At 36.2% G+C, this 140,833-nt stretch overlaps 3 protein-coding genes across 4 annotated transcripts; 1 reads left to right on the forward strand and 2 right to left on the reverse strand.

Moving 5' to 3' along the window:
• Window positions 1-14,470: 14,470 nt before the first annotated feature.
• LOC134530716 (probable glucosamine 6-phosphate N-acetyltransferase) lies at window positions 14,471-58,499 on the reverse strand. Of its 2 annotated transcripts, none has more exons than XM_063365824.1 (7): window positions 58,331-58,499; window positions 40,280-40,439; window positions 38,028-38,090; window positions 34,004-34,134; window positions 28,192-28,253; window positions 22,698-22,886; window positions 14,471-20,970 (listed from the first exon to the last, which is right to left on the reverse strand). In XM_063365824.1, the coding sequence occupies exons 1-7, from the start codon at window positions 58,466-58,468 to the stop codon at window positions 20,934-20,936; spliced, it is 780 nt and encodes a 259-aa protein (XP_063221894.1). In that variant the 5' UTR covers window positions 58,469-58,499; the 3' UTR covers window positions 14,471-20,933. The 2 variants fall into 2 exon arrangements, with proteins under 2 accessions (XP_063221894.1, XP_063221895.1); XM_063365825.1 differs by having other exon boundaries at window positions 58,190-58,497.
• A 551-nt stretch (window positions 58,500-59,050) lies between these two features.
• Window positions 59,051-80,251, forward strand: LOC134530717 (probable cardiolipin synthase (CMP-forming)). Its single transcript, XM_063365826.1, has 7 exons — window positions 59,051-59,162; window positions 67,059-67,612; window positions 69,562-69,699; window positions 73,093-73,222; window positions 73,717-73,802; window positions 75,368-75,528; window positions 79,356-80,251. Exons 2-7 carry the CDS (start codon window positions 67,091-67,093, stop codon window positions 79,441-79,443), a joined length of 1,125 nt encoding a protein of 374 aa, XP_063221896.1. The 5' UTR covers window positions 59,051-59,162; window positions 67,059-67,090; the 3' UTR covers window positions 79,444-80,251.
• A 7,804-nt stretch (window positions 80,252-88,055) lies between these two features.
• Window positions 88,056-102,706, reverse strand: LOC134530718 (uncharacterized). The gene is made up of 7 exons (XM_063365827.1): window positions 102,459-102,706; window positions 97,863-97,967; window positions 95,719-96,728; window positions 93,417-93,496; window positions 92,432-92,481; window positions 89,128-89,367; window positions 88,056-88,664 (listed from the first exon to the last, which is right to left on the reverse strand). The coding sequence occupies exons 1-7, from the start codon at window positions 102,656-102,658 to the stop codon at window positions 88,421-88,423; spliced, it is 1,929 nt and encodes a 642-aa protein (XP_063221897.1). The 5' UTR covers window positions 102,659-102,706; the 3' UTR covers window positions 88,056-88,420.
• Between the last annotated feature and the right edge of the window lie 38,127 nt (window positions 102,707-140,833).

A 140,833-nucleotide genomic window follows, 5' to 3' on the forward strand; every position in this document is an offset into this window, starting at 1 on the left:
TTCAGTACTATTAGATTGTAACAGATAGCAATTGTACAAGGACACGATTTTTCTAAATGTTTTCAAATCATCAGCAAATAGAAGACCAGTGGAATAATTAAGTACCAGAATTATAACATTAATAAATAATAAATATATTGAATAAGAGAAGGGACAAGTACCACTTTGCAAAGAAGAATTACAGTTGTTTAGTTATATACTAAAATGTGTGTTATTATGGTATCTAGAGTACAAAGACCAAAATTACATAGTTTTTTTAAGTAAAACTTTAGTGAGATCAAACCTGACCTCTATTGGTTACTTATAAATTGGATTAAGAAAACTAAGTAAATTTGTTGTTGTAATACCAATTCTAAAACCATGTGATTTGAAGATTTGTATATGAAAATTTACATGTTTAAAAACTTTTTTTATTTATTTTTTATTTATTTTTTTTTTATTTTTTTATTTTAGCAAATCCTGTAGTTAAAGATATTGGTCTGTAGTTTAGACACAATGAGTTTGCTTACTTTCTTGTGGATGGGGATTTCCTTTGCTATTTTCCATTTGGTTGGAAAGATATGGCATTTAATGCCACATGTGTGTTGTTACAAAGGGACAAGTAAAAAAGAACGTCCTTTTAAGATGAAGTTCGGTATGCCATCAGGGGCTGTTGACATAGTAGATTTATGTGACGGAATACCCCCAAAGCACAAAACTCTCAGAAATAGGGGAAAATGGAATTGTTAGTGTTAGATTTTGGAAATGTGGAGCTATTATTAGATGAGACATAAACACTAGAAAAATATTTTGCAAATGAATTACAAATTCGAAATTAGTTTAGGATTTTGATTGACAACTCCATCAATTTTTAAGGATAATTCTTCTTGGTAGATTTATCCATCATAACTGTAACACAATGCCAAATTTTTTTGGGATTATTATTATAAATATTATACTACATTATATACTACACTTATAACTCAAATTTTGCAAAAATAAAAAAAAATGTGTGTACTCATATAAGCACTTTAGAAATTACATAATAAATGTTAATTAATAATAATTAATATAAATAAAATAATAAAAGTACTGGAGTGACATGAATACAGTTGGTAAAGTAAAAATTCAATCATATTAAAAAATTTTAATAAATGCTCAGTATTCTCTATGAATATAAACACATGTATAAATTTAATTCTTTAATTTAGTAAAATACTCAAGATAAATTTTAATTATTTATTAAAAATTAATGTAATAATTTATAATGCAAACAAATTTTACACACGGGAACATAACCTCAAAAACTCTTCCATGAAAATGACCAAGAGACTACTAAACCTTCCACAAATACTACCTGCCAGCGACAATGGAAGTTTTCAAGAAACTTGACATCATTACACATAAGGAAACATATCCTCACTTATATAAATACACTTGAAAAAGTATATAAACACAATTACCATCACTAATATTAACAATAAATAAATGTTACAATGATATGAACCAATATTCAATATCAATCGCTAAAATATAAGATTTAAAAGCACATTTATGATTTTTATTTGTATTTAGCTTTTTTTTTACATCCTGTGAAAATAATGTTGCACTCTGCATGTGCATCGTAAAAATTCACTCATCATTTTATCATACCTTCCCTAAAAATGTATGATTTCAAAAAAATCTACATATTATGACAATCGTGATGTCTGTCTGTTCAGAACCTAATCAAGGCAAAAAAGTTTAATTTTCTTTAAATGTTTGTAATATATCTAATGAGTTATGTTAATCTGGATATAAATGGATACGCCTAAAAATAAGATTAAATTTTATGATTTACTGTTTTTTTATCTTATACATTTCTTTACATAATGAGTTAAATATTGTCCATAAATAGTCATATGTAATATAATTCAATTTTTTAATTTTTATATAATATGGTTTTGCATAAAGAGCTCTTTAATTTTTGATTGTTTATTATGTTAAGGATATACTTAAGGGTAACTATAATATACATATTTGAAACTTTTCTTTAAAAAAAAAGGGGGGGGGGGGGGGGGTTGTCTGTAAAGTCGGTTTACGGACGATAATTTTACGTGATAACGTCATAAGAAAACATTAATGAAAAATTGCATACCTTTTAATTTTCAAATATTATTTACAGTTTTTGCAAATATAATTTAAATAATTTGTTTAAATATAATCACGAACAATTAGTTTTAGAAATAAACTGAAATCAAATCAATGTCAATAAATTTTTAATTTTAAATGAAGAAATTGGACAAATAAATCAATTTTTTTTTAAATTGCTGCTTTTAAAAAGCCCGCCTTAACCTGTTTGATATTATAGAAGATTTTCTCGCATGGTGGTTGGCCGGTTCTTGCATGTTCGGCTCAGGCGGAACATGACAATGAGATGCTTTTTCGTGCGTGCAGCCGGTGTTCATCGATTTATAAGACGTTATCACGCCAAAAATATTTTTTTTACCTGTGTATTAATAGTGCTCTATGTTTTTAAATTTAACTGTTATTTAGCACATGTATGTGCACTTTGGAATCATTTAAATCCACAACATGTATATATTGGAATTATTTTATGATTCAGAGCTGTATTACTACACTCACCTGGAAGAGTAAAAAAAAAAGGATTAGTACAATGTAAAAATAACAAGCCTACCAATCATCAAACAAGTTCTGTCACTCAATCATTTATGCTGAAAACATCAGAACACTTGTTTACCATTGTCCATCTTATTACATAATTTTTGTTTGTGTGAATTCATTAATCTCAAGCTATATCTTTATTTGAGGGATTTTATTCTTTATTTTCTTTTTCCTTTAGTTTCAGTACTGCTATTTGGGCAGCTATACACCAAATAATTTTATCATTTTGACTCAAAAATAATTTTAAAATTGGGAAAAACTCTTAAAAAAACCTCACTACTTATTGGTTATTGCACTAGCCATAAGTAACTAAATTTTCAGAAAGTGACAGATCTAACTGCCGAACAGACAGGTCTGTATACTTGGCCGTTGAAAACACCAATCTTTCTTTCTCTGTCTCTTTCCTCACCCTAAATCACTGTGGAAAGAGTTGGTTTGTGTTTTTAACTACATATATTATTTATATATTTGATTTTTATAAATTGGCTATTACATATACAAAAAATACCTTTCGGCACAGGCTATAGGCATTGGAGGATTTCAAAGTACTTTTTTTTTTCTGGAAATATTTTGGAAACTTCTATAAACTTCTGTAAATTTTTAAGAACTTACTTAGATAAGTTATTCAATGTTCTTGACTTTCTAACTATCTTTTATCACTTGTACTAATAATGTGGTCGTATAAAAAATTTTCTTTGCAACAAGGTTTAAATTAATATTAAAGTTGTTTAAAATAAACGTAAACTAATTTGATACTAAGGAAGTTATGAATTTTTTTTCAATTCAACTTCTGTTTTTATGGTATTATTTCGTTTCATCAAAAATTGTTTCAGCCAAAGTTTTAGATAAAGTTTAGGATTTATACAATAAATTATAATGGATTTTATAGTATATCTATTAAATAAATTAATTTTTTTTTATTTACCTTCAAACCTTGTTATTTTCACCCCTTTTATTTTAACATAAGTAGACAATATTTAGAAAGTTTAAAAGAAAAAAAAGTATTAAAAATTATACACGATCGGAAATATTTTTTTTTTATTTGTTTAAATTTTATTATTATTATTATTAATATTTAAGCCCCTTGCAATAATGGTTTGTATCATCAAAAATTGTTTCAGACAAAAGTTTAGATAAAAATTATAAGATTTACAAAAAATTTGAATGGATTTGATGGTGTGATTACTAAGGTAGTAAATGAATTTATTTTTATATTTTAACCTCTGCAGCAATGGTTGGTTATACCAAAAATTGTTTCTGACGTAAGTATTAGATCATAATACTATTTATAAGATTTACAAACAGTTTGAACGGATTTGATGTTGTGCCTACTAATGGAGATTAGAATTTTTTTGTCCTCCAACCCTTGTTTTTTCCACCCCTTGCAGTAATAGTTTGTCCTATAAATAATTATTCAGGCAAAAGTTGTAGATAATAATATATGGTTTTTCAATCAATTAAAACTGATTTAATAGTTTACTTGGTACATAAATTATGAATATTTTTTTAATCCTACCCCTGTTTTTTCAACCCCTTGCAGCAATGGTTCTTCTTATCAAAAATTGTTTGAGGCAAAAGCTTTAGATGAAAATACAAAATAATAAGATTTACAAACAATTCAAATGTATTCAATGGTGTGCCTACGAAGGGAGTTATTAATTTTTTTGTCCTTCAACACTTGTTTTTTTCACCCCTTGCAGTTATGGATATACTATTAGTCATATTATAGAAGTTATGGTAATTTTTCTGTTTTTCAAAAAACTTTCTCCATTTCTACCCCTTTGGTCGGATATTGCCCATTAACGAACTCAGCCGAGATTTTCCATTACCATATTTTATGTATCAGTTTGGAAGTGATTTGTGCACAATTATGGCAATTATTGTGTCCATAAAAATGTGGTTTATATATGCAGCTATATAAATATTTATATAAACTTTTGAAATGACAATGTTTTTGATGTCTCTGGACCATGAAATGAAAAACCATATAAAAATTTTCCCCAGAAGTCGCACCATGTCAATGGCTAAAATAGGTAGTATTTCTTCTAAATCTACCTAAAAGGTACTACATTAGGTATGGCAAAGTAATTATTTCTTTAACTTTTTAAAAGGAAAAATGTGTCGGGCACATATTGAAACAATAAAACTAGTAAGGATGTGTAAACATGACTGCAGAAGAAAAATTTGAAAGGATAGTTGAAAGCTATTTTCTCCATGCAATCAAAAACCAAACTATCAATTATAATACCTTACAGTAGAAGTAACTGTGAAATACTGGAAGTAAGACGGAATCTGCTGTGCTATACAGAATCGAGGAAAGTGTTCCGAATTGAGAGAAAATGTGTTGAAACTATAGATACGTGTGTTATATATATTTTATGGAGTTTGGGTGTGTTGTGTTTAGAAATTGTTTGTTTGCCTTTTGGCTCATTACTTATGCCTTCCAAAAGAATTGTGAAAACAATACGTATCTGGTCAGCTAAGTGCACCCAAGCACTGTGCGCTGATGTGGAACATGTACTTGTGTTGCATTCCATTAACCATAAAATGAATGATTAACGATTTTAATCATTAGTCAAAGTCTTAATATCCTGGATTATCTGGCCATATCACCCGTGATCTCTTAACACTCAGTTTGAACAGAAAATAAGATGTTTAGCATGAAATATGGATAGATATTTCAACACAAATACATGCCTAAACTAAATTTTCTGTCAACTATTGAACATTTATTGTAGTTGATGAGTTTTAAAGTTAATGAGTAAATTAAAAAGTTACCAAAATTTTTAAGAAATAATTATATTCATTAAATTTTTTTTAATTGTTGATTCCAAGTCTGGGCATGCTACAGTGACCTCCAACTGTGATGCAGTGAAGTATTGGTTTAGATACTTTAGTCATCTAATGCAGTCTGTGTGTTCATGAAAGGTTCGAAAGCTATGCAGCTGTGGTTTTGTATGAGTAGGCCCTGAATGGATTGGCATTCATTGTTAATTTGTTTGGTGAGTTGAAGGTAGCACTAGTTCAGGTGCAGGCATTGCCTTGATTGGGGCTTTGTGATCTCGGTGTATTGATCATAAACAAAATATGTTAGTTTTTGATAAAGTAACCAAACAAAGTGTAAACCTTTATTGAGCTGCTTCTATCATCTGAATGTTATGTTGTGTTTCTTATAAAACCTTGTTGTCAGGATAGTTGTTGTAATGAAATACTTAGTAGGTGTTTTAATATGTTGATGGTAGTAATAATGTGATTCATCTATTTTTTTTAACTCTACTGTTACAGTATAATAATTTTTTTTAACTCTATATTATTTCAAAGTTTACAAAGTTTTCAGTGTATTGTATAGAGAATAAATTAAAATGAAGTTTAACTATAAAACTATTTTAGTTGCATTACAGTGAAACACTCTTAAGAGACCGAATGGGACCAAAAGTTCAATGCTTTTCAACCATAGACTTTTTAAAGGATAAAATTACTTGTCTCTTTAAATACAAAGTGCTGGATTGTTTAATTGTTTATGTTCATTGTGCAGGATATCTTCTATCATGGGAACTTCTTAAAGAATTTCACTGGATTATTAAAGGTTGTTCATGTATTTACATTTACATCCAAAAATGTTTTCAATTCGCTGAAGGATAGAGACCTGGGTTTTTCGGGTTCAGCAACCTTAAAGCTAGGCTTGATGTTCATGTGTTTACTTGTACCTTAATTATCTGTTCATTGGCTGCTATCCTCCAGAAAATACATCTTTAATGGTCTGAATGTGACTCAACTGTACAGTTGCTATTGGTTTGTTATTGTTTTAGACTAAGGTGAGATGTCAGGAAAACATACAAGTCATTAAATGAATTCACTAATTATCTGGGTCTCTTCAGATAATTAGAGCACCATTGTTTATTATGCACGTTGTTAGCATCATCATACAAACAATGATTTGACAGTGGTGTACTTGTGATACAGTATTATTGAATTGTGCACCAGATCACGTGTTACTACAATTACCATATGTACGATTGCTTCATTGAAACGTTGTCTAGTTTGTGAACAGTTTTGACACCTAGAGATTGGAAAAAAATTGTTCTGTATTTTTAATCATTTTTTATTTTATTTTTACAAAAATTATTATTAGAATATCTTTGTTTGATGTACTTCTGTTTATATTTGAAGTAATTGTATTTTTTTTTTAATTCTGAGTTTGCCAACCGTTAATGAGCTTTAAGATTATGTGTCTATTTGTTGTTTTGTAAGTTTAATTATTTTAATAGTTGTTGGCATAGTAACAGGTTTTTAAAAAATTGCAAAGAAGCTTATACTACAAGGAGTGGCTAGTTATCGCACTACTTCATTTTTATTTGTGACTCAGCAGTATTTGTTAATGACTTGGTTTTTTTTTCCAGACAAAGGTGTTAGTATTTGTATGCAGCTTACATTTCTCGTGATGCAACAAATGTTGATAAGCAGGGCAGATATTCACACTAAGATAATAGCATAGAAAAATTGTTACACTTTATTTTTGTTTATTGCAGAACTTACCAGTAAAATATTTTTTGAGAGTTTATTCTTCTCCGAACACCTCAGGTATTAGAAAAATTATTGAGTAATCTACCTTATTTTTTCCACCTTTTTTTCAATTAATTATACTACAGTAAAACTCTGTTAAGACATTTTTCAAGGGACGAGATACCAAAAACTTATTAACAGGGAAAATTTTTTACTCTAATGAAATACTCTATTAACTCAAAAATTACACTTATGTATTATTGTCAGTGTGCTGGAAATTCTATACAAGTATCAGTAAACATAATTATTTAAACTGAATTTAATTCAATAACCACAATAAAATTAGTCAAAAAACACTTTTAAAAAAACCATTACTAACATTTACTGTTTAGAAAAATACTAGGTCAGAGTTTGTTTTAACACATTTTCAGACTTACGCATAACAAAATTGTCCCGTTTCCACAAGATCTTCCTCACACTATCTGGAATATTTTGTGTGTATACCAACCTTCATTTTTTTTACACTGTAATGAAACATCAGTTACCAAAAGTTGGAAAGTTGGTCCCACTTCATGATTTGGCATCCTGAGTTTTTTTGTAATACTTACTCTTGGTATCAAAGGATTTCACATCTAATTCCGATATTATTTTCAATTTCTCTTCAAAAGACAATGCCGTCCGGTTTTAGGGTCCTCCACTACTTGTAGATGCCATTATGCACTGTTTTTCACAACACTAAACATTTATTATGCTTGATAACCTTAAAATCACCCCTAAAAAGACTGCAAACTAAAACCCCTTATTTGCAGGTTATCAGTTATTGTTTACTGAGCACGATACAAAGTGTGCGCACTGCTTACAAAAAATAAAAAAATGCAAACATGTCAACAATTATTGCCTGGTGATAATCTGGTTTGCTGTGTATTAGTCATGTGGTATAACTCAAATAGGGAAAATGGAACAGCCTCTCAGTCTATACGAATGCAAGCAGATGATTTGTCGAAAAATTCACTTCTAACTAAGTGTGGCGTGTGGCACAGGTTTCGATGATCATGTACCGTACAAATTATTTCTTTATCGTTCGGAAAAATGTAAATTTTTAAAAATTAACAATAAATAGATTTTAAAAGTTTAAAGATTTTTTTTTTCACAAACGCTGAATGTTATAAGCAGGAAGCATCTATTAATGCAAATGTTATGAATGAGGAAAAATTAACATAGCGCTATATGGAAGTGATCAAGGGAATAATTTTGTGGACTTAATAAGCGGGAAAACTTATTATGTGGGAACGTCTTGAGCGAGATTTACTTTACAGCAAAGTTAAAAAATAATAATAATGTAATGAGTTGTGTGTGGTTCTCAGAAATTTCCATTTTATGATTTAGCTAAAATAATTTTATCATGACAAGTATAGTGTCGAGTGGTTTAATTTTTTTCAAATCATCTTTTCTTCTTCTTCTTCTTCTTCCAAAAAAAGTTGTAAAGCTATGTGGTTTCTAGCAGTTATGGCTTTTTGGTGTTCAGTTGTAACATCCTTGCAAAATATACGTATGAGAATGAATAATTTTTGCTTTGTAACATTGTTTCCTTGAACAATTAGTAATAGTTTTGTGCCTTGATGTTATCTTTTTGTTGTGAATGCAGATGAACATGTGGTAGTAATTAATATTTTTATAGATAACAAAGAACAGAGACATTATCTTTGGAAGCTAGACCAAACCTAGGCCTCAAAACAGTTAAAACACACTCAAAGTGAAGGTGGAATTACTTAGTGTGGTAATGATTTAAGTGAGACAAACTAATTTGAGTCATTCTGAAACTTAAGTACTATAACTGTAATCCACATTCGTGAACGAGAGTATAGCTTGGCCACATTAGGACCTACTTTTGATGATGATAGTTTTTAATTGCATTAATTGTTCTGTTCACGTATCCAAGTTTATCTCTTGATCCTGATGGTATGATCATCTATATATTGATCCTGTGGTACATGATGCTTGCGGTTTTAATTTAGTACGCCGAAAGATCCTGGTCATACAAAAACTTGATTACAAACAAATTATGTCAGGTCTGTGAAATATTTTTTTATATTATAGGGATTAGAGCTGTGCCGATATTGTGTGTGTTTTTTTGTGTGTGAGTTTGTGCGTATTAAATGATCGTGAAGAGGCACCGTAAACATCACATTTCTATCTCGACAAGTTTTTGTGACGCAACTGTGTCCAAACATTGTTTTTGCGTTAGATTTCGTACGTTTTCTACACAACATTTCATTCATGACAAAACTGCTGTAAAGAGTGTGCTTGTTATTATTGAAGAACGGCAATCTTGTCTCTTTTGGGGAAGGTGACAAGTAAAAAAAAAAAATAATAGACCATGGGGGGGGGGAACATTTTTCCATTGTATGTTTTGTTAGATAGTGCTTTGTTAAAGGGGAAGTGAGGATGGAGAGGGGAAGGCCGCTGTGTTTCTTACGTGGCAGTAAGCTGTGACATGGACCATAAATACTTCATGTGTATTCTACTGAATACAGATTTATGACGCGATTCATATTGAGGGCGGCTCTCAACGTGAACAAAAAATGTTTTCCCCCAAAATTAAGGATGCGACCCATACGAAGGGGTGACTCATTTGTGAGTAAATCTGTACTCTGTACTTGCATCATTTCTTAGCTATATATTTATGTACCAGCCATACATATTAAACTTAAACATCCTGTATTTGAATAACGTTCTTGAATCAAATATATCGTAAATAAATATATCACCAGCACGGTAAAGTTATATATGAAAAAAACTTGATTTATTTAGAGAATGGCTGCCACTACAAATAACAGAAATCACCAATAGGTTTACATGCAAAGAAATGTTCATAATAATTGTTTTAAAATAAAAGTTTTCTAATAATAATCTAGGAATTATGTAATTTTTAGTTTATTTAAATGATTTCTATAATGAGCCAATTTTAATAAATTGGGTTGAATTGTTTATTGTAAAATGATTAATGACAGCGAACTTTAGACAAGCACTCACTTGTTTTTGTATTTATATTACTGCTGGTTGAGAAAAAGAAATCCTATTCAGTTCATCTTAGGTTATCTTTCTTTTTAACTCACTTTTGTTTATGCAAACTAAAATACGTGTAGCTTTTCATCGAATGAGACATTTTGGGTAATCCTGTAAATTTATTTTAAAACATTTTAACCAAAATGTGTTTTCTCCTTTATTGGTTCAGAATCTGTGAATTAGCAGTAGTTGTGTTGGCATATCAGTCAGCAAAATTTTGTAAATCTTTATAGCTCTATCCAGAATCTTTTGACGTAGTAAATTAAAATGGTAAGCATTCTGTGATTCAACCTCAGATTCAAGGTATACAGGATCATGCCTCAGGATGAAGGCATAAACTTGGATTTGTGATAAGGAACTTTCACTGGATTATCAGAGCCAGAGTCTATGATATTACCAACAACCTAGATATTCAAGTAATTGAGCTCAAGTGACAGAGGTTATTGGCAAAACAAAATTAATTGTAAGGAATAATATTTTTGCAGTATCAGAATTTGTTTTATGTGCTTTTCACAGATCTCATAGACAATACTTGCAAACATAAATATTTGCTGGTTACAGATAGAAAGAATTACTATTGATAAAAATAATTGAGACGAGAACCATTAGCGATAGTTGTGGACAGCATTTCGGAAGGTAGCTTCAGTCCTTGAACATGAAACTAGAGGTTTGAGAGAACATTTTTTATAGTTTGAGATCAAATCTAATCTGGTTTAAGTTTCAATTATTGTTATCACAAAATTAAAATCTTTTTGACTCACTGGCTAATTCTTCAGAAACTAATTTTTAATGATTTTTTTTAGAACAATTAATGAAAGAAACATAAAGGCCTGGTTCATAACATTTACACAATTTTATATCATTTTGAAATCATTATTTTTTTACACCTGGTTGGGAGAAAGAGATAGAGTTATTTTGTGTCTGTTTGGAAGAAAGAAATTGAGTTTGTTTTTCGAAAATTCAAGATAAGCATTTGGTCGCACTTTAGTGATTCCTTTAGTATTTTCCATTTAAAAATGTAAAATTTATTAAATAAGTTTTAACACTGAGAAAAAAAATCCACTAAATCCATCCCATAGTTGCAGTATCCCAGAAGAGAAAATCTTTAACAGTACACAGAAGTTTTTTTTAGATGTAGTTTAAAATTATGTAGGTCTAAGAAAACTCAAAAAATTTTATTTCATTCCGTAAAAATAAGTTTACTTTCATTTTATGTTTTGTTATATCTAACTTTTAAATTTGTTATTTTTTAAAAAATCAGAAAACAGTTAGAGCTTAGCACATTCCTTTGTTTTTCCATCCATTGAATCCCTGCTAAGCTAAAAGAGGTGAAATTTTTTTTACCAACTTGTGCCAGCGCAAGGCATAAAAACTTAAAAAGATAATTGCTGGACACTAGGCTTCTGCAAATACTGTTTTTTTTTTTTTCTATCAAATTATTCACGAATAATAATATTTTTAGAAACTAATTCAAAAATTCAATTTAAAAAATTACACATCTGTGGAATAAAAAAAAATTGATGCCAAACAGTAAAATGAAACAAAAATAGATATATACTGGAGAAATCTTATATTTATATGGAACCATAATAGTGTTGTGTAAAATAAAGAAAATTAAATGCCTGGCAATGCATTTTCTCAACTAATACAATTTTTAAGTTAAAAACTTGTTAGTTAATACAAGTAATTACTTACATAAAATTAGAGTATTTTAGTAATTTTTAAATCATTACCAGAAATGATTTACTATAAACAATAAAACATGTATACTTATGTATGTACTATGATGCAGAAAACAAACCGAAATGTAAATCAATTTTATTGGCTTAATACAGTCATGTTAAACTTTTTCAATTAAATCTTTATAAATGAGTCCCTCTTGATGTGCATTAAAATAACAATGAAAATATTCTTACCAAATCATGAACTACTTTAAACACACTATCAGTAAAAATAATTTTGAAGATAATTACAAATTAGGATAGCAACAGAATTATTTGTTTTATACACAATTATAAACTGTAAATAAAACAATCCAGAACTTCTCCACTGAGAACTGAGAAGCTATCACTTATTACACTAATTTTAAATTATTGCAAAGGAAGGTAAGTCCATCTACATGGTGAGGCAAGAATAGCTCTCGTCGACAGGTGAACATGTTCCCAGCTGCTGAAAAAACCCTCTCACTCGCTACCTGTGTTGAAGGCAGAGCAAGATATTTGGCTGCAACTTTAGCAATTGTAGGGTAAAGGTAGTGGTTTTTCCTTCACCATTCATGTGGATTTCAGTGTTGTGCTATAATTGGTGCTGTAGGTATACATATATTGCTTATAGAACTTTTTCATTTACAATTGAATCATCCTGTATTTCTTTCTTCAGTGAGCTCATTGCATTCATTGTTTCCCCTAAATCAAAGAAATGTTTTTTAAATTTAATTTTAATTATTTAAGCGGGCCTAAAATTAATTATATCACACTCTTGGGACTGATTTTTTGTATAAGAAAACACAATAAAGGTAATAATTTATGGAATTAGAGCGTTCTATAGTAACTAATCTTGCCCATAGCACAGGCTTGTAAAAATACGTCAAATTTGTTATATTTTATGCAGGCCAAATGAGTTAATTTTTATTTGAATAGAACATTAAAAATTTATTAAATATTCATAGTACTAATGGAATTAATGTAAATAGGACATAATTTGAGGTTAACCATAGTTTTTTTTTTAAATTTCTGTGGACATTCAGACATTTTGCATAACTTTAATATTCTTCATAATATTGCCACAACACACTGCACTTACTCTTTAATGTTCTTAATTCCACCATAATGATATCACTTTAGGCCATTCTATTGAAAACTCCTTCGACGATAATAATATACAATATAAACAATTTTGAAAACGTGTGCGATAAGGCAGAGTGCCGAGATATTAACAGTTGATGTGTGCCGAGGCTCAAAATATTGTTAGTTGATATATGGTTGTGATATTAATAGTTGAAATATAACCGTTCACAAATAATTTTTGACTTGTGCTCATACAAACCGCCATCTTGAAGTTTGAGGACAAATATAGTTAAAAGTTAGCTGTCCGTTTACCGCAAAACAGTCACAATCCTTGAAGAAAGGCGTTGCTGAGTACATATTTTTGTAGTAATACCTTAAAAAAATTATATTCTGAAATGTATTTCAAATATTGGCAGATATAATGATAAACGTGGTTAAGTGCACAAAGAAAATGAAACAAAATGTCAAAACAGATAGATAAACCCTAAGATGTGTTATGTATAGCTGATTTAGGCTTGTTCTCTATGGGTTGTGTGTTCATTTTCTTAATTTGCATTCTTGAATTTTTACTATGACAAACAGTGGAAAACTACAATGGCATATGTCCAAGAGATTGTATTATGTCATTTACTGTCGCTGTTGATTTTCATTTTAGTAGTGTTTCCTGTTTTCTAGGGGGTTGCCTTTCACATATATCTCCATAATGATTTTTTAAAGAAGACAAATGCTGATCTGCATTTTTTCTTTCTATAGATCAGTTTGTTACAACTTGTTTTAAATACCATTCTACCATACATTAATTATTCTTTGGAAATCCCTTTAAAACTATATTACTATTACATTAAAATCCAGAAAAATTGCTAATCTAATATGGTACGTGGCCCTAAATGTGCCAGATTTAAGACTTTTCACTGCATTACCTAATAGAAAAAGAGTTGTAGTCATAATGCATAAAACTGCCACATTCTTAATGTACATTTTATAAATTGTAGTGTTGAGCTAATTTTAAATGCAGTTATAATAAACTCAAATATTATTATACTTGAAAGTTCTGTGTGTATTCAAAGTGTCAAAACTCTGTGATTTTCTTTACTACTAATGGTCAAAACTCTCTTTGACTTTTGTTGTCTTTACATTTTTTTTCCTGTCTCTTTTAATGTCTGTATTATTGGCCATTACGTAATTTTCTTAAAATTTTATCCATAATGAGTCGTCAAATACGGGAAACCAAATAGTACTATATAATAATATTATAATGTATACTTTGTCTTAGCGAACAGCACTTAAAATAATTAAATGAAATTCCAACAAAAGATGCAGCTTAAAACAGACGATACACCCGTATGACTTAATTTGGAGCCATCATGGCAAACTCGACCATGGATGTTTTTTTGTCATGATCAGTCACCTCTAAAATTGATTGTCAGTGTACCAGTGCCATTTATATATATGTGTGTGTGTGTGTGTATATATATATATATATATATATATATATATATATATATATATATATATATATAATATATAGTTAGCTGTTGTAGAAACTTGCAATAAATCTAGAATGAGGATTATATTATGTTATAGTATTTCATGAAGAGACATTAAAAAAATAATTCATAATTTGATGGCTGTGCCAATGTAGCAGAGTTTAAAAACCATGAAATGAAAAGTCAATTAATTTTCATATACTTTGCTGTTGCATTTTTTGTGTTTCCAATGCACAAGTTAGAGTTAGATGTTGTAGTCTAACATTGTAAAGAGACTTATTTCACTGGTGTCATGGTTTTGCAAATAATAATTAGGTACCATTCACATTTGCTTACCTTTTTTCTTCTTGTCTCAAACATATTGAGGTATAGGTATGTACTTTAGTTTTGTCTTTGATGCATCTCAGTTATAAGAAAACATATTACATCATTCTTTTAGAAATGAAATATTATTACATAGTGTAGTGGATATATTCCTTCATCTTTAAATAATGTAACTGCTTTGCAAACCATCAATATAATTTAATTATAATTGTTTTTAAAAACCTTATATACCTTGCTTCATATATAAATAATAGTGTTGTTTCTTCCATTGCAGTCATGCTTGCTTGTATGCTGATAATGATCACACACACACACACATACTGTACTGTGTTTTGTGCAGTGGTGTGTAGGATGTGATAAGTACACCTGCTTCTTTAAATTATAGAAGAAAAAACAATTTGTGTTTTTTTCTTATTATAAACCTTTTAAACTTATGGCCTTCTTAGGAGTATATCAGTAGTAGTAATTTGTTCAAATGACTATTTTTTGTGCAACTATGTGTGTGACTTTTTATTTTCTGAATGACTGGATTGTTTGTAGTATTGGTAGGTATAGAAATAAGAAAAACATTTAAGTTTTATGTTGATTATGAAGCAGTTTAACTGCACTAACTTAGAATATTAAAATAAAACAAAAATAAGGATCGTTAAATAATTGTTCTGCTTTAGTTTTGATTTTTTTACTACTGTTTTAGTGTTTTTCAATTTGACATGTTCTAAAATATATGAAAGTGAGCCTCAAAACATATCATTCATAACTTGATGTAATCTATAGCTCTTGTAAAGTGAATGTTGGTGGTATTGCAGACTTATTCTTAGTGTTTATTCCAGGCGTAATCTTTACGACTTTAAGCCACAATGTATTGTCGAGTTACGTGCTGGTGAGAAGGCATTGCCAAGGGTTGCTTTTGCTGCCAGTGTAGTTTTTTTTTATGATTTAAGACTTAACCGGTATAAAAAGCAAGTATGTAGTATCTAAATATTTTTAAAATAAATAATATGTAAAGCCACTGCTCTTTGCAAACAATCAGTCTCTCTTAGAAAGAGTAAATATGGAGTATTTAGTCAAGTAGTAATTAAACTTAGCAAAAGAATAAAGCAGCTGATGCAGTATCCTGTGGCGCCAAGCGTGAAGGGTACCTAATGTTGCTTTTCTCATCAGTTTCTGAGGGTAGTTAGGCACCATTTTTGAATTCTTGGCATGGAAATAGTTGTCTTTGTAAGCAGTATCTATTGAACATGCTGTTTCACTTGTTAAAGCAAATGACTATGTGATATTTGTAATACATTTTTATGTGCTTCACAAAATGTTTGTAATGTTTCTTCAAACTTTACTATTAATATTTGAGTATGAAATACTGTCTACAATTAAAAGCTATGTTTGCTGTGGAAAATCTTTTAATATGACACTGTTATTTAGCATGTACACCTCTTAGTTTTTATACTCTGGCCTGTTCATGATGCCTCCCACACTTATTAATGGTATTCTACTGAAGATGTCCATTTTTTAAGAAAGTTTGCACAATATCTAACACATACATACGTTTATGTTTTAAAGTGAAAATAACTGAAAAACTAGACCATGCAGACTCTGTAAAATGATCAAGAGATAACATACCTTATCAGTTTGCTGTAACCATAAGCTTGTAGGCAACTCTAAGTCACATAAAATGAGTCGCCTATAAAATATCCAACACTGAAGAACCAATGATGCAACTGGGTAGCAGAGGTCTTTAAAAAGAATTATTATCCTTAGTCTGTTTTAAGCATATCAAAATGCTAATCAAATTCTTTAATACTTCTTACAGTTACAACACAACTACAAACAAAAATTTATAAATGCTGCAAACATTATGAAAAAAAATTACAACGAATCAATGATAACAATTTTTACTACTTTTATAATGTAAAAAAAACTGCCAATATGACCAATTTTTACTACTTTGATAAGGTAAAACACACTGCCAATATGGCAATGACAAATATGAAATTAAGAATTGACTCATAGGTGTAAAGGAAGGGAGTTTGTGTGTGCAATCTTTGCCCATCTGGTTAGTAGGAGTTTGGGAGTATTCAAAAAAATACTTGTTACTCATGAATAATTTAATATTCCATTCAACATCTCAAATAATTTTTTTTATTATTCATTACTAATACATATGTCAAGTGAGACTCATATGAAGCCAAGATTTATCTAAAAATTGGGATTTTGTTTTTTACAACATAGTATTTTCATGATTTTTATTTGTAACAAATTATTTGTGACAATTAAAAATTATAAATCATTCTCTTCAAACAAAAAAGAAAATTTTTTTCTGGTATAAGAAAATGCATAGCCAGTTTTTTCCCCTTGCATTGTACATCACTCTATTGGGGTTCCATACTATATTTCTGTTTTTTGTCCTAATGTATTTTTGCACTTGTGAAGTGTGGAGAAAAAAAATGTTTCCCTATATTTTTTAATTTGATTTGTAAAATATTAACTGTTCTTATAATAACACTTCCAGATCAACAAGTTACATTTGCTTATTTATTAACACAAGTAAAAGTACCACTCTCTTAATTCTGTATTTTAAAAAAAAATTATTGTAGAAACATATTCTACACTCAAATATTTAATCAAAAAAATTTGCATCAAAATGACAGTGTATGCATACTCATTATTTGACTTTAGAAAACAAGAGTAAATGTAAACTTGATACATGTGTAGCTTTTAGACCTCAGAAAAAAATATACATATATAGCCAATGCTTTGCAATAATAATATGAACAAATTATTAGGATTATAAACTCAACTCCTTAGCATTGTATATACATTAACACAGTTCATTTCTGTCATGCTAGACAAGATGAAAACATGAAAAGCAAAATTAAGTACAAAACCACTTAAAAAATTTCATAAAAATATTCTGCTTAAGCCCACCTCACACGATGCCCAATTTCTGCTATGCCTTCTGTTATACCCATGGGTATAAAAGTGGGCATCAAGTTTGTATAGTAGAAGAAAAGAAAGAATGTTTTACTCCATACACAGGATACATAGAATGTCAACAGAAAACCAGCCAAGGCATTTGCTGACAAAAGCAAGCATATCGGGGTAGGATAAACATGATGCTGTCCAATTAACAAAATACTGAAAAAATATGGAAATTGTGACTATTTTAAAAATTATGTAACATGGTGAATGATTTTTGATATTTTATCTTCTATTCTACACTTACAAAAAAATATAACAAATTTGGTTTAATATTTAAAAAAACAACTACAGAGCAATTTTGAAATTAACGAGATTAAATTTTCACTGGTAGGTTAGTTTCACAATTTAGGAAAAACAAAATTTAAAGGATACACGGGAATTTGTATTTTCTTTAATGAAGTTTGTTTATGTTATATTTATAATATTACCTTAATCAGCAGCTCATATAGCTAATGCACATTATTCATTGTGCTAATTTCATTTTAATAGTTCAAAATACTAACAATTAACATATTTTATATATGTTAATTGATTACTTACATTTTATACTACTATAAAAAATTGTAGCTAACAATATTTGATACCAAGTGAGACAAAGAAACATGCAAAGTTTAAGATAGTTTTAGTAATAGTAATAGTTCCCATAGTAAACTTAAATTTAAAAGTGAAGAAAATCCACCTCGCATTTTCATCAAGACTAACAAGTGTGAAGTGATAGTTTATTCATTAATAATTTATGGACATTCATTACCTAATAAACATAGGTATTTTAATTAGATAATCAATTTTTTTGTTTAAATTACTTGTGAAAATATAAATTAATTTTAAGTAAAAATAAAGGATATAGGCTACCTAACATGAAATACTCAAACCAATTGGTTGAGCTGTGTAATTAATAATATAGCAATTAGATAAACAAGTAAAATGTATTAATACATGTATGCTTTAAGCACAATTTTTATAATCCAGTAATCTGTTATTAAAAAAAGTTTTACCAGTGATGAGATTTGGACCACGAACCTTGCGCTTCTCACCAATAAAACTTTTGAAGGAGACTATGTATTGTATTATCAATAGTGTAATGCCTGTTATAGAATTTTAAAACAGGTGATAACTTCTTTCTATGACTATTTTAGTCTACCAAAAATATTCCAGGGTAGTTTCACTACCATTTAAGTTTCATTTGGCACACCAATACATTTGGTATGACCTCCCATGTTTAAGAAAAATGCCTTTATACTGGTTTATGTTGCTACACGTGGGTCTGCAATCTTGACGACTTCGGCTCGTGGATATAGAAGAAAAATAGAACACGTTCTAGTGTGGTTTTAGTTAAGACTTTTGAGTATTAAAGCTTTTATACTCAGAGCCAGGCCCCTTGGAAGGGTGCTGAAATGTTTACCTACATGAGCGCAGGCGTGCGTGCTAACAGAACATAGGTATCGTGTGGGGCTGGCTTTAACATGATCATAGCCACTCTCATACAAGCTTATGAAATAAATCAGAATGTAAACTGGAACTAGTGTTTTCATCTAGCTTCAGACTTTCCCAAGACAAAACAAATTAGATTTTTTGGGTAAGAAAGAGAATACAAACCTAAAGTCTAATACTGACAAACAGGCATCACTTCCCAGAGGTATATCAGAGTATACACAAAAATTACTGAAAATTTTATATTCAAACTTTTTCAAGTTTCAAGTTTTCAGGGACATCTATCAACATTACAGTGTAACCAATGAAAAAAAAAAAAAAATTCCCCTAAATTGTTTCTAAATCTTCAGTAGTTAAATATTTTTTTTTAGGAATGCTGCCATCTTAACTTTCAAAAGGATAACTCTATGTATACACAGTTAAATACCAACATTTTACAAGACACAAATGTTGGCCATAACTTAAGGTACGGTAAGTATAAAAATCTTATCAATCACAGTTTTTTTTAAATACTGTATAGTACTAAACTGCATAATTATAATTTTACAGCAAAATTATATACTATAAAGAAAAGATAAACCAAGCTGGATGAATCAAAAGTATTGAGTATTTTTGAATCAACTACGATACAAAAATAATTTTTACTTCTGACCATTGCTAATTTTACAATTCATTAAACATAAAACATTATGCAATATTTAAAACACAAATTATTAAAACAGAAACACATACAAAGCCAATACAAATGGTTTCTAACAAAGTTTTTTTAAAATTAAATTTTTAACCAAAATTTTTAAATATTTTGTTTTACACACAGCCATATTATAGGAATTCCTTTTGATTTTGTTGTAAAGTTATACTAAAATAAACATTTTACAAGCTCTAGATAAAATTTCATAAATCTATTATAATTTTCCTTAAAATTAAAAACAAATACTATGACATTCAAATACAAAAACAAACGCAAGTATACAAATTATGCACCATAAGTATATTTAAAATACCTACACAGAAAATTCAAACAGCACAATTTTAAGTACACCAATCCTCCTATTCAATAGAACCAACACATGATTAAGTACACTGAATTTTATAAGAGTGCCCAGCAATAGATTTTATATAATGTTTTATAAATAATATTAGCTGAGCAATTCTAATGTAGCAATAAATAAAATAGTTTGCAATGTCTCACACCATATTCAGAACAATAAAATATGTTAAAATACTGTGAAAAAAATTACTGAATGACATCACTTGAATTATTTCCATGAACTGAAGTACTGAAATTGATCCACAGTTGATGTTGCTTTTAGATAACATTTGCCTGAGTAACTAGCATACCGATGAAAAGGAGTACCTATGTATCTGGATTTAATTCTGAGGAGATAATGAAATTGGAAAACCAGGTAGTTTTTTGTTTTATTTAGCTAAAAAGTTGTAGCATTTTGTCACCAGCATATTTTCCCAGCTTATGGACAGAATGAAATTAGTCTTTTCACAACCACATCATAATTACAAACATGTCTGATGTTTCAACTTACAATCAATACATACAATACATATGTATTTCATCCTTTTTTTTTTTTTGTGAACTTGTCCAAGATAAAAATTATGCAATGAAAAATGGCATTGGCAACTTCACCCATAAAGGTCTAAACATGACCTCATCATGTTCCCATTCATGCAGGTTAGATGACTTTGCATGCTGGGTAATGTGTCAGCTGTGGCTTGTGTTTGAAGATGCCACACTTGCGCTGCAACCAAATAAGTAGCATTTTAGAAAAATTATGAGGTAGTGTTAAACAAATTAAATAATTATAATTACCACAAAATCTAATACAATTTTTTTTCCAACTCATCAATTGTAAAAAAAAAAAATTAATAAAACATACATACATAATGCTTTAACTTAATTACCAGCTCTATTAACATTAACCTAACTTCTTATTACAGAATAGACTTTTTAATCTAGCAAGTTTGAGGCCATGGCCGTGAATAATTGGGGATTTTGTTGCATTATTGAATGTTCATATAGTTTTAATGGACATATAAAAGAAAAATTAATATAAAATATATTTAAAACAAGTTGTAATAAGTTACTCTATGGCAAGAAAAAATACAAATCTGTGTTCTGTAACTTTTTAACTGCGTCGTTGGACTTCTCTTGAACGCATGAAATATATTGCTTACTCGCAGCGTGCAACTTTTGTTGAATGGGGTGTTTTTCTATGCTGCGATGCATGTCTGCAATCTTTTTTTTTCTCCACATAATAGCCTATTTACATATTGTGCTTTATTTCTTTGCCTGCAAACGCTGAATGCTACACTTTGTGGGTAAAAATTGCATTTACTTTTTCTGCAGAAAAATAAGTTTAAAAATGTCTGTGAGAACATGCTGTGCCTGTGTATCATATTTCTTCTTCAAAAAAATCATTACACAATAACTAATTTATGAGTTCTGCGGAGTTAAAGCTTTTATTGGATTTGGCACATTTCAACATCCTAAACATGCGAGCAACTCAATAGGTGCCAGATTAGGAATGTGCCGAGTTAAAGAGCATAGACTAGTAGGGTCTCCAGCTTTATGATGCATCTGATTATTATTTTTAAATGCAACAATTACAATATGGAACAGTAACTACTTGCTCCTGTTGAAAAAATTTTTGCCAACTTGATGAAAAAAATTAATTTATCATAACATGGTATGCCTATACATAATTAGAAGAATTTTTCTATCTCGTTGAGATCAGCTCTGTAGGGTAAAAATGTTCCAATTAATGTAATTTTAAATATATTTCCATGCATGATTAATTAGGATCAACAATAATATATATTCATTTGACAGCAATCATTCATAGAAAAAAAATATATTTAAATATTTAAAACTACCCTAAATGAAACAGTGTCACCATATACAGGCCATCTCAACCAATTAATGGTAACTGTATTTTTTAATTTGGTGACCTATAATTTATTTTCAGTGTTATGGTATACAACAAAGTTTATTTCAATGAATGAAAATCAGTACTTCCTATACTGAATCAACCAGTTAAAAAATGAAAATAAGCTAGTGAAACTCAACAGTTACCTGGAACAAACATTTTGAAGTTTTGAATGTGTTCATAAAAATGAATATAGATTAAAAATTACAGCCATCCAAAAATCTGTTTTTAAGAGGGATAAAAATGGTGTTTGTGGCATTCTAAACCAGATAATTGTATTCATCCTAATGTTTTAAAAAATTTAACAGTTCAATATCCCAAAATTTTAAAAACAGAGAGTGTATATCACATTTAAAAATGTCTGCTAAAGAGGTAAACATAAATACTTAACAGAGTTCAAAGATTACAATTTTCATTTGAAATATCAATACACAATTATTTTCTAATAGAAGGGCTTGGATTACTCCAAATTAAAAAATGGAATACCTCTGAACTAACAAGAGTAATGTGAAAGTATAATCAACATTCAAAATAGTTACAGTTTCGCAGTGATATCAGAACCCTTGAGGATGCTGGACGAGTCGAATCGTATCGTCATAGAGTTGGCATTTCCAGGCTCGTCAACGTAACCCAGTGAAGTGTAGAAAGGAATCAACTTGTCTTTGCAATCCAAGGACATCTTGTAACATCCAAGTTCCTTAGCCAGCAGTGTGACAGTCATAACAATCCTATAAAATAAGAATGATTAGCATGTTTACAGATGTTGACAATGCATGTAAAGTGACAAGCATAAATACAGATTAGCAGGATTACCCATTTGGTTGTGACAAACAAAATAAAATTATATGAGTAAAACGTGTGAAATTAATTAACTATGAAATTAGTTTAAAAACTAAAACTGAACCATCATTGTGTACAAAATAGAAACTACTTTCTGCTCAGGCTTACATTTTTTTGAATACCACAATAACTTTGAATGATATAATGTTTATTATTTCCCTAGGAAACATTGTTGTTATATTTTTTATTTGAATCTATGACATGCCTACCAACAATTGAAAAACTTTAGGCACAACACAAAAACACTATTACATGTACACAAATACTAGACAACTAAACACATAACATGTTTACAAAATCTGTCTCAAAAAAATTCCTTTCTGCACAGCCATCAGGAATAGGTAGATTTCCAAGTACATACCTATTTCTTCTGGAAATGTTCTGGAAACATATAAAAACTTTTGGAACATTTTAAGAACTTAATGTTCATGGACATCCTATATGTTCTTCAATATTCCAAAATGATTGACAAAACATATTCTTATAATCCATGCATCAAAAATGTTACAAATATTTTTAACTAACAGCTAAGAAAAAATTACACACTTATGCCTCATAAGATAGTTATGAATTGTTTTGACCTTCACATGTTATTTTTCATCCAGTGCACTAATACGTTATCAGTCGTATAAAAATTTTATTTAGTCAAGTTTTAAGATAATATTATGATGGTTTAAAATAAATTCTAACAAATCTAATAGCAAGGAAGTTTTGATTTTTTCTTTTCATTTATATTCCATTTTTTCATAAAAAAAATTATTTCAGCCAAAGGTTTTAAAAAATGGTTTGAACTTTTGATAATGTTTTAGAACTTATAACGGATTTGATAGTATACCTACTAAAACGTTATGATTTTTTTTATTGCCTTTCCACCTTTGTTATTTCTACCCTTTGCAGTAATAATTGATTACATAAAAATTAACTTTAAACAAAAGCTTTTTTTAGATTATATTTTATATTTTGATAATAATTATGTAATATGATTCGATAGTATACTTGATATGGAAGTTTTATTCTTTTTTTTATTCCAACCCCATGTTTCTCAACCACTTGCAGTAATGGTTTTTCCAATCAAAAATTGTTTCAGACTAAAATTTAGATAATATCTAAAAGATATACAATTAATTTTTATACATTTCATAGTTTACCCAATAAGGGAGTTACAGATTTTTTTGTCCTTTATATCTTTTTATTTCACCATCAGCAGAAATTGTTGATTGCATCAAAAATTGCTTCCGACAAAAGTATTAGATAATATTTACAAGGTTTACAAACAATTTGAACGGCTATGACAGTGCGCTTACTTAAGGGAGTTGTTAATTGTTTAGTCCAACTCTTGATATTTTCCACCCCTTGCAGAAATGGTTGGTCGTATAAAAAAATATTTCAGACTAAAGTTGAAGATAAAATGTTAAGATTTCACAATAAATAAGAATGGATTTAATTGTGTACATAGTATGGAAATTGTGAATTTTTTTTTTTATTCTACCCCTGTTTTATTTCCTTGAAGCAATGGTTTGCTTGTCAAAAAATGTTTCAGACAAAAGTTTTTGATAAAAATTATAATATTTACTAAAACTCTGAACGGATTTAATTGTGTGCCTACTAAGGGGGTTATGAATTTTTTTTGTCCTCAAACCCACTTTTTTTCCACACCTTGAAGTTATGGTGTGCCATATCAAATTTATTTAAACAAAACATTTTGGTGCTACGCTAACAAGCTATAATACATTCAAACAATTGTGCAAGTCATATTATGGGAGCTACACCAATGTTTCTGTTTTTCAAAAAACCTTCCCCATTTCTACCTTTTGGTTGAATTTTGCCCATTAACTAACTCAACCAAGAATATTTTATGTTTTAGTTTATAATTATATGTGCAAAATTACAGCAGTTATGTGTCCATAAAAACTATATATATAATTATTTATGAATAGACAAATTTATATGAACTTTTGAATTGATTACATGGTTTCTGGGTTTATGGACCATGAAACAAAAAAAAAACTATATAAAAACTTTTCAGTATTCATACCATGGTAACTGCTACAATAGGCAGTCTTTCTTTGAAATCTACCTAATAGAATGAAAAAGAAATATGAGCCATTTGGTTCACTTAAAAGGGGAGGAATGCCAACTCTCTCAGAATGCAAACATTTACATTACATTACATTTTAAGCAAGATGATCCATATACTCAAGACTCATATTTGACATGTCAAGGCTAACTGGTCACTCTCCACTGCGCAACATTTCATTGGTTGTGATTTTGCCCCACGGGAAGGTTTACCTCTCTTTCCTCTATGTCCTACTGAAAGTGCATGAACGGCTACCACAGAAAGAACCAAGCACTTGCCTATTACAGTGTATTCCAGGCAATCCGAACTCAAACTTTTTTCTTTCAGTCAAGAAGAGTTCAACTACAAAACTAGTAATAAGAATAACTGGTTTTTGATTGGAATAAGTATAAGACAGGCTACATGTACGTTGTATTTGGTGTCAGGAGCCGAGCCATGGCAGCAGTTAACTTTATAGTTTATTTTAATTTTTAAAAGTAAAATATTTCAAAGGAGCACACACAGTATTTGAGGGTTCGAGCTTTCAACACAGACCCAGCTTAGGACTCAAATATATTTTGTAAGGAATTCAGAATCCCATTTCAAGCTCCAGCATTAAACGAAGCTAACTGTGATAGCAAACAAAACCAGTACCGTTGAGCTCAAGCAAGGCAGATGGCTTGCTGGGAGAAATCAGGAGCGGAGAATATGTGGCACCTCGACGATGCCCAGGTTGGGGACGATGTATTCACAATAATTTGCCATTAATAAAGGCAAGATTACATGTTAATAGCGATAAAACTGAAATATCAGCTAAATTGAAAGTCAATACACCACATATCACCGAAATGCAGGGCAAAACATATGACGCAGCAAAGTTTACTTAAATTACCACGTATTTTATTTTATAATATAAAATTTATTTAATTACTCTTTAGTTTATACTTTCATTAAAAACTTAAAATATATGTAAAAAGCAAAAAAATAAATATTTAGTTTCTATGTATGATGATTTTTCAAAGTAAAGTAAATAAAAGCAGTTTATAACTGATACCATACAGACATGGCTGATGGCCCACAGAGAAACATCACAAGGAAATTTATAAGTAAATTGACTTTGGGCTTTTAACATTGCATATTAATTTTTTGATTATAATAAGTAGCATTGAAATAATAAGACAAGGATAAAAAGTATAATTTAAATTTTAAAATATGGTAGCACCAGAAATAAACTTAAACTACACAATAAATAAACTTTTTTTTTCCTTCCGCTTAAATAGTTTTAGCAGGTCCTGTGACACCATTTCTTGTTCTGATATTTTATTAAGTTTATAAATTAATGCCTGATACTTTAAAAATAAAAAACCCTAACAACAAAACTTGTCAATATACACCTATCCTTCACTTAGCACGTCTTCAGATTGCACGGATTCATTTAGTTTTCTATGTTAAGAAGTTTTTAGCATCCAGTCCCTTGAAAAATATCTTAACATTTTTGCTTGATATGTAATTATTATTACATTCTTTTTTATTTTTTAAGTCAGTAAAAAACAATACACACTTTTTAATGACAGAATTTACTTTATTTTAACACCATAAAATTTTGGCTCTAGCCATTAAACTTCAAATGTACAAGCTGACAAGCTGCTGTCACCTCCAACGAGAGCCATCCAGTATGGCCGCACAGCAAGACGAGTCACGACAGAAAGGGGGAGAGATGGAAGTGCTATGCCAATAAAGCGCTTGTTGTTAATTGCAGCAAATCGTGTGAGCTGGCCAAGACGGGTGGGAAGGGACAACAGAAAGTCTACGTGATCTGAGCATGCACTATAGCCTTGAGGATACTCATAGGACCTAGCAAAAAAAAAAAAGCAGGAGGCGAACTGCCAAATAAGGCACTGATGAAAGTATTTAAGAACCATTATGGGGATTAGTTTTTTGCCAGACATTGGACTCTGCAGTGATACTCGGCTCAATTGTCGGTCCTAATAGGCGCCTTCGTCATTTCAAGTGAATGATCATCCGTTGTTTTTGGAGAGATTACAAGACTTAATATTTTTAATGACTTAAAGAAAAAGTCAATATTTATGTACTTAAGGGTTATAGGAGCCAAAAATTAGTGTGTGATGCCTATGCTAAAGATAATCAATTCCACTCTTCGGCAGGTAGTTAGCCTGCAAACAAGCTGAACAACGCTCCAGAGTCATGGGCAAGGTGAGGATCCAGGAGAGAGGGAAAGTTAATCAACAAAGTGAAGAAATACTATTGTTGTGATAGTAGCCCAGCTTTTAGTCCGTCACACAAGGAACAAGGGCTTACAGATAGGTTTGCTCTTCCTCTTCAATACTAATGGGGACAGGTTTGTAGGTTTACTAATCTAACAATATAAATAAACCACAATAATTATGTATTATTGGACAAGTGTAAGCATAAAGGTGATGTTATTAAAATATGTTAAGCAGTTAAGCTACATAACCCAGTCTTTCAAATTTCCCAAGGCCAAATGCAGCTGAATATCAAGTGTTTAAATGAGCATTAATTGGATTAGCCATTCAAGAAAACCACTTTGTTACCAGGGACATATATCAGAATTAACAATATTTTAAGAGCTGATTATCTCTGTTACTCAAAGTTATGGTCTGTGCTGACACCACGAGCACTACAACAACTGAAAAGGTACCTCCCAATCACAGTGAAATACATGCAGACACCACTTACCATTCTAACAACACAGGTGTTACCTGGATGAGTGTTTGGTGGCAGCTTTATTACTTAAAACGTAGGGCACAGGTAGACAGTACATAAGGAATTATCTGAGTGGCGGGGTCCACCTAAAGCACATGACATGTGTGCCTTATCGAAAGAAATGACTGTCAGGAAGCTGATTACAAAATGTTCGGTCAAACTGGTATGCACTACAATGCCTTTGCGATTATCCATACTTGTGCATGTGGTAGAAGCCCTAAGGATGGTCCACACTAAGGCATGTCACAGATGAGATAATGGTAAAATTCTGTATATAGATAAAACATACTACTCTCCAAGCCAGACATGCTGGTACAACAGGCAAAGACTTGTTATGCTGCTATACAGTAAACATACGATCATTGCCAGGAGATGCCAGCAAACATACTTACAATTTTCCCAATTGCTTCCCACGGTAGTCCCCGTTGACCACCACATCTTCTAGCCGACCTCTCTGTGAACAGTTACATGTCTGGTACAGCAAGCATAACACTGTGTTCAATGACAAGATTTTTAAAAAGAAAGGGTATAATGGCACATTCCCTTCATGTAAATACAGTCCTATTTAAGAAATATGTGTGTATTGGTGCAACCATTATGTATCATAACACTTCAGCTGTCATGGCCAATGAAACCCCAGTGCTTACAAACTCCACTTGCCTCTCAACTTCAACAAGCCAAACTAGGTGGCAGTACTTTCAGAGTTATGACTGTTTCTCCAAATGGAATAAATTGGTACAGGGAAAGTATAACATTCAATTTCAAACATAGGTACTATATTAAAACATACTGCAGGCAGAATTGTTTAAATGTTTCACAGTGTCCACTGAGTCTCACGGTGATTTTGTGTCACTAAAACGAATACAGACAAACATATGTCAGTAAATATGACTGTCTTGCTCTTTTATCATCCATGCATCAAATTAAAAACAAAATTATTAACTGAATACTAGGCCCAAATGCTAATGAAACCATGTGGAATATTTTATAATATTGGGAAATTAAAAATACTGAAATATATACATATACATATGTGTGTGTGTGTATGTGTATATATATATATATATATATATATATATATATATATATATATATATATATATATATATAAAACTATATATATATATAAAACTATATATATAACAATATAACTATATATATAACAATATAACTATATACAGAGAGAGAGAAAGAGAAAGAGAGAGAGAGAGAAAGAGAGAGAGAATGTTGTCACCAGTCCCCGCCCACTTCCTTCGCTTCCTTGTCCCAGCTGCTACCTGTGAGTCATCTGGTCCTCCACGCCAGCTTAGCAACGTAGCGTGACGGGAGTGGTGGTGTTTAGTCCTGTCAATTGTCAAGGTTACTTGATGGTCATAGTCCCGTTCCTGCCTGCCTCCCTCCCTCCCGCCCTTGTACCAGTTGTGACGATACAGCGCTTCATTATCTTCCGTCTACATAGCAGAGTTTAGCTTGCTCGTGTCGTTTCAGATGGTACAGAATGCCACAAAGTTTCGCTTTCAGGTGGAAGAGTATTTAATTTAAGTATTTTCCTGACACATCACCACACATCAATGTAAATAATCATTTGTTTCATAAGTAATTACTTAACAGGTACCACAAAATGTTAGTAAAATTTATTTATGGAGAGCAAAATTATAAATTTTTTCTTTGGTATTTGTTGCAAAAATCGTGGTGCGCGCTATACACAAGTAAATACGGTAGTAATTGAAAATTGTATACCTAAACTATATTTTTAAGGTAACGGAAATAGCACAAACATAAGATAAACTACGCTGCATTTTGTCAACTAGCATAACTACTCGATCATTTCCAACCTCCAATAATATAATATTGCAGAAAAAAACATAACTTTTTTTAAATGGTGTATATTATACAAACGTATTTTATTGAAAACATAGGAAGGATTAATTTAACAGAGAATTAGACAGATGCAAACTTACGTGTGTGATTTTTGAGGTTATTTGTCTCTATTTTATATCAGGTGTATACACTATGCACTTATTTTATCATTTTATAAATACACATGTGATTTTTTTAATACCTAGGTCTATGTAATTTTTTTAAATAAATGTGTGATTTTTTTTAATAACATGTGGTGAAGTTAAGTGTGGGACTGGGATTCGAGATTCAATGAAAAACACTGAGGATTCGAACAAGGATTCGGATTCAACCAAAATGTGGATTCGTCCCATCCCTAGTTTAAACATTTTTTTACTAGCATATTCTTAGTTGGACTTAATATATTTACACGCTCGTGGGCTTATAATTATAATACGGTGTGTGATTTAGTTAATCAAATAATAATTTGTAACCACCCAGTCAAACTAAAGCATGAAAAGCATTATACAAGCAAATAATATTTAGTTACACAGCTAAAACAATACTCATGTAATACTGTTAAACAATACTGATATGTATATAAATGTAATTAAAATAATGCATACTTGAAAGAACACCATTTTCTTGCGAATGCAGCCCGTGGCACGGTGCACAATAAGCTCACACCCCATTGTGTTACCATATGCCCAAAGAATCCCTTACTAGATGCAGCAAGTCACAGTGGCTTCAGGCACAGGCGGATCCCTAGCGCCATGGCCCACCTATCCCTGCAGCATGGTAGGGTTCAACCTTAGTCACAAGCCGCTACATGGAGCCCGCTCAAGGGAATGTGTTCTCTTTACTGTCCGCAACCTTTTAGCATCAGATATCGTTTCACAATAATGTTTCACGAAAACGTTACATTAAAATTTCAGCCTTGAAATTTTACTTCCATCGCACCCAAAGAAGTTTCACTTCAATAATGACAAGAAAAATAAATAATCAAATCAGCATTTAGACCATACATCTCCAAACTACTGCTCGTGGGCCAACACCGACCCGCGACCATCAATGATGTGCCCAGTATCTGGGCCACCATAGTTTCACAGTATGCTGGTATGATGAGCTAGCTATGTATTGGCCCTTGGGACTTAGTGGAAGAAACGGTGTGCCCCTTAGGCTAAAATGTTTGGAGACCCTTGTATTAGTCCAAGCTTTAAGTGCTTTGACTGCCATAAATGTAATAGTACTGTTCACACATACATATAATACATATATATGCAGTCAGAATAATTTAGTTGCCAGCCTGGAATTTTTCTTTACAATTCTTTTATTATTTTTCAAATTATACAGCTATTCACACAAGTTTCATCACTAATTGTGGCTGTTGGGCTTCGCTCCCAAACACCCCATGGGGTCTATAGCTGTATATTTAGTGGAAAAATACACGTTTTGTGTGTTTTACATACATGTATTAAAAATGAATAATTATTTATTTACATGTTTATAGGGCAGATGGAGTTTTTATATTTGGCAGGAATATATGCACTTCGAGCTGCCTAACATATTTTAAATTTGATGATTGAGGGTGCTGCACAAGCACGGAAACAGTTTTTTTGGCTGAAGAAAGGTCTGCATCGACTCAAAAAAGGTGTTTCAAGGTCATCTATCTTTTGCTCTTTAGGAGCTTAGCATCAAAACATTCACATGAGTTTTGATACACTTTTATACAACTATACAGTCCCTTGCTATTCATCCTCATATTCCAATTCAAAAAATTTTAACAATGGGGAATTTAACAATGGTTAGAGATGAAGTAAAATAGCATTTTAAAATTTAAATGCATTTATTTTAAGTTCTACAGCGTTTATTAGAATTTTAAGATGCGTCGCTGTATTTGTGTGTTCTGGGGTTTGTTTTTCCCCAGTTAATAAGTTGAAATAGTTTTATACTTTTAATCTAACATAATGCTTACAAAATAATTATGCATCTTAAATGGAACTGCCCTAATTTGTTCAGCACATTATTTTATATGTAGATTTTAATACATTAACCAGGATTCAAGTTTATTCTACTACAGGTAATGAATTAAATTGATTTATTCATGAGCAGGTAAGGCAAAAGGGAGACTGTAGTTCAGGTGCACAGTTCTATGTATATGCGTGACATGAGAAATGTTAACTTTCCACAAAAAATTATATTTTCTATTACTCAATGAAGGGGTTTTAATAATTATTTAATCAACAATAAATAGTTGTGGTCTCCATCCTTAAAATGGTTACTAACATGATTGGAATCACAATTATTTAATGTCTAAATGGACCAACTGCATGACAAAGTTAGAGCTAAGCCTTTAAATAGTTTTGAGAATTCTGGTGTGAAAGTAATTTTCTAAAGTGAAGAATATTCCATGGGAAAAAATTTGAAAAAAATTCTTTGATTAGCTCACAAAATCTCACCTTACAAACCATTCAAATAATTTTTACATAATTTTAAATGTAATTAACATAACCTAATGAGCTGTCAAAATGTTTTAGAATGTTCGAACTGTACCTAAACCAACCATTCATTTTAAGTGAAGTTAATGTAATTATTTGAAGATCAAAAATCTGCATTTACAGAATAATAATAGAATTTTTATAATTTTGGAAGAATTTTTAATTAAATTTTTTGGCATAATTCGTGACTACGGACTACTACATGTATGAATTTTAAGGAGTTTGCTTTGAGATTAAATACTTGGTTAACAACTAAAACCTAAATCATTAACATGGTATTTTTTCGAATACAACTTAAAACATCACATAAGGTTAGATATTTACATGAAACCTACAGCGGGATGTGAACTGTTTAACATTTTAGTGTGCCAATCTTCCAATATTTTCATTTCTAGCTTGTAAAATTAATTTTAACTTAAATCCATGCACTCTTTCAATAGTAACATAACATGAAAAATGCATGTTAGATTTGTAAGATATTTCACATGCACAAAACATTCGACTACAATAGTTGAGGACGGCGTGTTTTTCAATACATTTCCGCAGCAACAATATATCTTTCATAGAAGAGAGCAACATTTTTTCTGTATTCACATATTGTAATTTGTGGCCATGGCTTACAAATAAACAACCATTGGTCCCATCATGAACACAAGCATGAAAAATTGTGTCATCAAAATTCGCTGGTTAGTGATATTACAGTGTTTTGTCACAAATAGCTTTTATAGCATGTTTCATCAATAAATGTGTTTATAGAAATTATTTGTGGGTATACTGTTTAAATGATTTTCCATCATCTCAATCAATGGTGTTGCCATGACAATTTTTCTATAGATACAATACTATGATGGGTTGTCTTGGTAGATTTTTGATAATTTTTAATTTTTTTCAGGGATTTAAAATCTATATTTTTCAAGTTTTTAGAATTTTTTGCGCCAGTTACAGGTCAAGATCTACCTATTATGAAAATCACAAGTTTCTAGCTCGTCTGTAAGTGGGTTATAAATTGTTTAGAACTTTAGATGAGTCAGTCAGTGAGATGCAAATTGGGCTGTATGTATTGTTATGAATGTGAGCAAGGCCGGGACACGTGCAGGTGCAGAGCTGGCTGGCGGCTGCCGCAACATGAGATGCACCACGCGCTCCTGGAAGATAGCAAAGAGTTTGGAAATTGCGCCAGGGCCTATATATATGCCCGAGGACGCCGATCGAGAGTCAGTGGAGTTCAGAGCGAAGTCGGGAGTTTTCCCGCGGCGGAGTTTCCGGGCGATAGAGTGGCGAAGTCCCTGGACGAAGGTTCCAGGGCGAAGAGTTGAGTTCCGGGCGATAGTGCCGCGGGCGCGGCAGAGTTCCGAGCGAAGTTCCGAGCGAGGCGTCGAGTGGGATCTCGGCGAAGGGGAAGTGTGGCAGCGGCGGCGGAGTGCGGCGACGGAGTCCTGCGACGGAGGACCACGAGGGGTGCTGCGGCGAGAGTTGCGCCAGAGGTGCAACCCAGCGAGGCGTGTGGATTGTGAGAAAGGAGTGATTGGAGGAAGCAACATTTTTTAAGTACAATATATTAATTGGAATTTTTAGATTATTAGCTAGTAATGTAAATAGTGGCAATAAATAAAACTGTGTGTGATAAAAATCTTTAATTGGGCTATCCTTTACGAACCCGCAGTAAATCGTAACAGTATATTTAAATTATGTGTCTTCTTTCTAAATGCACAAAAAAAATATGAGAGTCTAACTCTAACTAAAACAAAAATATTCACAGATTTAACACACCTGACTGAACATATTAAATCCACTGCTTAAATTGTTTGGTGGCACACGAAAACCATTTTTCACAATTCTGCATGCGAGTAGCTAATATTCTACCAACCAGCCCACAATCGTGGATGAACTTGAGCTCCGTGATGAGCGAGGCAGCAGCCACGACCTTGTGTGTCTGCGTGTCCTCCACGACAGTTACGAAGTAGGTGTCAGGGCACGCCTTCATGGCGAAGAAGCGTCCTGCGCAGAGAGAAAACCAGCTGCCATCGCCCTCGTGCGCTGCAACCCTTCACACGTCACCGAGATGCACGGAGACACACAACCCACACTCTACAGCTCCACAAGGTGGAAGCCAATTTCAACAGTGACTCTGAATTTTACAAACCTTATTTCATTTTCCTGTCAATATTACTTGATAAGGTAATATCCTATAAATTTATTAAGATAGCGCTTTTTCATTTGTCTCAAATTTCCAACCTGATATTTACTAAACATTATTTCCGAGCTGTAAAAGGATCTGCATGTGATTATATCTATGAACACTTGCATGAATTTTTGCTGCAATTAGATAATGCTTAGAAAATATCAGTTGAGAAAATTTTAGACAAAAAATGCAAGAGACCTATCATGATAAATTTAACAGGCAGAACCTTAAGTTTCTCCCATCATGTCCATGACAAACAATTATGAAATTACTATTATGATTAATTTTAAATGACCTGAATGATTTAGGTTACCACCATCCAAGGACTAGGCAGGGAATTTATAACTCTGTCCAAATAAATCATTTTTTTAAGGGGCTATTCTTGAAGAAAACACTTGCATCTCAAATTTCTTGGATTTTCACAATCCCAAAACAATTTTACACAAGACCATGATTTTGGGGAGGAAGACATTTTCGAGATTGTTTTAGCCATGCCACTAAAACTCCCTCACAAATGCATCGACAAGAAGGAAGTCGTCTCCAGCCTTCACGCGCCCAGGCCCACAAACCTTGGGGAATTTTAAGCTACACAGTCCAAAAACAAATAAATGCACAAACACTAGTTTATAGGGAATACTGCCTCTGTTGATGCGAGGAATGCCTGCTAATTACAAATGTTAGTCAAAGTTTGAGATTATGGCAACTCCGTACCAAAGGACGAAACACCTTCAGTCTCCAAAACACCAGCCAGTGAGTGTATCCTATAATGCAACTTTCTTAGCCAATCACAAATACACTTTATCTAGTACATATATTTAAATAGACTGTGGTGATGTTTCTGTGTAAACACCTGCTATTCATAATTTTTTGTACTTTCACATGTTAAGGATATGCTTGAAAAATGTTTTAGAATTGAATTATACCATAATGGCTACTGACTTTGCCATCCTCCATTTGAACAAAATAATGAACAATCATTAGTTGATATTTTCAGGTTTTCACAAATGTAACAAGTATCATTCTCAAAATCAGCTTCGCTTACTACACATATTTAAATCTTCACTAAATAAGGTTAAAAAATTAATTCTGCAAAGAGAAAAATAGTGTCAAGGAATTCTGTCTTGCTTTTATCACCTGCACTATTAAAATCTTTGCTCTCCATGTCTGAGTACAATTACAAGAAAGGAAGTACAGGGGGAAGAGAGAAAGTGTGTGAGTATGTGAGTGTGTGAGAGAGAGAGAGTGAGTGAGTGTGTATATGTGTTCATGTGCACCTGAATGCATACATGTGATAAAGAGCGGGGGAAGGAGATGGAAGGGCGGGAGAGACAGAGTGTATGTCCGTGAACATATGGAGTGATAACTGTACGTAGTTGGTTCTGTGTGGGATTCTAAAGTTAATTAAGACACACCCGTGTGGTAAGAAGCAGTTTTTAAAGCTACCAAAAGAAGCTAACAAAAGTTATGCATATTTACATTTCTTGCAGTCATTACAGTTACCTGATATGAAATTTCGTACTGCTATTCAAAATATTTATTTCTATATTGCACACACCTTAATAGTATCAATGAAATATTAACAAATGAGAAATAACCTTGATTTTTTATAAAATTACACAAAGGACAATAATTGTATTTGATAATGTCATGATTACAACCAATGCAGCACTGATAACACTGCAGACTTATCACTATGATAAACTCAGCTCACAACCCAATCTTGTCCAATCATTTTACATTCCAGTTAGTCTGCTATTCTGACAAATTATTTTTAACTCGACAAGTATATAAAAAGATACTCAATTAGTAAAAAAAAAAAAATACTTAAATATACTAGCATACAAATAAAATTCTGTAAACAAAAAAAAATATTACAAATTGATTTTTTTTTAAATAAAGTATGAAATTCAGGTAATTTAAAGTTTTATTTTGTTAAGTTTAAGTCATTACATGTCTGTTGTTTCAATGTTACTGCTATCCATTATATTGACATCAAACGGGGCTTCGCCCCATAAGCCTGTTACGACTCAGCTCCCTTCCCTGTCCTTTGTCTTCCATCTGGGCTTGTATCACCGACGTACATGACTGTGTGACCGTGTGTTTGAATAGCGCGTCATTGCCAGGTGACCTCGAATAGTGCCAAAACAGGCAGTATTTTTTTTTTTATTAAATAAGAGCACTTTTTTTATAACAAGGGAATGGGGAGATGTGCCTTGATATTTACAAGTGCTGTGTGCAATTATCTGCAATAGCCCATGGCACATATCAAATAATTTAACGGTAGCTTTATCTGGCGCGAAGACACCATGATGCCTCAGAGAGCGAGCACTTCCGGAACAGTCTGTCTTCACCACCAAACGAGGTAGGATGCACCAGCAACCCGGGGACTTAACCCATCACCAACATTGACTAAGTAATTCTGTTCTAATAATTTAATAATCCAAATTGTTCTTAATGTCCTCAGAGCCTGCTTTGGGCAGCAGGATGTTTAGTTAAATATTTGCTTCCCCCTCAACTAGCATTTGAAACCAACCGACGTGTATGTATGTACGAGGGTGATCTGTATCTCACCGTAACTGATTCGTACCATAGGGCATTTTAACTGTTTACTTTGAATGTGAGAGCGGGTGTTCTGTAATTTGTAGTCATCAATAATATAAGTGTTCTGGAATCTCATGTTATTTCTTGACCACATGTTGACCATCTACACTTAGCAGGCGTGTGGGACGCCTCAAGAGCCCACCGTCACATATTATACTTAAAGCGTGCCCGTCGCTGAGAGCAGGTCAGGTCCAGGTAAGATAGCTCACATCCGGAAGAGTCAAATCTCGCTCCCACATGGGCGACGTCACACCCTGAGAGGAGTCTCGCCTGATCCGTGTACCCCTAAATTCGAATAAAAACCACCCTGTGAGCTTACAACAATATAATTCCTCCATGAAAAGTACAAGTACGTATGGAGCATGTTAATATATCATCTGTATTCCATGTTATTTCATGTGTATTTTTCTTAGCCCACTTCATTTAGAAAACATTTTCATACATAAATTAATGAAAATTAATCAAGGGAATCCTTTTAATCTTGTGAAAACCTTAACCATTGGGAAGCATCTATAGACAACTTACAGACTAGCATGCTAACTTATGAGAACCAAGCACACAATGGTGCTGAAACGAATAACAAACATGTTCAAATGCACCTATTTTGGCAGTGTTTCAGCTGTGTGTGAAGGAAGTGAGTGAACCAAGAGTAACAACCTTGTCACGGGCAGCCGTAGCAACGGGGCCCAGACAAGGTCAACTTCTCCAAACCAGTTCCTTAGACTACAGCTACACGACCTTGAAGTCTCGCCACAAGGAACTTGACGACCACATTCCTGACACTGCTATGGCGTTACAAATACGACGCCTACAGCTAAGCTGCTTTCAGCCTTCTACTATCAGAAAATCTCGGAATCAATTCGGCCATAAACACTGCAGAATACAGCACATCAGGGATGATGTTCATTGTCACAAAGTCTATATTATATTAATTATTTATTTACTAGGCAGGTATGTGATGTAAAACATAATAATTTTACAATCACACAATTATGAAATATTTCTTAGCCACCATATAACCACTATGTTTATAATACTTAATTGCTAAGTGAAATATTATAAGCAAACACAGTTCAAAGTAGCATAATATAAAGGGACAACCACTCACTAACGAACTGCTCCTTAGAAATGTGCCCCACACTTGTGAGCTGCGACAAGAGCGGCAAAAATCCTGCAAACAAAACATTCATTTTTCATTAAGGCAAAGGTACAAACAACACTGCCAAATTATTTTCTATATACTTTATTTCTGAAAGCTAGAAAGAGAATTGATCATTTCCAAGAAACCATGTTATGAATCCTTAGGCAAATCAGGTTCAATACCTGGCGGGGTCAAAGGTGATTGATGTTGCAGTGGTTTTCAGTTTCCCTCATTCATTCCATCAATCCTCCATTCTTCATTGTCTCTGATGACCCCAATGTCATGAAAGGCCCTAAATTATTCATTCAATTCAATCTTGTTTGGCACTGAATAGCTAAATTGAACCAAACAAATTATAAAACAAAATAAAATGTACTTAGCCGTTATAAACAGTCACAAAAAAATAAAACAGGACAAAATATATAATTATTGAGTTCACCTAAATACATGTATTACTTCTTTAGTGAAAGCATGTGTTTTAAAAAAACAATAATACTTACCTACATTCACTTACATGACCACATACAAACATAATAGAATGCAAAAATTACTTTAAATAAAATTTGAAAATAATTTAATTATAAATAAATAAACACAAAGATAACAGGCATTAAAAAATTGCAACATTTCCATTATCCAATCTTTAGGCCAAACACACAAGATCCACTTGTTATAGTGTATGTATTACCAAGAAGCATTTGTATGCAACATTAATGGTCACAAGACTGGCCTAACAATGACATAATGGCACCAATTGACTCATACAAGCACAACAGCAATCACCAACATGCCAAGAACATTAGCCTTCTGGGGAAGTTCTGCAGCATTGATGCTAGTAAAACCAAAGCTACAAGGCAGCAGTAGTAATAGTCAGAACTCTAACTTAGTGGTTTAGTATACAGCAAAGTGTTGAGCATGTTTAAAGCAATGATTAAATCCATTCACCTGCAATGCTTAACTGATACCAACAGAAATGAGCCAAAGAACAACAGGTGAAACTAAGTGATGTAAAACAGCTTAGCACTTTTATCTTCCATGAAAAAAATGCTACAGTTGGTAATTTTTCATATCCTCTATGGAAAAAAAAATTTTTTAAGGAGCAAAACATACTTTGCTCCCAGCCTCACAATTATTTGAATGGCACCAGCCCATTTCGCCCTTCCCGCCCGACACCGCTACTGAGCATCATAACCAGATAAGTTAACTAAATAACTAGGAGTTTTACTAAATGAAAAATTTACTAAAGTAATGGAGATTTTACCTTAAGGCTTGGCTTCAACCATTTATAACTCATACATTTTTTTTTGCTCATTCGAGATTTTTGAAACACAAAATTTTGAAAATGATATCACAGAAGAAATTCTGTATGTATTAACTAAATGAGGGAACCTAGAAAATGAAATTTTATAGAGTGACCATGATACATTAGTGAAGCAAAATTTTTTAAGTACTTATGAATATTTTCCCCAGCAGATATGTAGGAAATATATCTGGCGACAAAATTTGTTACAAAACACAAAATGCAGTGCTTTAAGGTGAAACATCTGTAGAGATTGTCCTAAACAGTCATAGCAATGCAATAGCTTAGTATTGTGGATGAACCACAGCCTTAAGCTAGACACTCGATCTGTCACATCCGTTTATCCACCATTAGTCTGTCCGTCAACAAGCCAAACGATGCACAATGATCCACACGTTCATCATAATTGGATGCTGCCAACTGACTAGAAGGCTTAAATTTTTTTTAAAAAATTCCCTTGTAAAGGTTTATTATTTTGAAGATAGTATATGCTAAGAACATAAATATTTATACTATTTTTGTTTACTCTAATTATTATTTTAATATTTTAATGTAATTGCAAGTACCCATACATTATTAATTACACCTTTATGTCTCCATCAATATTTGTTTCAAATATCAAACTAAAACGTGCTCAAACCAAGTTAAAACATAATATGGAAGCAGCTAAACAAATTAACACACTAAAAAACCTTTTCAAATAAAGACAGACATTTTTCAGGTTATACTATCATCAATCCATTAACAGTTAAATCTTGGTAAGGTAATAATGGCTGCAGGTCACGTGATTGACAGTTACGGACAGATGCGACAGATCATTATGAGTTCAGCTTTAATGTAAAATTATCCAACACCTCAAAATGCGTTAAGCCACAAGTCACAAAAAAAAGCTTCGTTTAGCAAAGAAAGAAATAAGTACCTCTGTCGTAGTCCCCTCGACAGAGTGGCCGAACCAACAGAGAGTTTCCGGGATTGAGAGCGGATATAGGTGGGCTGAAGAGGCTTGAGACTTGGGAGAAGTTGAGTCTCCTGAGGAGGGCAGGGTTGTACAGGGGCTCATCACCTTCGGGCAACCCATTCTTTAACACACAGTAGAGGGAATGTGACTGTGTGATATTCCACAGCACTGATGTTTTAACGTACAACTAACATTAGTTAATGCACTAGCTTATAGTATTACATAACTAGGAAGGTACCACCCATTGCACTACATGACACGATAAAAACTACTACACTCTGTTTAAAATAAAATAAGGTTCTTTTGACAGGAGCTGTAAGGAACATTAGATTGACAGCTAAATATTGTAATGTGATAAACAAAATAAATACAGATTCATTATGTAGTAAAAGAGTAGCTAATCATTTATGAACATTTATTTTGTTAATGGTATAAGAATATTCCGCTGTCAAAGTCTGAATGTTCCTTGAGTAACCTGTCAAAAATGTCTCACCTTACCTTGATTAGAGTATAACTCTCTGAACAGATTACCAGATATGCTACATTCTTATTGTGAAAAAAACACTTGATCAAACCAAAATTTTAAACTGCAAGACCAAAAAAAAGTTTAATGAAATACAACAGTACATTTATAATTTTCTTTCAGATGGTTAAGTAGTTGTGACACCTGTAAAGCAGTGTAAGAATTTTTAATTTTTATTGCAGCATATGAATTCAATTAATGACAGCCATTTAGTTTTAATATTGTAGCCTCATATCATTAGGTACTTATTATTATTTATTATTGATATCAAATACTTGAGGATGTAAGATAAACATTAGGCCTGTGCGAATATTCGAATTTTCGAATATCAAAACGAATAGTTTATTATTCGTATTCAATTCGATTTCGAATACTAACACTTCGAAAAAACTAATATTTAGTCATTTACGAAAAAGGCTGAGCGGGATCACTGAAACCGGGAAACATTTCGGAATCACGGAGGTTTCTCTCGTTGGGCGGGGGCAAAAGTTCCGCGGGATTTTCTTAATGTTTTAGAGTTATGTATGTGGAGTTATTCCACTACATCTGGCCACGTAAAGCCCGTTTGAACACAGTAATTCGGAGCGATAACTAATGTATTTTATGTAGAAGAATGTCGTCAGGTCGTTTAAAATAGATTTGAACTTTCAGCATACTGATACTGTCTGTAAAATCCACACTACCGGGGTGTTATAGGTGACAGTTTTCAGATTAGAGGGTGAAACATGGTTTGCCGGCACTGTAATTTCGTTCCGAACGTGACGGCGAAGAGAAAGAAAATTGTCCAGACCATGTGGAAAACATCTGGCCGCATACTCACATCAAAGACTCCAAAAGCCTAACATGCTACGTGAATGTTTTTCAATAGGATAATACACAGTAAATGACCGGATGCAGGTGGAAACCCCCCCCCCCCCTTCCCAAATTCCTCGCGTAGTGACAGCTCAGGCAATTATCCTGTCCCGCGCATCAAAAAAAAAACTCTTGCCAAGAACTTACTTAAAAGCTTGCGATCACGTTTCATGGTGTACCAAGATTGTGAAGTAAATGTGTTTTCTATGATGGTAGATCCACGGTTCAAAGATTCACTAATTGAGGATGAAAATAAAAAAAAATATGGGTTGAAAATTTGTGCAGGGAGGTATGTAAGCTGAGTAAGCTGAACACAGTAGCTGAAACTATAACTGAGACAAGTGAGGCTACAAGTGAAATGCCTATTAAGAAGTCATCTCTGTGGGCCTACGTGAAACCTTCAAAAGCAGCTCAGTCTACGCTTGCAAGCTACGAAGAAACTATCCAAGGAGAAGTAAACGAATATCTGGCAGCAAGCACCCTTAATCCCAAAGAATGAAAATCCTTTCAGTTTCTGGTCAGAGAAGGGGCGCACTTGTTTACGAAACATAGCTGTGGTAGCAAGAAAGTACTTGCCTATACCTGCCACACAAGTGTGCAGTGAGAGACTTTTCTCAACAGCTGGCAACATTGTGACATGTAGAAGAGAGAGTCTACTCCCCGAATATGTAGAGCAGCTTGTGTTTCTCCACAAAAATTTAAATTAGCCAATATGTAGTGATGTGACAAGACTATTTTTAATACGAACTAATTATAAAATTGGAGAACCTTAAAATTTTAAGTACTGTCAGTTTTTTGATTCTACTATCAGTAAATGTGTACCTGTTATCATATTGTAATGTGATGTGATATAACATCTGATATTCGCACAGGCTTAATAAAACATACATATACGTATTTATACAGAAGTACGTAGTAAACTATTCACTGTTGTAAATGCTCTGAGTTCATGAATGTTTGGTACACATCAACAAGTTTAAGTTAAAAATCTTCAACAGTAAAGAAAAATATTTATCTGAAGACAGCAAAATAACAATTCCAGCTTCAAAGAACCCACGATGAACATTTATGACAGCTAAAGACAACGGTAGTCACATGAATTTATAATGAGAGAACCTCTGCAAACAGGACAGGATTATACTAACAACTTAGTCTGTGACTGTGAACATTTCATTAGTTTCCAATCAGCAAGCTATTTGACCTCTTAACTTATGAACTTATCGACCAGATTCATCACTTGAACTTATTGGCCAGACTCCAATCAAAGTTCAAATAATTCACGAACTCATCACGTTTGCCAGCATCTATCACATGTAAGCAAAAGCTTCAAAACTGAGTATCTATGTTGATGTTTGAAATATCTGGCCCAGGACCCATTTCATCCAACCCTTAGTGCTCGTCTATCCTGTGCTTGAACAAATTAACTTGAAAATGCAGGAGTATCAACCAATACAAATAAATAATATTGAAGTCACTGTTTGAGATTTTCAAACTATTTCATTTAAATATTTTTACAATTAGATATACAATTACATATAGGTATATAAATTTATATGTGTATAAATTTTAAAAATTGTTGTCTGCCTGTCTGTAAAAAATGATTTAGGCCTAACTCAAAAACTGCTATGCCATTGACATGAAATTCAAATAAGTTTTAGATATGGTCCTTATTTCATCATGATATATTAACGCAAACAATTTTAACAACATAATAATTATATACATATATACAATGGAAAATCACATTGATTATAATTTTGTTTAAAAAATTATAAACTATCTGTATTTTTATAAATAATTCCAATGCAATAACTATAGTAATTGTAAATTTTTAAGTGTTTTTAAAAATAGGTTTAAATTGTTTTTAAAATTAGTTCAGTGTTGTCATCAACTTAGGAGTAAATAGGTGAATGATTAGGTATATGTATTCAGTTTTCGAGTTAGTGATTCCACTAAATATTTTGTGCTTGTTCCTGAATGTAAAACAAAAAATGTAGTTTCCAGGAAAGTTTGAATATAACTTTAACTTTAATGTACGCATTAATAAACAATAATCTATCTAAATAAGCTGTATGATTTATTCTGTCCAAGCCAACAAAGTCGTGAGGATGGCTAGTTAACAAATTAAACATAAATTAACTAATTTATTGATGAACTTCTACTTAAGGACCATGCCATGGAATGCGTAGATTCGCCACTTCTTAAAAGGCTTACAAGGTTTATTTTATTTGTTTAAATATTGCCACAAACTTGTGCCGTTTCAGTGCCCTTTCAGGCACAAATGTACGAATTTAAATTTAATTTTTAATTTTTAAAGAAGGAAACCAAATAATAAATTTGTAATTTTTATTTTATTAAATTTTGTTTCCATTACTGTACACTCCGACGTAATCTTGTGCAACCCAGTGCACCTGCGCTTGTTCGCAGGCTTCAAACAGATACTGTTTGCTGACGATTTGCGATTGCAGCATCCCTGTCGCGGTTCGCGTCACGTCTTCCCTATGTAACAGAACGACTTTCACGTTAGCGAACGCTACCCCAACCCCACTGCTAGCAACTTTCATTTCTCGGAGGCAAGCATAGGTAAGGGTTTTGCAAGCACGCCTCCGGACCAAGTTACAGCCAGCGGCGACGCCTCGAGACAGTCCACATGACGCCTTTCCCAGGCGACTTAGCAAATTTAAACCCCCCTTCCCTCATCACCCACCGGTGGCTTCACGGGAACTCCAACCCGGAGCATCGACCCCCAGTGAACCCAGGCGGGGATATTGCCTCCCCGAGGACATTCCCACTTGTCAAACAGAGCCCTCAGCAAAGTATAGCGGCTGGAAAAATCCCTAACCTTGCTCTGAGCGCTGGTCGCGAGCGCGCCCACTGCACTCTAGCGGACGTTTCTGTGACCCTCCAGACAGGTTCTCGTCTTGGCCACCAGAGCGCAATACTCATCCCTCCCATAAGAGACAGCTTGTCACAATCGACCTTGGCAGCAGTCGCAGTGCGATTGCGATTTTAGTTCGCCTACGACTCGCCTGAGAGCGCAGCGAACAGGTTGCAGTCTGCTTCGCCCCTTCGGGCATCTCCGGACACCTTCGGGCAATCACCACCACCCCCTTCTTTGGCTGGGGGCAGTTGCTTACTTTAATTAGGCGCCCCGACGCCATTTTTTGAAGATTCGGCGGGCAGCATCTGGTCTGTGCGGACCACGCGTCGCGATCCGCGAGAGTCAATCTCTGTTGTTCGACCAAGACTCAACACTACGTCATGTAGTCGTCAACGTCAAGGCATAGAGGCCTCAATCTTCTTAGTTTTAAATTTTGCTGCCCGCAATAGTTTTTTTTGTTAATCTAAATTTATTTCATTTTCTCTAACCATGATTATCGAGAACTTCCGTGCCGCGAGCTGCTTTCCCTGCTTCTGGAGGCAGCCGACATGAACTTCACCCCGCTGTTTTGGGTAAGTGGTCGTCATCCCTCCCCCCCCCCTCTTTTTTTTGCCTTTCCCTGGGCATATTTTTGCCCAGTCTTAGCCGCCTGTTAACCAGTCTAAGTAATTTGGGACTTTGGTTGCAGGCGGGGTCCAAGTTGGGGTCCAAGTTGAGTTCCAAGTTGAGTTCCAAGTTGAGGTCCAAGTTGAGGTCCAATTTGAGGTCCAAATTCAGCCTCCAAGTTTAGCTCCAAAATCAGCCTCCAAGTCGAGCTCCAAGTTCCAAAATTAGCTGCAAGCTGCAAGCTCCACTCCAAGTTTAACTCCGAGTTTCGAATAAAAATGTTTTCTTCTGGACGTTAATCAACCGAAACCTCCGGTGCCAGGACACAGGACATAATTAATTTTTTTTGAGCCTGCGAGCTAATTTAAAACCAGTATTAAATTCAAGAGGTATTATGGTGTTACTTATATATGTATTTTGTTGCCCCGGGGCTCCCTCCATTTTGTAATCAAGATGTTTTAATACCAATGTAATTAAAAGATAAGATCAAAAGTAAATTAGTTAAGTAAAAGGGCACTTATATAAATCAAACCACCAGTCTTGTTATTTCATTAGTATTCATCCCCCGATCCACATAGCCTACTAGAGTTGCTAGGAGGTTATAAATAAAATTCTTTTATACGACGTCTGGGCACCTCTGTGATTATTGTTGTTATTGTTTTGTTTTCTGGGCTGACGCTTCCAAGGCCTTAATTTAATTATTCACTTTGAGTGTTTACCTGAAGCCCAGCGTTCGTAATAAAAATGGTAGCAGAGCATGGTTACTTACAAAAATGGTAGCAATTAGCATGGTTTGATCTTTGCTACAACTTGGTAGTATTTAACGTGGTTTGGTTTATATGCATACCCAAATAATAATTTTAATTTTTAATTTTAAATTTCAATTTTAAATTTGAAACATAATGTAATGTATAACTAAAAAGTTTTTTTTTAGAGTTTATTTAGATTCAGATCGTATGACATATTATTGTAAGTCCTAAAACTGGCACCCAACCTGATTCACCCAAAGTGAGTTAAATTAAAATTTTGTCGTATTTTACGTCCCGCTGTGACTGTGTTTGCGCGCGGTAAGACACCGCGCGGCCCCGTCGCGTCGGTGCGACGGCCCTCAGGCATCGTGCCTTATCAGCGCGCGTGTCATTCTCCCTGTCATCCTCTTCGCCCCTCCCCTCCACGCCTCACCGGCTGGAGGAGGCAAGGTCATGCCGTTGACCCCGTGTCCGGCAGCGTAACAATGCGTTGCAATCTAGTTTGTTCCTCACGGCCGACAGTGCCCTGAGTTTGTCTAAATTCCTCCCTTTATCAGTGTTTTTTTTTTTATAACACATCCGCCTGCAAACCAGGCCATCTTTGTGAAAAACAGATCATAGAAGTCCTTTCAGACATTGTTGTGTTTTGTCTCTCTGCGCCTTGCGCGCGCCGACATGTTATCTCTTCGCCTCATGACAGGGCCGCCAACCGCGCGGAACTCTTCTCCTGTCCTGTGCGCTCCACCCACGTACCACGTATTTTGTAAACAAACTACCCATGCTTTGTATGTCCTAATAATATAATTTTTATGTCACAAAACAAGCACTATAAATAATCTATACTGCTTTAAATCTAGCAGCAAAGAATTTTCTAATCTAGGGTTACTAAAATATAACATAATAATTTTATATATACCTTATAATAATATTAACAATACAAATAATATGATAATATAAACCTTTTGTTTTAGCTAATGTTAAGAAACTTCCATTGGTTACATTTTCTAAGTATCTTAAAATTAACGATTAAGTATTTTAATAATACATAAAATAAATAAGAAAAGGGTCCATTCATTAAGTAATATAAAATAAGAATAAGCTCTTAAGTAATATTAACTAGTACTCTAATCCAATTGCATCGTTCACAAGCACCGTGAATATACTTCGACGTACCATTTCATTGTGTCACCATACACATCCATGTGCCTAGCTTTTGTTTAGATTTATTTCGTGATCACCCAACGAGAGGTGCAATCACTCATGCCTTTAAGGAAAGGGTACTGAATTAAATTGTTTATATACATGGGTTGTATCCCCAATACCTTTTACGCTAGCCATGAGGTGATGAATTTATTGTAAGATAGAGTACTATACTTCTTTTAACGTCGAGTTTTCTATAAGCAATTTACCAATTAATCTAAGAATGCAAAGTAAAGGATAAATAATATTTTTGTGATTATGATTTTTGAGTAAACCATTTACTAACTTTTATATTTATTTTGGATCGGTATCAATTTCTTTTATAAGGTGGCGTACAACTACGTATTTAAAACTGAGTACAGTAGCTCGTGCATCACGGTACACTAAATTTGATTGTTTTCTTGCTCTCTAAAATTAGTAGTTTGATGTTCATTATTATTTTGCATTGTTTTGCAATTGTGACTTCCAAGGTGGCATTAAGGTTTAATTTTATGTATTTCTAAAGTCGAGCTAGGTCAAGCTAGTCACAGTGCAGCACTAAATTCAGGCGTTAAATCGCGAGAGGTACTCTGAGCCAATGAGCCAAGACCTGGCCCTCTAGGTGAAAAATCCTATGACCATAGAGTGTTCCCTGGGTTACATCCCCAGCACTCACCCTTTGGACGACCTATGTTCAAACCCCCTCTCAGGCAGTGTGAACTTTTGTGCCCGCCATGGAAGATCCGACAGCGAGATTATAATTAATTTAAAATTAGCTTTTTTTAGGATCATAATATATCATGTTACGATGTTACTTATAGTTTTTTTATTAAATTTTAGTGCAAGAATTATGATTTATTAAAATTATATAATAACTACAATATTATATCAGTCAATTTCTTATAATATAAATTTTCTTTACATAATGAATTTTCATCCAAATTCGTTGATCTTTCGGATTTCGAACCCGAACTAACTCAGGGGTGAAATTCCCTCGTAGGTCTCTCTGCTTCAGCCTGATGGTCTGATCAACCGTCAGAGCTTGAACATATTGAGCCTATGTGAGTTAATAAATGTAGGTATCCGGGACCGAGGTGTGCTTCGCTTTTTAAGCAAGTATTAAATTCATATATTTCGTCTGATCCATCGTCAGATTTTGCAGAGCTATGACTCAATGCCTTCGACTTCTTATGGACAGCGAAACAATTATGTACAGGGGTTATATTCCCAATCTAGTTTGTAAGTTACGGGTTACCATACCCATTTACAGGGGTTACAGTCCCCATTAGTCACTTTGTGCTCAAGGACGCATTTCCCTTGTTTCGGCCTCAGTGCTTTTCGGCCTCCCTCATAGCGCCCATTTTGTGTTCCTACACGATATCCAAAATCTGAGATCAACGGGATGAATTTCATTTCATTAATATAGCAAAGACATAAATAGTTGTAAGCATACAGGTACTTTAAATTTAAGCTTTGAATTTAATATTTTTTATTTATTATATGATTTTAAGGATTTATTTTAAATAATTCAAACCAAGTTTAAATGGACTCTATTTAATTATTAATCTTGTCTTGGACTTATAAAGTGTTACAGTCAAAGGTCATGGAATTAATTCTGCTTTATTACAAGTAGTAGGGCAACAGACATATTTTTTTATCTTTTCTTTTAGCTCATTAATAATAATAAAATCAATCATATTAAAATACGTATTCCCCAGAAATTAAGCAGCTACGAGGTGACTAGTCTCATTTTAATGTTTAAGGTAATCACCGAGAAGGGTGAAATACTTTTAACCCCCAATGAGAGGTCCACTTAATTAATTTGGGTATGTTTGAGCATCCCGTTTCTAGGCTCGCACAAGCTAGGTAATTTAAGATATTTTAATTTCTAATTTTTACATACTTAAGTTCAGTCTTTAACAAGCTACTTGACGCAAATAGTTTTAATTTTTTTTACTCAGAAATACCCCTCTGATATTTTTTGAATCTTTATGAATCTTGTTCCACGATTTCATATATTTAATTTCTGATTACGTTCTTTTTTTTAAAAACCATAATTCGTAAAGTAAGCAAGAATAATGTTTGTAGTTTTTTGTACTGATTTTGCGTTAATACTTGTACATGTTTATTTCTTTATTTTCCCTTGCACGTAAATGTGATGTACAGTGACGTACATAGAGTCTGAGCACTGAAGCTGTCACATCTAGCCATTTTTCTTTTTTCTTTTGCATTCTACCCCAAAGTTGTATTTCTTTTACATCGTTATTGATGAGATTGTTTATTTAAGTAAGAGCTACGTGACTTCCAGACGGCAAACTGGTTTCTTTTATGTGTTTTTCTAAAATAGGAGCTAGGTCAAGCTAGCCAACGAGCGGCGCAAAAGTTAGGGTCCTCTGAGCCAACGAGCCATGACCAGGTCCTCCGAGTGAAAAATCTCATGACCATTTTCGAGTGTTCTTTGGGTTACATTCCCACCACTCATCTTTGGACGGCCTATGTTCAAACCCCCTCTCAGGCAGTGCGAAGCCTATCAGCAGTCATGGAAGATCTAACCGCTCCATTATACTTTATCCCTTTTTGATTTATAATTGTTGGTTTATTGCATTTTACATTTCTTTAAATAATTTAAATTTGAGTGCGAAGAGTCATTAATTTATCGTTTTGTTTGCAGAAATCTTTTAAATAATAAATATTAGTTAATTATATTAAACATCAGAGTGGTATGCGCTAAAATTTCTTAATTTATCGAATATTTAATATTTTTAAATTCATTAATCTCTACGGATTGTTGATCTTTTGGGGTTTTCATCCCCAGATATATAAAATTCCGCCAAGGGAATACCACCCTTAGGCCATGTGTCACTCTGGGACTGAGGCTCTGTTTCGCCTTCGAGCAAGCAGCAAAATCGACCGTCTTCTCCATCGCCTGACTATGCAGGGCTGAGTCCCAATGCCTTCGGCTTCTTATGGAAAGACTATTTTCAGGGGTACACAAATCACCACCTTTCATAACTGGCACCCGACGGACCAAGTTCCGGTTCCGGCCCAGAGTTTTAGGCCCGCCTCACAGCGCCCATGTTGAGAGTTTTTGTCACGTGACACCATTCCCAACATCTGAGATCAACTGTCCTCATGACAACATTCACCGTTAAGGGTGATTTAGACAATTATAATACACCTTCGTTTTGATCAACATTTTTTTTTATAAGTAGTAGGATACAGGCGGACCTGGTACTAGTTCTACTGAGCAGTGTAAGTGTTGTTTTTTTTTATTTTCCCTATATGCTCCGCATTCAAGCGGGGGAGTATGTGCCGTTTCAGTGCCACTTTCAGGCACAAATGTACGAATTTAAATTTAATTTTTAATTTTTAAAGAAGGAAACCAAATAATAAATTTGTAATTTTTATTTTATTAAATTTTGTTTCCATTACTGTACACTCCAACGTAATCTTGTGCAACCCAGTGCACCTGCGCTTGTTCGCAGGCTTCAAACAGATACTGTTTGCTGACGATTTGCGATCGCAGCATCCCTGTCGCGGTTCGCGTCACGTCTTCCCTATGTAACAGAACGACTTTCGCGTTAGCGAACGCTACCCCAACCCCACTGCTAGCAACTTTCATTTCTCGGAGGCAAGCATAGGTAAGGGTTTTGCAAGCACGCCTCCGGACCAAGTTACAGCCAGCGGCGACGCCTCGAGACAGTCCACATGACGCCTTTCCCAGGCGACTTAGCAAATTTAAACCCCCCTTCCCTCATCACCCACCGGTGGCTTCACGGGAACTCCAACCCGGAGCATCGACCCCCAGTGAACCCAGGCGGGGACATTGCCTCCCCGAGGACATTCCCACTTGTCAAACGGAGCCCTCAGCGAAGTCTAGCGGCGGGAAAAATCCCTAACCTTGCTCTGAGCGCTGGTCGCGAGCGCGCCCACTGCACTCTAGCGGACGTTTCTGTGACCCTCCAGACAGGTTCTCGTCTTGGCCACCAGAGCGCAATACTCATTCCTCCCATAAGAGAAAGCTTGTCACAATCGACCTTGGCAGCAGTCGCAGTGCGATTGCGATTTTAGTTCGCCTACGACTCGCGTGAGAGCGCAGCGAACAGGTTGCAGTCTGCTTCGCTCCTTCGGGCATCTCCGGACACCTTCGGGCAATCACCACCACCCCCTTCTTTGGCTGGGGGCAGTTGCTTACTTTAATTAGGCGCCCCGACGCCATTTTTTGAAGATTCGGCGGGCAGCATCTGGTCTGTGCGGACCACGCGTCGCGATCCGCGAGAGTCAATCTCTGTTGTTCGACCAAGACTCAACACTACGTCATGTAGTCGTCAACGTCAAGGCATAGAGGCCTCAATCTTCTTAGTTTTAAATTTTGCTGCCCGCAATAGTTTTTTTTGTTAATCTAAATTTATTTCATTTTCTCTAACCATGATTATCGAGAACTTCCGTGCCGCGAGCTGCTTTCCCTGCTTCTGGAGGCAGCCGACATGAACTTCACCCCGCTGTTTTGGGTAAGTGGTCGTCATCCCTCCCCCCCCCCCCCCTCTTTTTTTTGCCTTTCCCTGGGCATATTTTTGCCCAGTCTTAGCCGCCTGTTAACCAGTCTAAGTAATTTGGGACTTTGGTTGCAGGCGGGGTCCAAGTTGGGGTCCAAGTTGAGTTCCAAGTTGAGTTCCAAGTTGAGTTCCAAGTTGAGGTCCAATTTGAGGTCCAAATTCAGCCTCCAAGTTTAGTTCCAAAATCAGCCTCCAAGTCGAGCTCCAAGTTCCAAAATTAGCTGCAAGCTGCAAGCTCCACTCCAAGTTTAACTCCGAGTTTCGAATAAAAATGTTTTCTTCTGGACGTTAATCAACCGAAACCTCCGGTGCCAGGACACAGGACATAATTAATTTTTTTTGAGCCTGCGAGCTAATTTAAAACCAGTATTAAATTCAAGAGGTATTATGGTGTTACTTATATATGTATTTTGTTGCCCCGGGGCTCCCTCCATTTTGTAATCAAGATGTTTTAATACCAATGTAATTAAAAGATAAGATCAAAAGTAAATTAGTTAAGTAAAAGGGCACTTATATAAATCAAACCACCAGTCTTGTTATTTCATTAGTATTCATCCCCCGATCCACATAGCCTACTAGAGTTGCTAGGAGGTTATAAATAAAATTCTTTTATACGACGTCTGGGCACCTCTGTGATTATTGTTGTTATTGTTTTGTTTTCTGGGCTGACGCTTCCAAGGCCTTAATTTAATTATTCACTTTGAGTGTTTACCTGAAGCCCAGCGTTCGTAATAAACTTATTCATTCACCAAAATGCTCAAGTAAATCTTTGCTTTTTACCCAAGATACCCACCAAATTTCCAGCATTAGCCTGAACACTGTAAATAAAAAAAATCCTTCAACTCTCTTCCTTTCTGAAATATTAACTAGGTACACTTGTTTCACTTCCAAAAGATTTAATGAATTAAAAAACAATGTTGTTACAGTTCAAATCTTATAATAAATCTTGTGGGTAATATTCACTTCAATAACGGACAACCTCAACACCCAGCTGGTAATATTATTATTATTATTATTTTTTTTTTTTTTTAAAGAAAATTTGAAATTACTTGTAAATTCTTTCTCAAGCAATTACTGATACTAGATGTTAAGTAGACGTCAAAAAATAGCAGATTACACTTGCAATGTTTGAGTCGGGTTGGGCTGCAAAATAAATTTAAAATTCAAATGCCAATATAATTTTTATTAACTTCCACATAATCGCTAAAGCTCCACAAATTCTAATAAATGGTAGTGGGCTGCAAAGTTAACAGTTATTATTACCCAATGAAAAATCAATAAAAATTTGGCTACATAAAATACATATTAAAGTAATATGGAATTAATAGCTATTATTAAAAATACATATAGTATTATACATCATGATAAAATATTATTCTCAAAAATATACTACTGGCACCTTCAGTTAAACAATACACAAATACCAAACACAACTTTTTTACTAGATCCTAAATCAAATTATTTACCTGCAGAAAACTACCAACTTTACATTTAATCTCAAATTTGTTTTATTGCCATTAGTTAGTCTCTTAATAACTGAGGAGTCACTTAACTTTGCAAAAGCCTTATTTAAAAAATTAAGTTCTTTCCACTGACAAAGTGCTGGTTTGTCTTATCATTTCAGAATTCTGATAATTCCTTTAGTTTTGCACCAAAGTCACATTACTTGCTGCTGGACTAAACCATAGCCGGGCATTAAAATTGTAGAAAATTGTACTTACATGTAAATTGCCACACGCCAAATTGAAACTGCCTAAAAATACTTAGGTCCATCAAAGTCTGTCAAAATGCCATGGTTGCAGTTTCTTCGTTAACACATTTTAAGTGGAAACCAAACAGTCGCTGAGCAAGCGTGCTCAAGGTTAACTATAGACACAATATAGATCCAAATAGCAGTATCCCGCTTACATGGCATCACGCCTGACACAGAAAACGAATGTCAATAGCTACCGCCCAGCCACCAACGTCAGTAACTCAACCAACTGTCCACACCCATGCACATGTGCGTTGCTATTCTTTTGTTTTATTTCGAAGCACCAAGTGGCATTCTTGCAATGACGTATATAATTCGCGACTTCCCTAGCGACTCCCAATAACTCATTAAAGTCCTTTAAATGTCGTTTTGCAAACTAATATTATTAAATAAAATTAATTTAAAACTTTAAAATAGTTTATAACATTCATGGTAAATAACAATTCTAACAATAAGGGTGAAATAATGTTAAATGTAACTTTTAACTTAAAAACCAATCAAAACAAATATTTTAATTATAAAAATCTAAACAAAAAGAATTATCCAAATCAAAATTTAAGCAAAAGTTCATTTTCTGTGTAGAATATGCGCTGTGCACTGAAGTAGCTGACATTGAATTTTGCAGGCTTTCCAGGGAATTCTTTGATTACAGCCGTCGTAAATCTGTATTCATTATAGCTTATGTTTCATGTATCCAAGTTTATCCCTGGATCCTAAAGGGTTGATACTGATGGCATGATCCTATTGGCTTGATCCTGTGTACATGATGCTTGCTGTTTTAGTTCAGTACATCAGGAGATATACCTATATATTTTTAATAAAAGTTATTTGCATTACTTTGTGTTGCAGTGTCCAGGTCAGAAACGTGCGTGTTCTTATGTGTGGAAAAGCATAGGATTGGCAACGTAATTAAAGCACAACATGGTGGTGGCTGCTTCACTGCGTGGGCTGTCTTCTGTGAGCAGCAAAAGGTGATTTCTCGGAGACCGGTAAGAGTCGGGAAGCAATGTTTACAGGGTAAGTAGAGGACATCTTAAGTGTTCGAGAAAGATATTTTCCGAATTTTATTATTTTATGTATGGAAAAGCTGCAAGACGAGAAAATTACTTAAAACCATTTGCTCAATGAACTAACAGAATTTAAGGTACAGTTATTGTAGTGTTGGGATGGGCAAGACAGGTTCAGTGTGGTGAGCGGGGGGGAGGGCACTTGGGTTACTTGGCAGGACCCTGTGGATAGCGGAGACGAGGGTAAGGGAAAAGGCATACTCCATGTTGGTAAGGCCAATTATAAGAGTATGCGGCTGTGATCTGGGATCCCTACCCAGTGACTGAGGTAAGGGAGCTGAAGAAGGTGCAACGTAGAGTAGCGAGGTGGGTGATGGGTGTGTGGAGAAGGGAAGGGCAAGAGAGGGAAATGTATATTCTGTCAGAAATTAGTGAGTTGGAGGTAGGAAGCTTTATAGTGGAGGAGAAGGGTGGAAAGGTTAGTCAGGCTGCTTAAGGTGATACAGGTTGAGAGGGGGGAATGGAGACAGCTGGAAACTAGGCTGCACAGGGGTGGGTATTGAGGGCAGAGAGATCATGGGTAGAAGCTCCAGAGGGTATATGGAAAGAGGGAGGTACGCCTTCCTTGTGAGGACAGGGAGGGAGTGGAATGGGCTGGAGGAAGGTATGCTAGGGGTGAGAGATGCCAAGGATCTGAAGAAATGACTTGGGAAGGGTGGGGGGGCAGTCAGTGATAGAGGGAGGACTGCTTGCCACTGAGTGAAAGCCTAATTGCGAGTGTAAATCAATCAATCAATCCTGCACATAAAATAAATTGTAAATTAAGAAAGAATTATGATTGCAGATTGAAAGAAAATCTTTTTTTTTCGACTTACGATCATAATTCATTATTATGTGAAGATTTTTTTTATGTACAGGATCTTCCAACGTACTGAACTAAAACAGCAAGCATCATGTACCTCAGGATCAATCCAACAGGATAATGCCATCAGGATCAAGCCTTCAGGATGAACTTCAATATATGAAACAGAAGAATTAGCATATTTTTAATTTTCCATAGTTGGCTACAGTTGTGCTAAACAAAGAGATACACGATTGCGGGTAAAAATGACTGGCGGTGGCAGTATGAAAACACAGGTATTGTAATATAAACTTTAACCCTTTCCTGCCTGGCGGGACTTGTGAGTCCCACAATGTTTGAAGCCCCCCATAGAAATAGTGTGTGCATGTTTGAAACCACATGCTGCCTGTCGGGACCTCTGGGTCCCTGTATAGCTCCACTCTGCCAGTTGCCGAAGAAGTTCGATCGACAGCCGAGAGGTTGCAGCACTAATACGGCAGCGCTGCACCAGTCTGGAGCGCCTGTTTTTTTGTTCGTTGAGCTGGACATTGATAAATGCCTGTCAGGACTTGAAAGTCCCATCATTAAAAAATATATTTAATATAAATAAAAAAATTTGGAAAAAAATTATGCTCTCCTTTTATGCCTACTTAAATATAAAAATGAAATAAAAATTACAAAATTCAATTTTTTTACATTTCTAGGCAGGAAAGGGTTAAACTGTTATTTTTCATGAACCAGTAGGAATTAAGAAGCCATGTTTTCAGGGTAAATTTAGGGACATCTCTAGAACTTTAAAAACATTTCTTTTTATTTACTTTACGTTCCCTGAAGTCGCAATGTCCGATGCTGGCATAGTAATGTAAGCTATAGGCCTAACTATTATTTTTCACAAACTAGTAGGAATTAAGAAACCATCCCTTCGGGGTAAATTTAGGGACGTGTGTATTATGAGAAACCCATGTTTTCCGATTATTTTTTCTTTCTGTTCTTAAAAGCAGAGATGTCTGATAACTAATATATAGTCAACTTGGCCCATTAAATTTAATATCCTGGCTTAGTACGGTATCATATGATTTGTTTAAATAAGAGAGGCTAGTTAGAAATTGTCTATGCAATTCATTCATAATATTAGAGTATGATTGTCTACAATAAAAATCACATAAAAACAGGTTTTTTAAGCTTTATGATAACCGTGTGCAAAATAGGCGGTAAATATTTACTTGGGCGGTATTTCCGAAAACAAATGTTAAAAATCCGAAAATACCTTTATTTTATGCTCTTAAACTTCCTCTTTTCATTAAAATCGGCGGAGATTAGAAATTCCAAATACTTTAGGAGATATCAAATTTTTAAATTTCTTCATATGTAGTTGAGCGGTATTTGCGAAAATAAATGTTAAAAATCCGAAAATACCTTTATTATATGCTCTTCAAATTCCTCTTTTCATTAAAAACGGCGGAGATTAGAAATTCCAAATACTTTAGGAGATATCGAATTTTTAAATTTCAGCACAAAACCAGCGCATTCCTGTGGCGTGCGTGCACCATTGTTTCTTGTTTACGTACGAGTATCTATTTTTTTATTGGATAATGATGTCACGTGATTGTTCGTGATAGGCCAGAATTCAAATGAACTAATACGTGATTATTTAGTTCAATTATTGTTTAAAACGGTGTTAAATTACCGCCTCCAACTTAGGTGAGTTTTTAACGTTTCTAATTTTAAAGTCTTATTTGTTATTTTGATATTGTTGCGCAAGTAATAAGTAACAAAAAATTTTATGTGAGTTGTTACTGTACATCCTTTGTTACGGGTTTGTTATGTAAGGTCAGTTACATTATAAATAATTTTAAACTAAAGAATAATTAAAATTAATTCACATTATTTTTAATATCACCTTAGTTTGAAAGTATTTATAATGTAACTGACCTGACATAATCGACCATTTTAGTTTACTGTTCACCCTCTGTCCGGGTTTGTTTGGTCAGGTCAGTTACATTATAAATATTTTAAAACTAAACAGCCATTAAAATTAATTCACAAAATAATTTTTAATGTCGGCTTAGTTTGAAAGTATTAATAATGTAACTGACCTGACCTAATCAACCATTTTATTAATTACGCATTCACGATTCACGTATTCACGAACACACGGCAAAATAACAAAAATGGCGCCGCTCGAATGGTTCCACAGGTCTTGTATTGCAAAATTAAAAAATTCGATATCTCCTAAAGTATTTGGAATTTCTTATCTCCGCCGCTTTTAATGAAAAGAGGAAGTTGAAGAGCATATGATAAAGTTATTTTCGGATTTTTAACATTTATTTTCGCAAATACCGCTCAACTACATATGATGAAATTTAAAAATTTGATATCTCCTAAAGTATATGGAATTTCTTACCTCCGCCACTTTTAATGAAAAGAGGAAGTTGAAGAGCATAAAATAAAGGTATTTTCGGATTCTTAACATTTTTTTTTCGGAAATACCGCCCAAGTAAATATTTACCAAATAGGCAAAATCTATAAATGATATTTTACTTGTTTTAGAAATGTAACAAGAAAGTTTCATTTGTCTTCTGATGCTTGTTAGTGTGCTGAAAGGTGTAATTTATTTGTAAGTTTGTATCTCATTCTTGGGAGTTTGTTTAAAATAGATACAAGCATAGTACTACATTAATAACTGGGTAATTTTTAATTATACTTAAACTTAAAAATAAGTGTACCTAACAGTTATCAAAATAATGCCCTAGTTTAATTTTATATAAAGTAAGTATAAAATTAATTATATAAGTAATTAATTTTAAGTTGCAGAAATATAAATTTGAATTTTAACCGTGACCAAAATTATATACAAATGTGACACCAACAACCCAATGTTTCAATTCTACTGAATATTTTTTTTTAATAATAATAGTACTTACTACTCCATATGCTCCCATAATTGAAATAAATTAAAATTTCCTTTGGATTTGAGGTAAGACACGTAGCTCAAAAGTGAAACAGCCTGCCAAACAATACAGGTATAGGTGCGTCAAAAGTCAACACAACTACTTTCACCTTACAGCTGTTTCTTGTCTTTCCACTTCGCCAACAACTACAACCATGTGCCACGTAACGCGTCTGACATTTGAATGATCGTATTTGCAGAAAATAATTTTAAATTTGCGCAAATTACACAAGCAGACAAACTCTGACACCATAGAGGTAACCAGCCCCAAAGAGTCTATAAACAGTTCTCATTCCTCCTTGCCCGAACCCTACCCCATTGACAATGCAATTCTGCAATAAAAGGTGTAAAAATGTGTAGTTCTAAATTCATCGTTAGGAACAGGTGTTTACACAATTAAATTTTTTTGTCTTTTTTGCAGTGTATTGATTTATAATTTTGTTTCTGTAAATTTGAAATTTGATATCAATCTTGAGTTGATCTGTTCAGTTTAAGATCTCTAACTAACCTTGATTTTTTTTTTTCTTGTTTCATTTACCGAAGGTGGTTTTGTGGCCGAAAAATTTGTCGTTCCTAAAACGGTTTTACCACATGTTTTCAAGCAATTAATTTAGACTGATTCGAGAACTGTTTTATCCTTACAATATTTAAGTTTAAAAAAAATGCAAATCAAAGCATTATTATTTTATATTAAAGTTAAATAACTTTATTTTACAAATATGCCATTTTTATCATATCTTGTCTTATCATTTTAACTACTTCCATAATATTAATTAATTTTAAACAAGGATTATGCATCTACGAATTTTAAAATCGTTGTAGTGTGATCGTCTTTACTTTTATGATTGTTACCATCTTTGGTTGTTATGTAACATGTGTTAATGTGTACAGAAATCTACTGCCTCGCCATGCAGTAGTGTTATTCCTTGTTTCTTTAGTATAATAAGGTAAAAATATGGCTAAAATAGTATTTTTTCCGTGGACCAATGTCTAGTCTCTAATAAATTTTTCTGAACCTAACCTCCGTCTATTGTAGAGTGATATATGGAAGTAATACGCTGAAGGACTTAAGCGCCTCAGGCTTAATCATAATGGAATAATTGTCCAGTGTAGGGGTGTCTGTAAAAACACGGGAAAACCTTAAAATAGATTTATTCAGTTTCTTGATTTATTTATAATGTTTCTGTCAAGGTGCATTATAGTATTAACAACTTCACATTTTACTGAGCGGTTACTCGGCCGCCGCCATGCTAGTCCAACCACATGCTAAAAAGTGGTATTCTCGGGTTAAGGGTTGATGTGAAAATATTTTAAATATTACCTGTATTATTAATATAGAGACGTCAATTTATTTTGTACTTTAATAGTGTAGTCGAGACTGTTTTCAAAAAGAGATATCCCTAAGATTGCCGCCCTACTGTTTATACTAGCTGCAACTTGATCCTGTGGTTCCAGAGATCTTGTCGTCCCGCTAGCCCTCCCTCGTGGTTGTCCTGGATACAGTGGGGTGTGGCCCGGGAGGGTAGAGCTCGGACATAATTATCCACCACCAGTCTGTGACGATCACCCAGTTTATTATCACAGGACCCTGTACATGGGGCGGTCCCAGCCCCGCCTGTCACAGTCTGGTTTCACGCACGGCGACACAAGGGTTCTTCTCCTGACCAGATACTTGGTGTTACTTTCTGGATAATCTGCACCGTACTATATACAAGTTTAGGCCTGTGTTACGTTGGGAGGGTCCCTGCACACAATACATGTCCTAGCGCCCTTTAGGTTTCTGTGACTCTATGTCGCGTGGACCGGCAATGCCCGGAGATGCGGCATGATGCGCACACTAGGTTGCAAACCACTATGTACAAATGCGGATATCCCAATCCGATACGCCCATATACACACTGAACAGGCCTCGCGTTACTGGTGCCTTCGAGCGCTATGTCATATAGTTCGGCAACATCCGGAAGTGTGGCGCAACACTGACACACTATGCTACAAGCTATTATGCACAAACATAAATGCCCCGCAAGCTACTATGTACAAATGTAAATGCCTCAGTCCTAGCCACATGTATACGAACAAAATGAGACTACTGCTACGACAGTATGCTGTCGCTAAGCTTGCGACGCGACGCCGACGTCCACTTACTGACTTGTTGACTCACTGCTCAGCGACCGTCTCGAGGCACGACTGCCTCTCGTCACTGCTTCTCGTGCCCGCCCGGCGACGACTACTCCTCTGCGCTCCGGCACGGCGCGCAGCTTTTCATCCTTCCCCCTCCCCGCGTCCCGCGCCGACCCTGACGTGTCGCAGATGGGTGCGACATAGTCGCCCAGTGAATAATGGTAATAGTACAAAACATAAACACTTCAATGATAAAAATGAATATGTACAATAAAATAAGATTAATAAATAATATTCACAATATTCGTCCCGCTGTAAATACAGCGGCCATCCTTTCCAAAGAAAGTTCATCTTCCGCTGTTGGTCCCCCTGAAGAGCGCATCTCCCCCTCCCCTTGCCCTAGCCGCACTGCACTACACTGGTGGGCGCACTCGCGACACAGGGCAGGAGAAGGCGTTGGCGTGGCATAACGGGCTGTGAGAGCTGGTTGGACACTTGGGTCGACGTCAATCTTTAGGAATACAGCATAGCAGAGACTGTTTTCAAACGGACAAGTGAGTTTAATGTCAGTAAACAGTCTCAGCTATGTTGTATTCTTAAGGATCTTGGAAGAACCGCATTATCATATTACAGCTGGCAATGAGTAAACAGTAGGGCAGCGACAACAGAATCAGGGATAATTTTCTTTGGAAACAATCTCAGCTATGCTATTAAAACACAAAACAAATTTAGGTTACTAAATTTACAATACAGGTAATATTTACAATAATTTAACCATCCCTTAACCTGAAAATATCATTAAACGTTTACCTGGACTCAAGCATGGCGGCAGCCAAGTCACCACTCAGGCGAATGTAAAATGGTTAAGGACATGTGAAGCTCTTAAAAATATCTGAATGGGTCTCTATATAATCATTAGAAATATCTCTTACGATAACACCAAACTCTACATATGGGCACACATTTGTATGGCAATTAAAAACTATATACAAACAAAAATAAATCTTAGTATTTAAAGTGCGTCAGCTATGTACATTTACGGCCTAGGTTTGAAAATGTTTCAGATACTGTAGTGTTATGTATTATATGACACTGTTTGTTCAACATCATAAATAAATACATTGGCCCCACTATTCAAATAATGTGGCTAAAAGAGAAGAATGTTTTTGAATATTTATAAGCATCGGAATCAGGCTTATGTTTGGTTGGGGATGGACTTATTACTGATGGTCCAAGTAGATAGTGTAACTTTGTGTTAGTCATCATCGGCTTTTGGCTTAAAACACGGACGAACACACATTTTCCTCAATCATTTTCACTGCAATTATCCTTAGTTTTTAATGAACATACAAACATCTAATAAATTGAACAGAGTTATCGTGAACCAAAACAACGAACATAGCGCTGTGCGGTATATGCAGTGTATTGTGCATGACTGGTTGCACAGAGAGGGGCCACCATTGACATCACACCGCCACCATGGCTCTGTTTATCTCCGCTTCTAGGAAGCACACAGCCTCTGGTTTCTTTCCTCATTGTTCTCATCAAGTTTTTTTTAACATCAAATGTAAGAATTGATTTTCTTATGTTGCCAGCTCCTTTAAGGTGATGCCATCCGAAAAGCCTTAAATACAGGCCATTCAAGACCACTGCCATACCAGATTACTGACTGCCATTGGTTTTAACTTGAATACTAAAGAAAATCAATGTACGGAACAATGGTATTTAAAAAAAGTTTGAATAATCTGTTCTATAGAAATAAAAAATGCAGATGAGCATTGGTCATAATATTTACCTGTGAAATTTCATTTAATATAAAACAGTAAACACTGTATTGAAATGAAAACTGTCAGTGAGAATAAACTCTGAGCAAACTAAATCCGCCAGCAGAACAGTAATGCAACCTGGTGGCTTGGGCCAAAAACCAGAATCCACCCGAAAAAAATCTGAATGTGAGCTGCTTGATTGGTGCAGGATTACATTACAATATTTACTGCACCATAGAATGTAGAATGAAGACTTTTCTATTAATTTTTAGGTGAAGGGAGATGTGTACCACATTTGATGCATTAGGTTTACCAATATCTTAGTTAATTATAATTGGTTATTTTATACAAACTCTTAGTTTCCTTACTTTTTGACACATAAGCAATGTCAGTTGGTTTTGAGGACTATTCTGAACACATATAGTCACTTTACTGCTGATTTCCTTGCATTAAAAATCCATAACAATGCATAGTAAGGTCATGTGACAACTGTCAAGTTTTCTTAAATGAACTCTCCAAAATTTTCCAAGAATTTGATGCAGTTTTTGTGTGAATTTTATACATGTGAAATTATGGTAGTTTATCTGAGAATACAAAAAAAATTGTAGCAAGATTGAAACACAACTATTCAGCATGACAATTACGTTCTCAGATGTGGATAATATGACAAGTTGAAGGCAACTTAAAAAGTTATGATCACACCTGGCTCTCTGACCCCTGTAATAAATGTTTCTCTATCGTGACGTGGGCTCCAGCTAGCATGAAAACTCAGGGATTAAAAAGGTTCCTCACCATGTGGCTTACTACAGGGGGTCAGGATAACAGTGACCCCTTGAACTGTCGGCCACTCGAGACGCCATTTAGAAGGAAAAGCGTACACATTATTTGTAGTTCTGGTTAATAGATCGCAAAGCACTATACATGGTGCTATCATTGAGCTGACCCATACCCGGTTGCGCCAGCGTGTCCCCCACACACCTTTAACGGAATCGGATATAGCACACATGGCGTAGCGAAACGTCCAGCCTAGAGGTGGATAACCACAACTGTATACAGTAGCTGTAAAGGTCCGACTAGCTTGGATTGCAAAGGACTAGGTCTCTCAGTCGGTACCGAAAAGGCTGTGTGACGTCAGAAGAACCCTAAGTTCACTCAGGAGTAACACCAAGGAACAGAATGACACTGTCGTTTGCCGCGTTCGGGCGTGTTTGCTGCACCAACACTTACACTTTAAACACTTTGTTGCACTCGCGCCAGGACATGACGGTGATGGGCAACAGCGGGCCTAGGGACCAGGAGGAACATGACAGATGGCGTCAGTTTATAAGCTGAAAATTGCTAGAACATAATGTAAATTTCTGCTACTACGTGTTGGTATTGTGCCATTTCCAAAATTCTAAATTTTATGAACAGACAAGTGATACAATTTGGGTGACTGAATTCTCTGCCTTTAGAAACCACCCAGAGAGTAGAAATTTACATATTCTCAGATAGCACTTAAGGACTCCACCTACCAGGGCACACATACAGTGTGCAGAGCTTCAGGAAAAACAACACGATTTCAAAACTACTCAAGATATCCTAGTGGGGGCTGTTTATTTTTATTTATTTATTTATTTGTAATTTGTCACATGCCCACCAACAGTCGTAAACTTTAGTGGTGGGCACTACATGCAATAACAGGAACACAGTTATCACTACCAGTGTATGGACTCCCATGAAAAGCATTTAACAGTTAGCTGAGGGCCAAAAAGTACTTTTGATTTCACATTAAGTATTTAAACTGTATTTTTAGAAGAGTTAAAATGGCTAAAACACATGTTTTCAGAGTAACTTTTAGGCATAAAAAAAGTACAGGTTTTTGAAAGCACTTACGGGACTTTCATTACACCTTTATCTTCATTTCTCGGCCATATAATGTTATGGTCACTGCTCAAATTTCACAGTTATCCTGTGGCGTTGAGAAACTGCACGTCAGTTCAGAGCCTTGCGCTTAGAGGCTATACAGCGCTATAAATACCATAGAACGTCGCACTTATCTTTCCACCTCACTAACATACATACACCCCTGACGAGGCGGGCCCGTTAAGAATTTTAAGGTTCTTTAGTATGTAATTATGTTAATGCAAATGTGGTAAATTGGCCCTTATGTAAATTTTTTCTTGTTATTTAGCAGTATTTTAACCCAAACTACACCTTAATGATATACATGTATGTGGTCTGACCTCTACTTCATTTTGAAGTTTTGTGAATGTGAAGATGATAACTGAACTACAGGATACTTATGTAACACTGTGTTTCTTTGGTAAATGCTCATTATGGTGCCAGGATTTATATATGGCTGTATACTTGATGATCACACATAATGTTAATTCAGTACAGGATTTACACATTCGGTAAAGTCAGTGAAGTAGAAATTTATCAGAGAAAGTAAGAGAATTTACTTAAAATCCTGCAAAAGTCATGAAAATTCCCCAGTGATAGTAATTTGTGTAGGAATTATATGGTTCGGTCTGCCATCACCCAGAGAAATCATTTCTAGTCAAATGGTGTTTTAATGCAAAATTGTACATACACTATAAAATGGTTTATGCAAGGTTCTGTTTGCACTTGGCAGATTGTGGAAGCTAGATTTTCTTTATTTCGGTCAGATAATTGCAAAATAAACAAGTTATTTTTTAAAAAAAAATTAGGGAAATTTGTAATTTTGATCATGGAAAGTTAGGAAGAAGTCAAGAAATGTTATGTCAAAACTCGAATGGCAAATATTGTGTTAGGTGGTAGGCTATCCGACTGTGAAACCGCCATTCTTGGTCCTCCCAGCACACTAACAGGAAGTAACTTATTGACTGATAAACAAATTTAATTTTAAAATTTTGTGCAAAACTTCAATTTAGGATGATTAGAATTTTTGAACCTTTTAGAAAACTTTTGTTGTACCTTTTATATTATCTTTGAAAGATTTGTGCAATGGGAGTGCATGACTTGATGTAGGCTTTTGGACATACGCCATTGCTTAGCAATGACGTATGTCCAAAAGCCTACATCAAGTCACCTTATATATATATATATATGTTTATTTATTTATAATAAGCAAAACTAAGAAAAAAAATTTGTGAACAACTAGTCACAGGAACATGCCAATTTTTAAGTTTAAAAACTTAAACCTTTTAAGAGTTAATTTCCTCATGGTTTTTTAGTGCACAGTTCCCAACTCTATTAACTGAAGTGAGGCATCAAAAAAACAAAATGCATGTTGGCGAAAGGCTTGTGGAAATTAAATTTTTGTGGCTTCCAGTATTATTACTGTCTGTTTAGAAACTTTTTCTTGACTTTTATAACCAGTCCTTAAGTTTCGTTACTTTTTTGTAACATTCATGATCTGTAGATACCCTGCCTTGGTAAACTTACTTTTCAGTTACTTTAGATAATAGCTGTGATTTTACTGATATGACACTCAGTTGCTGACATATGTTCTGTCAAAAATTGAAATTGCATAGTTCTCGGGAGGGGGGGTAAAATGTTTTTGATAAGAAAACCATGCAAGATACAACTTGGCCCCTGGCTTACTACTTTAAGGCTGAACACCACGAAAACCAACTTACTTTAAGTAAAGACAAAGTGATTATTTAGGTGAAATTCTAACATTGAATATTTGTCTGACTACAAAATGTGCCACAGAACACAAAATGCAATGCATATGTGGTGGAACGTTTGTAGTAAGTGTCCTAAGTTAGTGATAACCAATTGGAGGCCTACAGACCGGGCCGGACAAGCGACATTTTTTAGTCCAGCCTGCTTAAAGACTTATCTCAACTGAGAAATATTATCATGTATACTGCCAAGTGTTAGCCCACATTTTTGGCCTATACGTAGAATAAGTTTTTAGCAGACATTGTTCTGAAGCCACAGTATTCTCACAGAAATATTTAGGAATTTTTTTATATAATTTTTGTGATCTATATATTGTTTCATGATAATATTGTTCTTAGATTATAAGGCTTTTATTTATTGTTATTATAATTTCTTCATCACTTTCCCTATATTGTATTAGTTTTGTCAACAGAATAATAATGTATAAAAAAATAGTTGTAAGACATTTAATAATAATTCATTTGTGCCTGGCCTTCAGATTAGTTCCAAAAATGATATCCGGCCCTCGGGAATAGTGAAATTGGCCATCATTATCCTAAATAAACAATAATGGCAGGAAAATGTAATAACCAACATTGCAGGTGAAGTGGAGCCTTAATTATCACAAATAGGCCTACTGATATACTTTGATGAAAGTTTATTGGAATGATTGTACTGAATCAATTTATAAAGTATATTTAATTCAAGAAGTTATTAAATAAATTTCTATGTTTAAGCCTATAAAAGTTTAGTTGAAAGAAATTGTGTTAAATTCACACCTATTTATCTTAAATGAATGAGTTGTATTACCAGGTACCATGAAATAATAAGTTGTCTCATTAATGATGCACCATTGAAGTTTAGGAAATTTAACCTTATCAAATAAATTAATGTAGAAAATATTAATACTTTTGATCTCATTGTTTATAGTGTTCATTTTCGTAGAAAAATTTCACACCCTGAAATTTTGAAAATGTAGTATGATAATATTTGCACAGAATCAATGTGGTGCAATAAACCTATGTTATTTTGACATTAAAAAAAATCTAAAATGTAATTTCTTAATGTACATGTATAATTTTTTTCATAGTTTATTATTGCTTGTCTTGTGAGAAACACTTCATTTTCATGTCATGCAAAAATTACATTTGTAATTAGTTGAGGGTTATATATGTATTTCCAAATACAATCGTGCATTTCTAGTAATTTTTTCCAAACATTTTTATAATTTGTGGATAGTATTGCATCATTATTTAATGCTAATAAACTTAAATGGTTGAAATGTTTGTAGTAAGAGCCGCAAATATTTTATTTCTGTTGTAGGTGTCAGTTCTGCAGCATCGAGATTCACTGAAATGTCGTGTGCGCCATTGTCGCTACGGATGGCGATAAAACTGTCCCCTCTCCTTCCGCCAACCAAGTGTTTGCTTCAGACGTACCGGCGCATGTGCGTCTGGCGAGCAGAGTGTTTCTTGCGAGCGCAGTTCGGTACTCTGCGAAGTGTTGATAAGACAATGTGCAGTCACGTGAATTCAGTGCGCCAAGTGACCATGTTCCCCCAGCACTTCAGAGTCCGTTTCAAGCAGAGGGTTTTGGGCAGATGTACATTCTGCAGCACTGGGAACAATGACGTCTTGTTCTCAGGAAAGTTGAGCGAGCTCTTTGCAAGACTGCAGACCCTATCCAGCATCGGCTGTTGTAAGTATAGTTCGCAAAAAGAAGCTGGGGAAGAACATAAAGTCATGAAGAAACGAGAAGTAATTCATGAAGTGATTCAAGAGAAAAAAGAACGCATCAAAGAAAGTGGTCAGCTTCTTTTGAAGGACATAAGAGAAACACGTGACAAGGTTAAGGAAAGAATGGAAGAGGTTGTGGAGGTAAGCTGTAAATTTGTTTAGTTGGTGAAGTGACAGGGTTTGTATGCCTCCTTAATATCCTTAAAAAGTCCTTAATTTGTCTTTAATTGGTTAAGGGCTCTTAAAAGTTCTTAGATTTCACTAAGAATCCTTAAAAACTCATTAATAAAGATTTATAGTGTGCAAGTTTGCCTCTATTTGAATGTTCTTTTGTTTCTGACTTGGCAGCAAACAACGCTTTGTTCATATGCACTACAATTGGAAAATTCCGAGCCATGTGATGTTTTTATGTATATAAACATTTTGAATTTTTTTGTGTATTTTGTATTGCACTTTCAAACTAAAAAAGGTATGTTGTACTGACACTTTGAACTTATAAAGAAAATGTTAGTAATCAGATCAAATATTATGACTCCACATTTCAGATTATCACTATGCTTGGGTTAGATTATATGTTCCAGAGATAAGTCTGAACTGAAGGGGCTTATCTGTAAAAATTGAACTTACTAACAAAATAATTTTTTGTGCTTTAACTATTTAACATGGTTATTTTCTTGAGGGATTCTTTGATATTGCAAATAGTTTTCTACATCTCTATAGTGGTAATGCGATTTAGTAAAGGAATCCTTAAAAACTCCTTAATTTTTGATTGCACAAGAGGGTATAAACCGTGAGTAAGGTACAATGGGGTTGGTCAGTGATAGTATGGAGACTGGGTAAAACTAAAGTGTTTCAAGAAGACCTAGAATACCTACCTAATTCCTGGCCTAGTCTCACCATAGTCTAGCATTAAACATAGTATAAGGCAAACATAGTGAAAGGCAAGTGAGATAGCCTCTGACTCCATGGGTCATTATGATTTAAGTTAACATTTAAGAGATGGATTATAAAAACACAAATACAGATTTCTGTTACCTCTTCTATCAGAAATACATGTAAGGTGAACCTCTAGCTTTTTTTTGTTACTAGTGCAATTATTATTTTACCTATTATTTTATTTTAAATAGCTGGTCTCTATTCATTCTGCAAAATTCAGGTTTTTTTTATCTCCATCAAACCCTTACATTGATGTTTTTGCCTTTAAATGTTCCCACAAATGTGTTGTCTGTATTTAAATGTTACTCACAAATTTCTATGTTTTTTTGTTTCTAATTTTAAATAAACACAACTTTTTATTACAGTGTTGTGTAGTGTAACAAACCTGGAGCGGAAGTTCTTCAGGGGTTATTCCAATTCATATTTCCTTTTCGGTGTTCATTCTATTTCTGCTTATGACCCACCTCAGCCAGTCTTCACGCTGGCTTTAGAACAATAAGTGTGAGCCTTGGGTGGAGCAGCGAGAAGTGTCCTTGACTCAAACGGGAACAAGGTTTCATGGTATTTAATCAGATAGTTTGCAGGCCCTATCCTTAAAACTTTATCCACGTTATATTTCAAGCAGTGATAGTGTTATACACTACCTTGTTGGTACCTGTTCTAGAGGGTCTTAGGTGGGTGTGATCACTAACGCCTCATGCTCATGTAGTTAGAGTCTTGGATTCGATCCCAACACCCCAGTGTGACTCCAATTCAGTAGCACTGATGTAGTTCGGAGCCCACTTTCATCCAGGAGGTATTTTATTAGATATTTACTAAACAATGTTTTTGAACTGCGAAAAGACACACAAGTGATCATAGTTATTATTAGCACTTGCATGACTTTTTTACTGCTACTAGATAATATTTGGTAAGTATCTGTTTAAAAATGTGAAAATGTTAGGCAGCTGTTGTAATGCATTTACAGGAAAAGCCCTCTATAAATAGTACGTAATGAGAAAAAAAATTAAATAACCAACTAGGTGAGTGATATCAAACTTTAAGCTTCTGTGCATAACAATGCTATGTGAACACTACGAAACAAAAAAGCCAAACCTGTTCTACATTAATGTGGATTCATCAAGTGATTTGTCTCTACTTTTCATAATTTCCAGACGGAAAACGTGTGGACGATCCCGAATCTCCTGTGTGTGATGCGGATCGTGGTCTCTCCGCTGCTCGGCTACTTGATCCTGCAGTCCAACTACACCTTGGCCCTCGGCCTGTTGGGCGTGGCCGGCATCAGTGACGTGGTTAGCAAAAAGTAATTTAGGTGTGGTTTAGTTAGGTCTAGTTGGTTAAGGGGCCCGCCTAGTCAGCAGTGTATCTGTCTTAGTGAGGTGTGCAAATAAAGCGACACTCGCTGGTGCTTCTAGCACGGTAGCTCCTCTCTAAACCAGTGCGCAGTCTTTTCATCGCGCATAGAGTAACTATGAGAGTTGAGCAGTAACCATAACATAGATGGCAGAAAAATTAAGAAAAATGTTTAATGCAACTGTACCAGGTGTTTTCATGTCTAAAAATTATTCTGAAAACATGTGTTTAAGGTGGATGTACTCATCCACCCTAAGCATATTCTTAAATGCTTTTTGTAAACAGACACCACCCTGATATCTTGAGCAGTTTTCAATCGCGTGTTTTCAACAGTTTGTATGCCATAAAAATTTTTTGCACTTAATGAAAAATTTGCTGTCATCAAGGCAGAGATCACACATTAAGAGATTTTCAAAGAATATTATAAATGTAGTGTCATTGACAGTTGTGGTTATTGCCAAAAAAATGAGTTCACTACTATACTATACGCCAATGACTGCGGTCATATAGCTAGGTCTGTCAACTTACCTTCATTCTCCGCCAGCTTAGTGAAGCTCGCGGCGGCCTGCGAACTAACGGCGCTAGTAGCAGTTAAGTCCATCATTAACATTATGTTAAATGAGAGTTTCATATAAAATATGATAATTTTCCTAATTCCATATTAATTTTTAAAATTTTTTCCCAGATTACTATTTTTTCATTTGTTTGGGTGTTTGGTAAATGCCTTTTCTGTACCAATGTGTTAAATTTTTGTCAGAATTTGTTAGTTAAGTTGAAGTGATGTTTTAAGAATATGTTGTAAAGTATTGTCAAGCACATGGCCTGGAAATCTGCCGGCTCGGATTCAATACCCACTTTTTTTTTTTTATTTATTTACATTTTCATTTTATTTATTTCTTACAATGTTAAACTATAAAATCACAGAATTTAAATATTTTCAAACAGTGAAATTACATAATTGTGGTAGATTTTGAATAAAATCGCAAACCACGCTTTACAGTAAATGCAATTCAAAACTTATCATTTAAAACAATTTCTATTTAAATATATTAATTAAATAATTTACAGTAAACTGTACTATATTGAGTATATTAATTTTAAATATATATATTTAACTTTTTGAATGTGTTTAATTTATGTAGTTAATAGTTAAATATTGTGAGAAATAAAAAAAATGAAAATGTAAAAAAAAAACAGTACCAGTGGGTATTGCAAGGACATGTGTTTAACCACTGAACTACACCTCCTGACTTGTCAATTAACACCCAAATAAATGAAAAAATCTGGGGGGAAAATTTCAAAAATTGAGACGGAATTAGGACTAATCTCATATTTTATACGAAGCTCCATTTAACACACTGTTAATGATGGGTTTAACTACTACTAGCACCGTTATTTCGCAGGCAGCCGCGAGCTTCACTAAGCCGATGAGACACGCCAAGGCAAAGGATAGGAAGTTGCCAGATCTATCTATGTGACCGTGCCAATGACTCCATAGGGAAAACTATTTGTAGCAGCCAGTCACTTTTATTGTATTCTACACTAAAGGAATTTTAGTGACTTAGGTGGAGACACACCAACTCTGGTTACTGTTTCAATTATCTGTGGAGGAACTTCAGAGAGAATAAATTAACAGTAATATACAGACTTTTGATTTTAAACGTAAATTTTTAAACTTCAATATGTTTCTGTTTTGGAAAGACATTGTTTTTTACATTTTTTTATAATTCTGTTTACTAAAAAAAAATTCTAGTGTAGAATGTTACTGTAAACTTCAGTGTATTTTGTTCTTTGTAGTTTAAGTGGCTATTGTGGCAAGATTACAACAATACTAAGTGAATAGCAATTTATTGAAGTATTCGGCAAAACCGAAAAATTACCCTTTATAGGGACATTATCGCTTTCAAAGCTGGGTCCCGCCAAGTTATAATTTTTTTCATTTTTGCTAATTCATATACAGTCAAACCTCTCTGAAACGACCCCTCGCGGTTCCCAGGAATAGGGTCGTAATAGATGTTTTCCGAAATTTTCAGTACATTTCAACCCCCCCCCCCCCCCCCCTTCCACACCGCTACTCGCTAAGAAACCAGCCGTACAATGGCAGGATGCTGTCACTCACAATGCTAGACGGCTTTGCTTTAAACCCACTTCAACCTTCATGACAAGTCCCTCGCCCTACAGGCCACCTCTAAAGAAAATATGTCAAAGACAGTTTATTTTTACTGGTTAGTTTACATGTACATATTCTGCTTGCCGTAGTTAAATACACTAGAACCCCGATGTCACGAACCCCGGATTTAACGAATATATATATATATATATATATATATATATATATATATATATATATATATATATATATATATATATATATATATATATATATATATATATATATATATATATATATATATATATATATATATATATATATATATATATATATATGAGTGTTCAGAAATGAATGATTGGTTGATTTTATAAAATGTGGATGTTTAGCTCTCCACTGATGTTCTCATAAATTTTCTCTGGCCAGCCTCTTGCAATAAATTTAATTTTTAACAACCAAACACGCCACTGGATTTCCACCTTAATTAAAGGATGCAAGAGTTTGTAACCACAGCATAGTTGCTTGTCTTTGTTAAAACTTTGCTATAGCAAATTTAATAAATGATGTTAAAAGATAAAATCTATTTGGGAAGGAACATTTCGCTCATTCTTCATCAAACTTATTAATATAACTTGGTAAGCTCTCAAATCACATACAGTAATTGTTTCTACCAGTTTTGGGTCAGATCGACTTATTCTCATATCCTTATTGTAAATTTGATTCTTTATAGAGTGCCTCGAATCCGAATCTAGATCTCAAGAGTTAGGAATAAAATAATATTAGAGCAAAAACTTAAGTTTTGTAGAAATACCTAACTGATTAAATTATTATTTTTTAAATAAAAATTATGTGCTTACTGTTTAGGATACAAACTATTTTTGTTTCACAGACATTCCCAGCAGTGCTAAATATACATTCTAGCTAGTGGCAAATACAAAATTGTCTTTTATTACTTCTGTATAGATGAATAATGTAGTCCTTAACAACTACAAAAGTACTTATCTTCAAATTTCTGAATTTTCTTTCCTAAGATATTTTTCTATTACTTTTTTCCCTCTGTCATCAAATCTTTGAATACAAAAGATGTGGCCCAGTGCTAGTTAAAAAAAAATTATGTTATGCTTAATTACAGATGATTTTAAGTATTTAATGTGTATCATAAGTGATTATGACTACTCTTTAATTTCAGTGTTACATCGAGAGCTGAATGTTTGCGTTCCAGCTTGACGGCTGGATTGCTCGCACATTTGAAAGCCAAGCATCGAAGATGGGCAGTTTCCTGGACCCCATGGCTGACAAAGTGCTGATTGCTGTCCTGTTTCTGTCCCTCACCTACATGGATCTCATACCAGGTGAAGGACACAGAGACGTGCTTTCTTTTTCTCTCCTACTGTAGGCTGGGTGGCTTGTGCCACGTTCTTTGTCAGGTCTCACACGAGACTTCTCTCTAGCATGTCATTTGGTCAAGTGCAGGGATAAATAGCACAGGAAGTTATTAGTACAGCCTTTCAGGGTTACTTGAGAACTGAACTCTAGGTTGTTCATAATTCAATTACCAACCACCCAGTGCTGAAACCCCTGGTTTTGGCTGAAGCCTAAGTTGCTGGCTTCTTAGATAAATACAGTTGATGCTGAGGTGGTTGAGTAGTTAAAGCCCGTGTTTCCTACCAAGGTGATCTGGTTTTGATTCCAGACAATTTTTTCACAAGTGGGAATTATGGTGGACCTTGCAGCTAGGCAGAGGGTTTTCTTGGGGTACTCTTGTTCCCAGTCCATGTATTCTATTACATTCTCATCAAGAGTAGGGTGTTGGATGAAAATATTTTTATCCTGCTCCTTGTTGCAGTGATCCTGACTGGGGCTATAATAGCTCGTGACTTGCTGCTTGTGGGAGCAGGGTTCGTCATTCGTTATCGGTCGATACCTCCACCGGTAAGCTGTTGGCAATCAAGTAACCCTCCCCCCCTCACCTTTACGCCCCTCTAGCTTCGAATCATGGTTGCATCTGTGCCTAAATGCTAGGTAAATGTTCACATTATGCCTATAGTGGAGGAATTGTAAAATATTCCTGGCTGCATCCTCTGCCATTGAGGGAGCAGAACGATTTCTGGCTTTGCAGTAGACTCCAAGGCCTAACGCTTGTTGGAAAACAGGATAATCTAAAGCAATAATTGCAAAAATACTATGGCTGCAGAAAACATATGCTGAAAACACTCTGTGATAAATGTATTTGGAAAAAAATGTAGTGTTAACTTCCTTGAGAGAACACTACGTATGTATGTCATTTCTTAGTGATAAAAATTAATAATACATACTATAATACAGTAAAACTTAGATCGACCATCACCGTCCAGACCAGGGCTGTGAGGGATAACCCAATAGGTAGATGGATAACAGAAATCTCTTGTACAGTAACGTTATTTCACTGCAGACTTGGGACGAAAATGAAAATAAAACCCTTTAAAAGTAAATATTAATACATATTATATTTAATTTTACAAAAATCTGTCATGATTGAGACCAGTACTATACGTAAACACAGTAATGATTTGTTAGTGGTGGGTTTGTGACACACCAACGGTTAGACACTTGTCCCGTCATACAGTACAGTCACTTCTAGCTTTATACAGTAGGGTGTTAAAATAATCCATGGACAATTTTAGATATAAGTTTGTTTGTTGATACACTTTTTTAGATGATGATAGTTAACATAAACTGACAGCTAAATGAGTGATAGTTGATCATAATTTAATGTATTTAAGTACATGTCAGAATTTAAATAAATTGCATATGATGAAAAAATTACAGATGGTAAGATTTATTTAATTTTTGTCTCTAAATTTAATTTACAGGTACATTTTAGAGGTTTAAAATCAATACAAATATATATTGAAAATCTTATCAAGAACTTAGAGTAGCAAAAATCTTGTAGTAAAATCACACCTAAAAAACTTTCTGGCATATCAATTTTAAAAAATTTAACGCTTGATCTATTAATATAATGCATACAATTTTATCATTTTAATAAGTCTAGATTTCTTAGTAACTTTAGAAACTTCTTAACTGGGATTTACTGAATTAATTTAGTGCAACTTATGATTTATTTTATTTTAGCTTATTTTACTGTAGCAATTCATCTTATAACTTATAAATTTTCTTTTTTTTTCTTCCTCTTAAACAAATAACAGTATCTGAGCTTGGAATGTTTCCTGTATTTTATTCCAATGGCACACTTTCATTTTCTGTTAGATGTTAATTTTCTCATCAGACTAAACCTTATTTTAGAGCCTTAACAAGCTATCATAATTATGTGCACTTATGTGACTTTTGACTGTTACGATATACAGGTTGAGAAAACTTGAGACGAAACATAAAATGCAAGAGCGCTATTGTGACAAATTCACAGGCAACGCCCTCAAGTGACAGTAATGACAAGGAAATGAAAGAACTACCATGGTAGGTAAAAAAGAGCCCCCATTGTGCTGTTGTGTTCCTAGAGAACGCTGAGCAGGTACTTCGACGTGACGTACGCGACAGCCCAGCTGGCGCCCACGGCCATCAGCAAGGTTAACACCGCCATCCAACTACTGCTCGTGGCGTCCACCCTCGCGGCGCCTGTGTTCGGCTACGTCGATCACCAGGCGTTGCACGTCTTGTGGTACGTCCAGAGATCATCCCTTTCCTTCTCCGCCATACTTGTAGATGGTAGGCCTGTGCGAAGCTTCACATGACTGAATTAATCAAAGTTCTTTTTAATATTCGATTTGACTTCGCCAGGAAGTTTGTTATTCGTTTTATTTGAAGCTTCAGTTGTGATGCAAAACTTTGCGTCTGATGTGAAGCTTCGCATTTGTTGAAAAGTTTTAAAACATTGGAAGCTTAAAATTTGCCCAAAAACTTTTTTTTATATGTTTTGCTTGAATAAAGTTTGGTACCTTAAAAAAAAAAATCAATATATAGCACTCTGTTTGCTTGTATGACTGCTCAATATTAATATTATGCATGATTATTTTATAATTTTTATTGAGTGATGTAATGATGTTATATGTAAGACACAATTGTTTGACCATATTTTTTCAATCTGTATTTTATAAAATAAGTGTGATATAGTTTCACAGAGAACAATATTTAATTCACGCTTCAATTTGACTTCACAGATATTTTAAACATTCGATTTGATATTTGCTTTGCTTTTAAAAGAAACTAGTATACGCACAGGCCTGGTAGATAGGCAGTGCTGTTTCATTGGTTTCATCTGTGGATAATTCCTTCCATGGGGCAGCTTTTCCTTCACAATGTGTATCATTAGGTTGTGTGATTTTATTGATCTATGTTGACCACCCGGAATTGCACATTCCATGGTACTTCTGTTCAGGTTGTAGGTTCACCTTAAGATGTATAAATAACTACTGAAATTAATACATGATTATGTCAATACAATTGCATTCAGTGAGCAACTTGTGCTGCCATGACATACGCTACACTACAATCTCAGATTGGCCAACACAATATCTTACTTTTAACTATACCAACTGCTACAACATCCGTAGATCATTCATTACTTTCACAAGTCGCTGTTCCTTCTTTGCGATGCTTATAAAACGACTGTGCTGTTTCATTGGTCTGTTTGATTCTGGTTCTAATTATCATTTAGAACCTTTGTTTTCTGCATTTTTCCTAGATCTAATATGAGCAAATAAATATTTTTATTCATAAGTGCTGAACTAAAGATGTGGATGGGGTGTCATTCTTACTAGGTCATTGAATACCATTCAATAACATAGATACGTAGTAAACACTCTTTGCACTAAAATATTTTCAATCTTCCCCAGTGCTAGAATCATTCAAAGAACATTTTGCACTATGTTTTTTGACGTGATAGCGTCTAATAAATCGATGAACGCACGAAAAAGTGTCCCGTTTCATACATTGTCCCGTTACTCTGTGTCCCGTTACGCTCATTGTACGCTTGCTCCGCATCTATCTCTCTTCCACTCGATTGGAACAACCATCGATTTGACTTTTTCGAGGCACATTAAACTTGAAACACTCCCATTCGTTTCCTACTTTTCCTATCATCGTCCTATCCTTAACAGAATAACACAGATTGGAAGAAGTTAAATGGCAAACATGTACAAAAGTTATAGTTAAAATAATCTCTTCGTTAAAGTAATAAACATAATTGAATTAATGAGTGCAAATAAAAGTAAATTTATCAATTAAATTGTAAATTTCATTCCACTCCTTCTTTGTATCCAAAAAAAATAGTGATAATTCAATAAAAATGATTCAATTTTATTCATAAACGTATGCAATCATTTCATCAATATTTTGTTATGACGTCGTCACGTTAAACTATCGTCCGTAAACCGACTTTGCAGACAACCATTTCCCCCCCCCCCCCAATAGCTAACTCAAAAGTCAAAATCATGGGATTTGTCAAAATGCCATTGGCTTCCAGATCTGAAGGCAAAGTTACATTCACATTTTCTACCTTGGCTTTCGAAAAACGTGGATTTGTTTTATAATTCAATATGCATGCATGTTTTTTTGTACAGTTGGCCTTTATAATGTGCATAACGGATAGAATTTGTAATGGACAACATTATATGGTGAATTACGTTGAAACAGAAATAACACTGAGGAGCATGTCAGTGCACCATATAACACAGAAATACTAGTTAATTCACTATGAAGCACCAAAATGCAACTAAATTTATGAAATGAACTAACATTTTTAATCAGAATTTAATTCAAACAACATAATTTTTCATACATTACAAAAATTAATGTAATTTTATATCATGATGTTTGTACCAAAAATATTGTATTAAAAAGATAGAAAAAAAAAAATTTTTTTTTTTTTAATCTGTTATTAGTGACTCGTTTTTAGATTACAGCATTGGTACATTTTCCAAAAACATAAATATTTACTGAATTTTATTTTATTGTATCATGTTTACAAATTATATCATAATATGTATTGCATCATTCATTGGTCAAAATTACACTTTTGTGTTATAAGCATTATGAAACTTTTAAGTTCATAAAATTAAAAACAATAAAATCTTGTCTCTTGTCTCTTGTTTTATGAGTTATTACATCTTAAGAAATTGGTAACTTTGAAAGCAAGTGTTTTTAATTTACCTTTCCCACAGGATAAACATTACAGATTGTGAAGTAACAGAAACGAAAAAATACTTTAAACTTACGGTTTCAAAAGTCTGTTTTTGAATCAGGTATTTTAAACAAACCAAAAACAGAATTAAACAACTAAGGAATCACACAGATAAGGTTCTTGCAGGGCATTTTCTTTGGCCACATCACTACTGGTTTCATCAGCTTCATCCCTTTGACAGTTTTTATTTTGGATCAGATTCAAGCTGGATTTATAGCTTTCTAATTTTATGTCAGGATCAACCAACTTTTTGAAAATTTTTGCAAGAACTGGTTTAATGCATTCAGATTTTTTTGCTTTAAGTCTACAAATATATTTTACTAAAGGATAATTTAATTTGGTGTTTTTATTTGGCAATTAGTCAATAATTTCCTTATTTCTTCCCACCTCTTCTAGATTTCAATTTCTCTTAAGTACTCGAGCCAATGCAAATAGGAATTACCAGACCTTCAGACCCTTAATAATTCCTTAAATTCTTAATTTGTTGCATATTTATTTTACTGTAACTTTATTCATTGTACTATTTGTTTGAACAGGATGGTATTCTAAAAGAGTTTCCCCTTCTTCCCCCCTCCCCCATGCCATTAGGGTAAAACAGTTTATAATAAATTGTTAAGAACATAAAGACTAAAGAATTTATCAAAAAATAATTCTTGCATAGTTGGAGGAAAACATAGTTACTAGACTATAGTTCCTTTTTTTTTTTTACCGTGGATGGTAATAGACTTCTATTTTTAAACTTTGTTCCAAAAAATTTTAGAGTAACAAGCTGGACTGTGATAAGTGTGGTTAAATGAATAAAATGTTTCCACAGGAAATTCCTAAATAAGGTAAATAAAATTGAACAAAGGGGATGTAAAAATAAAGCAAAAGCAGTGCAAATAAGAAGCTATGTGAACAGTTGGTGGCAAAGAGGTTATGTTAGTTCTAAAATCCGGTACCAAATTTTAATTTTTGCTTTTTTTTTTTTCTATTATTTTTATAATTTCCAAGAAACCAGTACACTACAAATTTACTTTCTCTTTTCCTAAACATTTGGTACATGTAAAAAAAAATTATTGGAGTTCTGATTCTCATTCTTAATATTCCAATTTGATATTTCTATTTGAGAATATTTTAATATTTGTATTTAATTCAAACTACAAAACTGGTATTTTCGCATGCCTAGTTTCCACAAAAATGTCAAAATTTTGCCTAAAACTTTAAAACCAAGTGAATTTTGTTTTATTTCCCTAATTCATTTTTTGGTATCACTGTTTATACATAATTTTTAATTTTCATTCAATTTGTGTGTGTAATTGTTTCAGGTATGTAACAGCATGTACCACAGTTTCATCAGCCTTCAGTTATCTTGTATCCAAGAACACGTACAAATACTTCAAACCAAGACAGTAATTACACTAGCAGTATTATACTGTAATCAAGATATGTACTTTAAAATGGCATTTTAGTTGGTAAGAATGCATTGCTTTTAGAGCACATTATGTACATGTTTTCTTTGGGAAAGCCACCGTCTAGCTTATGTCAGGGTGTCATTTTCAAATACATTTGTAAATTAATTTTTATATTTTAAAAAATCAGAAATGCCATAACAGTTGCTAGTTTTACGTACTAAACAGCATGCAATTAATGTTAACAACTCTTCTATGCAAAAATTTATAATTGACATGATTGAAATGTTTTAATTATATTTGCTTGTTCCAAGTAAAGTGACAGCCAACTATGCAAATAAAGCTATTAAGTAGGTCAAAATTAGTAGATACACCAGTAATAACTAGAGCTGGGCCGATCACCTATTTTGCCGATAATGCCGATGCCGATCATCTGCTGCCGATCTTGCCGATCTTCTGAGCCGATGAGAGCCTTTCAAGTACCTCTGATTACACGTTGCTTTTGATGGATCACTATAAACGGTGAAATATTCCCAGACAAAACTACTTTTCATTGACATGATTACTTCAAAATCACGACATCATAAATTTCACGGACTAGCGATTATACAGGTAAGCACGGAAGGTCTTATCAAGCTTCTCAGACACCAGCGTGCAGCTGGGTTAAGGCCAAGGTCATGTGACATAACATCTCCCGAGGCTTACTGCGCCTTGGCAGCAGATGGATAAAAATAGTAAACTCCCCATTATTCGTGTTCATTGGGACCCGCCGATGCCCGGATAATTGAAATTCTGTAAAAAAAAAAAATAAATAACCCGGATAATCGGTTAACGGTAAGGGCCGCCTTCGAATTGTTGTCTCGGCTTAAAAAAAACACGGCACTGCCTAGCCATTAGTTCACGGTCATTTACAACAGCCGAAGAGAGAAAGATAAGATCGTGCTGACCTTGTACACATAAATTTTGGGTAGCTCCCCACCCCCCTCCACCCCTTCTACCAGCCGAATGCCAGCCAGACACGTCACTCGCCAGGCGCCTGCCGTGCTGCGTTGGCGGGCGGAAAGTAACTCAGCAGCACGTGAAACAACATTCAAACAAACGGGAGACGGGAAGCAGAAGTCAGGACATCCCCCTCAAGTTTAAAGAGTGACAAATGTGACAGCTGAAAGGGGGGGGCGACATAAAGGGTCGGTACAAACAGCGTTGCAGAGTTTGGCGGCCCACGCGATGGCTTGCAGTGTTTGCCGGCCGCCGGCCCGCGTGACGTTAATTTTAAGCGCTGACAATTTTAATTCTCTTTTTTTTCTGCACTTTTAAATTGTCCCGGATTATCAGATTCCCGTATTAGCGCGTCACGGATTAACGAGGTTCTAATGTGGGGAAAAAAACTCTTCATCAACCAGGTTTTTATACAAAAGAAAGTTAAGCTCTATTTCCCGCTAAACAGGATAAGAATATTAATTTCGCTAAACAAAACTTTCAATAGGCCATATTTAGCGAGAAAAAACTAAATAGATGAATTCCCGAAGAGGTAGACTAACCACGAGATTACTAGCGCCATTAATCCGTACGAATTCCGTCGCGCGACGCGCGTCACTCTTATCTCTCGCGTCACATAACCAACCTAAACAACAGTCGCCATTCACCATTGCGGTAATATTAACCGTAAATGGTAAACAAATACATAGTTTTCGGTTCGTAAATGATAAATAACTTTGCAAATAGTATAATAGAAAATTATTTTACCGAAAGTACCGTAAATATACGTGGAAATTGATACTTAGGTATGTAACTGTTCAATGTTTATAAAACTTACGGTATTTGTTTAATTTATTGGTATATTTTTTTCGTGTGTGGTTAGTTTTAAATTATTAAATCCTATTATTTTTCGATGAATAATCAAATTTTCTTCCCGAAAAGTACCGTAAACAAACATGGAAAGTTGTTAGGTATAGGTAATTATTCAATGTTATAAGTTTGCAGTAGGAGACCAATGATCGGCTCAAATAATCGGCTACGTTTTGCCGATCATTATGATCGGCAAAATTAACAAAATCGGCCAATTATTACGATCGGGGATCGGCATCGGCCCAGCTCTAGTAATAACTTATGCACCAAGTGAGGCTGTGTTTTTGTTATTCATAACAGATTTAATTATTATTTAGTAATAAAACAGATAATTATTTTAACAGTTATAAATCCTTAAAGTGCAGCTATTTAAGTAATTATTAAAGTAAAAATCAACAAAAACAATCGTGGTTTCATTAGATGTATGCAACATGATATGAAAGTTTATTGGCAACTTGCATTGACACCTGTTACAACCATAATTGCTTTTTACAAGTTGAGTTTCTGTAGCTTAGTGGGACATATGAAATTTTAAGTTCAAAAATTTACAGTTGAAATTTTAAAAACATAGCATTAATCTTTCATTTTTGTAGTTTTTCTGTTTCAAATTCAAATTCTGAAAGTGATTCTTTGGCTATATTTTCTTTTGGCTGCAATAAGATGTTGCATTTGCCCTTCTATGGTATTGTTCTATTCAAAATATTTATACCTATAAATATAATTCACAGCACAATAAAAAAATTGTTTAAATTTTTTGGCACATTGTGCATTTTTGCAAGACGAATATTCCATTAGAAGGGCCAATAACTGTAGTATCATTTTGGTAGTAAGAAACGTGAGAATAGTAATACAATTATTCATTTTCTTGCAACATGCTCTTTAAAATGGACTTAGTCCTGAATGCTTGCTAAAAGTTAATGTTTGCTTTGGAAACAAGGCCCTTGGAAATTATCAATATCTTTGGCCAATGTCCTGTATTTCATAAATTTTTCATTAACAAATTGCACAATGTTTTGATATGAAGGAGCTAAATGAGCATAGTGAATATTACAACAGCATGAGCTTTGAATGCTTTGTTAGACCTATGTACGGCATCTGAATAGTTTGTGGATTAATCATCATTTTGAATCACCTGTAGCATCACTCCCCTTGATTTACACAAATAATTAAGTCTTTACTGTAATTTGTAGTTGTGAAGCTCATACATGCAGTTCCAGTAGAAAACATAATTAGTCAATACTAAAATTTTTCGCAAGTGGGAATAGTGATGAGCGTTGCCTTGGCCTGTGGGTGTACTCTGGGTTACTGTTTCAGGCTGGCCATAGCAACGTCTGTCCCTTGGATAGGTAACCGGCTCCTATGAGTGTCAGCTCCATTCCATCCATTTAGATTCTTTCTCAAGCGGGAAACAATGTGTCAAATTTCATTTTTACTAAAATGATTAAATTAATTACATATTAAGTGCCACTTCAGCAAGCGACACCATCTTACTGTTATTAAAGTAAGAAATATACACTAATCCCTAACTTAGCATGACTAATGCATCCCAAAAATGTTCATGTTATTCCAAATAGCATATTCTGAAGCATTAGTCTCCATAAATAGCAAGGCTAATTTAATAAATGTGTTCCAAAATGTGCAGGGAAATATTCTTTATGTAATATAAATGCGTATAATAACACTCAACAATAAATATGTCACACCATTTATCTTTATAAGTCTACCATCAAATATGACAAATACGACACCGCATAACAGGGGATAGTTATTGTCAGTCAGCTGGTTCACTTGCCCACCCGGGCGTGACCTTCAACTCACGTTGCATACCTTTCTACAAACTTTCCAAACTATCCTTTACTGGCAGTGAAACCGATATTACTGTCAGAATATTTACATCTTGTGACGTGACTCCGTCAGACGTCCCGCATACACCTATACACAAAACAATAAATAACCTATAACATTGGGGGGTGGTACTGTAGCTCGTTGGTAAGCATGGTACTCGAGACCAAGTCTTCTCCCTATACAGGAAGTGTAGGGTATAATTTATGTACTGAAAAGAAACATGATTAGTTCATTCAAGCACAGATTTTATTTACTAGGGTAAATACTAGAAACACAATAAACAAACTTTGAAAAAATAAAAATAAAGGTTAACAAAAGAATTAATAACAAATAAGTTATCAAGTAGATTCACGAATAAATAAATACATTAAATACACATTAAAGTGAAGTCAGCCGGCAAACAATTATCGCTACAACAACATGGCCGTCACCGCAGCTCCGCTGAGGAACAGTATACTTCCCAGTTACCACTACATACATGCTTATAACCAGACGTCGATTTTTCCCAAAACCAAATAATAAATAATAGGGATGGAATAATACTACATTATTTCTTAAAAGATTAAGACGAAAATCGTCCAAGAAACGGTCGTGGCGAACGAGCCATGGCCAACCACTTACCCTCTGACTTGAAGCGAAGCAAAGTTGTTTCAAACCGACGTGGACCCGGCTTCCAGAGAGGTCCCCAGGCAAAAAGCCCCGGCCCCTCCCTGGAAGGAGGTTTTAACTACAAAACTGGGCCACTCCGGAAGAAAAAAAAAACACGAACACCGGGAAAACTTAGCCACTGAGGGAACTGGATGTCCCCCCCCCTTCCCACAAGGAAAAATGAAAAACAACTGAAGTCTGCAATTCCTTCTGCGCAGGCGCGAGCGAGTTTCCCCCTCTCCCTCTTGCGCTGCTCGATTGTTTGTTTCAGTCTACGTTTCCAAAGTCGGACGCCAGATGGCAACACTAATCAGGACAGAGTCCTCGAAACGAGTACACAAAAGCCTCGCGTGGCAGAACAAACAAAATCGACGTTACACAGCGGGTTTTTCTGGAGCGGCGTGTTGCAACCTCTCAGCGGGCCCTGGCCAGCGACCCGCGAGAATTAGCTAACCACGCAGCCTCGCAAAAGCCCGCGGTGCCTGTAAACTAATGTCGCAGCAACCTATATTCCAATACCCGCGTGTCGAAATCAACCGGCCGAGCCTGGAAACGTGCACGTACACCAACACGTTAACCTAACGAGATACAAAAGTAAAATAAAATTTAAGAAAAAAAATACTGAAATTTCCAGACCGCGACAATATTAATTTTTCAAAAATTAAAAGTGCTTATTCGTGTATCACTGCTTGGTTCACATCAATCCTGTCAGGCCCGTGATTTTTTTGATTGCACCATTCAAACTTATTTTCTATGTGAATCATCTGTTAATTTCTGTTCTAGTATCTAATGTAAAATATATTCCCACAAGTACAACCAACAGCATGAGACTTATATAAATGTTTGATAGAGTCCTTATTTTGTACGATTGTGCGCACAGTTGACTTGCTTAAAACTAAAGTGTGACCAACATAAGTGTGGCCTTCGTGACATTCTACATGCCGTAATACTTCTAGTTTTGTCTGAAATACTTGAACACCTTGCCTTACGCTCTCACTTGGAAGCCATGATTCCAGTATGATTCCAACTGCAGGTGCTTGGGCACATACATTTACTGGCATACGACTGGGCAGACGTTGCTTTTTGTTGGTGCGTGCAAGTTCCCTGCCTCTGGCTAGACGCAAGTTCATGGCCTGGTCTATGGCCAGGCAACGGTACGGCCCGCCAGCATTCGCACGGAAGTAAAAACATTTGGTCCTTTACACCCCATATCAGCAACTGAACTTGCCATAGCTGATGTTTGTACAACAGCCAATGGCGTAGTCGGACCTGCGCACACATCTCTTCCCCCTCGTTTATAACTAACTGTATGCCATGGCACATCTGTTGTTTACCAATTTGAATTCACACAATTTGAAGATGTGCTAAGTGAGGGATCGGTGATCGGTGTACTAGGTAAATAATTATCAAGTTTTTAGCAATGTGTTTACTTTTTTACTCTTTTTTTTTACTTTACCATCTTGTTCTGTGAATGTCATTTTCATTACATTAGTCCCCTTAATAAATTAAATTTTACTTCGGGCCATCAATGAGTGTGTGTGATATTTTTTTTTTTTTAATACAAAAACATACATTTATGTTCTACAATAAACCTGTAACTATGAAACCACTTGAGTATATTTTGTATAGTTTATAGCTAAATGTAATTTTGAATCAGTGGCATTATTGTAATTTTTAATAAAATAACTTGTAAAATTTTATTTTACTATTTTATTTAGATATTGCTGGCTTTATTATTATATATTTAGTTTTCATATGATTGAATAATTATATTTGAGTTATAATAAAACCTGTAATTTTTACATATTAAAAGTATGTGTTAATCCTTGTAATTTATAATTTATCCTTGTAATTAATCATTTATTTAACCATATATTAATTAATTAGTCAACTCTTAATGGCAGAACTTATGAAACAATGGAACTTTCTTTTTAAACCCAAATAATCTTTAAAAAAATAATAACAAATAGATGTACAACATGGTTGCTAACTCTTACAGATTATTTTAAGTTAACGTGTTTTATCGCATAATTGTCGCACATTTAATGCCAAAATAAAGTTTGAAAAGTAGGGGTGCGACTTTTATGAGAAATTTTTTTTTGGAGTATAGGACTTTTCATTAACAACATGTTGCAAATCAAGTACATTTAATAAAAAAAAATAGATTTTTTTACTGCGAAACAATTAAAGTTAGTTACTGAAAAATTTATTAAAAAGAAATAAAAATCTTTAAAAATGTGTCTGTTGTCATTCATGAGTCATTTTATCATTGTAACCTACAAGAAAGAAAACAAATTTTTTTTTAATTAAGCAATGAGTAGTTTAAAATAAAACACTGTACCGGTAAATTAAATGATTTAAGTCATCAGAATGAATCGGCATCGCTTGCCTATTTCCATACTTAAACAGTTACTTTCGCCGAGGTTGTTGTCAGAATCGTCGCCGTCACGCTGCCAGTTTTCATCATCTTCACTTTTGTCAATGCTGTTTGAGATACACAAAGCGTTTGGAATCTAACAGCGGGACCAAAAACATCACACGACTGTAATGCAGCGGCCGGACCAAAAACATCATGCGACTGTAATGCAGTGGCCGGACCAAAAACATCATGCGACTTTTATGAGCAAATTGTTTTTATTCCCGATTTGGATGCCCTATAATAACATTGCGACGATTATGCAATAAAACACGGTATGTTGTCAGTTCATAGCTATATAGATGATGCAGTACATGAATCTCGGTTAAGAAGTTTCTTTAAGTTACGTACTGTACATATTATTGAGCACCAGAAATTTTAAATTTTAATTGAATTAAAGTTCACTACCAAATCGACTAAGTTTAATTATAATGAATTCTGGGCAATCATCTCTTTACATTGTTATTAATTGTAAAATGACATATTTTACAAATAAATATTTCTGTCCCCTTCAACAGTTGATATATCAATGTAACAGTGTGTGTGAATCTGCTGACTAGATTCCAAAATGTTGCTTTCAGTTCTCCACATAAACATGAAAATTATCTAGTGTTAGTTACTCTAATCTGTTCAGATGTTACTAATTTAATTTATTTAAATAATTGTAATTGTTTTACTTGATTTTATTTTAGTTTAAATGACTTGACTAGCCTCAGTCTTGAGAGGATGAGAGCAACAAAAATACTTAGTAGGACCACTGGGTGGTAATACAAACAAGCACAATTAAAGAAAGAACAAGATATAAGTTAGTCTCAAAGAGGTGTCACCTATCCCATAAGGGATAACCCTGCTTATTAATATGGTGTTTTTTGATTAATAAAATAGAGGTACCAATTGTAATGTGCATTTATTTTAGATGGACAATGTAGCATTATAGGTATCTGCAAAATACCAGCATCAATTATCTTATTAAACTGTGAACTACATATTATATTTAACCACCTTGTTTTTGATTAAATAATATATAGTAAATAATGTAAACAATAACAAGTAAATTAACTAACTATTATTAGGTTTTATTCAATGCTCATAATAAGAAATAAGTAAATTTTCTTGATCAGCATTATCAAAATTTTTAATTCTACTTTGGAAAAAAATTTTTTTCGCTTTCTACACTATTTTATTTTCTTTAAATGATTCATGCAATGTGGGATTTTGATTAATGCAGTTTTTTGGACATACGCCATTGCAATTTTGCACTGTTTGTCATGGAAAAATTCCATGTATGTATATATATATATATATATACACACACACACACACACACACACACACACACACACAAAGATAAAATATTCACAGAAAACAAGACAGAATCGGCTGATGCCGGACAAATGTTACTTCCGTTTGTCTGACATCAGCTGATTCACTCATATTTTCTGTAAAAAAAAAAAAAATTCATTACAAACAGTGCAAAACAAATATTTCATTACAAACAGTACAAAACTGCAATGGTGTATGTCCAAAAAACTGAATTAAATAATTACTTTACGTGCTGTTTGATAATTGCCTAATACAATTTAATGCTTTCCATTTGAATCAAATTTTGAATATATCACAATATTCATGAATTCAGGAACATTAATATCAAATTATTCACAAATATAGAATAATTTTTTAATATTTGCAGATCCTTAATAACTTGGGGTGGGAAGGTATGGGGAAAGGGGGGGGGGGCTTATAGCACAACTGGGTCTGTGTGTTTGACTGCCTCTACGTAGGGGAAGCCAACAATGCCAGCAACGTAACAAAAACAAGTCAAAAGCAGTGCAAAAAATAATTACACAAAGCACAAAATGTATACTGTCCAAACAGGGTGTTAAAATTTTTATTTGTGAAACATTAATTCAACAACAGTTGACTGTACATGCATTTACAGCTGAAAACATACTCGATTGGTAAGAATTGTTAAAAGACTCATGTAACACACTACATGCCCATGGGTGAAATTGCAAGTTTTAAAACATACATTAAAATACACCAGCAAACTGCATAAAAATTATTTTCAAGCTTTAAAAAAACAAACTTAAAATGGTTTATAACAAATGCAGTCACATAGTTGAAAAAATATTAAATAATCCTCATATTAAAATACTGTTACTTTAAATAGTGTCAAAGTATAATACAACAAATCTTATTTAATTTGTTTTAAAATTAACACATTTTAAGCATTGTTTAGCTTGAATCGTTCAAGGAATTTTGTCATGTCTTCTGTCGATGGCTCTGCTCCCTCCCATTCTTGCTGGGTGCCTTTCTCTTCATCTGCTTCACCGTCTGAAGCATCATCAACCAGCAGATTCATGTGCTTGATGTACTTGGGGAAATTATCTCTGACCAGGATGAACGGATCGTCTTCACGAAGAGACTCGACAAAGCCAAACCAGTAGATAACCAGTCCTGGACCATACCTGCAGGAATAAACACAAAGGGACAAAAATTTGTATTATAGGTACTTTCATCTGTTTCATAGTCTAATTGGTAAATGCAAACTTTGACAAGTGTAAGCATACAAAAATTTAGGGTTCCCACTGTCTTTCTTCAGTCATTTTGCCTCTAAATTCACAAATGAAACCTGAACACCAAAAAAATTACTATTTTTTTATATGATAACATTTCAATATCATTCATTCAGATTCCGCTTTTGTAGACTCATTCCATAGAGGAGTTTGAGCACATGCATGTGAGTGACTGTAAGTACATATACACACACACACAAAGTGGTTGAGCAATCAGTTCTTTTATCTCTTACCAAGATGATTCTGATTTGATTCTTGGCAAGGTCAAACTCGGATTGTCGCAAGTAGTAAACGCGTGGGATCTCAAATGACGCCTAACACCACACGGCAGTTCACAACAAGCAGCGAGACCCACCGGGAGCAGTAGCGCTCGTACTGGTGCTCGAAGTACAGGCCGTGCACCTCGCGGTCGGCGAACAGAGCCTTGCTCTCGATCCAGTTGACGACGCTGCAGCCGACGGCCACGGGGTACACCAGCAGCAGGTCCGGGGTCTTGTCGAAACCCCGCGCCCTCAGCCGCGCCTCCAGGTGGAAGGTGAGGTCCGCCTGCCTCGCCGCCTCCACCAGCTTAAGCTCGTACTCCTGGCCGAGCGAGCTGGGCGACAGCACACGGGCACGCTTCTACACCACACATCCCACATTGGGGAGCGTTCAAGTATTACGTAACGCAATTTTTTGATATTTTTGACCCCCCCTCCCCCCTATGTAACGCACCGTAACGTTTTTCTGTACACCCCTCCCCCACCCCCCTAGTAAAACGTTACGTAACCCCAAGTGACCATTTTTACCTAGTCACAATTATGTGGCGTAACGTACCGTAATAAGTCACTAAAATACCTTTGTTATTGTTTTAATCGCGTTAATGTTATTTATTAACATTTGAAATGTCTTGTTTTTAAAATCAAGAGCTTTCTAATGTTTTTTTTGTCCTAATAAATTTTTACTACTCAATCATACGTTTAGCAATCATACATTTAATTACGTCGTTTTCCTGACTTGGCCCTGTCCTTACACACTTTTTGCTTTATCCGCCATTGTTCTTCTCATGTATTCTCCTATTTTAGCATTTTACTAATAAAGCTATTAAAATCAAATAACAAATTTTATTTCTAATAATTTATTTTTACCTTTGGAAATGCAATTACAAACATAAAACTAACTGAAATAAAATATATTTGTCAAAATATAATCGTATTTAAGAATACGATCGAACGAAAACGACAACATTTAAAATAAAATCAGCCATAATTAAAATAAGTAGATTGTAAAAAAACAATTCAATTTGAGTTTTACTGCTCCTCTATCCATGGGTTTGCCAGCCACTCAGATTCTTTCATTACTGGCATCCGGAGAGCAGACGAAGAGGGTTCCGGAATTGCTAACCCGCTTGCATCATCTTGCATCGTTTTCGTCTTTGTCGAGCCAATCGGCATCCTCAGACGATGTTTCACAGCGACGCACAATGCAGAGAAGCTCATTTGCCCTTCTTGCAGCAAGTCGCTGTGGCCGTACTCGACTTTCACGAAGGTCTTGGGCAGTCTTGCCATGCATTTAACGATTGTGCATTTGCACACTCTTGTGGGGTGTAAAATAAATCCCACAGGTTGAACATACTCGGTTCTTTAGGTCGGATTATACTGATGGACAAAATAAATTGTAAGGCATCTGCTTAAACCCTTCTAGAGGAGGCGACAGATCAACAGACAACCTCACAAGAAGTGGCGAAAACTTGCATGATCCTTTGTCTATCTGACTAGGTACCACGAGCTTGTTTTAACAACTTTACTGGAGTGACGAGAAAAACTATCACAGCTGTTGATAAATATATATATATATTTTTTGCTTTACGTTTGGAGTTAAAAAAACATTATTCAATAATCCTGTAAAGCAAGCAGAAGCAATTTTGTGAAGGTAAAAAAAAATAAGTTATCATGCCATTTGAAATTTTGAGAAAAAAAGTTTTAAAAAATGCGTGAAAGAATCTGTCTCTTCGTGACCGTTCTGAAGGGTTAAAAAAAATGTGACGTAACGTGTAGGTCAAACCCCCACCTCCCACCCCTGTAACACATCGTAACGTTTTACAAGATCCTCCCCTCCCCCCAAATTCGTTACGTAATACTTGAACGCTCCCTTGCTTTGAGGCCATCACTAGAGACAATATTTTATTTATGTAGGTATATATTTGTAATATGCCTACCAACAGTTTCAGTCATTTCAAGTGGGATACAAGCTGTATTTTAAAATAAAGTATTGATTACAAAAATGTTTCAGAGAAACTTACTCGGGACTCTGAAAAAATATGGACAGCAAGCATTTGCAATTGCACGTACACATCAGAATCTGTAAATAAAAATAAGGTTTAATATGAAGTATGTATGTTACCATTTGGGGGAACACAATTATTTTCACAATTCACTTTGAATAATCCACATATTAAAACAATGGGATTTATTGAGTTTTGGATGTTAATGAATGAAATTTGCTTAATTTCAATAAAGCGTTTTTTAATTTGGTTTATTTTCAAAACTTAACTTCTTGTGCTTCAGTGTTACTTGGTGTATTTACATGCATTTAGGTCTTATATGGTGCACTGCCTCTCATTTTGGTGTTATTTTGGTTTTATCAAAATTCATGCCACATCTTGTCATTAGCTTCCCAACAGAAATGTCAAAATCATGTGTCAAGGCAAATGTAGTTGGTGTGTTGTTGAGGTTATAAATTTTAATTGCACTTTACGTGCCCACATTTCAATGCAATATTTGAGATATTTGAACAGTAACTATAAGAATAGATGACAGAGAAATGAAGATAAAGGTACAATGTAAGTCCCTTGAGTGATTTTAAGAATATGTACAGGATGTTCCATGTCTAAATTTTTTATAAAAACACGTGTTTTAGCCATTTTCACTCTCATAAAAATACATTTTAAAACAAATTACTGAAACAGATCAACTCATCCACATTCTTAAATATTTTTTGTAAACAGACACCACTCTGGCATCTTGAACGGATTTCAAATGGTTTCTTCTGAACCTCTGCACACAGTATGTGCGCCCAGGAGTAAAAGCGAAGTAAAGGTAAACTAGGGCATGACCTCCCAAGAGTTTAGTGTGGGCTCAGGAGCACTTGGGTGCCATCTTGTGGTCACAGATTTAAAATGTGGCATTGGATTGAACCTGCAAAACTCGCCACATGAGCACGATGCCACCAAGGACGCAGCCAGGATCTTTAGTGTTTGCTGCTATGTACTCGCATCTGGAGGATTAAAGACTTACAACCCGTGTTTGAAGAATCATGCTGTTTAAAACATCAACCTGACAAAAGAAGGGACATTCAATAATTATTAACTAAATTTGGCTTGGCTTGTAGGTTTTTCTCTCGTAAATTTGTAAGAAATAGTATCTTCCAAGATGACGGGGATAAAACCCACAAGCCAAGTCAATTAAGACAATAGCTACAACAGCATTCAAACTTTATCAACTATTAATATATTTGTTATAAAATCCAAAACAACAAATATTGTTCCAATTATATGGTGATGTTCTCAATTACATATTTTTGGTATTGAATTAAAGCTGACTTAAAATAATTGCAATTTCTTAGCAGTAGAAAGGATAGTATTTTATTTCAGCTAGTTGAAATTAATTAATGAAACTCACTGTTTATAAGTTGTTGCAGCTGGCCCATACTGATCGTCATATAAGACACACTGTAAAAAAAAATTATAACGTTAAGATTGATAATGTGTAGACCATACAAATTAAAACAGTAATCTGAATATAATTTTTTTCCTGGAGTACTAAAACCAATGTTTTGACAATAATAATTGCATTTTATTTCATCTACGGTGGAGAAGCTAGAAATAATTTTTCTATGAACTTCTACTTCTAGGCTCAGATCACAAAAATATGATACAACTCGGTTGTAAAAATATGTCAAGAAACCTATGCTTGAATATTTAAAAACTAGAATAAATAAAGGTATATTTCAGTTATTTGAAAGTTTTTTTTTTACAGAATTCTGCACAAATTTTCATTTGAAAATTAATATATATCATACTCTTTCATTTACTTTACTTCAAAAAATTTTAAATTTCAGGAATATCAGTACAACTAGAAAACTTTGAATGCTACAGTCAAATGGGGTAAAAAGAAACAGTCCCTCAAAATATATTTTAATACAATTAATTCTTCAATCAACATTACTTAAATGTTATTGATAAATAACTTTAAAAATAATAAAAAAATCAATTTAAGGTTAATTAAGAGGGTTGTTTCTATTCACCCTGCTTTACATTACTATTCAACCAGAAAAATGATTGTACAGACAGCTCTAACATGTTGCAATGGACTGGTGAGGAAAATGGTAGTTTGTAAAAACGAGCTAATCACTTCCATCACGCAACATGTTTACTATGTGAAAATCTGTATTCCAATGCATAAGGAATCAACCCAAAATCACCGTAGTGATAGGCTAGCTCGCAGAGTGCACAGCCATTCAGGTTCATTGAGTAAACTATACATAAATATAATAACCATTATGATACACTCTGGTTGTGAATAAGGATTTAAACCATATTTCCAAGATATTGTTGCAGGTGTCATGGTACAGCAACATGTAGAAATGAAAAAGGACAGTACATACCATGGAAACTTCATGTGCCAGTATCTTATCATGAATAAGGGTGGTATCTTTCATTAACCGTGATATACTCCGCTTCAAGCCTGCAAAATATTTATACAATGATTTGTAAAAGAAAACATCCAGCAAAATATAAATAGGTATTAAATGTATTCTTTAAAACATTTTAACAATAGGTAATTATTTCTGTTATTATGTATCCAGTTGTAGTTTAACATAATCTATTTAAAGAAAGAAAGGAATTGGATATGTTTGTGATGCAAAGCTGCATAATTAATAAAATATATTTGATTATGAAAATATGTATAAAACTATGAGGGACATTGTTCCCATGAGCGATTGTCCTGTAGAAAATATCAAATTGTATTTTAAAGTAAAATATTGAAATTATGTAGTTAAATGTGTTTGTGATTAAAAAACTATACCATAACCAAAATATATATGATATTGAAAATATGGATTATAATTTTTCTTTATAAACTGGATATGCAATAGGAACAATTACAGAAAAGAATCACCTCAACACACACAACACACAATCTGGTTTATATTTTTGCAAACCATATCAAAACTACACACTGCTCAAACGTATAAACGTATCTTTGCCATAGTATTTTAAGTATTTAATTTTAAACATTTAACTGTAGCGCATATTTTTCTCATAATTCTTGCTGAGGATGGCCACACAAAATGCACACTGAATATTTTCTGGTTTTTTCCAAATTTTCCATGGCTTCAGAACATTTAATTTCATCCAGACCTATACTGAAAGAAAAAGTTACTTCAATTTGATAAAACTATTATTAACTTACGAATCTTGTGTACCTCTTACACCAATGCTTCTCAATACACCATCTATAGCCATCTTCATTCTTATCTATTTATACGAAACATTCCACTGAAAATAAAAATATTGCTGAATGATTACTCTGGTTGTACACATATAGTTCACTGTAGCTTCTGGTATCAATACCCAACATTTTTCACCATCCACAAATAAATATGCTCAACTCCTTCTCTGGCATTGCTATCTTGTGATTACTACTACTTATCGAGAAGTGACCTAATAGTGACAGCATTAAATGAAAGTGGTCAGACAAGCCAATTCTCAGTGCCGCTTTTCAGTAATTTTTATTTGCTCAGCAGTCATGATAGGCATTTGCACAACGGGCCATTATTTTACGTAAGGCTAATTTTTTTTTTCTGCCAGAGAAATACAAACATGTCTTTAGCACACCCAAGAATGCAAAAGAGCAATTTCTATGCAATTTTTGCATTTCAGGATCAAAACTTAAAAAATATATATATATTGATAGTGACCTAGCTTAAGCAAAAACTAAATTCAATAACATGTCCATGAATGTAACTTTTGCTTAAGTAGTGGAGTTACTGTTCTACACTACAACTTTTGACTATGAAGATAACTAGTACAAGGCACGCTTGGGAATCTCAAATCCATAAAGGCAAAAATAAATGGCTGGGGGAAAGAACTTATCCCATTTGCACCACCTGCTTACCAGGATGGCCACATTACAATACAAAGGGAACAGAAATACAGTATTTCTACTGTATCAGGGCCCTCATGTGGTTTGATCCCAAAACTATGGCAATACTCAGTCAAACTTACAAGCATTAAGCTGGTGCGCCAGTGGTTCATAGCGCACTACAATAATGGACGTCTCTCTGTCTTAAGCCTACGTGCATAACCATACAACAATCAACCATATCAAACAATCACCAGGTGTCCAAGTCACCCATTACCTTTGTCGTGAATTGTAGAGGCTTAATTGGCCACCCATTCTTTTACTGTGCTGGTTGCAACTGGGGACAAGATGACATCATAACTTTATAGCTGGAACACTTATATCATTTAAGTTCATGAACTACCTAACTATTTATGATTTCAGAAGAGGACAAAACTACTTAAATACATTTTCAAAATATTTTTAGTAAATTCATGACTATTTAGATACATTTTACTACTATTAATTTTTCCATTATTTATTCTTTTTATACAGTTTAATTATTACATGCTCTTTGGTAGTGTGAATTTAATGTTAGCATAAATTCATTTTATTTTTGAAGGCGATGAATTCAAATAGCTACGCCTCAGTTCACGATAAAGCCATTTTTAACTCATACTGAGGGCTCTAAATATAATAAGGATGTAAAATAAAATGTTTTCTTATAGACGAAGTGTTTTTTGAAAACTGAAAATAAATTTACCCACTAGGCACACAAATGTCTTGCAAATGTACCAAACTACCACACAGAAAATTGTAAAATGTTTTATAAATATACTTACCAGAAAACTCAATACCCGCTTCATCTGAGCCTGTCGGCCTGTCAGTTTTCGTCATCTTGGTCTCTATTTTCAGCTGGACCAGTTTATTTCTTAGCTCTTGCAGCTCTTCCCTGAAGCCTTCTTCCATCATCTGTGAAGCTACGGTCACAACTTTACAGCAAGACTCTTGATTCGTCGAGGTGGCGGCCTCTAACGTGTCAGGTTTGGAGTTCTTACAAGGTCCCGAAAGCTTGCCCACAACACTTTCCTCGACCTCCACTCCAAGTATCTCTTTGCTTTTGCTAGACATTTTCTGGTTCGCTGATGTCGTCCCCTGCTGAAACCGTGGCTGCCTCTCGGAGACTGCCGCTTCCTTGGTTGCGGAACCAAGTTCACCAAGCTTTGAACTTGAAATACCTCTACGCTTTATGACCTCATCAACTGCACATTCGTATTTGCCCGAGCTATTTGGAAAAATCTGATCGACTATTACTAGCCTTTCATTGTGTACCGTGCCTAGTCTGACACAACCTGTATCCTCATTATTAACAGACCCTGAACCTGGCATTCTCTTATCTCCTCGTGATTTTAGCAATCCATTTTGTAATGCAGAAGGTGCTCTGTGCCTCTGATCTGCTGGGATAGTTGCACTGTCTTTAATTACTTCAGTGCCGACGGTTTCGAAAACTGTGTCAGTTTCAGGCAGCGAGACATCATCCAATGATTTAGAATCTACGCTGTTTTCTTCGACAGATACATCTTCCGACACTTCAGAAACAGTGTTGTCAGATGTTTGTCTGTCACTCAGAGAATGACTCACAGAACTGTCTTCAGAAACACAGGGTAACTTACAGTTTGGTGGTTTGACACTTCTCACAAACAAAGTGGGTTTGCATGTGTTGAATTTGTTGTCCTCACTCACGAAGTGTTGATCCAGAATGAGTCTTGCCAGTAACGCCGGAGCTAAATCAAATTCTAATGACATGCGAAGCAATATTCTGGACTCTCCATTAGCGACAGCAGACTTGTACCTTAACAGAAACAGAATAAATAATATCAGTAATAATTTCCCAAAAAAAGATAGACCATATTATTAATTTAGTTTTTAGTGGAAACAGCTATTCTGTTCTAATTAAAAATGCCTTTATTTTTTGGAAATAAAGAGTAGTAATTCCAAAAGCTAGAAAAGAACACACACACAAAAAAACTCTCCTGTTTATGTCAACAGCTACCAATTTGGAAATTTATTTGATTTTCTATCGTTTCTCAACTCCGATTGAAGCACTAAAAATTCAGCTTAAAATAAATCCAGCAAGTGTTTGAAGTCCTATCAAATTTCACATTGTACACTGGTAAGTCCAATAAAATCATGATTATGTCTTCATTGTGAACAACTACGATCTCTTCTATTTATGGAGGCCCCAACATGTTTTTGAAATTCAGATACTATATCAACATATTTGGTTCCTTCAGGAAGTGTTCACAGGGAAAAAACCATAGATCTTATGTAGACACCAATCTTACAACAAACCAAAGGTTTTGTAATGAAGCATTTTAGATATAATTTTTATTATACATATTGGGTTTGTACTATAGCAAACTGAAGTACTGTAATAATGAACTAGGTAACAATTTTTTTTTTAAATTACTAACCTGTATTGTAATTTATTCTTTAAAGTTGGCAATACATTGTTTATAAGTAGGTATGTATAATGTTAATAAAAAATTAGCATACAAAGTAATTTATAACTACCTTCTCATGCATTTCTACATTAAAAATAAAATTATATTTATAGATTTTGTAGTCTAAAAATAATGTGATGGTTGCAAGAATTCTTTTAGCTAAAAACACTACAATGTTAACAAAAAAAAAACTCTTGTAAGAAACTTATTTACAAACTTGACAAACATGCTTGGTTATAATTTACCATACAAAGCGACTTGTGATCACTAATTAAACTCTTGGTGCAAATACATGATTATTTTGTGCCACAAACAACAATAAATGTTTTTATCACCAGGAAACACCAGGCCTTCCTATACCTTCAATTAAAAAAGAAGAATATTATAAAGACAAATGCTTAATTATTTGCCAAACACTGAAGACGCAGATTGAGATAGAAATTATATTATAAATTTTAAATAATTCTATAAAAAAATATTACCTCTGGTATAGATCCTCAGCCATGTCCTTGCACTTGAAGTGTCTAACCCTCATGCGACGCTGGTAGTAGAGAGTGTAAATACTTTCCAGTGTCAATTCAGGAACCCTAGAATGTAGAGTCGATTAATACATAAACAGGTAAGAGTTTGCTGGTTTATGTTACACTTGATTTTTTCTCCCATTTTAATTTCAATAGTTCAGGATTAAATAAGATTTACATCTTTAAAAGGAATCTTATATAAAACATGTAAAAATTATTTTTGTAGCTTAAAATAGTAACTACTAACATATTTCAATTATAAAAAATTTCTTTTAACTGTTCAAGAATATTATTTTAATTTTTAAATTTGAAATAATCAATATATTTTAAAACATACATGCATTATATCCAATTCTTTTTTCTTTTTTTTTTTAACTGAATTAAAGCCTGAACAACCCCAGTGGAAAGCATTCCTCACGAACACACACGCCACCTAAACTATTCCATTCCCATACTTGCATCAGTCTGAATTCATGGGCATCAACCTACTATTTGGAACATTGTGATTAAATAATAACTCTCTCCAGCTAAGTCACACGGCAGTTGCCAAGCATTTCTGCATTTCTCCCTACTTGAATTGTGAAATCCTTAACTGCCCCACATTCCTTGTCAATGCAAATGATAGACTAATTATTCACCCACACAAACTGTCCTTACTGGCAAAGAGGTTTTCAACTCTCTATTCTTCTCCTCAATCTCTGGATTTTCTTACAATTAAGTTCTTCCTACTCCTATAGCAGTGGTTATCAAACTTTTTGAAGTCTGACACATTTAAAACCCTATACTTAAATAATTTTAGGTGTCTGCACCATAAATAAATTTTGAAAAAATATTACACAAAAAATATAATTGCTAAAAAAAATTAATTTAAACATACCTTAAGTTTAATCAGGCTTGTTTACAAACAATAAAGAGCAACTACATCATCGTAGTGAACTAAATCACTGAGCAAAACCTGTAGTTTTTCAATTAACACATAATAATGTGTTAAAAATTGTTGTATATCCTAATGAAATGGTATAGGCTGATAGAGTAATCATAATTATTTTTATATCTGGACATAGATTTCTCTGTAATGCCATAGGCCATACCAGTGCACCCTGGTGCACACTCTGAGAACCATTGTCATTCTCATCAGCTTATCATTCTCAAGTCTCTTCCAGTTTCCATGCACAGCATTTCACAGGATTAAGGTTTTGGAACCTAGTCTGGCCGTCCTGACTTCTATTTCCCTTGGTTTTCCTAAATCACTCCACAGGTACACACTGGTGTGGTTCCTGTGTTTAGTGTGTTAGTGTCTCTAATGACTTGTTGTTGACAAGACATTGAGCCCAAAAAAAAAAATTGGTTGTCTGTAAAGTCGGTTTACGGACGATAGTTTAACGTGACAACATCATAACAAAACATTGATGAAATGATTGATCCAGAAGAAAAGGAAATATCATATTCGGCCTGAGACTGAGCCGTAATAGGTTTTTGCAACCAAACCATTTATGCATTAAAAATATTATATTCTTTGAGGAAGAATTTTTTTTTTTAAATTTTCTATCTTTTGTATGATAAAATCTACCTCTGCATACTTTTATGAATAAAATTGAATCATTTTTATTGAATTATCAGTATTTTGTATGGATACAAAGGAGTGAAATGAAATATACAATTTAATTAATAAATTTACTTTTATTTGCATTCATTATTCAAATATATTTATTATTTTTGAAATGTTACGTGCGCCGTATTTATTTTTACAAGTAAAATTACAAAAATAAATTTCGCACCTGCCAGGATTCGAACCGACAACCTTACAATTAGAAGATAGCGCCGCTGATCGCTCACCCACAAGGCCATATTTGATAATTAATAGTTTCAGATGTTATATATATATTTATAAAAATTTTGTTCACGGTAGGGGAATAATATTAACATGATTTTATAACAAATACGCATCCCAAATACACCAAACTTATTTATAATGTGTTACAATATTTTTTAAAACATTGTGCAAAAGATCCCGGGTGTAATTTGAATTATTATGTGTAACTGTTTAACACCATTGTTGGTTCAAAACGTATTTGAATTTTGAACATTACTTTTAAATAACCATACCGATTGTGCTGAAAATCGGTGGACGATCGTTAAATTACATAATATTACTAATTCAAATGACGAAAATATGATTGAAAAGTCAAATTGATGGTTGTTCCAATCGAGTGGAAGAGAGATGCCACGCATGCGTACAATGAGCAAACAGAACACATCCGTAGTGGGACACTTTTTCGTGCGTGCAGCCGGCGTTCATCGATTTAATAGACATTGTCACGTCAAAAATTCCTTGTTCCCATCGCCACCTAGCTACTCTCCCTTCAGTTCCCTCCCGCACCTTGATATGCACCTACAACCCTGCCACAGCATACACCAGCACAGGTCTCCTGGAAGCTCTCATGCAAGGAAGGCTTTTGTAGCTGGTGGCTTCCGCTATCCTCTCCCCTCCAGTAACGTACTCTCTTGCACCCTGTTCACTCTCTACCCTCGGTTCACCCACATTTATCTCCATACTCTCCCTTTCAGTCCAGACTCCAGTTCTAATCCTTCTCCTTCATCTGCTTTGCCATACACCACATAATAATCCACAAATACCCTCATACTCTATTCCTATTATCTTTCCTGTATTAGTGACGGAGTTGGTAAAGAGCAGGGTTGTTGCTACCACACCTTCCTCCAACGTCTTTTCTTGCAGTTTCACACTGTGTCCTATTTGTGAGGAAATATGCAATCAAATTCCCAGCACTGATATTTTGCCTTTCACCCCCATCCACTGTCCCCATCAAATAAGCAAGCAGAACCTTATATACCGGTATTATAAAATATTTTTTTTTTCTTTCAAAATCAGTGTGTAAGCCACTACCTGCTTCCTCATACCGAACTGTACCATGGCTTTGCAAGCAAGTCTGCCATTTGAATGGCATGAGAGTACCACTCTCTAAAATCATTTTATTTGCTATCACTCCTTCCACATACAAGATCACTATTCTTTCCTTTACTTTTCCAACAGCCCATGTGAGACTCACTGTCCTATAACTGCTGGGGTCTCCAAAAGACCCACTTCACTGTGTAGTACTGAAGCGACAACAGGCTCCTTTCTTAATGCGGAAGTTTTCCTGGTAAATATGTAATTGGGCGGTATTTGCGAAAAAAAATGTTAAAAATCCGAAAATACCTTTATTGTGTGCTCTTCAACTTCCTCTTTTCATTAAAAGCGGCGGAGGTAAGAAATTCCAAATACTTTAGGAGATATTGAATTTTAAAATTTCATCATATGTAGTTGAGCGGTATTTGCGAAAAAAAAATTTTAAAAATCCGAAAATACCTTTATTATATGCTCTTCAACTTCCTCTTTTTATTAAAAGCGGCGGAGATAAGAAATTCCAAATACTTTAGGAGATTTCGAATTTTTAAATTTCATCACAATACCAGTGCATTGATGTGGCAATTATCATTGTTTCTTGTTTACGTACGAGTATCTACTTTTTTTATTGGATAATGATGTCACGTGATTGTTCGTGATAGGCCAGAATTCAAACGAACCAATACATGATTATTTAGTTAATTTATTGTTTAAAACGGTGTTTAATTACCGCCTCCAACTTAGGTGAGTTTTTAACGTTTCTAATTTTAAAGTCTTATTTCTTATTTTGATAAGGTTGCGCATGTAATAAGTAACAAAATAAAATTTACGAGTTGTTACTGTGCATCCTTTGTTACGGGTTTGTTAGGTAAGGTCAGTTACATTATAAATAATTTAAAACTAAAGAATAATTAAAATTAATTCACATTATTTTTAATGTCGGCTTAGTTTGAAAGTATTAATAATGTAACTGACCTGACCTAATCAACCATTTTATTAATTACGCAGTGATGATTCACATACACGAACACACGGCAAAATAACAAAAATGGCGTCGCTCGAATGGTTACACAGGTCTTGTATTGCAAAATTAAAAAATTCTATATCTCCTAAAGTATTTGGAATTTCTTATCTCTGCTGCTTTTAATGAAAAGAGGAACTTGAAGAGCATATAATAAAGGTATTTTCGGAATTTTAACATTTTTTTTTCGCAAATACCGCTCATCTACATATGATGAAATTTAAAAATTCGATATCTCCTAAAGTATTTGGAATTTCTTACCTCCGCCACTTTTAATGAAAAGAGGACGCTGAAAAGCATAAAATAAAGGTATTTTCGGATTTTTAACATTTTGTTTTCACAAATACCGCCCAACTACATATTTACCGTTTTCCTTCCTCCAAACAGCACAAAGTGATACCTTACAATAGCTTTAACCATTTAAGTTTCACCATCCTATTACCTAATCTATCCTTCCTTGCCACTTTCATCCTTACTACATCTTTGATCTTTATTTCTAATCTCCCTAAATTCTAGTCTAAATAGATTAAATGATTACTCCTTGTTTTCCACAGAAACTTCTCCAATCTGTCCCCTGAACCCTTAGATAATGTAATATAAGTTATTTAATTAAATGGATAAAATTTCTTACATTGGGTATGCTTTTTGTAATATTTCCATGCATTTCCTGCTATGTGGAACACTATCTTGAGATACTGAACGCAATATCCTCATAATATTCTTATACACATCATCCCTCATTTTCTTAACATTTATGAAGATGATATAATAAATCAACAATCCGGCTTTCCGGCAGACATCACATGTTATTTTGAACTCAAACAAAAACATTCATTTTCACAATATGATGAATCGGATGTAACGTTAAATAGTCGATATGTACAAAATTTCGATACATACAGAAAAGTTGATACAGGTGGAGCCAAGACGTTAAAACTTCTTTTTTCCGTTTGAATTTCACATACGAATATGGCGAATTTTGTTTTAATTTAGATCAGCTGTTATAGACTGCTGTTATAAACTACTGTAGTTAACCTGTTTGGAAGAAAATGAAATCAATATATTACTGTTAAATATACATTTTAAAAATCCAAAACGAATCTAAATAATATATATGTAATGGTACGAGTTTACATTTTTCTCCAATTTAACCTCAAATATAACAAAAGCTGATACATTTGTAAACTAACAGCCGCCAAATTTGAGCATAAAGTACACTGATATTCCCACACCTTCGGGGCATTTTTGGCTTCACCCACATTTTCAGAATCAGAACTTATGCTCTTTATACCGAATCTAAAATATTTTCCATACACAGTGACAACGTTAGGGCCGTTCCCGTGGTTCGGAGTCGCTGCCCAGCTGCTCCGGTAGAGAGGGTACCTGCCACGTGGCAAGGGAACTACCCTAACTTAGGTGAAATAAAAGAGTTTTTGACGTTAAGGTGTGTTTAATGCACACGTCACACACTGTACATGGGCTGTCACGGCTCCCTTCTGTGACAGTCCATCAGGGCGAGGCCCAGCTCCACACACCTTGAGCGCGACACGACACTACCAGTGACCTGACTGGCGGTGACACGACAGTGACGCGACTGACAGTGGCGTGGATAACAGTGACGTGACTGGCAGTGACGCGAATGACGATGACACGAAAGACTGACGTAACTGCCGACGCGAACGACGGTGACGTGACTGATGGTGACGTGATTGACGGTGACGTAACTGACGATGCGAACGACTGTGACGTGACTGACGGTGACTTGACTGATGGTGACGTGACTGACAGTGACGCGAATGACGATGACATGAAAGACTATGACGTAACTGCCGACGCGAACGACGGTGACATGACCTTCGCGACCGCGCTCTCTCATGCCACTTAGGCGACTGACTCGACCCACGCTCCGCGACGTCCCAGCGGCCTTCCCCCTTGCCGCGCGCACATGAATCTCCCCTCTTCCCTTCGTGTGCGAGTGCGTGGAGCCACATGGTCACAGGCGGGGAGACGCGACTCAGTCGCCCGGGAAACACATCTACAGGAACACAACAAGACAAAAGATATTCACACCCTCACATAATTACATAAACAAAACCTTTGTTACACTTTTGCGCACGGGCGCCGGCGCACACGCAAGCCTGAAGCAGCAACGGGCAATAATGGCCTCAGCGAGCCAGAGGAGCACTTGGGACGACGTCAACAGTACCTCGAAAATATCACTTTGTTGAAAAATGGCTCAAGGAAGCACGCAGTTGATAAATTACTTCAAATTGATTTGAATGAATATTCGGTAATTCTTGATCTTGTTCGTTTCTCTTCGGCCCTTAATTTAAGCCAGGTCCCAGCCCTGTTAGTACTGCATGTCACCCTAGCGTAATGCGGTCACTTACGAAACCACCAAAATCAGATGTTAATGTGTTAATGTGCCAGTGGTAACTTCAAATGAGGACAAATGCCGTAAAAAAAAATGTGATAGTAACTCATGTTATGTTTATGTCTCCTCAAAACAGACTAGCAGACATATGTGATATAGACAATATGGTTTGTTGAGAAGACATAAAGAGAGGGGGTAATGAGTGAAAGGGGAGGAATTCTTGCCACAGGTGAAAGCCCAATTGCAAGCGAAACATGTATTATCTAACCTAACTTCATTCAACACTTTACCTTGAAGTCGTACCTCCTATGATAGTAAAGCCTAGTCTCCATCCGCCAGTACCAGTCCCCCCTGGTGGAACACACCCTTGCATCACGTCCAAAGGAATCAAGTTAGTGATTATGTCCACAAATAAGTGTTCCGTGCCGTGTGTTAGGCACTGTATGAGTACCAGTGTATTTAAATCCCGTAGAATTTATGTAAAATTCATAATATTAACAAAAGAAAGTGTAACGTTAAGGATGCATCGGACCCCTTAAGAGTACCTGGTTTGACGAAGGCCTTAATATCTTTTGAGGCTCCAAGCCAGGTTTGACACGTAGTGCTCACTGAATGTATTTTATAATATATAGATAATCTGGCTTCAGGCAATAAGGTAGCCCATAAACGACGAACAGTCTCTGGTTTAACTGGTGATTTTCAAATAAAATATTACCATATAGATAATACACATATATTTAGACCTTCTATCAGTCGTTTCCCATGTAGATAATTTAACTAAATAAATTGTAAGAAGTTTAGACATTAAATTTTACGTAAGGCATTTATTAATGCTTTATGGATAAGGCGCGCGAGGGCACTGTCACTCCTCTCTCCCGCTGCTCCCATATGGCGGCCATCTTTAGGAGTTCGCGGTAAAATGGGGACGTGACCGTCATGTGTAGAAGCTGACGCCAACCCGCCGGTGCTCCCTCTGGGTCGCACAGACTGTTACATCCCAACAACACTTACTCGTAAGTGCAACGAACACGACCGTGCGTGATGTCCGTCGTGTGAGTTGAAGTGCGCCGCGACGAACATGAAGTCGACCAAAGCGTCCGCCCTGGTGTGGCAATGCGCTAGTGTGTAATTAAATAAGTAATTCCTCTTTTTAGAAACCAAAATAATAACAATTAAAAGATACTGAAGTAATATGAGAATTATGTGCAATTGTAAAATAATCATGTTGCCGTCATCCGGGTTCTCATGTTCGAGACCGGGCGTGTACCCTAGCGAGAAATGGCCTCTTATTGAAATTACATTCTGAGAGGGCACCAGGCTAGCTCAGCGGCTAACCAAATGTGGGTCTTGTGGGTGTGTTGGCCATGCATGGCCCGCTAGGAAAGTCGGCGGATTTCGTGGTTGGAGGGGACCCTAGCTGGTGTAGGGGTGTTCAATTCAATAATAGACACAAACTCGAGATTTAGATGGTTGTTGGCACATCGCGCACAGGAGGTGCGGAGTGGTCGTTTAATTAGATGAATTATTACAGTCGCAAATTACGCGTACACTACACTTGCACATCGCACAAAGAATTACCCTACACAGTTACAATAAGTTCAATATAAGTGCTCTAACGCACTGTCACTGGTTAATCCCTCACGCCAGTCAAGGTTAAGGGGGAGGTTGATTGGAGGCGGCCAATCCCAAAAATTGTTAACTGGGCGGTGTCCATATTCACTTGTGGGAATTGCGGCCCGCAGTTAAATTAGATACAAAGTTCAATCGTGGTTGTTGTCGGTGCCTATGCACTCGACATTAATAAAAGTTCACTGTTAGCGGGAGTCGGCCCGTGCCGTAAAGTGGACTACCCCACGTAATGTCTCTTGCGGGGAGTTAAAAAAATTAACTGCTGGGTTAGGCCCTACACCATAAAAGGACCAGGGACGCACGGGGAGTTAACGTAACGAATAAAAGAGATTTGGTTTAAATGACTATATTTACCAGAAAAACTGTTCGGTGTGGATTAAGGATGATGGCTCCCTGTGGAACGCACGTCCGCCCCGGTCTGCGAGTCGCTCGGTACTGGTGTTTGCCCTTGGCACGAGGGAAGGTCTCAGCGTTCTCTCGCGCCAAAATTGCTAAAGTTTCTATTATTCGGAAATTATTCTAATAATAAGAAGCTGAGAGCAGCTCTAAATTCACACATTAATTATTAATCATTAATCTGATTGACAGATACTCTTAAATAATTATGGTTAACAAATGTACGTAAATTAAGTTTAAATATTAAGAGTCACACCAGAGACTGTTCGTCACTTGCTGACTGCTCTAGTGGCTAGTTACACATACAAAACAGGGAGGTAATATTTACGTTGACACAACACTATAATTAATTAAGGCTGAAGGCCGCAAAGGAGGCACTCACAAACTGGTTAAGGTAAGTTCACACGTGAGTGACTCGGTACTCCTGCGTCGCACTTTCCTTAGGCGAGGGTTTTAATTAATCGTGGAGTTGTTTTAAATTTATGTTTGATTATTAGTGAGCTGGGGTCGAGGTGTTTAACTAATTAGACAAGGCCCTTGAATCTACCTTGGCTTCGAAGGCTCGCCTGACTCGGGTGGGCCATGCCTAGGGGTGCGTTCCGTTAGCGGGGTCGGATACTGGCGGTTGCAGGTCAGGCTTTGGTGTGGCCTTCGGCTGGACGACGTTAATGTAATATCACAAAATTAAACAACTAAGTCCAAAATTGGTCGTGGCTGTTTTCCCGCGCTACACGCATCTTTGCGCGAGGTCGCGCGAGCTCAAGCGCCAGTTGCCGCCAGGAGCTCACAGGGGTTGGTCGCTCTGTGAATGCAGAGCCTACAGTTTTCGCGCCACATTTCCAGTTCATCGCCATAGTAGTAAGGTTACCTAATTTTTTACAATTAGCTCTGCGCCCGACCCCACTTAGCCGTACGTCCTTACGTGCGGCTTTTTGCTTAATCATTTAAATCCCAAAGGGATATTTCGGGATTTTACGTAAATTTAATGTTCAGGCAGCGGACTTGAGTCTTACGCATTTCTCCAGGCTTCGACGCCAGTTCATCGTCTTTGGTTAGGGCTTCTGGCAGGCCTTTAGTATCATGGTGTACTAACACTTTAATAAACGGGTTTTCGAGTTAGTTAACTTTGACGTCGTACCACCGGAGGCCATCCGAGCCCGGTCTCAGCCCACCAGTATTGGCTCCCGCTGGTGGAACGCACCCCTAGAAAAACCCAACCCAGGTCAACCCCGGAGCTGTGAAGCAAGTACTCCCAGTTTACAATTTTGCCACAAAACTCCACGTAGCACGAACAACAGTCAATTAATCGTTGAATGCACTCGTAAAACAATCCCATTTAATCAACACATAATTCTAAAAGTACGTCCTAGCACATGAGTGCAAGCCCCCTCAGGGCACATTAATTAATGAACACCCTTAAGTTTCATCAAGGCCCAAGGGCTTAAATTAAGTGTAATGTAAAGTGCTGAAGCAACATCCAAGACAAACCACAAACATAAAAAGAACCAGTGGTTTTTAACATTTAATTGCGAGTCTTTCCTTTGAATAATTTTTTTCAAATAATAAAGTTTCAATGTTAGCAATTAAAACTTTAGTCAATGTTTAGAAATAAAATTATCACCTGAATAATTAATCACACAAGGGTCATGTACATTTAGTAAGTAATTTATCAAATATTAAACCGAATAACGGTAATCTTTTCTTGACTCGTGGCTTGGCGCGTGGCAGAAATATCCCCCCCCCCCAATACCCTAACGCCAGCCCCCTCCGGCAGTTCTGATCAGCTCGCGGCCTGGGGTGGAAGTGTTCGTTCCGTGGGGAGCCTTCAACTTGCAATTCTCTGATTCTTCACACTGGTAATTATAGTCATGTTTCAAACCTTTTTTAACGTCAACTGCCCATGCGACCCCGGGTCGGGTTTTACAGTGCAGGGATTAACCCGGCCGTCATAAATTTCTGCTTAAAGGCCACGGGCCACAGGGCCGCATTAAGGACAGCCATTATCTGGACCTGGCCGGCTCCAGGAGACAGAGCTTTAGTTAACGCAGCCGAGCAAACATTTGCCGGCCTCAACCACCTCCCCTCGGGATTAATTTAATGTGAATAATTCGCACACGCGAATTAGGCTTACTGCCTGTTATCTTTAATATACAGACGTAGCCGACTCCAAGTAAACCACTAAACCTCCCCTACGACGAACTGCCCTAGGGGGAGATATTCGTAAAACAATCAAGAATATAGAGTCGTGTAATTCTCGTGTATCCATTTCTGGCCAAAGAACAAATCAAGTCTAGTGCCGTGTACAATCCATGTTCATCAATAAATACGTGTAACCCACGTTCACGAGTGCAAATGAGTGTTTCTGTTGCGTACTTAGGCACCAGCCATCTATGCTGAATAGGGAGTGCCATCATGTTTCATTAGCAGCTAGATTACACTATTAAATCCAAGCCACCGATTCTAGGAAAGCACACTGTGGCCGATCGACCAACACAAATGATTAGACGCACGAGCTAGCCTGGTGCTCTCCCGGAAAATCAAACCATAATCCACAACCAGCCTTTTAAACTCGCCGCGGGAATCGAGCACGAGACCTCTGCTGACGGCAACTTTGACTGTGTAATATATATGTATTTGCTATCTACCCTCGTAATAAGAACTTTATCCACATTTAAGGATCTGTGACTCAATTATAATTCTAATCTAGCCGCGCTTATGCAAAAGCTGAAACATTCGTATTGTAGTAGGTTAGATTGCACTAATGTTTAAGAACTTTTGATTGTATATTTTTGCCATTTTATGTTTAACTTCAATTACAATATAAATATATCTACAACCTATCAGTTCTGCAGTAATTCGCCACAACCTTAGTTCTGTCAGTGCCAGCCTCAGGATAGAACTTTATACACGTGTTAGCAGCCTAACTTTTTCGCGCGCAACGTCAATGTGTTAAACCGATCGTGAAGCAACGGTCTGACGTTAGACTCGGCCAGGCGTTGGACAAGCAAGTGTATCAAGCAGTAATAAAGTACAGTATTTTATCAGTCATTTTCCTTTTATTTCAAGGTGTCCTGGGTGGCCTGAACAGCCCAGGTAGTTTAAACTAACGACGCACTCCTGCCTGCAGCCACGAGGTCAACCCCCCCCCCCCCCCCCCCCACCCATTACTCAACTACAAAACCCTCCAGATATTTTCAATTCAATATTTATTCTAAACATAATCAGGCAGCGGGAGTGCCGACAAAGCTGTACCTAACGCTTAACTCATTGACTTTTCTGTGCCGGTAAATCTTATTAATCAACCGAATCCTTTGGTACTTAATTCACAACAAATACCTGGACCATTTTGCAGTGTAGGGCATGACCCTCCCACTGTAACTTCTCCGTTGCCGTGCAACCGCACCGTGTAGTTTTAAAAAGAGTGTAGGGCCAACTGATTTGGATCGCAATATTTCTATAGTGAGACGACCACCAGAGGGCTTAGACAAGTAACATGAAGTGCAGTGTTTCCAGTGTAATTTGTAGCATACCGACTCAAGCTTAGTACCTGCCCATCGGCTCGTGTGAATAAAACTATGCTCGCTAAAACATTTTTTTTATTCATTAGTTCGCCGCCTAACATACTTAGGAATCAAATAACCAAGCGGAGAAAGGTGCACTCAAGGATGTCGTTAGTTAGTATGGTCTTCACCAACATGTGCAACCACCGATCCTAGTGAGCCACACTGGGGCCAGCAAACCGACACCAACCCTGCGGTTAGACGCCCGAGCTAACATGGCGCCCTCCTAGACCAAGCTAATATATAAATAAATTATTGTAAATTACTTCCGCATCACTAAGTTCAACCTGGTTCTCAGTCATGGGACCAACAGGCAGCGGTAACCTTTGAGACTATTTTGTAACTGAACATGATTGTGTGTAGTTTAAGTAAGAGTAAGTGCAGATGCAGCAAACAGATCCTGCCTGAACTTGTGTTGTTTCATTGTAATTAGGTTTTAGTTATTTAAGTTCTATTTAAAATTATTAGTATATTGTAGGCCTGCTTATTTGTACTGATGCAGGTCCGTCTCTGCAGGGATTGTGAAGATGTGGTGGAAGTCTTTCGGTAGTTTTGCTGCTGCTGTCGTTTCTCGGTGCATTTTGTGTGCAGGCTTTATTGAACTAGATGACCACAGGTTTTGGCATGTGGACATGTGATTACCAGACTAGCATGTTCCCAACAGCAATTTATTTTAATTGTGTCGTTCATGGGCGCTAGTAAATACAATATATGGATATTACCAGATGATATAGCAGCCACACATCCATGCTGAGAACAAGATTATAATAACACACAAATGATATTACAAGTCGTACCCATTAAACAAAATCTAGCATAAGGTTCACGCAAGTACAGAGGTGGCACCATGAGACATATCCGTCCTTAGCGAAGTCCAGAGAGCGACTGCTGTATGGCGTACCAAACAACACTCCCGCCCACTCTGCACGGGAAAAGGTTGAGGACTATATTAATACAATGAAAGCTAGTCTTTGTGATAGCTGTAGAGTATACAATATGAGTTATCATTGATGGCCTATGGTCCAAAAGATCATAGCGTAAATTGACATACAGTGCAGTTCATGTATTTACCTCGGCAGTGGTTCACTTGGCCAGGTGAGTACCGACAGCTGTCATAAGTGTTAAACGATACTGGGGGCCGAGTCTTGTTTTGACACTAACCAGCATTGCTCTTCTAAAACAGGCTGTTAGGCCACATTGATGCCTGCCCTGTAGTGTGTGAGTGCCACAAACGCGCCCGGGACGTTCTGGTGGAACATAATGCAGTGAGAAGAATGACCCGCTAAATGTAGTTCCCAAATTTTGCTATGGGTTTTTTAACAGTTAATTATTTATTAAAATCTCATCGCTTGTTTTTCTTAATTAATTAAAGTTTATTCACTGTGCGATCAGGCCACAAAACTCAGACCTAATCATTCCTGCGCTCTGTGTAATTCACGCTGGAAAAACAGCCTCCTGCGGCGGCGGCAGCTGAAGGAGGCGCGCCAGTCGTCGCTTGCCCGGCTCAGAGGCTGGATGCATCCGTGCGCGCACCACAGGGTCCTTAACACTTTGTTCTTCTGACTAGGTTGCTATAGTGTAAGTACATCCTAATACTCTTTCATCTGCTTTGTGGCCAGCCCCACCTTGGTGCAGATTTAAAGAGCTCACCACTTAACATATACTTTTTCTTTTGCAACTGTGCATTTGCAAATTTTAGCTGCACTATTCTTGTAGTCGACAGGGCGTGCTCAGCCTATCCTCGGCCAGGAAGCTGCATATTTGAACTGTTGACTTTCGCCTGCACTGGGCCGTCCGTGAAAGAAACGTATAGACGTGTTCCTAACTTAATGGTATTAGTATTAATTCTTTCGTGGGACGTTTGCTGTATGTCGCGTAACCATGTGAGGAACGTGAATGTGGGAGCCTTCGCCCATGCTTAACCATCAATAGGCTTAATATCCTTTGCAATATCATCGCCGTGTTAATTCATATGTAAACGAAATTAACTATATTCCACGCGAGATTTAGCAGATGTCCATTGTCCGCGCACCTTCTTTGGGACTCGGTCCAAATGCTCTTCTAGCATATTGTAATGTTAAGTAGAGTGTGTTTTGTCATCCTATAGTGATTTGTCATGTAAAAGTTGACGTCCCTCGGCTTCTGGTCCCTATTTCCCCGTTTACTTTAAATTCATGTTGTGCCCGTACTGCTCTCGTCGGAGAGGTGTGAGTCCAGGCCAACGTGGCCGGGACCGGGGAATACGGGACCTGGAGGGAGAGTGAGGTGAGGAGGAAGAATGATAGGCAGTTTTAAAGGACCACTCGATGTTAACAGTTCCACGAGCCCCTTTTATTGTAATTCTGAGAGCCTGCCGCGGTCTGGCGGATCCGTCGCGGAATGAGCGCCCTTCCCACGAAGACCCGGACTCCCGAAGACCGTCTCGTGCAACCAACTCGTCTCGACACGAACTAGAAATCCTCCCACGTAACAAAGTTCCTGATTGAAAGTTGCTCCACAAAGGCGCGTGACACGTTCGCGGTCCTTTACGTAACAGACTCGTAATGACGACGAAGGTTCGGCGGTTCGTAACCACGCTTACGCGTCCTAGGATGTTCGACTCGTGACATAACTCGTAACCCATAAGCTCAACCGTGTGAGCGACTCGGCGGATGCAGCTCAGCTGCCGCGACAACCCGAGCAGTTACACTGTCGTCGGACCCCGAGCTCGGAAGACGCGCCTCGCGGAGCAGCGTGGAGCGGCGTTCACGTCTGTCCCTGATCGAGCGCTGAGCAACACTATGCTTCCCCGCCCCCAGCGGGCCGAGACCCGCGGGCCGCGGGGGAGGGGAGGAGAAATCGGTCGGCGTGGGAGAGCGCCTCCCCCCCCTCGCGACGCGGACGAGCGCCAGGCCGCGATTACATATTAGCACTGCGAGACATTTGAGAAAATTACAAGATTATTTACACAATAATTAATAAATTACGGTTACATTATTTACACACTTATTGAGGTTCACTGGCATGCTAGGGCGCACGCGGGTGTGTCCCTGGCCGTTGCACTTAACAGATGGTGCACTCGTATCGCAAGGGAGGACGTTGACGAGGCAAAACGGCCTGAAGGAGCCGAGCAGACACTTGGGTCGACATCAAATGCCCCCCCTCCGACGAGGCCGTTATGTCCGTCAACGCCTCTCATTTACTCACATGGACGCGATACACCGGGCCGTGGCACTGGAGCACTGACCTGCTGAGTCCGGCGCCCTCGTGGTGTCGGTGCAGCCCGTATCTGTCACCATGGGGCCGGCCGAGGTGGGCGGCGGCGACAGTATCAGGCGGCGGCGTTGCGTCCAAGGTGGCCCGCGTGACAGGTGGAAGGGGCGTGGCACCTTCAGCGGCGCGCGCGGCAGCAGGCGGCGGCATCGCGTCCAAGGTGGCCCGTGTGATAGGTGGAAGGGGCATGGCAACTTCAGCGGCGCGTGCGGGAGCAGGCGGCGGCGTCGCGTCCGAGTTGGCCCTCATGACAGACGGAAGGGGCGTGGCACCTTCAGCGGCGAGCGCGGCAGCAACCGGCGTCTTTTCCAAGGTAGTCCGCGTGACAGACGGAAGGGGCGTGGCACCTTCAGCGGCGCGCGCGGCAGCAGGCGGCGGCGTCGCGTCCAAGGTGGCCCGTGTGACAGGTGGAAGGGGCGTGGCACCTTCAGCGGCGCGCGCGGCAGCAGGCGGCGGCGTCGCGTCCAAGGTGGCCCGCGTGACAGGTGGAAGGGGCGTGGCACCTTCAGCGGCGCGCGCGGAAGCAGGCGGCGGCGTCGCGTCCAAGGTGGCCCGCGTGACAGGTGGAAGGGGCGTGGCACCTTCAGCGGCGCGCGCGGAAGCAGGCGGCGGCGTCGCGTCCAAGGTGGCCCGCGTGACAGGTGGAAGGGGAGTGGCACCTTCAGCGGCGCGCGCGGCAGCAGGCGGCGGCGTCGCGTCCAAGGTGGCCCGCGTGACAGGTGGAAGGGGCGTGGCACCTTCAGCGGCGCGCGCGGAAGCAGGCAGTGGCATCGCGTCCAAGGTGGCCCGCGTGACAGGTGGAAGGGGCGTGGCACCTTCAGCGGCGCGCGCGGCAGCAGGCGGCGGCGTCGCGTCCAAGGTCGCATGCGTGACAGGTGGAAGGGGCGTGGCACCTTCAGCGGCGAGTGCGGCAGCAACCGGCGTCGCTTCCAAGGTGGCACGCGGGGTGGCGGTCGTGGCACGCCCTCATTGTGCGTGCAGAGCTATTGTGGCACGCCCTCGTTGACGTGCGTGCTGAGCAGTTGTGGCAGCACGACCCCTCTTGAGCCCCTACGGCAGTTGGGGGCGGCGGCGTCATGGGCGGCGTGTCTGAGTCGGCCTGCCGTATCCACCCGGACGTCGCGTGCCAGTCGTACCACAGGGGCTGTACGGGTGCGGCTTCCTCCGTCTGCAGCGATGTCCTTCTGCTCGGCGTTTCCACCCCATAGGGCGGGGGCTGTGTTGGAGGCGGTGTCGGAGGCAGCGTCGGCGGCGGTGTCGGAGGCAGCGTCGGCGGCGGTGTCGAAGGCAGCGTCGGCGGCGGAGTCGAAGGCAGCGGCGGCGGCGGCGACGGTTGCAGTGGCATCGGGAGTATCGCCGACTCTTGCAGCGTGTCGGTGTCCGCCCAGTGTGACCACTCGATCCTCGTGGTCGAGACACTTGCGGCAATGCCCACACACAGTTTCTTTGGCACTGATCACACGTAAAGCCGGACATCCATTTCTCTTCTCGCGCGACCAGTTGTGAATACTCCCTGTGCCATAGATTCCCGCACGTCCCGCAGATCTGCCCATCAGATGTCCCGCCGGGGCATGAATCCGCACCGCACATTGACCTACCATACGCCCGGTATTCAAAGCAAAATCCGCACTCATAATCTGCGAAGTGCTCGCAGCTCTCGCCGGGCTCCAGAAAGTCCGCTTCCGCCCATGTCTCGTACGCTTCCTGGAAATCGTCCATGCTTATCGGGAGTGTCTCGCTGATTGGTAATTCAGTCTGTCTTCTCGCAGCGTTATCTTGCACCGAAGATCCTTGCTGCATCGCGATCTCAGGTTCGTGGCGCTTCCACGACGAGTTATCTGTTGCGCCAACGATCCTTGTCGCGTCGCCCGCCGTCTCCGGTTCACACCGCTCCCACGTCACGTTATTTTGCGCCGAACATTTCCGGTTCGCGACGTTTCCGCGCCTTGATAACTCTCGCCGACGTCTTGGGTTTCCATCGCTGCCACGTCGCGTAATTTCGCGCCGACGTCTCGAGTTCGCGTCGCTCTCACGCCGCGTTATCTCTCGCCGGCGTGCCTTAACAACGTCTCGGGTTCGCGTCGCTCTCACACCGCGCGGCCGCACCTGACTTCGTCCTGTCTGCGTGCGCTTACGTGCATCCGTGTGTGCTTACGTGCGCTTCCGTGCGTTCGTGTGTGTTTACGGCCACACTAGTTGGGCGCCAAATGACGTCCTTCGGCTTCTGGTCCCTATTTCCCCGTTTACTTGAAATTCCTGCTGTGCCCGTACTGCTCTCGTCGGAGAGGTGTGAGTCCAGGCCAACGTGGCCGGGACCGGGGAATACGGGACCTGGAGAGAGAGTGAGGTGAGGAGGAAGAATGATAGGGATTTTTAAAGGACCACTCGATGTTAACAGTTCCACAAGCCCCTTTTATTGTAATTCTGTGAGCCTGCTGCAGCCTGGCGGATCCGTCGCGGAACGAGCGCCCTTCCCACGAAGACCCGGACTCCCGAAGACCGTCCAACTCGTCTCGACACGAACTAGAAATCCTCCCACGTAACAAAGTTCCTGATTGAAAGTTGCTCCACAAAGGCGCGTGACAGGTGCGCGGTCCTTTATGTAACAGACTCGTAATGACGACGAAGGTTCGGCAGTTCGTAACCACGCTTACGCGTCCTAGGATGTTCGACTCGTGACGAAACTCGTAACCCGTAAGCTCAACCGTGTGAGCGACTCGGCGGATGCAGCTCAGCTGCCGTGACAACCCGTGCAGTTACACGGTCGTCGGACCCCGAGCTCGGAAGACGCGCCTCGCGAGCAGCGTGGAGCGGCGTCCACGTCTGTCCCTGATCGAGCGCTGAGCAACTCTACCCTTCCCCGCCTGCCAGCGGGCCGAGACCCGCGGGCCGCGGGGGAGGGGAGGAGAAATCGGTCGGCGTGGGAGAGCGCCCCCCCCCCCCCCTCGCGGCGCGGACGAGCGCCAGGCCGCGATTACATATTAGCACTGCGAGGCATTTGAGAAAATTACAAGATTATTTACACAATAATTAATAAATTACGGTTACATTATTTACACACTTATTGAGGTTCACTGGCATGCTAAGGCGCACGCGGTTGCGTCCCTGGCCGTTGCACTTAACAGATGGTGCACTCGTATCGCAAGGGAGGACGTTGACGAGGCATAACGGCCTGAAGGAGCCGAGGAGACACTTGGGTCGACGTCAAAGTGTTCATAATGTACTATGACATCGTCCCGACCATGGCCTCTAAGCCCGTGCTCCGCACCACTAGTACCCGATTCCATTTTCGGAGCGCATCCCCAGCCCGGCGGGAATGAGTCAGGCGAGCACCTCGGCGTGACCCCAATAGACTCAAAGAAACTTAAGGTTATTGGGTCAAGATGTGTGTCCTTGAGCAATTCTCCACTTTGTATCACCGATAGTTCATTCTGTAGTCACTCTAATATCTAAACCAGTGGTTCTTAACCGGTGGTCCGCGGACCACTGGTGGTCCCTGGAGGCATTCCAAGTGGTCCGCGAAGCCATCTAATAATATGTGACGTATTGAGTAGAGTCGAAACAACGCGAGCCGCGCGTGGCACGAGTCCGAAGGCGAAATGCGGTGCGAGAGGGCGGGGGGTGGCGGTTTCGTTCCATTCGTTCTTTGTTTTATTGGCGCGGGTTGCCGATCGTCACTTGTAGCGTCGACGATGTAATGAGCGGTAGGGATTTGTAACGTGGCCTTTAGAGAGTGACGTGTACCTACCTACTACAGTACTTGGTTTAATTTTTAAAGTTCGTCAGCAAAAAGCAAATTTCCTTAGTGCACGAAGGTAGTTATAGTAAATAACTACTCCAGATATAAATACTACGTAGGTAAGTAAAATAAATATTATCTATTTGTTTGGTTTAGGTATGCCACACAACTAACTAATTGTGTATTACTAATTTTACTTTATGTTCGTCACATTGTAAATCTGCTAGGTTTCTTATTAGGTACCTACTGTTGTTTTTAATCATTTTTATAAAACGGAAAATAATGCACATTTCAGTACTTTTCAGTACTTTTCAATACCATTTTAGTGAGCAATTAAAAAAGAGCCTTATTTGACTTGCATTGTTTGTTTTTTTGGGTTAAACCTTAAGGTACGATTCCACCGGTGTGCTGCACTGTGCTGCACAGTATTTTGGTGGAATCGTACCATTACAACTTAATATTTCAAAGCAGTTATTCTCAACCAATTGAGAGACAAAGTCGGGAATACATAATAATGTCATTTCGGTGACAATGCAATTGTTTGGTATAATTGAGCAGATTATGATGTATATGTAAGTATAGGTACCTACTTAATAATACCGACGTATTTGGGCTCATTTGATACATCTTGAGTAGTAGATACTTTTACCGTCATTCCCACAGCTGGCCATAGACCTCACAAATAAAAGCTTGTCAAAACAACACATTTTTATTATCCATAAGATAAGGTATACATGTAATACATAAGGTATACATAAGATTATACCTGTCTGTATTATCACTAAAACTTTGTTTTCAGGAAAATGCCACCAAAAAGAAAATATGACGACGACTATATAAAGCTGGGATTTACTTCAATAGAAATTAATGGAGAAACTAGACCGCAATACGTTTTATGTGCAACTGTTCTTTCTAAGGAAGCTTTAAAACCGGCAAAGTTGGAACGTCATTTGAAGACCGTGCATCCGAAGTTCTGTAACCATTCGCGAGAATTCTTTGAAGCCAAACTAACAAATCTAAAAAAATGAAACTTGGACCCAGTGGAACAAGTTATTCAACATCTGAAAAAACATTATCTGCATCATTTGAAGTTTCAAAATTGATTGCGAAATCGAAAAAAAACACACACAATCGGCGAATCTTTAATAAAGCCCTGTATGCTCAAAGTTGCAGAGGAGCTTTTAGGCGCAGAAGCTCAAAAGAAAATTCGTGAAATATCGCTTTCTAATGACACAGTTAGGTCACGCATTCAAAAAATGTCAACTGATATTGAAGACAAAGTTATTGACAAGATTAAAAACAGCCCTTATTTTGCATTACAATGTGATGAGTCTACCGATGTTTCGCAATGCTGTCAATTACTTGTATTTATTCGATTTATGGAGGACAATAAAATTTTTAAAGAAGAGTTATTATTTTCTCATGAACTTAAAACGACGTCGCAAGGTGCAGATGTTATGAATGCTATAAGTCAATATATGGAGGAACATGGACTTATGTGGGAAAGGCTTGCCGGGTTTTGTACTCACGGTGCTCCTGCTATGCTTGGTTCTCGCTCTGGTCTTGCAGCATTGATAAAAACCAAAAATCCCTCCTCAATTACGACGCACTGCGTTATTCACTGTCAAGCATTGGCTGCCAAAACGCTCCCGGAATGTTTCACTATGGCTCTGAAAACTGCTATAAAAGTAGTTAACTTCATTAAAAAGAGCGCACTCAATACTCGTCTATTCAAACAGTTGTGTTCTGACATGAACTCTGAACACGAAACTCTGCTTTTCCACACAGAAGTTCGTTGGCTTTCCAAAGAAAACATGCTGTGGAGGCTGTACGAACTAAGAGAGGAAGTACAAATAATCTTAACTAACAAGGAAAACAAAGAGTTGCTAGATCAGTTCTGCGAGCCCGAATATAAGGTACGTTTTGCTTATTTGGTCGACTTTTTTGCGCAAATAAATAAATTGAACCTTAAACTGCAAGGGTCAGGAAATTTGAAGTTGCAAGGTATGAGCAACATATTTGCATATGAAGATAAAATCAGGGCATTTATTGCTAAAATCGAGCTATGGATCAATAAGGTCGAAAGAAAAAACTTTTCTGCATTTGATACGCTCAACCAAATTATTGACGGACTAGGTGCAGATATTAAAGAAGAAATTCAGAAGAACATTATGATCCATTTGACTAATTTAAAAAGAGAATTCAATCGCTATTTTCCTGACTGTGAGGACAAAAGTATTCAGAAACTGATCCGGAATCCTTTCATTGTCAACGTTTCCGAAGTCTCTGATGAAATTCAAGAAGAAGTGATTGAAATGCAACACGACACGAACTTAAAAGATACATTCGAATCATGAATAAATCTTGAAGATTATTGGAGCCAAAAAGCAATTTCTTTTCCAAAGCTTCGAGACATTGCTATATGTTACCTAACTTTATTTTCATCGACGTATCTATGCGAGCAGGGATTTTCGATGCTTATGATTATTAAAAACAAGCATCGAAATCGGTTGGATGCCACTGCCGACATGCGTTTAGCTTTGAGTAGCACTGAACCAAGAATTCAGAAGTTAGTAAAGGATATGCAGCCACAAAAATCACATTAAATTAAAATATGTAACTTTTAGATTTTTGCCAAATAATTAAGAAATGAGTGCTAATTATAAAATTGTGCTTGTTTTCTTTATCAAACAACCCTTAATTTAGGTTTTTAGGTAAATCAACTGGGTGGTCCCCGGCAAGACATACATTTGGTAAAATAGTCCCTCATAACTAAAAGGTTCAGAACCACTGATCTAAACCTTTTCTTTTTCTTCATAGCTGCTCACATCGACTCGGCGTTTATTTTGTGGACCCGGGATAATCCCGATCGTTTTCGTTAGTGGTTCCGCACCGCGTCGCGGACCACACCACGTATGGCACTGGCCGACTACAGCCAACACGCTTTCGCAAGAACGCTGTGCATACGCCTGCCGGCTGCAACTTCAAGTAAGTGTAAGGTGTAACTTAGGGCCACGCTCACTGAGCTCCCTAAGACAGTTAACGTTCTGTACTGGCCATCTCCAGAGCATTCGTAACCACGCCCCGCGAGACTGCCACGACAAATTCATTATGTTATATTTGTGTCGTGTTTGTTTTGTGATCAGCGTATGTTAATGTCACTGCACAACAGCTCGGATGTCGCATAGCGCATTCGCATAGTGTTTGTAGCGGTTCTGCCAAGGCATAGAGTACGCATAGGTAGTACCGAGTACCCATGCGTACCACCGGAGAAGTCCGTTAATTAAAGGTAATTCAACATAACCGGTGTTGCTTACGATTATTTCGCGCCACCCAGTCCTGCACACGGCCGAACGGCCTCAGGGAAATTCAGGTTATATTTCAAGCCGCGTACCTACCTGGCGGGACACGCGGGGGCAGAGTACCCATCACCAACGGCATAGTGTTCCACTAGCCTGGCGCCTCCCGGACAACAGCAGCACCACGACACCCGTAACGCCCGTCAGGTACTTACCGGGCCTTCCACAGAGGCCAGGTGCCAGCAACTACAAACGAACTTCGTATATAAATTAATCTGTAACCACATACTGTCTGTCGCTGACCTTCACTCCACGTCTTAAAACTGCTAATTTCAAGTAACGATTTATCGAACTGTAAAACCCATGTTTTATTAGTACGCAGGGCCGTGCTCTGGCACCGATACACAATGGGCTGTGTGCTGCGGTAGCACCATGTAAAGTGTCTTTTCTGCAAACAAACAATGTTATGTATTTTTTGTTAATTTCGTAATTGCATTCTGTCGCCATGTGGCCAGGAACCCTTTTTGAGAACTCACTGGGCATAAACTTTCTTAATTTCTCTCATGGGACAACCCACCAGACGACAGCTTAAAGCCTAGGGCAGTACGACATCAGTATAAATGTTCCTTCTGTCCCATTTTTTTTGTTTATTCGCACAAATTGGGCATGTTGTAGGTGTAGGGGATGGTGCACTTGCGCGTCAGTCGGCTCTTGGTCCATACAGAGGACGATTATATTCGGATGCTTCTCAATGCTAGACTCCAATTAAGAGGATCCTAACTGATCAGCCTGGACATTGTCACTCTGTAAGTGACAGTTAACTGACTTTGAACTGAACTCTCATGTATGATCTAAACATAAGGAAAGACTGATGAAAAGACTTAAATAATAAGTGTGGCGTTAAAAGGTCTGTTATATAGCAAGCAATTGCTAGGGATCTTGGAGAGAGTGTCTGCCCTCTCCAGTGGGTTGTGCTGGACTGGAGCAAGGATCACAGACACTCCTTCCAGCCTTCCATTTCCCTGGAGCCGAACTAAGACTTATTCAGATTTAATTGCTGCCATTCTGTACCTGCATAGCGGGAAAAAGAACATATAAATAACGCTCATCCGTCTTGTTGATTTCAGTATTTAAAAGAATCATACTTATTATTCAAGAACGAAAATTTCACTCAAAATTCAAATTCATTACCGGAAAATGGGTTGGGAAAAAAAGGGGGGGAAAAGACCCCCTCACTTGAAAGTGTCAATGTGTTAGATTGTATTAAAGCTCTGTAGAAGGCCCCCTCCCCCTTCAATTAATGGGTGAGGGGCAACCCCCCAAAGGTGAAAATTGGACTGACGCCAGCCGCCGGTGCTCCCTCTGGTCTGCAAAGGTCGTTATGTCACAACAACACTTACTCTTAAGTTCATCGAACACACCCGAGCGTGATGTCCGCCGAGTGTGTAAAAGTGCGCCGCGACTAACACCAAAGCGACGACAGCGCCCGGCCGGGTGTGGCAATTTGCCTAATTAAATATGTAATTATTCTGTTCAAATCAAAAACAACCAATTTAATAACAATTTAAAAAATAATTCATTCAAGGGAAATTATGTCCAGTTGTTTTATAATCATATATTGTGTAACATGTTTTTAAGCCCAAAACTGGCCGGATCTGATTTCCCGCGCTCCACGTGTTTAGGCGCGAGGCCGCGGAGCGGTCTCACGCCCAGTTACCGTCGGGAGCTCGCAGGGGTCGGTCGCTCCGCGAATGCAGAGCCATCAACTTTCGCGCTACATCCACGTCTCAGCAATAGTGTAAGTTCTTAAAATCCTTTTACCAGCTCTGCGCCGACCCCACCCAGTGCGACTCGTAACTAATTAATTTTATCCCAACAGGGAACTTTGCATTTCCTACGTAACCACGTGTCCAGAGATTAAGGACAGCGTAATTGAGTTACGCAGTTTCGGCTTCACAGCCAATTAATTGTTATCATTGAAGACTCTTAGCAACGTGTTTCGAGTTCTTAATCGATAACTTTCGCCTCTTAACTTTCATCGTCTATAAATGTGTAACTTGTAATGTGCAATCTAACCGAGTAATTTCCAATTAGAAAGTGACTGTAACGTGTATGTCTCCAGCTTACCGGGTTTACGTACTTTTCGGGACTTAAATATTTCGACACAGGTTAGATTGCAAATAACTTTGGAACATATGTGCCATTATCCATGTTAACGTAAATGTCTGCATAAGTTGTTGCAGCACAGTAGCTCCGCGACTATCCGCCGCATCTTTCACGTTGACAGTCGGCCACTGTATCAGTCCGTATATACCACTTTGCAACCTATCCTGGTCGCGCGCACCGTTCATGCTTAGAGATACGCGTGTCGCAGCGGTCAGACAACAGACGCGTCCAGTACCTTGACCAATAAGTGTATCGGTTCTGAATAAAGTGCAGTGTCGTGTCAATTCGTTTACCAGTTATTTATAAGGCGTCCTGGGTGGTCTGAACAGCCAGGGTAGGTTTCGAACCACGACGCGCTCCTGCCTGCATTCACGAGGCCGAACCCCCGTTAAAACCCCTGAGATCTTTTCCAACGTTAATAATTACATTAAAACTTAGACAGGCAGCGGGAGTGGCGTCAGGACATAGAATACTTAGAATAATTTTCACAGATGAAATGGATTGTGGTTTGTGCTTAGTTGTGGTGTGTCTTTTATGGCATAGCAAGCATAGTACAGTGAAATCCCGTTACAACGTACTTCAGAATAACGTATCTTTCAGTTCAACGTATGATTTTAAATTCCCGCTGAAAACACCTGAACTATTTTCTCTCTATATTTTATCTGAACTGTCAGACAATAATAATGTTGTAAATAATAAATATTAATAGTTCTATCTGGATATTAATTACTTTGAATATTAATACACTGTCGAGTATAGACTCTTTGGTTATTTCGAAATTGTATATGGGCGCCACCCTTATGTACAACTTAACTTTGTTACTAGGATGGGACTAGTGTAGTGTGGTACATAAGAGAAAAATAAATAATTTCACACTTCAAATCTATAATTGGCATGGGATTGAAAACATGTAAATTAAGGTCATTAAGAAACATATACACTTTACAAATAATAACAGGGTAACATAGGATTAAACAAATAATCTTTAATCAGAAAAAATATAGATTATTATTGGTTGGAACAATGGTATACTATTATGTTTTCTTAAATAACAGGAGATATGTTGCACACATGATAAAACACAACAAAAGTTCATAAGTTCAAATTAATTGTGTCTGTTGTTCTTAATCCAGAATAGAATTTTAGTGTGTAAAAAAAAATAATGTTTATTATCTTCGTAATTTAATTTAATTTAGTGTACCTCGGCTGAATTCAGTGTATAGATGTGGTAGAGTATCATGAGAGCTCCGTCTCATTTCACCTCTGAGTTAGAACAATTTAAAGTGTAGATCAGAATTGTAATTGGCTTTACAAATGTTTATCTCAGTAGGGCTTTACGGTGTTCAGCTCAAAATTCAATGTTTATATATCCGTTGGCAATATTAAAATTACATTAATGTGGAAATACAGTTCCTTCAGGATAGCATCATGAGTCAGTTTTTTTACTCACGGTAATTCACTCCTAATTACACGTCATATAGGACGTGCCCTATTTAAATAACATGTAATTATGTTTCAAACGACGATTGAAAACATCCTAGTAAAAGGATGATCTAATTAGCTCGTAGCCCCATACAGCACAAAATGTTACAGATATGTTTCAGAAATATAACTTTTGAAACATTGTAACATGTTTGAAACATTTCGCAACCTACCTGAAACATCTCGGATATATTTCAGAAACGTCAAAATGTCCGCCCTGTGAAATATTTCAATGAAACCTCCCTGCAACATCAAATGGTAATGTTTCTGAAATGTTTCAATGAAACCTCCCTGCAACATCAAATGGTAATGTTTCTGAAATGTTTCCACTAATGTCCCATCAATATTTCTGAAACATTTAACCAAAATATTTCCATAAATGTTCTGAAATACATATAAAATGTATCATGTGACCCAAAATACCTCTGGAAATTAGGATGACTGAGGGTAAATTAATAATTTAAAAGAGTATTGCACTTTAACAGATACCATAATGTTACAGCTGCATTGGTCAGCTAGTTGCAGTGAAGTGCAGTGACAGTGTTCCAATTCATCACAGCATTCCCTCGTACACTTCCTCTTGATCACTTTTTGCATAATGCCCCTTGACCACACCAGTGGCGAAGGGTGAATTTCAAAGTGGGGGAACCAAGTATGTTCACTGTCACCCCCTATTAAGGTGGGTGGTCCGGGAGTCCTCCCCCGGAAAAATTTGAGTTTAAGGTGCAAATTGGTGCTATTTAAGCGGTTTAACGTATCTCTTTTGTAGGAAATTTTATGTTCTTTAATTTTGTATCAAAAATAATTTTTTTTTTACTAAAACTCATAGTTTGGAAAATACTTAAGCAAAAGCGATGAATTGTACCTTTAAACAGCCCTCCCACCTCCCGTTCACCACCAATGGGTCTATTAGTATGTTTTTCATCTATTTTTCTTTTGTTGTCTCGACTAATAAGGCGGCTTCCGCAGCAAAACAATTTTAAGTGTCGATGAAATCCAGGCCTAAGAGTTTCTCTACAAAATGTTAAGTCAACATTTCCTATATTACAAGAAAATTAAAAAGCTGGTATGACTAAAACTTGAGCAATCCGTCGTTACACGAAGCAAGATTTTTTAATCAGTGAAACAGTGAAAGATACGCTCGGAAACATATCACCAGCATATATCAAAATTCACGAAATTATGATTTTGGTAATAAATGCAATACATGTTAAAGTCACACAGAATTTAATAATCTTAACTCTCACTTTCAAGCATGAGCATGTGTGGTCGTTTTGTTAGGCTATTTCGCTTAAGTAATAAATACATACAAGTCAGTCTTAAAAAATCTCAATATATATATATACTGCCAAAATGTTAACAAATCTGTGCATACATAACATTTTTTAATCTAAAATATTGAAGAAAGCTCTGTAATTTAGGAAATTTCCTACTCACCATCCTGTCAGCTTATAGAAATTATTGGTGGAGTGGAGAGATTTGGGCAGCGCTTAACATTTGTGGTCTTGAGAACTGATGCAGGTGAATGAGGTGAGGTGGAGTAGCACTGGAATGCAAGAGCGAGGAATACAGGAGATCTTGAGTAAACTTGCTGACCAGCAACATTGTCCGGTAATATCCACATCCGGGGAATTGCTGAGGCGGGCTGCTACTTAGTTATTTGTAAACCAAGTCTAGTCGTCGTGTCTTGCGAACAAAATTGTCAATTACATCACTGTAGAAAGTTTTAATTTGTTTCAGGGAAAGCAATAATTTATGTTCAATTGAAATGAGTCCAAGATTTGACAGTATTTCTTGTTTCTGGGCGTTTCTGATGTAGGTCTTAATTCGTTTCAGTGAGGAAAACGAGCGCTCGACGGATGCACTTGTTGCTGGAATTGTAGCTACTAACGAACACAATTTATACAGCTCAGGAAAACCGTCAACACTTAAACCCGACTGTCTCAATACCTGCAGTATCTCATAAATTGGTTTTGATTTAAACTCTGCTAAACTGAATTTTGCAATTAATTCACTCCTTAAACGAGGTAAATCGAAGTAGTTGCCATAAGAAGATTTTTAAAGAGGCGAATGCTTCCTCGGGAAATATTTGTGCATTTTCCTCGTTTTTATTTGGATCCATTAGACCCAGGAACTTCAAATTTTCGAGTGAGCTGAATCGTGTAACAAGCTGTACTAGAATATTATCAATAATTTCAAAATACAGTTTTCTGTAGCTAGCTTCTGGATCATTTTCCTCAGATGTACGCCGTTTCTTAGTGGGAGGGTCATCTTTGAAGGCGGACCAAATTGTTGAACTGAATCTGTTTCTTTTCTCAGAAATTAATTTTTCTGTTTCTTTCAGTTTTTGAAGGCAATAGCTAATGTCGAAAGTTTTAGCTTGAATAATCTGAAACAATGCATCTGTGATGGAAAATAAATCAGAAAACACATGTAACATAAAATTAAAATTGAATTATTTTAATGCAGCTAGGAAGCCACGCGCAGCATTGTAGGTATCGGTTATGTTTTCGAAAGGCTTATCAGATCTGATTTGTTTTCAAAAATCGTATGAACTAAGCGTGAATTATAATTCCACCTTGTAGGACATACTTTGGGAAATCGTTTGCTCACAAATTTGTCTAATGCCTGTTTTCGTTTGGTAGAATGAGAGAAGAATGAGGCAAACCCACTTAATGTTTTGAAAAATATCTTACAATCAGTAATGTTGTTGAGTGATTGCGAAAGCACAAGATTGAGTCTATGCGCACAACAATGTATGAATATAGCATTATCATATTTTTATCTCACTAATTTTTGTAGCCCATTCAGATGACCAGCCATAACAGCAGCTCCATCGTATGTTTGAGATACCAATTTTTCGCCACATTTATACTCATCTACTAACTTAAAAACGTGCTCAGTGCTTTTGCTGATCTGTTAGAACTAACGTTTGTAAAACCGAGAAATCTCTCTTCGATGTTACCCTCGTTCGTTACATACCGCTGTACAGATGCAAGCTGCGACATGTTGGCAACATCAGACGTTTCGTCAAGGATTAGTGCTACAAAAGCAGTCTGACTAACTTGTGTTTTAATTTCCGTTACCATCGCTTCGGCAATACTTTCTATTATATCATTTTGTATGTTACTAGACAAACCTGTGAAAACCTTAGAAGTTTCCAAATGTGAGGCTAATACTGAATCGTAACTGCTTAACAATTACACTAATTCTATGCAATTACCGCGGTTTGAGGAACATTCTTTTTCATCGTGACCTCGGAACGCAAGCTCTTGTCGCCCGAGAAACATAGTGACATCAATCAAACGTTTCAAAACTTCTCTATTTCGGTCCACAACCTCATTGTGTTTTTTGACATCAGCGCGGAGTTGTTCTTTTAGATCCAGATCAACACGACTGAATCCAAACATCTTTAGCTTTGAGACGGCCGATAAATGTGTCTGCGAGAGTTCATGTCTCTGAGCTGCTTTATGAAAATTGTTCATGTCACTAAAACCGTTCTTATTCCCAACTCCTTTCTCATTAGTAAACATTAAACAAGGCCAACAGTACAGTTTTAAAGTTTGTTTACAAGCAGTAAGCCAGCATTTGTGCGAACTGTAACAATTAGATTTGAAGTGTCTTTTGCACTGCACACCGCTTGATTTAGCATTTATTACCATACACGACATATCTGGCGTGGGTCTACCTTGCAAAATTAAAACTCGTTTTTGTTCAAAACTTTTAGCACAAAAAGATGAAACAAGTAAATTTTCTACCACGCAGTCACAAGCGCGCGTTTCCTGCCGCTCCCTCCCCTCCTGCGACAGCTTCGTCCCTCCGCACACCCTTAAAATCCCCTCCATGGCCAGGGCCCGCAGAATAGACTGTTGGTTCCCTTGGCCAAGCCTACCGCAATGCTGTAGCTATGTGGCCACTTTTGAATTTGACAAAACTCTTCACCAAAAACTTGGGACGTAATGAAGTATTATAAAGTACGTATTTTTTACGCAGTAAATCTGCTTTCAGGCTGTCAGGCGAGTTATTTTACGCAACGCGAAGCACACAATTTCTTTAGATAATACGCCACACGGCAAGCGATGGAACCAGCCGTCTGGCTTGGTTCCCCAGGTCGGCGGCCGAAGCCGAGTGCTCACGTAAACACCCGAAGGCGAAGGGGGAGAGATCCGATAAGCAGTCGGCCACCAATGAAGGCGCAGAAGGCAATGGAAGCTACCAGGGGGGGGGGGGGGGGAGAGAGGAAGGCAGAGAGAGAAAGAGAGGCGTGAGAGAGATAAAGCTATAGCTGAAGAGGTTCTACGCGCGAACGCGCCTACACAAAGTGTTACGGCGACCTGTTCAAAAAATGCAAGTTGAATTATTTACGATAGTAGACAAGTAGTAATATATTTTATTTATTTGTCAGCAGTAGGGAACCAATGGTTCCCTTGGTTCCAAGGAATATTCGCCCCTGGACCACACCCTTAGAAAGTGTTAATCGGTGGATTGATATGATCTTGTTCGTATCTTCTTGTTTTCGTCAAGTTTTGCTTGTCCATAGTAATGTGTCATTTTTTGATTATATAAAAAAATAGATATTGTAATATTATTTTGTTTGAAATTATTTTAAAGATGTGCTCTGGTAGGGCATAGAATGTAAATTTTTGTCGTTTTTAATGTAATGATAATTGATTATATTACTTAATAATTTGGCTTGTACAATAATTAAAAATTTACTTATAATTTCTAATGTAAGATTAAAAAGGCCTGCCGACAAAATCCAACAATTCAGGTAAATTAATGAAACCATATTCTCCACCCTACTGAGCTTAATATATATATATATATATATATATGAACCAAGTTAAAGAAATAATTTAATTAATAAAGACATCAGATGTTTTCCCAGGTCAGCGTACCAGACTTGCCTAACATTAATTTTACAAACTATTTTATTATTCTAAAAACAAATTATGGTTATAAAAGTAAAATTTAAATAAGTCTTCAGTATGCTTGCAAAGTGAATGAAACTTACATGAATGTAATAGGTAGCCCAGCATTGGTGTCCATGGTTCCTGTCCATTGCATTTTATTTTAATGGGGAATTTGAATGTGATATAGTGGCAGGCAGGCATGCATCTACATCAGTACATGGGGAAAAAGGGACAAGCTAATGCACAAAGGTTCCATTATTAAATACAATGACAATGTCATCTTGTAATGAATAAATTAAATTGAGGCTCCCCAAGCTATCTGGATGTGATCTCCTTATGCTCAGCACAGAAAGTATGCTAATATTTACTTAATCCATAACAACCAAACCCCACTTGCATAGGAGACATGATTACTGAGCATTTTAAAATATAATTTTCACAACCCAATGTGTTATGGCCACTTCAAGTTTGTTTTTGAGTATCATAAATGAGCACTTGTCCATCGATGTCTTTATCTGTATTTGAACAATGTCTTGAGAATTTGGGTATGGTTTTCTATTGCATTCCAGATGTTGACATTCTCAAAAATCACGACACTGTTATTGTGTACGGTATCAGTGGTCTAGATAATCATGTGGTATTACATTAACTTAAAATACTTGATACACACAAGAAAAAAAATCGCATTCAACCTCAAACAAATGTTATAGAAATAAAAAAATAATATACCTATATACAATAGGTACACTAACATATTATAATAGAAAATTCCTACTTGTATGTTGCACAGGAAACCGGTATTAACATAATGAACAGCCATGAGACTTGACCTGTGCTCGTATTGTGATGTACTTTTCTCCTTATTTAATGCTATAGTAAGTATATATGGCTGGTGCTTGTTTTTTGGACATTTGCAAGAAAAAAATGTGCGCTTGAAAACCCTCAAAAGACATGTAACAATTTTATGTTATAATTAATGTCTTTTTCTTCTTAAACACACATATACTAATTTACAGAGGGTCTAAATATGAAACAATGCAGTCTTAATACAATTTCATCATATAGTTTTATAATCGACATATTGTTTCCATTTCACACAAGCTCAATATAAATGAGACTGGACTATAATCGGCTGTCCTCACTAAACAAAAAACTTGTCTGACCAGCCTAAATGAAGTGAGATGGTGGTGTAGTAGTGGAATATAAATGGGAATGAAACAAATGTGCAATGAGAAATACTCTTTAACATTGCAATGTCACTTTCCCTAATTGAAAGACTTATTGTATCAGACAAGAGCTCAAATTGATCCAGCTTCCCTAACATTGAGTGGCCAGTGACTTGCTAAAGATACAATAGTGGCAGTCCATAAAAAATCTGGTTTCCTTAATTTTTTCTATAGATAGCATGTTAATGTACCTAAAGTTCGTGGATTAAGCTAGGTTTTATATTTGTATTTTAATACTACCAAATTGACTAAATAGCCTAAGGATAAAACAACAAATACAATATGGCAATAGTATATAGGGTCTCTAAAATCCAAATTTTCAAAGTAAATACACAATATAATATTAACACAACAGTACTTCCACACAAACTATATTCAAATGAGATCACAAATTTATTGTAAACAAATAATATAAATAATTTTGTAATATGCAGTACAAAATTTTAAAATAATATGAATGGCGAGTTATACTTTGTACAAAATAGAAGGTAGCTAGTTTGGCCTAACTCGTCAACAATGAAGTCATTAGAGATAGAGAAACTTATTCAAACAGACAATAGGGTTTTGGATTGTAACTTCTATGATCTATGTTATGAAACCAGCCAAGAATGCACCTGAAGTAAGTTAAGAACCATGTATAACCATAATCAGAAAGCCACACCAGGTCAAACCAGGTTCTTTCCATTTGAATACTTTGTTGGAAGGTAATTTTCATTTTGTTTATTATGTTGGCAATGGTAGAGGCAATAAGAGTGTGTAATAATAAAAATATAATATGAAAAAAAGAACAAGAAAATGATATATAAAATGGCGTATGTATCTTGTGGTTGATTGTAATATTGGAACAAGATGTATTGTGATGTGATATAAAATAAAGTGATTAATAGTATAAAGAGCAGTGTAATGATTAATAGTTAAAAATCCACACTTCACTAATAAATAAGATAAAAGGTAAATCAACAGGTTATGGGCCCAGGGAGTGTAAGTGTGGGTAGGATTGCGATCGTAAAACTTAGTGTGGCATGTGTAATATGTACCTAACAAAAGAGTGAAAAACATCAACGTAATTATGAAGGAGGAGGAAAGCGTTGAAAAACTTAAAAACATTGAGAACTTTAATGTGTGGAAGTTCCAGTTGAAAATAATACTAAAATCTCAGGAACTGTGGTCGATAGTAGATGGCAGTGAACCATATAATCCTGAATCGAAAGAAAAAACTTTGTGGATGAAACGTGATGCTCTAGCTCAGAAGCTAATAATTACCACCATCGAAAAAGGACCGCTTATACATATAATAAACTGTGAAGATTCGAAATCAATGTTTGACAAATTGTGTAAAATTTATGAACGGGACAGTGAACAACAAAAATATAACCTATTACAGGAGTTTTTCAATTTTTCGTATGAAAAGAACCTGGACATTGCCACCAACATCAGTAATCTTGAAAATCTTTCTCACAAACTGAAAATTCTGAAAAATGAAATCACGGAGGAGATGATCATTTCGAAGATTTTGTGTATAATACCTGAACAGTTCAAGTATTTTATAAGCGCCTGGGAGTCCATGCCAGATGACAAGAAGACTCTATCTACCCTAACCTCAAGACTTATAGCCGAGGAGATCAGAAATGAGACTATGAACAATACCGGTACCGACAATGTAGCGTTCAAAACTGAAATAAAATGCTTCAAATGTAAAATGACTGGTCACATAGCTCGAAAATGTACTAACAACAGTTTTCGACCAGGGGTAAGTAGGCCTAGTAATAGTAATAATGAAAGTGTAAAGAGATGTTTCAACTGTAATGACATTGGGCATTTTGCTTCACAATGCAGAAAGAAAAAATCGTGCTCAATCTGTAAGAAGAACAATCACTTGGAAAAAGACTGTTTTTTTAGAAAGAAAGATAAAAATACAAATCAGGTATCCTTCCTTACCTCAAACAAACTTTCTTCAAATATAAATGTAGATGCTAAGATTGAGTTTGTGATTGATTCTGGAGCAACCTCACATATGGTTAATAATAAAGAAATAATGAAAAATGTAGAAAAACAAAATGTTGAAATAGGTGTAGCAAAAGTAACTCAGACTATGAATTCAAATTTGAAAGGTAATGTTATTACTGAGGAGTGTAACTTGAGTGATGTATTATATGTTCCCGATCTAAGTAAAAACCTAATTTCTGTGAGTGCTATAACCTCAAAAGGTGGTTCAGTTAATTTTATTGATGACAAAGTTTAAATTAAGAAAGGTGATTGTATCATAGAAGGTCAGAAATTAGATAATAATTTATATTCAGTAAATTTAACTATGAACTATCAACAGGTTAGTCATGAAAGTAATGTAGCTGTAAAGGAAAGAGATGCTCTAACATGGCATAGAAAGTTAGGGCACATTGGTTTTAAAAATATGAGTAAGCTTTTGAGTATGAGTCATGGAATGGATGTTTGTAAGAAAAATATATTGGATACGTCCAAGAAACTGTGTGAAACCTGCGTGACGGCTCGCCAAACAAGGCAGCCGTTCAGTAGTATAAGAGAAAGGGCTACAAGACCTCTTCAGATCATTCATACCGATCTGTGTGGGCCGATAGACCCAGATACTTGGGACAAGAATAGGTACTTCCTTGTACTTCTTGATGACTTTACTCACTTTGTTATGGTATATCTGCTAGAAAAGTGAAGTGTTTGATCTTATCAAACAATACTCAGCTGAAGTAGAAACAAAATGGAACTCAAAAATAGGTCGGTTTAGGTGTGATAATGGAGGTGAATACACATGTAACAATTTGAAAGAGTGGTGTAAGGGAAAAGGGATTGTCCTTGAGTATACTGTTCCATATTCACCTGAATTAAATGGGAAATCTGAAAGAATGAATAGGACTTTAGTTGAGAAAGTAAGGGCTCTTTTATTTGACTCAGGGTTAAACAAAGAAATGTGGGGAGAAGCTGTTAGGGTTGCTGCCTATCTGATGAATAGAAGTCCCACTGAAACTCTTGAATGTACTCCATTTGAAAAATGGAATTCAAGAAAACCAGATCTTTCCAGACTCCAGATTTTTGGGAGTAATGCTTACAGTCATGTACCAGGACATTTAAAAAAATTGGACAGTAGAACTAGAAAATATATATTCATTGGGTATACTGTGAATGGATATAGGCTGTGGGATTCTAAAGCTAGAAAAATTGTTATTTCTAGAAATGTAGTTTTCTCAGAACAAGTTCAATGTCAAATACAATCCGATGTTAGTAATAAGAGTAAAGTACAAGTAAAACTGATAGATGAAATTCCTGAGTGTGACAATGATGATTCTTTAGTTGAAATAGTTGGAGAGATAGGAGGAAATTGTGAAAATAGGAATCAAGACCAAGTAGTAAATGAATCTATACAAGGAAATGTGAATCAATACAATGAAGTAAGACCTCAAAGAAATAGGAGAATTCCTGTTAGACTTAATGACTATGTGTTGCTTACTTATGAGGAAGCTATAACAGGAAATGATAGGGACATTTGGAAACAAGCAATTGAAGAAGAAAAAAGATCTTTATTGAAGAATAATACTTGGGAGTATGTTAAAGAAAAAGATCTAGACAATTCTAAAATAATTAGTAGCAAGTGGATTTTTACTATCAAAGATACAGTAATGGAAAGTATAAAGCTAGACTGGTTGCTAGAGGGTTTGAACAGGAAAAGGGCATTGATTACCATGAAACATTTAGTCCAGTAGTCAGTAATGCAGCCTTAAGACTCATTTTTGCTGTTGCTGCAAATAAATGTTATAAGATGATTCAATTCGACATCAAGACTGCATTTTTATATGGTAACCTTGATGAAGACATATTTTTGAAATTACCTGAGGGGTTTGAAGAAAAAATAGTAAAACTCAAAAAAGCTTTATATGGGTTGAAACAAGCTCCACTGAAGTGGAATCAGTGTTTTTCAAAGAGTTTAACTGAGAATGGATTAAATGCTGTTAGTGTTGAACGATGTATTTTTAAGACTGGAGATTCTAAGATAATCTTAGCACTTTTTGTTGATGATGGTATTGTGATAGGAGATAATGAAGTAGAAATGAAAAGATTGTTGATTAAATTGAGTAAACAGTTTGAAATAAAAATAGATTATAAACCTAAATATTTTTTAGGGATGACAATTGATGAGAAATCTGATAAAATTATATTGAAACAGTCAAAGTATGCTAATCAAGTAGTTGACACGTATAACATGACTGATGCAAAGTATCTAGTATTCCTATTTGTCAGGCACATAAAAATTCAATTACTGATAGTAGAGTCAGTAATTTCCCAATGAGAGAAGCAGTAGGCAGTTTGCTTTATCTATCAAGTAAAACTAGACCTGACATTGCATTGGCAATGAACTTTGAAAGTAGACATCTGGAAAATTTTTCAAGTAATGATGTTATGAATGTGAAACAAACCTTGAAATATCTGAAAGGATCCATTGATAAAGGTATTTCTTATATGAAAGATGATAATAATAGTAATATCCTTGAAGCATTTTGTGATTCCGACTATGCTAATGACATTGAAACTCGTAAAAGTATATCTGGGTATGTAATTTTCTATTCTGGAGGGCCAATTGCATGGTGCTCAAGGAAGCAACCAATTGTTGCTATGTCCAGTACTGAGGCTGAATATATTGCTGCCGCTGATTGTGTAAAAGAGTTGTTGTATCTAAAATGCTTACTTGAAGACATACTTAACAGGGAAGTAAAAGTAGTTATGAATTTGGACAATCAAAGTGCTATAAAATTGATTAATAATGGAGTTTTCAATAGAAGGAGTAAACATATTGATGTACGTTATCATTTTCTTATGGAACAATTGAGGGAAAACAAAATTGAAATAAAATACATTGAAAGTTCAAAAAATATTGCTGATGGTCTAACAAAACCACTTAATACAATAAAGTTTGAAAAATTTAAATGTGCTGTTATTGTGTAGATACTTTATCTTTATAATTGTATATTACAGATGTTGACTTAATCTGTATTATTTGTTTTATAAAAGGGTGCTCTGAAATGATGTAACTTGTAAATGTGATAGTAAGATGTGATAAATTACCGATAAGTGATTTTTTTTTGTAAATCTATTTTGTAAAAGCAAAATTGAAAATTAAGGGAGGATGTTGGAAGGTAATTTTCATTTTGTTTATTATGTTGGCAATGGTAGAGGCAATAAGAGTGTGTAATAATAAAAATATAATATGAAAAAAAGAACAAGAAAATGATATATAAAATGGCGTATGTATCTTGTGGTTGATTGTAATATTGGAACAAGATGTATTGTGATGTGATATAAAATAAAGTGATTAATAGTATAAAGAGCAGTGTAATGATTAATAGTTAAAAATCCACACTTCACTAATAAATAAGATAAAAGGTAAATCAACATACTTAACAATAGAGGCAAAGATGCAAAGGGGTATTTTCAATAACAAATAACAACGTAGTCTGAGAAGTAGACTTTAATAAAAAAAACTATATATATATATAAATAATATATACAATACATGAAACTTTTAACTGACTCTCTATGCAGATGTTCTTGGAGATTTTTGCTGGAAAAAAAAAGAAGAAAAAACAATTATTTTTAACTTGTTTCAGGTCAATTATGACATGTATGTGAGATTTTTAAACATGTAGACACTAAGTTGTTACATTATTTATTTTTAAATTACCATGCAAACAGAAAAAAAAAGTTTCTGATGCCAATGATAAATTTCAAAACTGAAAGCATCTTAAAATGGACAAATTGAAATTGCAACCTATGCATTTTTTTTTTCAAACTTATTAAGCAGGAATACTTCTTCACTGGGAATTTCTTAACATGCTATTTACATTCCTAATAATCAATTTAATGGTGTCTGGTTAATGCAAAGAGGCCCATGACATTGTATAATAACACATTTTAAGCAAAGTTTTAAAAGAAAACTTAAATTTAAATCCTAATGATTTCCTAATAAGTGTCTGTGTGAACAGTGCCTGTGATGTTACATCATTACAATTCAGCCCATGTTTTTGTGCAATAATACTCTAAAATTTCTAGTAATTTTTTGAGCAGATTCTCAATATTATCCTTTGTAGTGCACATTTAATGTTTATTTTCATTATTTAAATTGCTACCACTACATAACTATACACATGTAATCTAATAAATCATCATTTAATGTGTTTCCTTTATTGTCATATAATGGATGGAATTAGGTTTTGTCAAACTCTCCAAATCAAACATACTTGGTTACTACCATAATTTAGCATAAGAAAAACTAATTTAAATAGAAAAACCAATGATGCTAATGCTTAGTACAACACAACTCGAAGACTTGTACCTTCTCTGCGGTAAAGGACAAGATTTATTTCAATTATTTTGCGCTGCAATTCCAGCCCACCAATAAAATTAAGGCCAGATTGCAGAAATAACTTTGTTAAGCGAAATGGCAATTAATGAAACCGCTGTCTATATGTGTAGGCCTAGTGCATTCACTTACAATAAATTACATTTATGACAAGCCAGATATAATAGCAGGCTTTATTAAATTTCCGTTAATAGTAATACGTAGGCCTACAACATACGATGTAAGTACTACAGAGTGCAGAACGTAACATAATAAAAATAATTACTTAACCAGTAGAATTGTAAATTATTTCTAATAAAACACTTCAATATTTATATTAAAATAAACACAACATAATTAATTTATGTGTTGTGCACAGTAAATAAACATTAATTACCCTTAACTACATATTATAGGTTATGAAAGATATTTACTTAAGTATATTATAAAAGCCCGAAGGTGATAACTGAATAAAATAAATTGGTTTAATCAAATGCTATTAAAACCAAAATATTTAGGAACCTATAAGCCTATATTTGTGTGATTTTTAACTAAAGATAATAAATAACCCATACATTAGCATTCGTGTTCTACAGTCAACGACCATATATAGCTACAGTAAGTAGAAAACTTGTTAGATGCTTTCGCAATTTTATTAAATCGCGAATATCCTGTTAATGCATCACATAAATTAAAAAATCAGACTGAAAACAGCGCACATATAAATATGGCACGGGAATGTTAAGCATACCGACAAAAAAAGACATTCCTTAACCTACAGCTTTACACATTTCGAAGACGCATAAAAGAATGTTTCTATACCGGTACTTGCTTAAGTGCAAAAGTAAAAACAAAAAAAAAGTAAACTAACATGAAATAAATAATGTTAAAACTTACAATTTATTCACCACATATAAAAATCCAAGTACCAAAATACTGCGCCAAAACAAGAAATAATACACAAAGACAAAGATTTCTAAACTTCAGTGCCAACAAGCATGATGGGAAGTTTCAATATAATGTCACAGATACATTTCAGAATCAACCACAATGTAACATTGCCAAACGAATCTTGCTGAAATGTATCTGAAACTTCATTTATAGACAAGAGTACTATGTGTCCAATGAAATGTTTATGAAATGTTCCAAAAACATGACAGATGAAATGTAATCTATTCGAAACATAGTAATGTTACTGCAATATCACAGACATGTTACTGAAACATTGTGTGCTGTATGGGAGATATTTCAGATTTTTAAGGGGATTGAAACCCAGGCTATCTAGCCAACGCCGTCGTTATTCCAAGACTTTTCTCTCCTTAATTTTCAGTAATGACGCTTATCTTAAGTAACATGGCCTCTCATTGGCCGAGACACTGTAAACAAAACTGTTTATGCTGCTCCTATTTGTGTTAGCAACTGTAATAAAACCTCCTTGCTCTATATTATTGATGTGTTCTCACGGGGTTCTTGGCGCCTACCCTCGTCGCAGTAAATACCAGGAACGTAGCTGCTGGATGGTCTACCCATACTGATAGTCCAGCTAGCACGTCACTGCCCTGTGTTACTGTACAGAGAGTAATTATAAAAAGGAAATTTAGTGGTGTTACGTGAATAGTGGAAATTTGCATATAAATATAATAATAATAATTGAAAAACATATGATTTTAATGGTTTCTGGAATATGGGTGTGAAGTTACGTTCAACATGTGATTAAGCGAGAACAACCAAGGTGTCAAACCTAGGTGTCGATAATTAGATGCAAATGACGTCACTAGAACACATTGAATATCCTGCCGGGTCTAGCTATACGTTGTCGGAGGCTTGAGGCTCTCTTATCAGGACCTCCAGGTGGTCTGCTGCTACACTGGAACACTGGATGCTGTAATGCTGTAATTAGCGAACTACAGAAGGTCTGAGGTCGCCGGATATCTGCTGAAGACTCGACATCCCTCTCGTCCTGGAAAGTCTGGTTTAATCTGGATTGGTCTCACCAATCGTCGTGGCAGATCGCAGCTGGCGCTGCCCTCAGATGTCTGGAACCACTACGAGACGAAAACGGGACCGACGCGGAAGTTGGCACTCGAAGTCGCCGATACTCCCTATCTAAGATTTATTTAATCCAGATACAATTCTCTCAACTCGTAGAGCGGAGAATTCTAAGCAGGACACGATCGCGGATGACGCGAAATCTTCTATTTCTCGGGCGGCAACCAAGGCTTTGGTTCGCCCCAGCCGAGAAACGTCTTCCCGCTGCAAGATGGCGATGGCGTCTCCCTTCTTCCTCTTTATAACTATTTACTTTTCAGTCCCTAGCAACCAAGGAGCTATAGCTATCAGCAAACAGAATAAGCTGCATAGTGAAATAAAAACGTGAATGTTAGAGTGTAAGAGAATCGAACTAAGACCAAATGAATAAAGTTTCCAAGGAATAATTCTTAGAAGACCCTGAAGTTGAAAGTGTGTCGTCTATGGCAATAAAATGTGTTATATCTGTTATACATTGGTTGTCCTCTTTACAATCAAAACAATTAAATACATAATATTCGCTCATGAAATATACAATTAATATTACAATCATAATAAAAATAATAATTTTATAACTGTAAACAGTTGTACTGGTTACAACACAAAGATCGTTGACTTAATTATCACATCAAAACAAAATACAGACACTTAATAATACAACTTAATATGCTAAAATGTTTTAAATTTTTGAAACTTGATTTTTCAACAATTAAAATGTTTTGTTATGCAAATTACGTATAAAAAGTTCAATTTGCCGTTTCAGTCAATTGCTCCCTAGAGGGGTCTTGCTAATTGAGCTTCAAATTTACTTGGGCTACGCCATAGAGTATGGTAGTTGTAGATATGTCCAAATACACAACAATAGAGCAAATCATAAAAATATCAACAAATAATAATAATAATAATAATTAAAAAATGTTGTTTTATAATAAAAACAATACACTTTCTGTGCGTGGAACAGTCATGTAACAGCACACACCAAATTAAACAATGTAAAAATATTATACTTTAACATTGAAAACGTATCCCACCTTTCAATACAACGACTTTTCTTTTTCAGTTATCAGGAAATTTTTTTTACATAATTGTTACTGTGTTTCCGCCGGGGTTCTTTAATATAAATGTAGGTACATTATGATAATTTTTTTATCACTTTCAAGAATCGTAAAATGTAAATAAACACTGTCTTAGCGGGGAAGCCTACAACTCACGCAGTTCGGTTCCCTACCACGTTCGTGCAACTTCAGATTTCTCTCAAAAATTGAAATTAAAAAAATCGAAGGGTTGGGTTAGGTTAGTCACAACATGGTTGGTGTTGATTGGAAACTTCTGATTTAGCGGCTGAAGTGGCTTTAATTCCAAAACGCAAAACTTTGGAAATCTTTGGAAATTTGACGTGTCCCTGCACAGCGACCGGGGCTGGAGGGGTTCGAGGTGGGGTGAAGACCCCCCTGGGGCTTGATGTCCTCAGTCGCTACTGCCGAACAGCTCCTGGAGTCGGGCAGCGAGTCTGGCTGAGGGGGGCTGAGGCCGGCGGGTGCTTCGATAATATCCCCGTCGATAGGCTGCCAGCTGCTCCTTGTCCCGCTCCTTGTCTCCCTTGGGGTGTCTCTTGCCGGCCCTTTTGCTGGGCATTGGAAAGAGGAGGGGACGCGTCGGGTAAAGGGCGGGGAAGGGGGGTTAGTTGGAGCCCTAGAGCGGGCTCCCGAGGGCAACTCCAAGGGGGGGGGAAGTGGGGGTCCTACAGCGAGCTCACGAGGGCCGCTCCAGGGGAGGGGAATCTAGAGCGAGCTCCCGGACACTGCTCCAGAGGGAAGGGGTTCTATAGCAAGCTCCCGAATGCCATACCAGAGGATGGAAGAGGAGAGAGAGAAAGGAATGAGAGCAATAACTTTTCCTCTGTAATATTCTCACTGTACCAAGTTTATTATTGCTAGGCCGCCTCCCGTACGCCCACAAATCCCCCACGCACTGCCAGCCTTTGGTTACCCAATAGGGCACAGGGAACTCCCAGCGACAGCCCGCGAGAGAGATGCGTGCGCCCCGAGAAACGACTGCCAACTCTAGCTAAGTAAATTTATACCTAGCTTATATACAACTCCTCCATACACTGGTTACTGATACAAGAGATACACATTATAAAAAAAGGTCATCATTTGTCCACCCAGTAACCCGCAATCAAGAACACTATTTAGTTATTACTACTACATAGCACTGACAAGCATTTTACATTGTACATTGACGTCGTGCCTCCGTGCCTCTGGATTAATGCCCAGATCACAGCCCTGTCCGCAGCGCGCCGCGGCTTTGGGAATGATGTCACTTCCGGTCCGTGCACGCGAGAGCAGTGCGCCGGCATGCTGGTCTCCAGTCCCGTGCAAGCAACCTTCGAGGCCAGACGCGGCCGCGAGATGCTCCATAAACTCACCGCTATTATCGCTTTTGTTTTCTGTACTATAGTGTGTTATCATCTCTTTTATCGTTTTCTTCACCGTGTGCGTGAGTGTTGTTTTGTATCTGGCGTGTCCGCGGGCCAAAACACGTGGACTTACACCACTAGCCTGCACCACACATTTCTCCAGCG

This window comes from Bacillus rossius, chromosome 3 (assembly GCF_032445375.1).
Source record: "Bacillus rossius redtenbacheri isolate Brsri chromosome 3, Brsri_v3, whole genome shotgun sequence".
Lineage (NCBI taxonomy): Eukaryota > Metazoa > Arthropoda > Insecta > Phasmatodea > Bacillidae > Bacillus > Bacillus rossius.

Bases quoted from the DNA above. Each gene is read 5' to 3' on its own strand.
- LOC134530716 (XM_063365824.1), bottom strand. From the start codon at position 58,468: ATGGTGTCAGAGTTTGTCTGCTTGTGTAATTTGCGCAAATTTAAAATT. The intron at 34,135-38,027 runs GTGAGTGGTTGT...CTCTCTGCGCAG, and splicing joins TTCTAAGGAGCAGTTCGTTA to GACGCTTCTTCGCCATGAAG. The intron at 20,971-22,697 runs GTAACTATTTTG...ATTTGGTTGCAG, and splicing joins TCTGATATCACTGCGAAACT to CGCAAGTGTGGCATCTTCAA.
- LOC134530718 (XM_063365827.1), bottom strand. From the start codon at position 102,658: ATGTTTTTGTTTGAGTTCAAAATAACATGTGATGTCTGCCGGAAAGCC. The intron at 96,729-97,862 runs GTAATATTTTTT...GTTTCTGTTAAG, and splicing joins GCTGAGGATCTATACCAGAG to GTACAAGTCTGCTGTCGCTA. The intron at 88,665-89,127 runs GTGGGTCTCGCT...TTATTCCTGCAG, and splicing joins TACGAGCGCTACTGCTCCCG to GTATGGTCCAGGACTGGTTA.
- LOC134530717 (XM_063365826.1), top strand. From the start codon at position 67,091: ATGTCGTGTGCGCCATTGTCGCTACGGATGGCGATAAAACTGTCCCCT. The intron at 73,223-73,716 runs GTGAAGGACACA...TCCTTGTTGCAG, and splicing joins CTACATGGATCTCATACCAG to TGATCCTGACTGGGGCTATA. The intron at 75,529-79,355 runs GTACGTCCAGAG...TAATTGTTTCAG, and splicing joins CAGGCGTTGCACGTCTTGTG to GTATGTAACAGCATGTACCA.